At 31.8% G+C, this 144,179-nt stretch overlaps 2 protein-coding genes across 5 annotated transcripts; one reads left to right on the top strand and one right to left on the bottom strand.

The window, feature by feature from the left end:
• Positions 1 to 8,595: 8,595 nt before the first annotated feature.
• On the bottom strand, positions 8,596 to 14,394 carry LOC143072044 (uncharacterized). The gene is made up of 2 exons (XM_076246825.1): positions 11,052 to 14,394; positions 8,596 to 10,394 (listed from the first exon to the last, which is right to left on the bottom strand). The coding sequence occupies exons 1-2, from the start codon at positions 13,065 to 13,067 to the stop codon at positions 9,975 to 9,977; spliced, it is 2,436 nt and encodes an 811-aa protein (XP_076102940.1). The 5' UTR covers positions 13,068 to 14,394; the 3' UTR covers positions 8,596 to 9,974.
• A 32,565-nt stretch (positions 14,395 to 46,959) lies between these two features.
• LOC143072043 (zwei Ig domain protein zig-8-like) lies at positions 46,960 to 102,223 on the top strand. Of its 4 annotated transcripts, none has more exons than XM_076246823.1 (8): positions 46,960 to 47,091; positions 61,464 to 61,762; positions 83,422 to 83,549; positions 87,554 to 87,782; positions 91,959 to 91,982; positions 94,586 to 94,897; positions 95,578 to 95,604; positions 100,595 to 102,223. In XM_076246823.1, the coding sequence occupies exons 2-8, from the start codon at positions 61,687 to 61,689 to the stop codon at positions 100,708 to 100,710; spliced, it is 912 nt and encodes a 303-aa protein (XP_076102938.1). In that variant the 5' UTR covers positions 46,960 to 47,091; positions 61,464 to 61,686; the 3' UTR covers positions 100,711 to 102,223. The 4 variants fall into 4 exon arrangements, with proteins under 4 accessions (XP_076102938.1, XP_076102939.1, XP_076102935.1 ...); XM_076246824.1 differs by having other exon boundaries at positions 46,960 to 47,220; positions 95,581 to 95,604; XM_076246820.1 differs by having other exon boundaries at positions 46,962 to 47,144.
• Positions 102,224 to 144,179: the final 41,956 nt, after the last annotated feature.

The raw sequence follows: 144,179 nt of genomic DNA, 5'->3' as shown, positions 1-144,179 counted from the left end.
TTGACACATTATGTTTGTAGCATTACATCTTGGCCACAAGTTTATTGTTTTCTGTTCCGTATTAAATTTACATTAAGATCCATTTTGTTACATCTTGTGATCAATTTTATTTGGCAATCGCAAATGGCAGTCAGCAGGGTAAAGTTCATCAGTTGTTCGACCTGTTAGTCAAATGCGTTTTGTTTAAATATACTTTTTACTCTTTTCATCTTTTGGAAAATGTCGTTTGTGCTGTCTTTTGATCCTTCTTCACTGAAATTTGTTTTACATGCACACGTATAAAAATTGCGGTTTTTATCAAACAGAATCATAGGCTTGAACGTAGTTTTCAATTTAAACTTGTTTATTTATTTTCGTTTGGGCTTGTAGCTTGTATCCTATTTTCCCTATGGTTTATATAATCCGTTCATCCTGTATTGACTCTTAAAATTCAAGAGTCTATCTTGAATTGAGGGTAAATTGTATGGCCTTCCAAATACCGTTTCGATTCCTAACATCACTGAAGAGACATTTATTGTCGAAATCCAGATCTGGTGTACAAAAAAATATTGACATATTATATTTGTGGCATTACATCTTGGCCACAAGTTTATTGTTTTCTGTTCCGTATTAAATTTACATTAAGATCCATTTTGTTACATCTTGTGATCAATTTTATTAGGCAATCGCCAATAGCAGTCAGCAGGGTTAAAGAACATCAGTTGTTCGATATGTTAGTCAAATGCGTCTTGTTTAAATATACTTTTCACTCTTTTCGTCTTTTGGAAAATGTTGTTTGACGTGCTGTATTTAGACCCTTCTTCAACAAAATTTGTTTTACATGCACACGTATAAAAATTGCGGTTTTTATCCAACGCAATCATAGGTTTGAACGTAGTTTTCAAATTAGACTTGTTTATATTTTTCGTTTGGTCTTGTATCTTATTTTCCGTCCGGTTTATATGATCCGTTTATCCTATATTGACTCTTAAAATTCAAGAGTCTATCTTAAATTGAGGGTAAATTGTATGGCCTTCCAAATACCGTTTCGATCCCTGACATCACTGGAGAGGCATTTATTGTCGAAATCCGGATCTGGTGTACAAAAAAAGTATTGACACATTATGTTTGTGGCATTACATCTTGGCCACAAGTATATTGTTTTCTGTTCCGTATTAAATTTACATTAAGATCCATTTTGTTACATCTTGTGATCAATTTTATTTTGCAATCGCCAATGGCAGTCAGCAGGGTTAAAGTACATCAGTTGTTCGACCTGTTAGTCAAATGCGTTTTGTTTAAAAATACTTTTCACTCTTTTCGTCTTTTGGAAATGTTGTTTGTGCTGTAATTGGACCCTTCTTTAACGAAATTTATTTTACGTGCACACGTATAAAAATTGCGGTTTTTATCCAACGCAATCATATGTTTGAACGTAGTTTTCAATTTAGACTTGTTTATATTTTTCGTTTGGGCTTGTATCCTATTTTCCCTCCGGTTTATATGATCCGTTCATCCTATATTGTCTCTTAAAATTCAAGAGTCTATCTTAAATTGAGGGTAAATTGTATGGCCTTCCAAATACCGTTTCGATTCCTAACATCACTGAAGAGACATTTATTGTCGAAATCCGGATCTGGTGTACAAAAAAAGTATTGACACATTATGTTTGTGGCATTCATCTTGGCCACAAGTTTATTGTTTTCTGTTCCGTATTAAATTTACATTAAGATCCATTTTGTTACATCTTGTGATCAATTTTATTTTGCAATCGCCAATGGCAGTCAGCAGGATTAAAGAACATCAATTGTTCGATATGTTAGTCAAATGCGTTTTGTTTAAAAATACTTTTCACTCTTTTGGTTTTTTGGAAATGTTGTTTGTGCTGTATTTAGACCCTTCTTCAATGAAATTTATTTTACATGCACACGTATAAAAATTGCGGTTTTTATCCAACGCAATCATAGGTTTGAACGTAGTTTTCAATTTAGACTTGTTTATACATTTGGACATATATAGGGATTCATCATGGGCTTTTTATCTATACATTGTTTACTTATCTACATAAATTCATATAGCAAAACAAATACAAAGAAATATATATGATCCAATTTTCCTTTTTAATTTCATAGAGCTATGAATTATGTTTATATCACTTGTCAATGCAAGATAGCTTGAACAAAGATATTTTTATAATGATTTGTACATTTTCATTTATTTCGTGATACATTATAGAGGCATCTACTAATTGCAAGCAAATTCAAACGATAATCAAAACCATGAGCATATTGCGTAATCAATTGTTTTACTGTCAATGACAAAGTAGTGTTCCAACGAAGTCTTATATATGCATTTTGATTTTTGCGTCGTTTAAATTGATGCCTCATCTCATTTATCTATATCTGACATAAATGATGTTGTGACAATTATAAAAATACGAAAAAAAAATAATAAATAAACTCCTCATGGGTGCACGAATCAATGTGCACATAGTTAAAATGTTTTGCACTATTGATTTAAACAGAATTATATAATATCTTACTAGTTCTAATCGATTATTGGTGCCAAGGGTACTATTTGTTCAATAGTCAATTGTTCTATATTGACACAAATTTATAACCTTTTGATTTACATAAAAGTTATTGATGTACTCTGCTAATCCCTGGACAAAAAGTTTTTTAGACTTATTCTGATAAGAATTCAGAGCTGTGTTACTGGTTGCCTGTACATGAATAGCCAAAGTTATACGCTTGATTGTTGACGTAACTCAGAAGGCAGAAAAAAGAGACGAAACAGAGCGGATGAAAGATTAAATCTTCTTTGGTTATTTTTTCTCTTTTTCTTCAGCATTCATTATCCCCGCCGGAATCTAGTTGCATTTCTGCATGCAGCCACGTTTGTTTTTGATTGAAGACATTAAAATATTAGACCTATAATATAGTAGCAACCTGTAACAGTTATTGACCTAAAAAGAAACCTGAACGTGGAATGTCTTTTGGCTAAAATATCGTCATAGACAATGATATATGATTAAATTAATTAATATTGAAGTTGTTTGTCTTAATTATGAAGAATCATTGCAGTCAGGAGAAGATTAAAGGTCACAAAAAAGTAATTAATTCCGTTAAAAAAAAACAGTTGGCAAAATAACTTGTACATCAAATCCACTGATCATCCTTTTGTTTGTGAGAGCGAATCCATTATTAATGGTTGTTTTTACAGAATTTGTTTTTTTCCTACAAGACTTGAAGATAACTGTTGCATGTACTTGTAAGCTATCTATCAAGTTCAACCTAGAATATGTATGTGGTTTTTTTTTTTAATAATATATTTTCATTTCAATATATCAGGAAACAAAATAATGTTTTGAACAAATAATATGATACCGAGTTGAAGTCTCTGGTATGCATTCTTTCTGGCCAACCAATAGTTAATGTTTGAAGTTATCATCTGGCAATAGCGTTTCTTAAAGTCATATGAAACGAGTGACAGGTAAAAAATAATGTTATTCCAATTCTTGAACCAATGCATACAAACATCGTAAACTTAGTCTTCGGTGCACGATTTTATCATTTTTTTCACATAAATTTCGTATAATCGTCAATTTTTTTTCAATCGGTCAGTGTTGTTGTGAAAATATGACAGGTAATTAAAGCCAAAGTTTAACGATTATCATCTGTTTGTCAACAATCACACAAAAATGCATGAATATTGAGCACGTGTATAACATATACAATCAGATAATAGTTTATTTTAAGGACATCCTTGCGTATTGCGATCACAGGATTTTTACGAGATGGGTCACACTAAGGTCACTTTGCATACGGAAAATATGTCGGAGAATTGCTTCCTGGAAGGAAGCAATAAAATAAAACTTCTTCTAAATATGAACAAATTACAGAATTTTCTTCAGAAAAAAGTATATGTACATAAGTTTTATAATGAAAACTATTCATTGAGTTATAAAAAAAGATATGCATTATTTTTTTTAATTTGAGGTTTCTCATTAATTTAATTTTTCAGTTACTATAATAATTGTGCACAATGTCAAAATATTCTAGACTTCAATATTATTTAAATATTTTCTTTCTTTCAAATTTGATTTAATTGAAATAGTGTACCGATTTAAAACGATTATTTGACTTGAGGCATCGGATTTCACGTTCATATTCCGATCGAACGTGACTGCTTTTTGAACAACCCATAAAAACAAATGGACAATCAAAAGACATCTTTAGTAGGGGGTTAATTTTTGGATTGGAGAAGTAATCACATGTTCATACCATTATGAACAATTGGATTCAATTTAACAAAACTAATTATATGTACGATTATTTTCACTTATACGAAAACCATTTTCCCCCTATGAACTGTTGAAAAAGTTTCTAAAATGTATTATAATAGTTTACCTGAGCCATTATCGTTACAAAATGAACGGATGTTCTACAAACTTCAACACGAAGACAACTGTAAAATCTTGAACTTGACGTCTTACAATGTGTTATTCAAAAATAGCTACATGCATGTAGGTTGAAGAATGCAATTGGATATATTATAAAAAAAAATCATTGGTAGGTTGAGATAATGAACGATTGACGCCACTACAATTACATGGCCATGATTCTCTTTCGGTTTCGTGAAGAAAAAAAAACCAATTAATTCCAGAAAGCATGGATTTCCTTTTAGGAACGTGATATTTATACATGTATTTTTGGTCCAGTTCGTACTGATATGATATTATTTAATTTATCTTACATAAAGTATCAAACTTGACGTGACGATAAGCAATTGATTCAACAACCAGTGCTTTCCTTTTCTTCAGTCATTTTGTTCGACGCTTTTGATGCAACAGGAAAACTACTTGCCTAAAGTGCCTAAAACGCATTCTTTGCACATCCATCTAGAACGCTATCTATAAGAACAGTCGACTTAATTATACTCGTGATACTAGTGATATAGTTATATGTTCAATTTTAAATATTTGTTCTTCATACTGTCAATTTATAGTTAAATTGCTTTCAATAAAAAAAAAAATATTTGTTTCAAAGTTAACTGTGTCTTTTTAAACGCATTACACGTGTGTCTGGAATGAATTTCTGAAATGTTTTGAACTATGCGTTTTAAGTGCCAATTGGTCAGAAACCGGTGGAAGTAGACTAAAAGTCGTTGATAGTTATCTTGTTTCGCTCTGTATTTAGTCTTTCGGTGCCATGGATGTTCCTTGCTCTTTTGCCTTTTTTTCTGCTAAAACGTTTTATACATGATTATTGTCCGACTTTTTATATTGATGAGTCTAGTGTGAAGGTTTATCCGGAAGCAAGTCAAAGCGTGCAAGAATATTTAAGGATTTACAATGTGACCGCAAATCTTAAATTAAACTATTTGACATATCAGCACTAACATATATTTTTAGCTATGCTGTTATATTAACCTTTAACTAAATAAAAGGGAAGTGTGTGTGGTTTCTTGTAAGTGGGTTAAAAGATATATCAGTACAGCTGTAGAAAATCTTATGCATGCATTAACACAGAAGTACAATCTAAATTACAATCAAATTCAAGTAGTGAAGTATATTTAATTTAAATAAATTACTTGGACCTTTTTTTGTCTCTTATAAAAGACGGAATGATTGGCATAAATTTAAATAATTATCTAAATGATTAGGATATTTCCCTTTTAGGATTTATTTTTATCTGGGGTTAAATATGATTTATTGAATAAATTCAAGGTATTTTATTGAAGATATCATCTTTAGCTAAGATTTATTGGTTTTATAAAATTGAAAGTGTCCTCGATTTTAAAAATTTAACATAGTAAAGTATTTGAGCTCTTTATAGATTTGACTATTGAACGCATGATAGGGTTACCTCTTTGAGATATAAGTTATAATTTTACTCAAAGAAGAAAAACATACAGTCTGCATTATTGAAGTAACACAAATTTACATGAAAAAAAATAATCATATTCTATTTTTACACAAAAAAATACAAATTCGTTCGCCGTGCAACTTTGTCTAAAACAATTGGATTTTTTTATTTAGGTCTTATGCTTTGACCAGAATTCAAAAATATCGAAGAAATAAGTAAATTGTTTATCCTCTGCTCATTCCTCTCAAATTTTTATTCAGAACGAACGACCCCTCAAAACTTTCTATTCTTACTAGTAACTACAAAAACTTTCTATTCTTACTAGTTACTACAAAAACTATCTATTCTTACTAGTTACTACAAAAACTATCTTGAATCTTGACTCTCGACCGTTTACCCAATGATTTTTGTCATTTGTTTTTTTAATCTAATGTTTTTAAGAAAATTTTAAATCTATATTTCAGTTTATACTTTTGTACAAAATTCTGTCTTTACATATATTTCAACATTATATACCCGCCAATATTTATCGACTGAGTCATCATGGTTATCGGTCCTGAATATGACTGATAAAGGGTTTTTTTTCTACACCGACACACGCCCCCATGGAGGTAGTTGTTCTAAGACCTATTTTACATATCAGATAATGATAATTAACTTCGCACCTTCAACCTAATCATCAGGGTGGTTTGACACTGATGAACGGAATGACATTAGTTCTATTAGATAGGTTTCCAATATTGATATAACTAAATTTCCACCTGGTAGTTACTTATATAATAGGTGTTTTTGTCGGCATTTCTTTGTAATAATTACCACTGCGTGCCTGCTTTTAATTCACGTGTCAAATTCGTTTTGCATGTTTACACCGTTGTAAATTAGCTTGAAGCTTCAAAGGACCCGATGAAGCAGAATGAACGCTGTATTTCTATACAGGGCGCCAAATTATTCGACCATGTTAACCTTTTAAAAATATCAAAGTGTGTATCATAATCATTTATTTGATATAACATACAAACAAATTATAGTTTTATATAGTTCTTCGTACTTATCAAGCTAGTCGTTGTGTGACCAATAGATATAATTTATTACCTGGGACATTTGTGTGACAGCACAAAGAGTTAAAAAAAAAATGTACATTTACATAAAGAACAAAAAAGACAAAAACACAAGGTATCGATCTGAAAAAACTCGCAAAATATAAATATCAATAGAATATAGGACCGTTACTGTTCATTTGAAAATATTTAGCTATGTTTCAATTTATAATCATATTAAGCTTAATCGATTTAAGTGCCTATGAACATTTTTTTTCAAAAATCTCACTATCTTAAATTCATTAAAAAAAACCAATAGAAATGATTTTTTTAAAGGACCAACAAGTTTACAAAAAATTTATCAAAATTTACGGCCTATTATAATGTATACATCATTGTTTATGGAATAGCTACCTCACATCTTTTTTAAATTGTTTTTTTTTTTTCTAAAAATTCTGTTGTTTTGTGTTTTAAGTTGTTTTTATCAAATGACCCTCAATCGGAAATTTGTTTAATATTTTCTGTAAATGAACACGAATCCGAAGAGAATGAATAATTCATCAGCTTCATAAAATTCGTCAGCTTTAGAAGTGTATCCATATAATTCGATTTGATGAGTGTACAATAGTTGCTCTCTGCTTTCATAAATCAGAATGAAACAAAGATTTTTCTATGGTCATGAATGCCCCACTGTACAAGTCATTTTCTTTGTTCAGTGGACCGTCAAATTTCGCATAACATTAAATAGATCATAGTACATGTACAATGTATCATAGGGAACATGTGTACTAAGTTTCAAGTTTCAAGTTGATTGAACTTCAACTTCATCTGAGACTTCATCAAAAACAACATTGACCAAAAACTTTAACCTGAAGCGGGACAAACGGTAAAATGGAATCACATCATCATAAAAATTGCCTGACACAAACATATATTTCTGTCGAATAGTATAGAACGTACATGTAGTTCGTGAGTTATACTTCTAACATTTCTATCAACCTAGAATATCTAATAAGAAATATTAAATTAACTTCTATTTAAAACAATGTATGTCTTCCTTAATCACAGAGAATTTATCAGACTTCATTATCTGGAAATATTAGCTTTATACAGGAGATAATATTCAATATAATTGAAAAACAAAGGATATGGGGTATCTATCTCATTTAAAGCTTTTGGGGTATTTAACCAAAAAAAAACACTTAAATAATAATTTACAATAATTCATCTGCGTAGAATGTTAAATGTTTGTTTGAAAAAGATGGCGATGTGAGACAAGGTTATCCATTGATGACCATTCGATATCCGATATATTCTACTTATCATTTCGCGAAATCAATCGTTTATAATTAGTTTGTAATATTAGAAACATATCTGTTCTTATTTTAAAAGTTTGAGAACAGATCGTGAATAGACATACTAGGGCACATTTCTTTTATGTTAACCCTATACGATTATACCCATGCAGTCTCACAAAGATATGGAATGATAACTGTATATATGTTTTGCTTTGACACGTGATAAATTAGTTCTATTGTTTTGCATTGGTAAACAACTTAAAATTCTATAAATCAAAACGTTCATGTCAAAATTTGATTTTATCATTGATTCATATATTCAGGTTAAAAAAGGAGAGAATTTAATTTTGTGCGAAATCTTTCCTTATGAATATACATTTTGTAATTATCGGTTTCGCGAGTAATATAAAGGGTCATTCTACACATATATGCCCATTTAACAACGTGTATTAGATAAGATGAAAATGTGATCATAGCTGTTTTTCTTGTGTATCATTGCATTCCAAAATTATTGGTTTTATAAGAAACGTAGTGAGCAGTGATTAGAACGTAACCTTAAGATCTCTAAAAAATGAAAGAGTCCACATAGTTTCGGAAAATGTCATTACCGTAACTGATTATAAGACATTAATTTTTGTAAAAACCATATTCAATTTGTGTTTGTCCTATTGACATATCGTATACAATCTTGAAGTTTTTTAACCGATTCTAGCTATTTCCCGTTACAATGAGCATAAAACATAAATTTTAATTGAATATGTTGGCAAACAATACTTGTTATAATTTCCTTCAACTTATTTTGTTTTTAAATATAATGGTTGTGTTTGTTTTGTGTTTTAACACCTTGTTACTTATAAACTGTATTTATATTGTATAGTAATCTTTACAAATGGTATCATTTATATAATAACAGTGTTGCAAATCGACAAGTCAATGTTGTTACGGCAATGACAAAGTGTTACGGGAGTGACGGTTACTGTTACGGCAATGACTGTGTCCCCTTAAACTGTGTAAATGGTTATAAAATGTGTACCTGTTTGAACACCGAACCTCTCAGCTGTAGGATAATTTAATAAAAAAACACTTACACCAGTAGTGTGCAAAAAAGTATTAAAATAATATGAACTACGACATTTAAAATCAGGAAACTGATAAGTTCATTAACGATATGGTATCCTTTATTTCGAAAGAAAGTTTATTAGAAACGCAGTATTGATGAGACAATCAAGAACTCAAAAATAAGTGGTGAATGACTTTGGTTAGGCAAATGCATCTGTGTTCACTCAACTTATCACTGTTGTGTATCAAAGGATGTGATGTATTCGACGGGGTTCGCAAACAATGTAGTTTGTCAATGACTCGCCAAAGTTTGATATTTTTTCCCAAAAAATCCAAAATCATACTGAACGTTTTGAGATTGTTTGACTAGACCCATGACTTCTACTTATATTAACTAAAACGTACCTTGACCTATAATGGTTTACTTTTATATATTGTAACTTGGATGGAGAGTTTCTCATTTGCACTCATACCACATCTTCCTATATATATTAATAGTTTACTAATTTACTAATATAATTATAATAAAAACAAAATATTGTTTTATTTTGATCAGCCGGACTTTCAAATAAAATTGTTGTTTATTTTATATAAAGATGCATTGAATATGTTATTTCAATTGGTTTCATCAAGTGCAGCTAAAATTAAATATGTCAATCTTAAACAAATTTAATGAATGAAAACGAACGAACTAGAAACATGATTCAAAGAAATCAATACAACTATATACAGTTTTAAATGCCAAGATCATCTTTTACTCGCTTCCAGACTCTTTTGTCAACCTCGTAATGGCGGGATCCTACCTTTGTCGGAGGTTCAATTAAAGTTACAAAATTGGAATGATGATACCATAAAATGTCATGAACCATAGGCCAATAAAACCTATTTTCGCCGATCCTGTGCATCACCTGAACTTCACATTCGTTTGCATCGATATCTTGTATAATTCCAGGGTACGGTTTGTTATCGTAAGTGACTATACACCATTTTCCAATGACTGATTGGTCCAAGGAGTCTGATTGTATATTTGTTGCATTACTTTTATCAAACTGAAACTCAGATACCCCAAAACAATCACATGGCTCTGGTTTCTTACAGAAGCAACTAACATGCCTTGACTGTACTTTTAGATTATGGTGCTCCTGACAAAAAACCTGAAATACAACAAGTTATGTTTATTTACGCCAATTGCAAAAAATCAAAGTATTTGAAACGCTTGACTGGGGTAAAAAGTTTTAAAATATTGTTAACAGTAATTTTATCAAAAATGTTTCTTGTATTCAAGATTCTATTAACAAGTCAGTGGAATTTAATAGATAGGTTCTTGAAACAGTACTAGCGTTTCGTATTACCATACTATTTTCTTTAAATATTGTTTCGTATGCTAGCAGAATTTGCTGTCATGATCTAAATTGTCATCAATAAATCAGAATGTGTCTTTTGCAATGTGAGTCGTATATAAAATTTACAGATCTAACATTGTTGGGTTTATGTTTAGACGAGTTGTATATATATATATATATATATATATATATATTAGTGTATTGTTGATTTTGGTTAGACGTTTAACCATTTCATATGTGGCTTTTGAAAGAACGTTCTGAACTTTGTTCATAGTGGGGTTTTTTTAAAAACAAATTTGTATTTTTAACCGGCCTTGTGATCATATGAAGGCTACGCAATTTGACTTTTGGTGGTTTCTGAGGTCTGGTATGGTCTACTTAATGATCTCGTGCTTCTTTTTAATCTTTGGCAACCATTCAGTTGATAAGAATTTAGAGTTTGGTTAATTGTATACATATAAATAATACCTGGTGAATTTTCATTGTTTGTGGTATTGGTTTCAAACTATCTGGTAATAATTTGTTCACAGCATCAACGTCTTCTTCCTCCACTAAAAACAGCTGAACTGAAGTATTAGAGTCTTTTAACACTTGCATAAACGATTTTGCATCTGTCACATCCTGGCCATTTGCTACTACCCTATCAGCTGTCCTTTTCACCGCAGCCCCTATGCCATCTGCAGCTCCTTTGCCGTGACCGGCTTCAAGAAAGTTCCAATTTCCAACTTTAAACCCTATGGTGAAGAAATAGGTGCACAGCAAGTAAAAGTTCTGTTTATTTCTATACTGGGTTGTTGGTCCATCACTTACAAAGTAAACAGTATCAATTGTACCAATCTTTTCTTTAATCATCTTCAAAACCGGAGTAACATGTGCCCATATGGCTGCTGGGTTGTGTTGTTTACAATCCGAAATAGAACAGAATGAAAATAACACTTTATTTTGATGATATACCAAACCAGTATGTAGTGAAATGGAACGCTGGCTTGCGCCAAAATGGACGCTTTGGATTTCTTTTTCGTATTTGCAGTTAAAATTTTCGGAGAAATCCATATGTATTACTACTTCGTTGTCATTCAAGTTTTCCTTCAGCCTTTTCAGGGCCTGATACTGGTGAACTATGTTAAAATAGTGGTAGCAAAATTTCTTTAAATTTTCTTGAAATTCATCAATAAGATGGCCTAATATTCCCGTTTCTTCAATCTTAACTGTTGTTGAAACTGTTACAATGGAATCATTTTTTACCTTTTGTTCTCTTCGTGTACACCACTTGTACCATGATACCTGTTTTGTTAGATCTTGTTCATTCATTTCGACTTCTCTCTTTTCACAAGTGTCACATTGCCTGTACATACAATTTTTATTGTCGATATCACAGCAAATATTGCCAATAAATGTTTCAATCCTTTTAGTTGTTATTAACTGTGATTGGTACAACTTTTCTATTAGATACTGAATATTCTCATGCTTTATACAAAGACATGTTTCTCTATCTTTTGTGCTCGGTTTGACAACCCAAAAGGGTCTACATTTACAAAACATTGAGTATGAAACCGGATGTTCTGGAAATTCGCTGTAAAATTTCTCGTGAAGATGTCGAAGATCATCATTTAGGTAACGCTTCTGCATTTTTATTTTATTTCTGGTTATAGTCTCCTTTTTACCAGCGGCACATCTACTGTGTTCATCCCTCTGCAGAAATTCGCGGACCATTTTTAAAAATTTCGTCACAGTTTGGTTTTTATGCTGTTTTCTAGTGTATTCTAAATGTTCTGTTGTTTTTGTTTTTCTGCAGAAAGAAAATGTTTTCTCTGTGAAAAGTTTAAATCTATATTTTTTCAAAATGTTTGATTTTACTACGTTTCGTATAAGTTGTCTTTTCTTTTCACTTTTATTATCTCTGTACTTTTGTTTTATGCCCTCTACTAAACTGAAATGGTACATAAGGGTTTTTCTCACTTTCGGGCAAACTTTTTGTCCCTTCAGCAAAATGTTTGTTTTGGATCTGGGTGATTCAGATGATAGCTTTCCTTTCTTTTTCATTCTATGAAGACGCTGACGGTAGCGTTGGTTTAGTTTTTCTGCGCTGATAAGACGGACATTCAATTTCTTTAGTTGTCTGTACGCCTTTGATCTATCTTTTCTAACTTTTTTTCTTCCTCGTCGCTGAGCATTTGTTCTTCTGATGTTATGTTGAAAATCTCCGTTTTCTGGAGACACAGGTGGTGTGTTATCTGCCAAGAAATTATTTGTTTCAATTGCCTGCTTTGTTCTCTCCCTTTTATTGGCTTGATGTTTTCTCCATTGTTTTCGTGTTCGCCTTTTCTCCCGGTCTGTCATATCTTCAATTGGTTTTACAACACCAGATATTTTCTTATCTTTATATCTGTTTCTTTCCTTCTGAAGATATTCAGAATATTTTCGTGGGTCTGATTTTTGGCGTTCTCTCCATAGCTTTGCTCTTTCAGCACCCGTCAGTACCATAATTTTGTTTTGCGATTTTGTTTGCTAGAACTAGCTTTTCTTTTGCAGAGTCAATTTGCTCTTGTGCATCACACACGTATTTAGACCAAGTTATCTTAAAGTCGTCTGTAAGAGGATGTATTCGTAGTATTTTTTTAAGTTCACATTCAGCTAGGACTAATGATGTATCCAATTTTTTTATCCAAATTTTAAGCTCACTTATTTCTAGAAACAAAAATAAAAGTTTTTATAACGATTATTATTTATTGAGTATTTAAAATTATTATTATCATAAGTTATATATAAAATTGTATCACGAAAAAGCACTTGTCCCTGAACTGTAACTTATCTTAGTAGATATGTTTATAAAAACTCATCATAGATACCAGGACTAAATATTGTATATACGCAGTGTACGCAAGTACTGATAGGTTGGGGAAACGTTTTGCTCTAACGTTTCTAGTAATATAAAAATTGTTGACAAAAAAAGTTGTTTGCTTTGTGTTTTAATTAAGATGTCTCATTACAAATAAATCTTAAGAAACTTATTCACAAAACCAAGCGTAGGTTATATGTAATACAAAATAAAAAGATCATTGCTGTCGCTTATATATAACTTTTGGTCATTACCGTAACGACTCTAGTCATCACCGTAACATTGCATTCGTTACGGTGATGATACGTTACGGAATTGACACTTGTGCTGACTTTCGTGGATATAAGCGGGCTTGAAATGTTTTAAGGGCTGGACGATGTCTAAAATTCATGAGGAAACATTCACCTTTCACGATGTATATCAAATTTTGGAAAATACTAAAATGCATATAAATTGAGACGCGTACGGCAATGACTCAATAAAAACATACGTGATTATTTGTGTGTAAAAAGATTAACAAAATATACATACCGTTGTCTTCATCTGCCATCTTTCTTCCATGCAAAACGTAAAAGGGCGATGACGTCATAAACGACATGAACGCTATATTCGTATTATCTCCCCTTTTCTACAGCTTAAATTTTCAGCCCGTGTTACGGAAATGACACGCAACTATGTGACACATAATTTAACTTGAAGATTTTGTTTCTAGTTTGTTACATCTTTGATTTTTATTCAAAATGTAGTAATAGGATTATAAGGGTTCTCATGAATATTTTCTTTCTTAGTTTAGATGAAAGAAACGTCAATAATTTGCTTAGACAAATTAGAAATGGTAAACTGTGACAGCATGTTTTATGCATTTTTTTATTATTTACATGATATCTATTTTTTTTTCTTATACATAAATAGAAAAATTAGCTTTGCTTTGTTTAATAAAACCATCAGAGTGTGTATTGCAACATGTTTGCATATAAGTATATGACATACATATTTTGTTTTTTTCATGAAATGATGTTGTGACAGTGTTTGATCGTTAATTCTAAGAATGACCCAACTATGATTGTTGATATGATGTCATCAAAAGATAATGAGCATTTTGATATTTAACAATTGTTTTATCCTTTATGAAAAGGATTCTTTCCGATCGCTAAAAAAATGATAAAAGAACATATGCACTTTACAAATTAAAACGACATAGATAAAATCACATGTATACATACTCCACCAAAGATCACACATTCAGGTACAGTGTAAATAAGCTAAAATACTTTTTAAAACAGCCTATATAACTGAGGACACGAGACTCTTGAAATATTTACTTTAATTAACTTACATTTAGAGATTTCGGGTTACGATTAATTGAGATCGTTTTATTACTGAGGTTCATTGTCAAGCAATCTTGCAAGACGAAATTCATATTGACTGATATATCGAAGAGTGAAACACAGTTTGGGGAGTCAGTCTGCAACCTTTGCTCACAAATGAGTAGATGGAATGTGGTTTCACATCAAGATATGTCCGTTTTTTTCACTCGTGTACAATAAGCAATGGTAAGCAGATCATGTCCCAATGAAACGCCCATCTGCTTATCGATAGATAAATAAAATAAAAAGTGAAATGATGAAACTAATAAGATACTTCATAAATGAATTAATAAATCAATGCATTATATAAATTAAAAGCCCCGATAGTGTGTTAATCAGTTCTGGGTTAGTAAATAAAGACTAGAAGATGTGGTATGTGTGCCAAAGAGACTACTCTTTGTTTTAAACTTTTTTTGACAAAACTATCGAAAACTTTTTAAGGGAAGAACTATCGAAAGGTTTTCTTTAGTAGGAATGTTCAAACTATTTTGGACAAGAGATGTCATAATCGCTATTGTTAAATACTTTCACGGTGTGCAGGGAGAAGTTTTCTGTACTATACTCTGGACCGTTCGCCCACTTTTGTAACAGTGACAAATTTTAAACGACCCAAGGGTTCTAACTGATCACAACTGTAGGCATGTCTCATGATCAAATACTGTGAAGTACTTTAATTCGTGGGGTACCAATTCTTTCGTGGATGACTTTATCAATGAATTTAAATGTCCAACGAAAAGAAAACAACTTTTACTGTTGTCCAATCAAGACATGGAATTCAAAGATCCCAATGCACGGTACATTTTGTAGGACTACATGTATACGTGCAAGCCATATATTAATCTAGGGAATGCATCGAATATCGGCAAATGCACTAGTACTAGTAGGTGTTTATTTTGAACTTCGATTTGCTTACTATTTCTTTTATTACACGATGGTGGTTTTAGAGATAACTAACTTGGCTGTGTTTTCTGTTTTTTTTTTTCTTTTAGCCATGACTTTATGTCTGCCCTCCTCCGTCTTCAGACGCTTTCATTGCCCCAATGGTACAATCTTATTCTCTGACAATCAAGCAAACAGATCTTTTGTTTAACTTAATTATGGAAATTCCCAAATAGAGTGAATTTTATTGTTTTCGTCTTTTGTTAGTTGCCAGTCTAAATATATTCACACATTAAATCGTAATCCTGTAATTTAGCTGACTTACTGAAAAGAAGTGTTATAACCAAGGTTAATAATTATGATATTTGTGTTTAGTCTGATCTGCATGCAATGCAATATTATCAGGAAATATACCGCTGCAATCTATAACTGTGCTTTGAACACTGGTAATTTGCCGATAGAATAAAGCACTCAATCAAATTCCCTACCGTTGTTTCATTAAAACTCTTGAATCTCTAACTTGTATTATTTTAATTTATCAAAATGTATAGTATGGATGCCTGTCACGTTTCGTAAAGAAAAGAAATATTCATGTTGTATTCCAGGTACAATGTAGACTGAAAGAAGGTCACGCAATTGATAGGAGAAAAGTCAAAGACACAATAAAAAAAAGTCACAGTTAATTTATTTACAATTGTGTGATTGTATGTTGAAAGTCTGAAAATAATTGCTTTTTTATTTAACCAGGTACATTAAAAAATGTTCATATGCATTGTAACATGATTTTTTTTTGCACCATAAGCCGATAATGAAAAGAAATAAAAACACAATTTGACAGCTGTTTTTACTTAGCACTTATTGGTCGATATCAATTCAAATTTTAAACAGAAATCTTCTTTACAGAGTTGTTTAATTTAAAAAAGTTAACGAAAACGATTCTTTTCTTAATTTCGTAGCATCAGAAATTAAGAATACATGTATATCATGCAGGTTTACAGAAAACGAGACCAGATTGATTTAGAGCTTAAGGAGATTTGGTTTGTCGCTAGAAAAAATGTTTGCCTAATCAAGACACCATATCCTAATGTGTGAGTGGCTGTCCACATTCTTGCCAGTCCAACTCCTGTACGATTAACTTTAAAATAACCGACATTTAAGAAAAATCGCTATTGTGTTTCCTGAATATGCTTGTAATGTGTTTGCCACTGGCAAACAACACTAAATAATCAAGCTTACGAATCTATTGCTCAAGCTGAGGCACCACCATATAAACGTAAATAATCATTTAAAAAATTACCAAGGTGCATGTCATAAACAACAACCGGTGGAATTCTCCATCCATTCACAGACGAGAAGACTAACTGCATACATTGATTAAAGTCTTTTAGAGTATCGTAGTTTCAAATGAACTTCCATGTCTTTCGTATGTATTCACTCATTTAATAAATTAAGCATTTACTACAAGTACGTTTAATTATACTGCATTGTAATCTATATCCGGTACTTAAACTTCTGAAGTAAAAAATTGAATGATATATTAACCTGTTTGTTTCCACTTGATGGGACTATTTAGTTTGACTCCATGATACAAGCCTTCTCTATTGATTAGCTTCATCTAATCACCGACTTTATATGGCCATGGTTTGTCTGAAGAGGTCAGTACGTCAATCTGTATTAACACGATATCAGATATTATATTGCCAAACACTTAAGATTTGTATCGTGAGTAGAAGATATATATATATGACAAACTTGACAGCTTTCTAAGTCTTTGAATTAGTATCAGAAATGGTCAGATATATATTCTGTTCACATCACCATGTCTGAAAGAATAAAATTGAGAAAGGAAATGGGGAATGTGTCAAAGCGACAACAATAGAGCAGACAACAGCCGAAGGCCACCAATGGGTCTTCAATGTAGCGAGAAACTCCCGCACCCGTAGGTGTCCTTCGGCTGGCCCCTTAAAAAATATGTATACCAGTACAGTGATAATGGACGTCATACTAAACTCCGAATTATACACAAGAAACTAAAATTAAAAATCATACAAGACTAACAAAGGCCAGAGGCTTCTGACTTGGGACATGCGCAAAAATGCGGCTGGGTTAAACATGTTTATGAGATCTCAACCCTCCCCCTATACCTCTAGCCAATGTAGAAAAGTAATCGCAAAACAATACGCACATTAAAATTCAGTTCAAGAGAAGTCCGAGTCCGATGTCATAAAGTTCCTTGAATATAAATATTAAGGCTAAAGTTGGAAGGGCCGATGCAGTTTGAGTTTTAAAGAATATATTGATTGATTGATTTGTGTCTAACACCAATTTCAGCACAATTTGCTATTGCATGAAAGGTGGTCACTTTTTTATTAGTGGAGGAAGCCGGCATACTCGGATGAAACACAGGCACTTATCTCTGAAAAACAAATCTGTGTTTTATCCAAGTATATGGGTAAAATTTTAGAAAGACGAGTACCAGTCTTGTTGGAGAAAACTGTCAATACTAGGCAATTAAGATCGGAGTCGAGCGCAAGGTTCGAACACACACTCTCAGTGTCGACAGACTATAGTGAGACAGTAGTTTGACTACTCAGACCTTTCGACTATCGACTACCTGTAAAAATGTAACTTGCATTAGCCAAAATTTAGATGGCATATTCAAAGACATGTATAGTATATAATTAGAGTGTTATGTTTGCAATTTGTTGTTTGTTTCTCTGTAATTCATTTAAAAACAGACATTTGAATAAAAGTTTTTAAAGAATAAGGTAGTTCTTCATTGTATACATTTGCTACTATACATCTTTCAGTTGAGAATTCGACAAACTGCAGAACAAGATTTGTTTTTGTCTTAGACTTTTACGAATATATTTGTCACCATCGCAGAAACTTAACACTTGTAAATGATATTGATTTCTAGTGGTTAATTGTACATAGAAACTGATTAAAACAAAATCAAGTTAATAATATAATATGTAATGAGAGCAGCGGCCGGTCAGTTGTGTGGATATTTACAGATATTTTCTACAAATGTCATTTTACGCTGTGTTTTGTTGAATAGAAGGTTAATATCGTATGAATATAAAGTTGTTATTATTGATTGCGGAAAGAAAAAGCGACTAATTCTATATGTAATACAGTTGGCTGGATTACCATGGAGTCTAATATCTATATTACATTACTAAATGGTTGATTTTGTCAATAAAGTGGCAATATATTTATTTAGTACTGAATTAGACTGTTACGTTTAATGGGCATTTATTCCTCTCTGAAATAGCACGAAAGTCCGTAGGTAAGTACATTTATCTATTTCATTATTTTCATTTTTAAGGAAATATATTTAGAATCTTTATACGCAGATTAAATTATTAATTGTGTTTATTGTTATGCATATCAATGAGCTGTCTGCGTATATAGTAAGCTAGGAAATGCTTGTGATATATAATATGTTATGCTTCATAAAAAATAAAAATAAAATATGTAGTTACCTACAATGTATGCATGTATTTCTTTTTCCATTGGAAGCTTTGAAGACAAAGCTGACATTATATTAACTTGGCTATTCTTGTAGGGCCTTTTGCCGGTTTCTTTAACTTAAAATGGAGTGAAAAATCAACCATAATCTCTCCAGTTAGGGGTTAAGTATCATACCATCATAAAATATAAGAGACGAATATAACTCATGCCAACAACCCAACAACTGGTTTTAGAATAAATATGTATATTCCCGCTACAACCCTTTGCGTAAATGAATATTGTTTTCCAAAAAGTGCCATCCTAAGTGACCAGACAGCATCGTAACTATATCCCTTCTAAATACTACAATAAGTCTATTTGAAAGTTGGTTAGATTTTGAGGTGCATGAATGACGAAATGTTTGAGGTTTGTTTAGAATATTAACACAAAATATTGGATGTGAAATACCTGAACGTATAAGATGTCTGCATGTTGATTTATATTGACGAATGATGTCTTTGAACCGATGATAAGATTTAGTAAATGTTTTGACAAGTTTGTGATATCGAAAACACTGGTGTAGTATTTTTCAGTAATACAGAGATTTGTTTCGTAAAAATATATGTACGTTGTATGAACTCGAAGACTCGGTTGCTCCACTCTGCTTCAAACTTTTCAAAACTCTTCGCAAGTAAAAATTGTTTTGTTTTGAGGTTTATCAATGTATTTTTTTTTTACAAAAGGATAATCAATGCGATTTCATAAGATGCTGCTTTTAAATAGCGCGGTTTGAATACTAACCAAACTAAAGTGATACGTGAAAAGACTTGTTTTTGTTAAAATTAACCTGACAATGTTTAAAAACTGTATGAGCTCTTTGAAGATATAAACTGGTAGTCCGTCATTCATAATACGACAGACAAGATGTTAAATACAAAAATTAACAGAACTCTGAAGATTGATATCCTGATTTCTTAAATAAAAAAAGCATCCTAAGCAGTGCATGCATCAATTCTGTCACTCTTGACACATGAGATGGGAGTACTTGGCTCTATTCTTTCTTGATAAATGTCATTCTATACATGAAAGTTCTTGGCTCTCACCTACCCTGCTATAGGTCGATCGACACATGAACATATACTTGGCTTTCACCTATCCTGATTTACCGGTAATTCGTCCAACACATGAACGTATACAGGGCCTAATATAGTTCGATCGAAACATTTAATTATTTTGATCTCACTTTCCTGATAAAGGTCGCTTAAAATATTTGGCTCTCACCTTTTCTTCTATAGTCGCCGTCAGCTGAAATTCGTAGCGGTTATCGGTAAAAATAATCTAAACTATCAATCGCGTTCACTCGAGATATAGTTTTTCACATTCCATTCATAAATCGAAAAAGAAAAACCACTACTGACCTACCTTTTAAGTGATCACACTGTAATAATCCTGACCTTCACATTTTCCAGAATATTTTCCATTGTAATTCCGCCATCTTCGTTTCTATGAGGATCATTTGTTTACATATGACATTCGTCACTGTACGCAGTTTCCTGAAATGTTCCTTTCATTGATGTGATAAGGTTTCCCGCGCTTTATGCAAATTTTATGAAATTGAACTCCACGGAAACACTTCCGGTAAAAACAATGGCTGATTCCACCATTCAAAATCGTCTATGAAAAAGTGAAGATCAGGATTATTACAGTGCGATCACTTAAAAGGTAGGTCAGTAGTGGTTTTTCTTTTATGAATGGAATGTGAAAAACTATATCTCGAGTGAACGTGATTGATAGTTTAGATTATTTTTACCGATAACCGCTACGAATTTCAGCTGACGGCGACTATAAATGTAGGTCGAAAAATTAAATGTAACTGGGCTCTCAGCTTATCTGATCAACGCCGATCGATACATGACACAATTATGCACTCAACTTTTCAAATTAGGGTTCAGGAGCCGTTTGTTTGAATGCTTAAAAATGATTTGCTCCGTAAAATGTTCGCATGGATGTACCAAATTAAGAATCTTGCTAGTGGTTGTTCAATTTTATATCCTCTCATATTTTTTTTTTTAGAAATGAAATGTTGGTGGTAAAATGACTATCTTGATTTTTTCTTTAAATTCATTTTCAAGAGCTATTTAGTTCTCTGACTATATAAAATACGTTCAAACCTTTGATTGCGTTGGATAAAAACCGCAATTTTTATACTTGTGCATGTAAAACAAATTTCGTTGTATAAGGGTCTAAATACACCACAAACAACATTTTCCAAAAGACCAAAAAAGTGAAAAAGTATATTTAAACAAAACGCATTTGACTAACAGGTCGAACAACTGATGTTCTTTAACCCTGCTGACTGCCATTGGCGATTGCCAAATAAAATTGATCACAAGATGTAACAAAATGGATCTTAATATAAATTTCATACTGCACAGAAAACAATAAACTTGTGGGCCAGATGTTATGCCACAAACATAAGGTGTCAATATTTTTTTTGTACAACAGATCCGGATTTCGACAATAAATGTCTCTTCAGTGATGTTAGGAATCGAAACGGTATTTGGAATGCAATATAATTTACCCTCTATATATAAATATAGACGATTTGCTGTCTGTCATTGATTATCATGATTTTTTGTTCGTCGTTGAGTGCTGTATTATAGACGTATACCATTATATATACCTCTTTATCCAAAAAATTACTTGCTCCATTGATAAGACTCAGTTTACAATTTAAAATATATCTCTGATAAAACTACAGGGCATATACATAGGTTATTTTTTTTTTTAAATCTGGTAAATCATTACCATGTGAAAGTTACTAGTAACTCTGACCAATCTGAACGTTGTTATACACTTCTTATAGCAATACAATATTGAAATTCGTTTTACAATATAAGCTAGTGACTATACGTCCATGGATACTATTACTTTCTGAGTTAATGAGGGGACGATTTTAAACATATTGGTTTGTGACTTTGTCGTAGTCTTGTCAGATTAATAACTTGACCTTTAAAGGGTGCTAGTGCGAACTTTCTGTTTAGGACCACTACGTGCGTGCCAATACCATTAACAATACCAATCTTTAACACATTTTTTAATATTGTCTGAAAGCAAATATGACGAATTACCAACCAACAAATCAATTGCTGTAACGACACCAACTATATATTGTAAAAAGCATTATAAGCTTCAGGCGTTTCATCTAATATGATGAATAACCATTATGAAGAGATTTTTATATAAATGACATCTCGTCTGTTTGGCTTTTTGTCTTCATTTGGACATCCCTATGGTATTAGCTATAATTTCTGTAAAGTGCAAAAGCATGCCATATCGGCTAACACGACGTACTAAGATGGATGAAATTGGACAATGATAGCAACAAGTCGTCGAAGATACCCATCGACTGACAAATGTTTCTTGGAATCAGTCTTGTAAAGGTGTATATTGATGATTATTGTCGCAAACAGTATTATTAACGTGGCGGTGATAACACACCTAAGGTAGACTTAGTCCATAAATCTTGATGGTTCAACAATTAGTTTTTTAACTTGAGAAATGTTCTTATCTCAAATATGGAAGCTCGTTAGACGTTGTCTTTCCATTACAAAGTTTAGGGTTTGATGGAGGATTGTTGGTATATTCTTTATCAAATATTTACACAACTTATTTAGATTCAAAACGATTCTTACACACTTGCTTGTTTTTTAAAACCGTTATTGACCATTATACACCTGTCCATTGTGTTGTGTTGTCTGGACTTTTTCTCATAATTAATGCATCAACTAGATGATATAGTTTCCATATGTATATGCTGCTGCTGGAATTTCGCCAAAGTTATTTTTGGAAAAAATCAAATCAACTTAAAGTTTAGTTCCGATACGGGTCTCATTGTCATTTTCCAGATACAAGTCAAGATATGAAACACAACTTAGTGTATCTGTGGTGTCCTTAAATTCAAAAGTAATGTGATAGATGCAACTAGCATAATATCGATTTTAGCAATCTCCCATACAGACAGAGTTGTCGTCCTTTCCTCCTCAATCTGTCTGTATGGGAGATTGCGATTTTAGCGGATATAAAAGATAAGCCAGGTTGTTTTTCATTCTAAATGCGAATCTCCTGTTTGTAGCCCACCAGGAGGAACAGGACCACATGTTGGCCCCAGAAGACTGCCAACTGTATGCTGAAAACAAAAGTTTCCCCGAAATATAAATAAATTTTGTTTAAAAGAAAATTATCAACAAAGATGCATAAATTCTTTCAATCAGTCATCAAGTTTATAATACTATATTAAAATATATATACTATTGGAAAAGGCAGATAAGTTCTAAGAGTTTATGATGTTGCAAGAAAAGGACTTACATTGTGTGTACTCTAAAATATCTGAGGTAGTTGATACACATAGTCCTAGAGTATTTAATTGCATTGTTACTCTAAGCGTATCTATGTCTTCTTTTTAACGTCTTTACCATTGTCATGCGTAAACCAATACTGAACAATTTGTACTTCAGAGATGCGTCTTCCAGTTTGAAGAATTACGCTCATTATATTTAGACCCTTTGACTTAAACATTTTATAGAGAAACTGGAACGGAGCAAGAAGTAAGTCATACATATGAATTAGCTACTTGCGCACATAAAATAAGAAGATAAAGACTTCGAAGACGTCAAGATTATAAGATCGTACAATACATGCATGCTTGTTGTTCAAATCGTTTAGCGGAACACGTGTAGTATATATTAAAGAGATGATTAGTCATCAATAAAGGCAACAGTAGTTTGCCGCTGTTCGAAATTCATAAATTGATTAAGAGAAAACAAATCCGGGTTACACACTAAAACTGAGGGAAACACATCAAATATAAGAGAAAAACAACGAAACAACAAGAACACAAAAGTGCAACAAACAATCAGACCAAAATAGGTATTTTATAACTGACCATTTTATGAATTAGGAAGTTAAACCAAATAATGACATCAGTACATTTGTGTGAAAAGGAGACTTTATCCGTTTCATTTCACGTCTACCAATACAAACCAGTTTGAACAGTTTGAAGGGCAATTATATCAGAGAAACATGCTGTAAATTTGTAAAGACAGTTACAGGATTGCAAAATAATGGCAAAATGTACGATCATACATGCTGCTATTTGATGGAAATCCAAAATAAGTTCAATGCGGACAATTTGTTTAAATTGTAAATACACTTCACATAAACAAATACTGTTATGGTCATATTTTGGAAATGTAAACCTTTTCATCTAAAAGTGCAAATGTTTAAGAAACTATTTTGAGCAATTAAATTGACAAATAGTTAATACAAATCATGACAGGAAATATTAATTAAGTCTTCTATATTTATAAAGGAAATTAATGTTGCTTTATTTTTGGTAATACTTGTCTGGGTCAATACTGCTATCTCTTCTATGCTACATTTTAGATGTTACATTACGTTTTAACACGCAATAATCTATTATTGTGCTAATGTGATCAACATTAAATCATTTTATATATGACTTTTAGGATCTCTCATTGGCCTTCATCGTAAAATTATAATTGTTTGTACATACTGGACCTAAAACGAGTTTTATGTCTCCACTGCGGTACTATATAACTAATGACAGAACGCGGAAGTAATATCAATGTTTATTTATGACTTGCAATGTACTTTATGGTGAAGTTTTTTAAAGACAACATATATCATCAAGTTTGGATTGCACGCTGACGCAAGTTGTCACTTTATAAAGTAGTCCATACTTTCCCCGAAGGTACCATTGACCCAGTGTCTATCAATTGATAAAAACACTGATACAGTGCTTTTGTCCGCAATTTACTTTTTGTCTGACGTTTTATTTTTTGTACGGATATGGTTTATTTTAATGTATATTTTCATTTAGGTTATTGAAAGATGATGTTCGTTGTTCTAAGGTCATAAACGTATTTGGTTTGCTGCTCTGGGTGTTTTCTTAATTGTGTTTTTAATAGTTTTGATCTCGATGCTATCTGATGATGGTTATTTCATGATCACGTGTCCTGAGATTATAAATCGTTATCACTCGTTTCTTCTTAATGAAAGAAAGCTTATAATACTTCACCGACAATGAGATGATACCTTTATGCACTGTCCTGTTGACAAATAAACGTATAGTACGTCACGTCACAAATCTTATTTCTTATTCATTTTAGAATTTCCGAAGTCTTATGATTTCTTTATGTTGTTTGGTATTAATGTTTATTCGTTTATGTTGAATTAAACAGGATGACCAATAACTGTTTTTATCATATCTTTTATAATTGTGTCGAGTTTTCATTATGTTTGTTTTGTCTATGTTTTTGCCATAACCAAAATTGGTTTCTGTTTGTTTTGCAAATAAAGAATTATATTAAAATTTAATCAATAGTAGAATTACAGATAATAAATTTGTCAACACCAACTTAAACTCGCTTTTCTTGGCATCGCGCGGATCTCGTTTTAACGAGAGAGTAAACTTGTCCATTGGCTTGAATACAAAACAAAACAAACACACCTGAAAACCAAGCGCACCCTACAATGATATTCACTTTCCATGTTAAATTCAACATAAACAAATAAACATCTATACCAAACAACATAACGAAATCATTAGACTTCGGAAATTCTAAAATGAACAAGAAATAAGCTTGATAATGACTACAAATGATCTTCGCTAAATGGCCTAATAAGGGCAGATAACTAGAAACTACACCAGCTTCGGTTAATGTGTGACAAATATCCGGACTTGAATTTGTGATAAAAAGCAGATACTTAGCCAAATATTTATCTTCTGACGCATTAACTTCAAAAGATAAATCAGGTCGATTGAAGTATAATACGACGGATTTCCTGTTGTATCTTTAAAACACATCTATATTGCACGTGCGCATAATGCCAGGTCAAAAACGATGATTTTCCCCGCGTTATTTTGAACTATGTAACGTCAGTTAAGGCTGTTTTTAATGTCATTTGTACCAGATTAGATATTTACGACAAACATTTTTCTGAAGCTGGATAATCGATAGACAATTTAAGACATTCAAATTCCATGAGGTATTTAGGTAATTTAAATTTCTAAAATTGTCCACTCCGCCGCTCCACTATAACATTAACGGTACCAATTTGTCTGCACAAGATGCACATGTCGACAATAAATGTCTCTTCAGTGATGCTCGAGGCCGAAATATATAAAAATCAAAAGCTTATCAAAAAGATGAAGAGCTATAATTCAAAAGGTACAAAAAGGTATAGCCAAAGCTGGGCATAATATATTTCAATTTAAAGTATTAAAATATGACGGCCAATAAAATAATAAAAATAAACTCTACCACACAGACTTGCATATTCAACTTACTGAGCAGCTCGATGGTGATACAAGTAATCTCGAAATTTCGGATGGATTGAAATTGAATGTTAAAATAACTGCCCTCACTTTCAGAAAGCTTTAAATGCATTATAAATAATTGTAAATCAGGTAACGGTTAAGTGAATAAGTTTTACTTGCATTTATATTTTTACAACGATTTTGTCTTGTGTAGTCAGAAAGACAATAGGAAATGACTTATGTATAAGTTTTTCTATGTGAAATAATATGTGCAACGCGGGGACATTGGAACTCCGTTCTTTTACTAACATAAAATTACATGCGTGTTTTTTGTTTGCTACTCTTAAATGTTTAATTTATTCATTTGACCTTTAATACTTTTGGTCTCAAAGCTATCTGTTGATGGTTATTGCAGTGGTCTTTAATCTGCTTTCAGGATGTTATTATGCATCATGGTTAATCAATCTGGTAACATCTACTATTAACTGTATATGTTTTTTAATTGTAGAAAACAAATTTGTAAACGAATATCGAATGCATAGAATACGATTTATCGATAATGCTCTCAAACCAAACAAAATGTAACTGTGCAATGAATTCTTCTATGTAAAAAAAAATAGTTCAACGCTTTGGACATTGGATTTCTGTTCTTTTACTAAAACCAACTTACACGATGTAAGCTGTTCTGTTGAGGTAATAGCTTTTTTGTTTGCTTACTGTTTTATTCTTTTGGTTCTTAATACTTTTGAACTCAAAGATATCTGTTGATCGTTATTTCAAAGATATACTCGTACTGATTCTTATTTCATGATCACGTGTCGTGCGCATATAAACCGGTATCACATATTTGTTTCTTAATAAAAGCAAGCTTAAAATACTTCACCCGTCGACACTAACATGATACTTTAATGCACTGAACTAATATAAAAAAAACAATAGTCATGCAAGGGTCTTAATTCCCATTCCTTTGAAATCTTTTAAATAGCTGTCTCGTTGGCAATCTTACCACATTTTCTTTTTTTACAAATACACATGTAATCAAATTTTTATACATTAAGTCTTTTTTTGTCATATAGGTAAACCATATGATACTTGTGACAAATATTGCAACATCATGGACAATTTATGAAACGTACGATGTTTCATGATGTTCATTACGCAAACAGTCTTCAACAATTACCTCCAATAAAATAATAAAAAGAACACCTCTTCAAATACTTGTATAATCAACATACAGACACAAGAGACATCGAAATATAGCAAGGATAGGACTGCATGTCCAGATAGCGTGTGTCACTTCAGAATGGGTTTAAATGCATGAAATTATAAGCAAAGTTAATCAGACAACGGTAATTGTTTTAACTGTATGTATATACTTACCCATTGTACAATCAATCTGTAGACAAAATTAGAATAGATACCAATTATATCTTTTGAGAAGATTGATAGATTCAACAATGAAAAATGCTCTCATTCCAATTGCAAACAGAATGCAATGAAAATATAGCATAAGACTTCAATATGGTGGCACATTTTACAAAGTTGACACACGTTGAGAGACATCTATTAGACTTAAATTCTACTTATAATGTAAGTCTTTTTACAATGATTACGTCGTACGTAGTCAGAATAATTTACATGTACGTTATTCTATGTAAAAAAGTGACACTCGTCTGACATTTAATCAAAATTAAAAAACAAATACGATGTTCACTGCTACGTTTAGCTCCTACATGAATATGGTTTGTTACTTTTCAATGCTTTATTCATTTTTTTTTATATATACTTTTGGTTTTAAAAAATATCTGTTGATGATTAAAGCTTAGTCACTTGACGTGTGCATATAAATCTGTATCATACGGGTTTTTTTCTTCTTAACATTTCAAGATACTTAACCTATCGACAATACAATTATACCTTTCTGTACTGATAAACAATAAACCTATAGACACACAGGGGTCTTTAATCCTATTCTTTATGGAATCTGTATGATAGTTGTTTTGTTGGCAATCTTACCTCATCTCCTTATTTTATGAATAATTCTATTTGATTCTAAAAAATGTATTGTCACATAATTATAACATGATACGTGTTATAGAAACAGTACATCATGAAAAAAATATTAAAATGTCGATGTTCTAAAATCTAGTTCATAACGCAAATAGCATTAAACATAACGATCAAATAGAAAAAGAAAAAAAAACGCTAATGCAAATACGAGTATATTCAAGAGAGGGCGAGAGATACCAGAGGGACAGTCAAACTCATGGATCGACAACCCCATGGCTAAAAAACAATAAGACAAACAGACAAATATAAGAACACAATACACAACATAGAAAACTAAAGACTTAGCAACACGAACCCCACCAAAAAACTGGGGGTGATTTCAAGTAATTCGGAAGGGTAAGCAGATCCTGCTCCACATGTAGCACCCGTCGTAATGCTTATGTTATCACAAATCCGGTAGATAGTCTAATTCGGTAGGTCATATTCGTGAAAAGTGAAGGAAATTGTAGTAACGACATAACGAACATATCCGTTATCATCTGTGAAACGGTTATTCATACGGTCAACCAGCGCATGAAGGCGTCCGTAAAATTTTACGAAGGGATGATTTCAACTTCACCATTTGGAACTCTTGGTTTAATAGCTTCGTTGTGAACAGCAACCCTCTATCAAGGAAATCATGATACGACATACAAGCCCTGGAATATCGTATTATCAATTGTGAGATAAACACTCGTATATGTAGACGCTGCTGGAATGCTGCTGCATAGAAACGGAAAATCCCCAATTGGGAAGCTGAAATCATCTCTTTTTGTCGTTAAGTTATGTTTTCAACCGACCCTCATTGTCAATTTCTAGATGCAAGTTATGAGACCGACTCAACTGTATTTGTTGTATCCGTTATCTCTAGTTCGATGGAATAGATGCGTTCAACATTGTCACCAAATTTTGAAGTATCTAGTGATAGAACATCATCGAACATCATCGATACAGCGGTATAGTAAAGTTAAAGGATATTGTTAACTTCTTATCTTCCTTCCGAAGAAGTTCCTGTATAAAGTCAGTCTCATAATAATAAAGAAACAAGTCGTCAAGAAGAGGAGCACAATTGGTTTCCATGGAATGCCGACAGTCTGATGAAAAACTCGTCCTCCAAACGTAACAAATGTATTGTCAATCAAGAAATCAAGCATCTTGATAATGTCAGTTTCAGAGAATATTTTGTTTGAATCAGAGTTTTTCTTTACAAAGTAGGATTTATCCATCCCTAAGACAAGATACTTGTTTCTACATTGACCATTCTGTTTTAGAAAACAAAGCAATACCAACTCTTTCATTTTGTCTTTATTTTGGAATGCGGAATACATTTGCAAGATAAAAGCGTCTAAGATAGTATGTACTCTAAAAGATCTTTGGACTTTTTTAGTATCTATAACTGATTCACGCCACCTCTAGAATAGCCAGTTTAACAATAACTTTGAAGTCCGGTTTTGATTGCTGATAAAATATATGTTGTAAGAACACTTATGTAGTTTCGGTATCGAATACAGTGATGGAAGATGCAATTTAACTTGCTAAGCTCGATGGTGAAACAAGAGACCTCGAAACATTGGTAGGATGGGACAGTGTTACCATAACGTGCATCACTCTCACAGGGGTTTTAATACATGACATTATAAATAATTTTTAATTAATTAGGTAACGTCTACTTTTTACTTCATGCTTATATTTTCTCATTGTTAAGACATATGTAGTTAAGAACGATGAGATATGTTATGGTTATACTAGAGAACCATGATTATTCAACGATGAAAAAGGCTCCCATACCAAACAAAATGGCACCATGCAATGAATAAATTCTATACTTACAAATATAAGGATTTTTCCTAACAATGTTGTGTAACCAGAAAGACAAGCAGACATAGATTACACATTCAATATACGTCTATGTAAAACAATATGTGCAACGCGAAGGACATTGGGGTCTGTACTTTTATTGAAAGGAAATTATACGATGCTTGCTGTTCTGTTAAAGGTCATACATGCATTCTTGAATGTTTTATTCATTGGGGATTTATCACTTTTGGTCTAATGGCCATTGCACAATTTCATGTCGTGTGCATATAAGTCGGTACCACTCGGTCTTTCATCATGGAAGCAAGATTAAAATACTTCACCCATCGCCAATTAAATTACACCTTTATGAAATGTACTTATAAAGAAAAATAAGCTATACTCATGTAGGGCTACTTTGATATCCTGGCAATTTTACCACATCTCTTTTTTTTAAATAATTTGATTCATTTTGTCATATAAGTAAATAAAGGCGACACTAGTATACCGCTGTTTGAAATTCATAAATCGATTGAGAAAAAAAAACAAATGCGTGTACTAAAACATGATACTAAAACATGATACTTGTGACAATTATAGCAATATCATTAAAAGTATATGGAAAGTGTGATGTCCTAAAATGTAATTCAATACTCAAATAGTATTAAAACATCATGGTCAATAGAATAAAAAAAAGAACACTTGCATATTTAACATACGGACTTCAATGGTGACACAAGATACCTCGAAATATCGGAAAGGATAGGACTGCGTGTGTACATACGTGCATCACTATCAGAAAACTTTTAATATAAAAAAGAAGATTTGGTATGATTGCCAATGAGACAACTGTCCACAAGAGATACATTAACAACTATAGGTCACCGTACATAGAATGATATTATAAATAACAGTTAATCAGGTAAGGCAACTTTAACTGTAGACATGTATATATTTTCTTATTGTTAAAAAACTGTAGACAAAGATATAAGAATATAATATATACCAAGTCAAGTATTAGACAGTGAATTCGAAGGTTGATAGATGCTTTAATTACAAACACTATAACGTCGTACACTGTATTTATAGCATAAACTAATTTTAGTGTCACATTTTACAAATTTGACACAAACTGAGAAATATTTAAAAGACTTTAACAGTTCTACGTACAAATATTTTGCAAACTGAATTTGCCATGAGCAGTAAAAAAAGATTGGGAATGAATTACATATAAATTCTTCTACGAATATAATTCACCTGCAAGGCGAAGGACATTAGAACTATTTTATCGAAATTAAATAACACAATGTTGGCAGTTCTGCCAAGGTCATACATGTATTGGGTTTACTACTATTACATGTTTTATTCATTTGGGTTTTATACTTTCATTCTCGAAGATATCTGTTGATGGTTATTGAAAAGATATCTGATGATATGTATTTTATGATCACGTGTCATGCGCATATAAATCGGTATCATAGTTTTTTTTTCTTAATTAAAACAAGGTTTTAATACTTAACCTGAGGACAATAAAATCATACCTGTATGCACTGTACTGATAAAAACAAAAACAGAACTATAGTCATGGTCCTTCATTTGGACTCTGTTTGATAGTTGTCTCGTTGGGAATCATACTATATCTCCTTATTCTATATAGCAACATCCTGAAAAATATATGGAAAGTCCGATGAATAAAATTAAAGTTCTGTACAAAAATAGAATTAAAACATGGGGATATTTAAAATACGCTTTAATGCAGGAATATGACATTTGGCATCTATTCGTTTGATGTGTTTCAGCTTTTGAGCTTTTAATTTTGCTATTTGCTTAGGGAAATTCCGTTTTAAAATTTTCCTCGGAGTTCGGTATTTTCGTTATTTTACTTTCTACTGCAAAATTTGCATATTCAACATACCAACATACTGACTTTGATGATGACACAACATACCTAGAAATATAAGATGGTATGGGACTGCGTGTTCACATATTAACCTGTCCAGAAGAGTTTCAAATGCATTACATTATAAATTAAGGCTAACGTTCAATGTAACGGCTACTTTTTTGATAGATAGTGAAAGTTGATAGATTGAGCGATGGAAATGCTCATAACAAACACTATGAACCCGTGCAATTAATTGTTTAAGACTCAAATCTCAGTGGCACATTTTAAAGGTTGACACATTATATGAAATATTACTAAAAACTGATTTCTTCTTATACATGTATTTTTTTAATAGTAATTTTTTCATCTTTTGTAATTTTACCTTTTCCGTAATTATTTTGTCGTGAAGCAATAATTGTGACAACGGTTAAACAATTGAATTTATTAAAACATTTTCTAAATTAACACGCACGACCGCACTTTTATTGCATAAAAAAGGTACAAACACATGTAATTTTATGGTAACTAAGTGTAATATTAATCAATTACATGAACCCTATTGATAAAAATTCCAAAACTTATATGAATTCTTTTATGTACCAAAACCATCTGCAAGGCTGATAATATCGAAACTCAAAATCAAATTATAAGATCTTGCCTGTTCTGGCAAGGTCATACATGTTTATGGCTTACTACTCTTATACGTCTTATTCATTTTGTTTTAATACTTTTGGTATCGAAGGTGTCTGTTGATAATTATTTCATGATCACGTGTCGTGCGCTTATAAATCGGTATCATACGGGTTTTTTCTTCTTAATGAAAACAAGATTTAAATACTTATCCTATCGACAATAAAATGAAACCTTCGTGCACTATACTGTTACAAAAACCATAGGCATAAAGGGTTCTTTAACCGTCTATATTTTAACTCTGTTTCCTAATCATCTGGTTGACAATCATACAACATCTTGTTTTATATAGCAACATCATAGAAACATATATGGAAAGTACGATGTTCAAAATTGACATTGAAGTCATTCAAATAAAAAGAACACTACAACAAACCTGTATATTTAACATATTGACTTTGATGGTGACACAAGTGATCTCGAAATATTAGGTAAGATAGGACTGCACGTTTACATGAAGGGTTTTAGTATATTGCTTTATAAACCATTGTTCATAGGGTCAATGTAACGACTACTTTTGTTTGTATGTATTTTCTCATTGTTCAAGAAATCTGTAGACAATGATATAATAGAAACCATGCCAGTCAAATAGTGAAGGTTGATAGATTTGACGATGAGACAAAATCTCAAAACCAACACTCTGTAGCCATGCAATGAATTTATAGCATATGACAAGAAGTTCGGGTGAACCTTTTACAAAGTTAACTCATAATATGAGAAATATTTCTTAAAATTTAATTCTACTTACACATATATGTTGGTCTTTTGTAACATTATTTTTTTTTCGTTACTATAATGTATTTTGCCCTAAAGGCAATGGTTGGGACAAAAGTAAAATAATTGACTCCATTAAAACATTTTCTAGTTGAACACGCATGAACACAACTATTATAAAAGTTATTAAGGATTAAGAATAGATGTGCAGTAACTGCATCTGCAACATCGATTATAAACCAAATACCATTTCATCTAACCAATTAAAAGTTAAGTGCAATATCTGGTATTAAGAAGGTAAAAAACACATGTAATTTCATGGCAACTAAGTGTAACATTAATCAATTCCATGTATTCTATTTCAAAAAATAGCAAAAGTTAAGAATTACAATCATATTTGACATAAATGTTTGATATTTAATCAACTGTTAGATTGTTTTATTCCCAATTGTTTGAGTTTTATCAGTAAAGTATTTATAGTTAATAAGAAAAGTGCGTTTTTCTATCATGCTACGATTTTTTTCGTAATTTTGTGCAGATAAATATTTTTATTTGGAATATGATAATTTTGTATTGATAAAGTTGTTAATGAAATACTACAGCTGCTTGTATCAGAACATGATGGCTCGCTGGAAGAATGTCAACAGAAACGTGTTAAGACAATGTGATCGAGCTGTCAAATTTCCTCGCCTATTTTCTTCTTCGGTTTACTTTTCAAAACTAAATTCATCTTCAGTTCATGATGTTTCAGCATACATTTTTATAATTCAGGAATATTACACATTTGAAGAAATATTTAATCTTTGCATCATTTTCCTTCCTGTTTGGTGCGAGGTCATATTCCTCAAAAATGTCGTTGTTTCCTCGTGTTCAGTCCTTCTGGTCACCGATTTGATATTCAGTGTTGTTGGTTCTATTCTTTTTAAATGTTTAAAAGGAGGAATTATTTTACTCTGAATAAATTTATCTGAAAATGATTTAAATGTATCTGTTAACAATACATTTTCTTACAATCTCTATTTATAACAGGTGAATTTATATTTGAAAATATATCAAAAGCAGCAAAATAAATGATAAAAACCATTGAATTTCTTATAAAATATGATGTTACACAATAGTTTATCGTTGGAATGTCTTCAGTTAAAATATTGTATAAACAAATTGCAGTTAGAGTATGCCTATAAATATATAAATTTGTAAGTAAAGAAGCCAACAACCTGTACTAATTATGTGTGAGGTACGCAAACCAGCAATAATTAATTACGTTTTGTCATTGAACTATTCTTTTGTACAGATTACAAATGATCACAAATCACTGCCTTAATCTTATCATTTGAGCATAGAATTATGAACAGTTGTTTGCGGAAAAAATACATGTAACTTGAAGATGATAATGAAATTGTGTATGATTACTGATTTATGCCATGTTATTTACTATTATCATAGCTAGTAAGCTTTCATTTTTGTTGTTGTACATGTATTATGCACAGATCATCGTCTGTTAACTGTTTACTGTAATTCTCTATTTCCTTGCAGGGCTTAACCTTTTCAAGGTCATTTTTTCAATTCTTATAATATATTGTATGATACTGATTTTATTACGGCGTCATGATACATGTATGAAATGCAAGTTCGACAAACATTTTTAAGTGACAAATGCAATGTTTTTAATTTCAAAACAAACAAAATCATATAATGCCAACATCCCTAAGAGCTTATACCATTACAATAACTTATTTAAGTCGACAGTTTACAGTTAAAAATGTTTATTTAAATATAACTTTGTATCTACTATCGAATCTAGTACTTATATGCAACTTGCTAATTGCACACCAGTTCATATACATCATTTGTGATACAAAATTCATAAAGTTTAGTAATTATAATAATAACATTAAAAAAAATGATTAGTTTGTGAATTCCTCGTTTTTGGTTGACTCTCAGTAGTTCTTATGATGTTTTACGACTAGTTCGATCACTAACTGAAACAGCGTCAACACTTTTTATAAATCGTCAAACAACGTTGTAATGTTTGAACATAAAGAGTTCTGATAAAGAAGCCTTCTCTTACTTGTAAATCGTTATTTTTGTCTAAATTATTTATAAAAAAAACTCAACCAGGAATGCGAGCCTCAGCTTTTTCTCTAAGCCGATTGAAATGAAAACTTAAAACATAGATGATTATATCTCACTGAAAGAACAACAATAATATCGAAATTCTCTGTTAAACAGATAGAATTTAAAGGATTCATTCAAAGATGTACTTGACACTGCTTGTATTGAAAAAAATCATAAACACATAGTTTCATGTTTATTCTTGGTGCAGATTTGTTTAATAAATGCACTTCTTAGCTGAGAAAAAATATGAGGTCTTCCTCATTGGTATGCCATACAATTCCAAAAACAAGTCGTGTTTCAACTCAATGCATTTAAACACTAGGAATCAGATACTAAAACCAAAATACGCCATGGATATCAAATTTTGAAGACTTTATTGTTGTTCGCTTTACATCAAGTGGTAAATAGTGTAGGCATGTTCAGAACAATACTTTGAAAGATAACCACTGAATTTATGCCTGACTTCGGAAAGGCATCTAAAGTTTTGAAGCTTACTATCACCTTTGGCTTTTCACTTGTCTCGTAGTAAAAAGAAATATAAAGCACCAAGGGTACATCCAAAACACATTAGTTAAAGAGAAACTGACAACGCAATAGTAAAATCAAAAGACGACAGATAACAAAACACTACATAAAAATCTTCAGATTTAGAAACACGAACCCCACTAAAGACAAGGAATGGTTATAGGTACCTGTTTGGATAAGCATATCCGGTTCCACTATTGTCACCCGTCAGGTTGTTCCTGGTAAGAACAGGTTCATCTCATTTGGGTAATGTAAAAGAAACAATGAAGAGACAAAATTACGTAAGTTTTCTGTTATGAATGTCTTTTATGTTGAAAATCTGTATTTATCAAAGTCTTACTATAATAGGTATCAAATTAACTTAAATGATTACCAGTGAATAGAAATGATGTGAATAGCAGAAAACCACTATCAGACGGGCATATAAAACCTTACAAACACCCAATAAACCTACTCGTATTATAATAGTTGATAAATTTATTTCTAGTGTCTTAGAAACAGACCTACTGTTTAATTACCAGGTAAGTAGTTTCGTGACAACAAATTGCTTCAAACATTACTTAATTCTTCCAAGGGTACAACGATTTTATTTGAAAGTATGGTTGTTCCTATAGAGAACGTATATCAAATGGGTATCACACCTTAATTTATTTCGTTGATCTTTTTTAGAGAGCTCGTAAATTAAGATACGATTCAAATAAACTTCTTATTGCTTTTGATCAATTGCATTGTTCTTAAAGGTTATCTATTAAGCATTGAAGATCTTGCATCACTGTCTTTATAAGTACTAACATTTACATTTATCTAATATAGTTGCATATGTAACAAAACATGTTTTTCAATATTGCATGTATGTATTGTATTGAAAACTTAGTCTTACATCCTATTGATACAATGTGATTATATATTTGAAATGTAGACGTTCGTGATTTTCTTAGACTTTTTATAACGTCTTTACACCTACTCTGTTTGATGTTTACTGATAAATATTTAAGTCTGGATAATTTGATTTATGCATGAGTTGTAAATGGCTGTGTGTTGTTTGTGTTAATCGAAAGAGTAAATCCATTTTCTATATGTTTTACAGTGTGTTCTTATAGCTGCTTTTAAACTACAGAAAAGAGTTGGAGGGGGATTAACTGCTGACATACATATTTAACCCCGTACTATTTTTATTTGCCTTTCACGTTTTTATTGGTTGTCGTTGGATGCTGACAAGTAAACGATTTGAGCGATACTTGTAAAATGTATATGCGTTTGTTATATATAAAGCTCCTAAGTGAACCGGACCACCTCCCTAAAATAAAACCTTTGGGTTTTTTTAAACATCATATCTTTTAATTATGTTGTTGTACGTGTAACCAAAGTTTAACATATATAACGTCTTTAAAAAGAAAGTCGAAACTACAAATATTGAGAATTTCTGCCCGACAATAACCATTTTTAGTGTTCGCAAATAAATCTACTGATTGTCATTCAGATATCAATGAATCCATTTGAACTTACAATGTCCTTTTCAAAATATAGAAAAAAAAATGCAACATGTTAGATTTGCAATATGATATTTTTTTCACAACTGCTTTCAACAGCAATGTGTTTATGTACATAGCTTTTTTATATTTTTTTCTTTATATTTTATGTATGAATATGAAACTGTATTAGGTACTTTAAGACAGGAATATCTAAAATCAACACCGTCTCTCAATGAATTAAAAATATAGGGCAAATTTGCAATAATTCTTACTTCAGGCCAACAGCCATATCCGAGCTTTGCCAGTTTAATGCGATCATTAATGTGATTTGTATTGTCTTTCCTGTTTTGAAATTAAGACGTGTCTAAAAGTCCTTAATGAGGATTACGTTGACGGAAACAAATATAACTGTCAATAAAATATTTATTATTTGTATAATTTAGTAACTATACCCACACCGAGAGAGACACGTTCTGTGACAAGCTATAAAATCATTTACAAAACATTTTAACGTTTTTTCCATTAAAATTTCATTAGTTTAACGACTTCAATCGCAATATTTTTTTAATGTGCAGAAAATCTAGAACGATTATTACGACCACTGACACACCAGACAGTACCCCACAGAGGGCAATATGAGCAATCTAACTCTTAAATACATTAGTATCAGATGTTACGAATGTATTGAACAGTTTCCATGCTATTATAGTTTGATGAAGTTGATCTGGTTAGACTGAAAACCATCTGTTCATTCTCTACCAAGCTTTTCCTCATTCTGTTTAGTCTGATACACTTCGCAAAAATTGTATTAAATACAATAGCTACAATAAGAAAGGGTCTCTTTTGACTGATATGTAGAACTACATATATGTCATAAACTGGTAGATATATAATTAAATTGCGAATGGTGTTCTAGGATCCGTGTAACACTTATCAGTTCAATGTTTTAAAAAGTTTTGAAATTTTAGATTTTTGGAATTTTGATCAAAGTTCTAAAATATCAAAATTCCAAATTGTGTAAAAGTTTTGAAATTTTGAAAGTTTAACCAAATAATTAAAATATTAAAATTCTAAATATCATTTTAAAATTTTATAGTTTAGAAATTTGATCAAACTTTAAAAATACGTGCAATTTTGATTATTTCATTTTTTGAAAGATTGATTTTTTGAATTTTTGATTAAGATATTAAAAAAACGAAAAGGGGCGACAAGAGGAGTTCCTGTAAACACGGCTCTGATAATAATCTTTCTTAGTTAAGAAAAATACCACAAAATATATTATCAAATCATCTTAATTACAAAACAAATAATTAAAAGAAGAAGTTGATTTTTATAAAACATATCAGACATCACATTGGTTAACAGTATCCTGAAATTTTAAGGTTGTGCATCTACTAGTATTAAAAAGAGAAATTTTAAACTATCTTAACCCGCAGAAAATAATATAAAAAAAGAAGATGTGGTATGATTGCCAATGAGACAACTCTCCACAAATGACCAACAATGACACAGAAATTAACAACTATAGGTAACTGTACGGCCTTCAACAATGAGCAAAGCCCATACCGCATAGTCAACTATAAAAGGCCCGGACATGACAATGTAAAACAATTCAAACGAGAAAACTAATGGCCTTATTTATGTACAAAAATGAGAGAAAAACAAATATGCAACACTTAAACAAACGACAACCACTGAATTACTGGCTTCTGACTTGGGTCAGTCACATACAAATCAAATAATTCAGAGCTATTTGGGGTCCCCAGTGCCCAACATTTAGAGGTAACCGTGAAAACTGACCAACTCGCAGTAGGACAAATAGCATTATTCGCCTTTTTGACGTTTCTGATGAAGGTAATCCAGAAAAAGCGCTTCGGTCGCATGTAACTTAAAACGTTTTGTTTTCTTTTTTATCGATTGCATGACGATAATATATTGCCTTTTATGATTAATTTTGGTTCCAAGTAATGATGCGGAAGGTAAAACTTAATTTATGGTGTCGCAATGAATGTTGTGCTAGGTGTGCTTCAGCTGGCTCCTAGACAAAATAGTTTACGTGTTCAGTGATGCTTCAGTGATGTCATACAAAACTCCAAAATATAACAATGAACTAAAATTAAGATCATACCAGACTTAAAAGGCCAGAGGCTCCAGAGATCACACATGCCTGTGTTTTCTTTTTCATACATTAACTTTTAAGTATCAGTATGTTTTTTATTTCATTTTGTTTCGTTTCGTTCCACTTTTATTTCGTTTCGCAGTTTACAGGTACCCCTTTTTCGCCCCTTTTCTATTTTTGATATCTTCATCAAAAAATCAAAAAATCAAACTTTCAAAAAGTGAAATAATCAAAATTGCCGTTAGGGTTAGTAATTCTAAAGTTTGATCAAATTCCTAAACTACCAAATTTTAAAATGATATTTAGAATTTTAATATTTTAATTATTTGGTTAAAATTTCAAAACTATAAAACTTTTACACAATTTGGAATTTTGATATTTTAAGACTTTGATCAAAATTCCAAAAAACTAAAATTTCAAAACTTTTTAAAACTTTGAATTAATAAGTGTTACGCGGACCTTCTAGCATTAGCGCTATTTCATTCATGTAAAATCATATACTTTTTAAATGGTGTCCTTTATAAACAAATGCGTGTGCCATGCAGTTTGGAAAAATAAGCTTCACTCAACTTTACGGAACTTTCTAGAATCCTTCTTGACGTCACAACTATAAAAACTAGGTTCTTATATTTAAAGGTGTATCAAATAGTGTTTTATCGTTGTTTAGTCTGCAAATACTAACACTTATCCAGATCATTTCATATTTCGTGTAATCAAATTATTACTGACATTTAGTTCTTGTTTTTTTCATGTTTTATTTTATTAATGTTGACTCCCTTCACAGTTTTACATCCATAGTGTAATTTGTCACTGTTTTCAATGGGATTTGATAAACAATTGGTCAAATTATGACAAGATTTCCGTGACCACGACACATGTTTCTGGAATAACATTAACATAAAAAGGTGAACTCAAGACAGGAAGTTTAGAAAACAGAAAACCGAATAGACCGATAAAAAACGGCGAAATTCTCGTGGAATGATGGTCCACCAACAATCACCAGCGATATAGACTGAATGTGTCTCTTGTCGCATTCCGTCCTTTTTAACCATAACCAAACAAATTGCAAAATATGTACAAAAGCATTAACTGGTTTTTTTTTTTTATCTCACGTGGTTGTTAAAGTTTTATATAATCGTGCATGGTCCATACTACTGAGTCTTCCATACTGGATTAATATTACCCAAAAGTGCAGTTGAATAAGAACATAATAGTCATGTATAAGCATTTACTATATTGAAATAAGTTATTCAGTTAACATTTGTTCCCTTTTGTACAGTGGTTAATATCTTATCATTAAAGCATCCGATAATGCATACCAATTAAATTCAACTAGAAAACTCTCATGTAAGCAAAATTCACGCTCACACTTTTGTATTAGACACAAAATGCAATACAAATAATGATTCTTTTTTCATTATTTTATAAATTTGACAATGGCTATTCATTCAGGATATGTTATAGTCGTAGAACTGAACAAACCTGTCAGGATTGCAGAACAGTTCTAAATGACGACACTGGTAACTATTCAGTATTATGATTATCGTTGATACAGCCACACGAGAAATGTTAAAACAGTGCTGTAATGAGAAGATTTTAATATTTATTATATTCTTTTGACTTATTTATATTTAAGACAAAGAGTTTTAAAACTGTTCTATAGATGGAACTGACTAAATCAATTCTAGCCATTGAACCGACGAAATCAGCTCTAATCGTAGAACTATTCTAGTCGTAGAACTTTTTAGCCGTAGAACTGTTCTTGTCGTCAAACTGACCAAAGATATGGTCAGTTCTAGTTGCATGTAGAACTGTCAAGATCAGTTCTAAGTAGAACTGTCTAAATCAGTTTCAGGTAGAAATGTTGGCCAGTTCTAGGTTACAACCGTTCTAGCTAGAACTGTCTAAAAGGTGTCAGAATGACAGTTCTACATACTGTCCTAGAACAGTTTTCCTGACAGATTCTGACAGATTTGATGAGAGGTTAGAAGTGATGTCCACTGTAGGAAACTATTAACCGAATGTACATTTTTAAACATAAGAAGATGTATAGACATTTACTATATTGAGATAAGGTATTCAAGACAACATTGGTTCCCTTTTTGGATAAATGGTTAGAATATCTAAACATTAAAGCATTTGATAATGCAAATTTCAATCAAATTCAACAAGAAAACTGCCATGTCAGCAAAGACTCCACGTTAACACTTTTGTGTGAAGCACTTACACGGATGCATGCAATACAACATTGATTCAGGATGTGATCTCGATAAAACTTAGTTTTGTTAAAATCCAAGCAAGGAATATTTCTGTGGCGTTTTCTGGACAGTCTACAATTGTTGACAAACATAATGATTTATGACAAGGAAATAATTCCTATAAAACGATTTCTTTGAAAATCTTACCAAACAAAAGATGTATTTGAAAGTCTAATATTTTCTGACAACAAATAAGTTTTGCCCACAATTTTGACATTAGGGATTAATTTAGAATCATTTTTTTCTAACTTAATATTGTTTTTGTTTAAAAAAAACTAGTATACGAAGATGAATTCAATTCAAGTCTTTATCACATTTTCTATCGAAATTGTTATAAAGAATAAAGGCTTCTTCAGAAGATAAATCAAAGACTATTTAGTACAACGATATGATACAGTTAAATTTTCTGAACTAAATATGTCGAGTACACGAAAACCAGTCTTGAAGAAACTTTGTTTATTTATAATAAAATATGAATACTTTTGTTTGTCCTCCTGGCTTGTGACTTTTATAACCTCTCTCCTTGTTTTATGTGTATTGTAAATAGTTATTGTTGGCATCCCGATTTTTCTGTGTCTCTCGGTATTTTGGGTATGTTTTGTCATTCTTCAAACAAATAAATATAAAAGCAATCCTATATACTGTTTTCCCAAGTGGTTGCAATTTTTTATATATTCGTGCATGTTTCATACAATTGTGTCTCCCTAATTTGTAAGATAGGAAATTATAACCACAATCTGCATCACTAATTACATATATGAGAGCATGTTAAAGGCCACACGGTGACCTACATGTTTGTATAGTTGTTAACTTCCATGTCATTTGGTCTCTGGTTGAGAGTTGTCTCATTGGCAATTATATTACATCTCCTGATTTTTATATATATAGACATTTTCTATATTGAGATAAGGTATTCAAGTCAACATTGTTCAATTTTGGATGCAATGTTTATTAAATCCAAGTAGTAAACTATCATGTCGGGAAAGCTTTTGCACACTTTTGTATGAGGCATATAAACTGATGCATACAAAACAATTTATAGTCAGGGGTTGTCATTTTTTCATATTAGTTTTGACATCAGCAATTGATCCAGAATGTTATTTCTATAAAATGAGTTCTGTTGAAATCCAAGTACTATAGGTATTTCTGTTGGCATTGTCGTGGGGAGTCTACAATTTTTGACACACATAAAAGTTAATGAAAAACAAAGTATGCCTAATTTTCAAAATTAGTTTTTCTTTGAAATCACAGCAAAAACAGATGTTTCTCAAATGTATACAAAATGTTTACAAACAATACGTTTTAATCACAATTTTGACATTAGGGAACAATTTGGTGTGCGTATTATACTTACTTAATATTTAATAAAAATTCTTATATGAAAAGATGTTCTCAAAAGAGTGGCAAAAGATACCAGAGAGACATTCAAACTCGTAAGTCGGAAACTAACTGACAACGTCATGGCGAAAAGATAAAATGTTTTATTTTTTAAAAAAAGTTTTTATCACATTTTGTTCTCCAAATTTCTCAAATAAACAAAAACGGACTTGGTCGGACCTTCCTTTTAAGGATATCAACGTTGTGTATGAAAAGAAATTGAAAATTATTTGCGAAAGTTTTAGCTTGTTTTACGACATACCGATAATTTAGCCAAATAGTACCACCGACTAGGAGGTGGATCTTTGATAAAGAAAATACAGACTGTTATTGCTGAAACATTATTTACAATATATGGTTTGAGTCATGTATATATAGACAGCAAGCAAAAAAACCCAGGAAATAAAAGAAAGATTTGGTATATCATGCGAAAATTTTACGATTGACTGTTTTGTGTTTTTTGTTGGTTTTTTGTTCCTAGGCCTCTTATAGTTGATGTGTTTCTCGGTTTTAGTTTCTAACCCGGATTTGAGTTCTTACAATCTATTTATGACCTCTGAACACCAGTACACTATACTTTTGCCTTTACTTTTGTTTTACCGTTGACATTATGTTTTCGTGCATATTAGGGATAATGACAACATAATTATAAGCATTGGTACTGATCCATCTGTACGTTAAACAAATTCTTTTTTCTATGCTCAAATATAGGTATCTATATTTCTTCTGTTGTTATTTGAGTCCTTGGATTGTTGCCTTGTATTCGTTAGCCATTCGTCAATGTATCTAAATATAGTTTTAACTCTCAAATGTATCTTATGATAGCATTTACGGCTGCTGAATTTCTAACCAAGGTGGCAAATTGCTTGCTTAGAGATCTAGTTTACTTTCCTATAATGATATAACACGTCCTTGAAACTTTGAATATAAAGTAAACCATGATTGATTTTTCCAAAGGATTGTTGTATTTTATTGCTTTATTGTGGCTATGCCTTTTGTATGCTAATTTGACATAACAACTATTGACATTTTTACTTATCGAGGTATCATTATATGGTTTCGAATTTTAAGTGTTGCTTCAAATACTGATTCGATTACATGATTTTAAAGTAAATCGAATACATTCATGTAAAATGTTGTTTATTTAAGAATGAATGGATTTTACAGTGTTTAGAGATGATTAACTTCCAATTGTACCCTTTTTAATGTTACGAACTTCTTTGATACATTTTGTACATTCGAATCTATTTCTCTACTCGTTTCAATTAATTTACATCTCCTTTTATTACATGAAGTAACACTGTTTGGATTGACAAACTCGTTTACGTATTTAAATTTGATACAGTATTTAAAAATTGTGAGCTTTCATTGGCTCATTTCTTCTCTGAATCGTTAGGCGCTACACTAGTTTAGTGGACAGCACAGACAGAACTGACGAGGAATATTTGGAATGAAAAAAGTTTTGATGTCCTTTTTAATTTGAAGAACATTTTGAGCAGCTTTCAAGTCATACTTTTCATGAACTGACAAAGTGGTTTTTATGAAGTTTTGCCTGCATACCTGTATTCGCCGAGAGTATCACCTCTCGCACTTCTGTGTTGACATGAATTATCATTGATATGGTCATAATTATAAATGTTAACTGTTTTTTTGAAATACCAAGATTTTTCTACCTCAGGAATAGATTACCTTAGCTGTATTTGGCAAAACTGTTAGCACTTTTTGGTGCTTTGCTAATCAAATTCGTACTTTATTTGGCCTTTTTAACTTTTTTTTATTCGAGCATCTCTGATGAGTCTTTGGTAGTCGAATCTCGGGTCTGGCACAAATATAAAATTTCAATTCTGGTATAATATATTAAATATTTATTTACAACAACTGGGTCGATGCCACTGTTGGTGGCGTTTTTATTCCCTGAGGGTTTTGCCAGCTCAGTAGTCAGCACTTTTGTGTTGACGTGATTTATCATTGATATGGTTATAATTATAGATGAACTTTTGACCAAACGTCGAATTTTTGAATACTTAAGCCTTTCTAACTCAAGAAAAAAATACCTTTGCTGTATTTGGAAAACTGTTATGATTTTTTTTTTGTCGTATATATATGCTCTTCAACTTCGTACTTTATTTGGCCTGTTTAACTTTCTTTGATTCGGGCGTCATTGGTGAGTCTTTTGTAGACGAAATGCGCATCTGGTGCAAATACAAAGTTTCAATCCTTGTATCTAGGATGAGTTTATTCATATAGGCGTTAACATGCAGTTTTCATGGTCTACCATTTTTTGTTATAATCATGATAAACACCAATGTAACAACACCCTGAAAGTGCCTAGTATGAACTAAAATAAATATCCCTCTTCACGAGAGGCATCGAACAAATTGAAAACAAGTATGAAAAAATTAAATTATACATTATAAGAAGGTCATTATTAGGTAATATGGCCGACCGCACGAATTGCATTTTACATTGGTGGTTAAGTTATTGCTATATTTCCCCCCAGTTCATAATGGCTATCTGACCTTATCCTGCCTATGACGGAATTTCTTTTGCAATTTCACACTGGTCTTTGACTTTAAAAATATATACATCAGTATTTTACCATTCTTTTGTTTGACCATTCCCGTGTGTCTCCTAGAAGGAGTCATTATTCTGATTAACCCTTCAACGTTTCTTCTTACTTGTGGATTTTATTAATACAACATTCAATTGTTCACGAGACCCAATGTTTGACTGTTGTATAGAGTTTTCGTCATCCTGACCGTCTGTCTGTCAGAAATACCCATATTTTATAATTCCAATAAAGTTACTCTGTTCTCTTAGTGATGGTCCAAATTACACGACATTTCACCCGGTCAATATGACCCTGACTATTGCATGTCTTATTAATTGAATTTATCGCATAGTTGATCTCGTCCTGAACGTGCATGAGAAATTTGTCACTAGAACAGTGGCGGATCCAGAAATTTTCATAAGTGGGGGCCCACTGACTGACCTAAGAGGGGGCCCGTTCCAGTCACGCTTCAATGATTCCCTATATAAGCAACCAAATTTTTTCCCAAAAAGGGGGGCCCGGGCCCCCTGGGCCCCCTCTAAATCCGCCTCTGTAGAAGTCAATCAAAAATCAATCAAATAATCACCCGTTATTTTTTCATATGTCTGTGTTCGTTCAAAATCATGTTACTAAACAAACAAAAAACTTTGTATCTAAACAATTACATAAAGTCATTGTTTTTCCTATAATTCTTAAACTGATAACATTTCCTAGAGAAATGTAAAATAGTTTAACCTTGTTGGAAAAAAATAACAGATCTTACACTGAACTTATCAATGATATGAATACATGGATTCAATAAAGTGATATTATTCAAATAATTGTAAAGAAAATCCGATAAAATTTACTTATTTGATTGACGTCCCGATGAACAACCCACAGACGGCCACACGCGGTTACCTGCAATAAGATTTTTAACGCCTCAAATGAATTTTATCGATATTGTTTGTTGATTGGCTGTCGGTTGCAGAAGCAGAAGTCCCGCGTGCAGTTGTCGTGTGCTGCTGTTAATCAGTTTTACTTTATAATCATTACAGTTCGTAGCAATATTAAGATCCATGGATTTTTAAACAAAGGTGAATAAAAAGTTATTACTGTTAGGTGATATTTGTGTAACCGGATTACCTATGTAAGTTTTCTCAGCTGGATTTTTACCTCAAGTTTCATATATATATATATCCGTTTTTAAACAACGGGATCTTAAGGTATGTTTACTTATCAAATAATATTGAGATACAAACCAGGTGAAAAGAATTAGAGAATGTGAAAAATATTTAAATAATTTATCACCTTTCAATGCTTTAAATGAGTTTTTATTAAAATTTCAATACTGATGAAATTTGAGTATTCTTTTAAACGTAAAATAACATATTTAATGGGTTTGAGTTTAGTTAATTGAAATTTAAGTCTTAAAATGTAAAATATAATAATTATTGACAGGAAATGAATGCATCTAGCACCTATGAGGTTTTAAAGGCTAAAAAATCAATCAAGAGGAATTATTTATGGCATTGTTCAAGTTATTTTAAATTGAATTTTACTTAATGTTAGAATATGATGAATAAATACTTAGTACATAATCATTGACTCTAGTGTTATAATTTGAAACTTGCATTTAATTTTAATAGGTAAATTACAATTGCATATAATACATGTCAAATAAGATTGATTGCAAATTTAATGGAATTTCGTTATAGATTGGGCTAATAAATACAAATTCCTGTGATCGACAGTCGTTCTATTTTTAAATTAATTTAGTGACGCCAGCTCAGCTTGTTGTTTCTCCGTAAGAGGAAATTGACCACTTAATATTTTAAGATTTGCACTATATCAGTCCGATATGAATGAGAAAATACTACATAGTGGGAAAACTTTATCGTTTTATCAGATCGTACAAGAGGTTGTTAAATGCACTTCAAATTACATATCAGACCAACTTATTCAGTAAGTACAAAAGTGCTTATTACTATAGTGCAAAACTACTAGTATACATCTAGTATACCAACGGTATTTTTCTTCATAATATCACATTGACTTTAAAAAGTAAGCAAAGAAAGAAAGTAAAACATCTCTTCGTTTATTTCATTTTTTAAATTTGTACATCCTATTGCAAAAAAAAAACGTCTGCACTTTACAACTTTAGACCCATAACAACATAATATGCAGAACATTAAACGGTCTTTAGCATAACTGTATAATCGTTTTATAATGCATGTAATTTGATGCAAAATATTGTATGTGTAAAAATATCTGCCAACATGGGTAAAAACTTTTGCTAGATGTAAATGATCATAGTATGACTGTACAATTCATTCAAAAGGACATTAACCATGTCTATAGCATACTGAAGTAATTTAGTCTATAGATATAGGAAGATGTGGTGTGAGTGTCAATGAGCCAACTCTCCATCCAAATAACAATTTAAAAAAAGTTTTATCATCAAAACATCCTACAAGTAACCTAAATACACGATTCAGAAAATAAAGAAAATGAAAGAGAGTCAATGTATGTGTATGCAAGAAGAAATTATGAGCAGGATATTTTATTTTTACACCCCTAAATTCTAAATAAATGTTTAGATTCTTAAAAGTTTTATGCAAATTTTCCTAAGTCTCCATCAAATTTATTACCTTATTTACATGAAGTGGTATGTTTATGACTAAACTGTACATGTTACATGTGATGCATTAGTATAGATACGTATATAATTTTTATGAAATTGTAAAATAAATAAAATATGAAACTTTTAATGTCAAAATACACTCAGCTCACTACCAATCTGGTTGGTTGTGTTAATTCAGACAACTATCACCCTTGGCCTTTTATCCCAGTGAGATTCAAGCTGGAAATCTTGTGTTACTGCTCTTGCATTTCTTGATATGATTTTTAGTCCTTAAACGGCTTGCATTTCTTGATATGATTTTTAGTCCTTAACAGTCTTGCATTTCTTGATATGATTTTTAGTCCTTAACAGTCTTGCATTTCTTGATACGATTTTTAGTCCTTAACAGTCTTGCATTTCTTGATACGATTTTTAGTCCTTAACAGTCTTGCAAAAGATATTTTGTTTATTTTCTATTATCGCTATTCTTTGTAAAATTGTATTTTTATTAACGATTTTTATCAGATGATTATAACTGTCACTATAAAACCATCAGAAGGGTTTTTATAAGATAAATGATTATAAATATAAATAAAGTAAGGTATTGTAAAAGGTGACGACATAAAACTTAGGAATTTAAAACCAGTAAATATCCATTTAAAGCTAACTATGTGAAGCAAATATTTGAGGGTTGAATAATAATTAATAGAAAGAAGAACGTATAATTCTGTTTTCAAATGAATCCTAATACAGACACTATCGGACATGGCACTGTTAATGGAAAAAGTTTCCTAAAAAGTTGCTGTCATTTTCTATCAAAGGATGTCTTTAAACAATCCATTTTACATTATCAAGTCACCTTAACATAACAGTAATAGATGTATTATAAGTATAGCGATTGTCCCTGGAAATGAAACGTTCGATACAGAATTGTGTCTCAACAAATTAATACATATCAATGTGATGTCTTTGACTATTTCTAATTGCATTACATTCGAGTATACTAATCTGTACGTATCTCGCTCAAAGGCGATAATAATGATATATTGACTGGTCACTGAGTCAATTATCGCCCTATTAATAGGGGAGATAAGTCATGGTAATATCGCTCGATTTGTTTGGCCTCAGGGGAGGTTAATAGGCTTCAAGCCAGCTGTCAAACTCGTAAACAGAGATTTTAAATGAAATGAAAATAAATCTGACAAAGCAGAACATTCGAACGGATAAGCTAGCTTGTTTATAGTCATTAGCTACAATAGCAATTTGTACAACAAACTTTGATTAAACGAGATTAATTTCTGCTTTGTTAAAAGTATCCGGGCATGCAGGAATGTGAAATCTAAATGTCTTCCTTGAAGCCTCAATTTATTTAATACAATGGTAATTTTATCTCGAAATAATGCTTTTACACGTCACTTTGATCGTACTAAACATGCTTCTAAAACATTAACAATACAAGTGCAAACAAAGAAATTGTTTTCGAGTTGATAAGTGTAAATGTATTTTTTATTCAAATTTTGCCATTTAGAAGAAAAAACTTTGGGATATATTATATATTCGCTGCTAACGAGTTTTCAGTGTAGGAGGTCTTCTCCATCATGAATAGAAGTACACATAGTATTATTTTCTACAACCTGTCATTTCTTCGTTGATGCAATTTTTTCACAAGGCTCTTTTTGTATTTGGGGTTTGTTTAATGATTTAAATTTTCAAATCTAAACAAAGCTGTAATGAAATGCTTTGTAAAAAAAAGCACGTTGTAATCAGATTTTGGCTTTGGATTACATCTTTCAAAAATAATAGAATCCTGTATCTATCAGTTCTGACAGCGTTGCAATCAAACACGCCATTCGTCATCCTTAAATATAAAATGGCTGCATTATCATCAGTTTCATTGACTCTTTGCCCGGAAGAGAAGATTTTTACCGTGACATTTGTATGTATTACGTTAACAAGAAATGAGTTTTCTTCTCTGTTAATGCTCTAGCTAAGCGATGTCAATTTCTAGCTGAAATGACGTGAAATATTCATGCAACAAGGGTAACGATAAGATATGTATATGTTAATAGTTCGTGTCGGGCAGCAAGCCACCGACCTCAACGATTGTACTTTTATATCACTATTGCAATGATGGATGTGTATTTTTTTTTTATTGATTGTGGCTGGCGAGTTCCTCACATTCGACAGAGTCAAACGGATTCGCAATCCCACTCGTTAAAAGTCTTTCTCAAGAGAAGTTAATCAAATGAAAGAAGAAGGGTATATTTCCCTTCCTTTTGTTTTACTCATCTTTGGTTACTAGAACATGTATATACGTTTTGATCAATGGTGTATAGATGCTCCCTCATACTAAAATCTTAGTCGTTCACCAAGTACGTCATCGTTTTCTGTATTTTTTTCTATTATATTTTGACATTCTATATAACAATATTCCGATGTCCATTAAACTTTCTTTTCTTCGTATTTATAGATGTGTTGCATAGCACAAACATGCCCAATTTTAATTTTAACTATTATAAGCAAAAGTGTAATCATATACTAGGATATTTGTAACTGTTACATCAACTTTACTGTTTCTAAATCCTTGTTATGTATTCCATGTATACATCTTCTATTGCTGTTGTCTGTTCTATGGTCGGGTTGTTTTCTCTTTGACACATTCCCCATTTCCATTTCTATTGAAACATATATCATGTATATGCGATGAATGATTCAAATACAATATCATATAAATTAAAGAAAATTTAACGTTAAGCCTTCAATTAACAAAACAAAGATGCCATCCTTCATTCTCTGCTTCTGATATAGGATTTAATTTCAATCTTATCTAAAATAAACCAGGAATAATTGAAAATTACTTATTACATAATATAGAGAAAATGTAGGAAATTATACAAGAATAAAATAAATCAGAAAACTATACACAAAAGAAATAAACAGCCAGAGTTGTACGTTCACAGATCCTTTACTTTATTATAAAAGAGTAAACATGTCAGACCTTAAGTCTAATTAATCATTTGCTGTACTGATTTTTTTGGGTGTATAAAGCTATTTCCTCAGCAAGCTTTTAATTTTGCAGCTAAATTTTAATGCATTAGTTGAATTTAACCTCCATAGTCATTCCTCATGCTCCAGAGTGCATATAAATCACAGACACGTTTTTAGTTTTTACTGATTCAGGAAGTTTTGTTTTCCGTGTTCCCAATGCGAATTTAATATACAATTGTACAACATCATAGACTATTTTATCTACTTTTGATGGTAACTTTCATTAGCTTATTGCAGAATATCGTGTTGCCCGTGACAAAATCGTAAGGGCTGTTGTATATCATGTATACTTTCACCAAGACGCAAAAACTGTATATATAACTGTCGTAATTTAAGACATACTAATGACGTCAAAGGTGGCTTTTCAAATCTAATCAGAGCAATAAGCTTCATAAATACTTGCATGCTAGTTACACATAAAACAGGGAAAACATTTATATTAGACATACCACAAATAACTATATACGTACATAAACTTGCTAATAAAGTGTTTTCTGATACAATACAGCGATAATCAATCATCCTCTGTGGCTATGATCAGAAAGTTCTGTATCAGAACCTACTGGGAATCAGTCCGCGTATAAATAATGCAATACCTGTTACTATTCACTGCTTCTTAAATCTAGAGCGTTCTATACTGCAACGAGGTTCCTAAAACCATACATCACTTATACATAATTAAATGTAGTTTGCACGAATAGTTAGATTATCGAAAATGTCAATTATTCAACACAAAGCTTTGATGTTTCTATATTTTTATCAGAATGTATTTAACAAATATCTCACCTATTTATAAAGCATTAGTTAAATATTAATGTCGATCTTGATATAACACATAGTAAAACTTGTACATTATAGTAATTAGATATGTTGTTTTAAAATATTCTACAGAACAACTATAAATGACTATTAAAAACCCAGTAACTTGCTACTTATTCAATATATATATATTCATATTTCTAGATTCAGCTAATATATTTTTTTATAACATTCCGTCGGCAAAACCAATTAAATGCCATTACACATCAACAATGTTCCCACGGATTTTTTTTTTTTGTTGCTCGACTGGTTTCTTGGATTCCTAAATATTATAAATATTGGTTTGATAAGTTTTTCGCGGAAAAAATAAGTTTTGGGCGGATGTGTTTTAAATAAAATTTATCAAACCCGACATAGAAAATTATATGAATGGCTACCAAAATGATAGAAATAGTTTCTGCATTCACAAACCTATAAGTAAAAGTGTATAACCTATGCACTTAATATAATGATTTTTAGCTAATTCCTAGCACGATTATCGGTAATAAACTGACCCCTGGGATTTCTGACGATTGATCTTAAGCAAAAAAAAAAAGATAAAATAGACTTTAAGAGTCTATTGAGCGGAAGAAAAATATGAAAATTACGAAACAGTAATAGAAAGCCACAGAGAACATCAAACAACATTTAATGTCAGACTATATACAACATGTAGCTTACAGACAATGTTATTCATTGTGATCATACCACAAATATTTGCCTGTTGTGTCGAAGAGATCAGTCTGAGGTATCAAGCTGGAACTATTCTGCACATCAAGCATTAGTAGTACATAAAATATTACCAAATATCTGCTGTTTGTTATTTTGTGATACAACCTACATTCCGAACAGATGTATTTGTATTTAGAGCACATGACAAGTAAATGGTTTTACTTTCACATAAATACTTTTTTCAGAAATTGTTTATATTGTATTTTCTTAAACGATTGTTCGTTTCCATGCATTATACTGTTTTGTTGACCTATATAATGACGTGTCGGTTGTATATGATATGTAATTTATTATTAGCATGTAAACGAGGACTAAAAATAAAAGGTTTAAAATATGATTTATTTTTGGATTGCCGTCATTTTGTGTTTGTTATCTTAAAATTTTCTTCACTTGTTGAGGTAACTTGTACATCGTTGGCTTTCATTTGGGGTGGGTAGGTGGTGGTGGTGGGTCCATATGAAGGCAAACTGGAAAAGAACTTCGGAAAGATTAAAAAATAGAAAGCGTTATTTACACCCAAGGGAATGCACTAATAGATGCCACTGGTCGTTCAGTAATCAACAAAAAATATCGATAACATGCCTTCATCATTAAAAATATTCTTTGATATAGTATTAACGTATATACATAGAGATGTATCATACATCATTTGTCTATCTCTCTGCAACTGCATTAACATGTCAAAATTTGAAATAATCATTTTCATCGAAAATGTTGGTTCTTAACGGATTCAAATCCTCAAAAAATTTAAACATTGTGTGCAAGTTTTTATAGCTGATGATCCTTTTGGTACCTTAAAATTATGAAATCTTCTTGTTGGTTGCTTAGAGTACAGAGGAAGTATCATTCAAACCAATATCGTTATGCGATCATAGATGACCGACATTGGACGGAAAGAACTTAAATACAAAATATGAGGAAAAGATATGGATCTAATAGGAAATCAAATATTGGAAGCCAACATCTATTGATATCATCAGTGCTTCAAAAAACTCTCTGATTAATCCGCGCCATCAGTTATCACGAACAATCTTGATTAGACTTTCGGAAAGCAATATCGATGAACATATACCATATCAAAATTACATTGTGCAATAAAAGCGGAGAAATATTATAGCAAAAAAACGTTGAAGTTATTTACATGTCTATCGCGTAATTTTGACAAATGGAACAATTAAATACTTTATTCGAGTTGAGATGTATAGTGGAAATTGTTTGCCTTAATACGTAAATGAAATAATTCAGTGAATTTTTATTAGGTTCTCTATGGTAAAATACCAATTGATTGATTTCTGTTTGTTGATAAATACTTCGTTTGCTCTACAATGTCGTTTATGAAATAAATTAGAATGTATTGAACAACAAAATTGAAAAACAAATTATTGATTGAAATTGACAATGTAACGTAGGTTGCAACACAAAAGTCAACATGCCTTTTTCAAGAGGTTATCAAATATGTTTGTCATTCGAACGCCCCCTTACATGAATTGAATAATAATATTTATCATTGAGTATTTAATCAGCCCAGTATTCAAGTGTTTCGGTATTCTGACATGATTTATAACAAAACTTCTTAAATCTCCGTTGATTTTTAGAAATAATAATGAATGTAAATTTTCAGCTTCCTCAGGCAACGTTGCCTGTATAGGTGTAAGAGTTTAGTTAATTTTGGGTCCCTTTAGCTCATGTAACGTTGAACATTTGGACGCACCAACATTAAAATGCGTTGTTTTCATTCACTAGCCTTCCACTTTAATACCTGTTATACTGCGACTGAATTATAAAGTCAATCAACCTCTTGAAAACGGGTCGACGGCTCGAAGATTCAATCAACGAGAGCTCATACATATGCATGAGAATGTATTTACTTTAGTACGTTGTCTGTTGTTTCTTAATACCGCAAATATTCGATTACCGAAATTTGATATTTTAAGTGAAACGTTTTGACAGTTTGAAGCTTGTGCTGTGTTGTCAAACTATTAATAATTGCTCATTGAAACGAACATTTTAGTTTCCGTCGCAAGTTTAAAGTTCAGCATGCATGGCACCAACATCTTAGTTTGATAATCTGTTTCATTTGAATTTAGCATGCAATTGCTGAAGCTACCTTCTTCATAAATATCGTCCGATATATTACATATATCTACGGGACATGATCAATTGCGAGAACTAATCATAAATGTTTGAAAAAATGGTCTTAACCCAGTTTCTTTTACTAGTGTTAAATTTGACAACTTACTGCGCATTACTCTATTAGTCATGCTTGTAGAAAAAAAATGCGTAACTTTTTTCTTGAAATAAGGTTATAAGTTTTGACCTTTTTCGTGCGCAATATTTTAATGAAGAGAATCGTGGGTGGTACACTAGAATACACTCTGAAGTCTGGCTTTGTGGTTTAGAACAGTATCTGCTACATCAATCTACTATAGTATATATATATATTATTGTTAAAACAAGAAATGTACAACAAAGAATGTATTTCGTTTTTACCTCGTATACTGAAAGAGACACAAATGAAGCGTAGACACAAGATAAGAGGCAGTGGAAATGACATTTACAAAATGATAATTTCGTAAGGTATATACCATGTACCTAGGCCAGTTGTGTAGATAAGTATATAATTTGTTTTTTTCTAAACCTGTTGATGATGGTTTCGTGGAGCATGAAAAGATCAAAATAATTTTCTGTGTAGTGTGTAATGTCTATTAGACGTAACCTTTTTTTTAATTAATATTGCTGATATAATGAGCTGAAACAAGACATTAACGTATTGAAGATTGCGAGTAAACAAATACCAAACTCCAAGAAAATAAGTCTCTCGTCAGATGACGAAATTAAAAGCTCCCAAACACATCAAGCGAATGAAACTATCTCGCTTTTTATGACCTTTTGCCACTGCTAAAGATCATTTGAGAAATATATTATAACATAATCCACAAAATGGGGAAATGTATGGTCATATTAAACACATTTATCTGATCTGCTCTACAACTTATTGATGGCTTACGATAAAGCAGTAAACGATTCATGTGGCTGCTTTTATATTTTGTCCTTCAATTTGAGCAAACAAATGTAATTATTTGAAATATAAATGACTACAACTTTGAAGAAAAGCAATAATTTTACATACAATGATAGAAATAGAGAAATCAGGTGTTTATTTAATTCAAATTGATTGATGAGCAAGGACAGGCAGTGAATATTTCTTGGAAAAACATGCTTAATTTATTTCTTTACTAAAAGAAACAATGCTCCTTCCACAGAATGTCTTTACGAAATGTAATTATTTGTCAAATTACAAGTTTCATTACAGTAACATCATTAACATGACAAGAGTTACCGTAAAATCCGCTTTTCATTTAATTCTTATCTTAACGAGGTCACAAGACGGTGCTAAGCCAATAAAGGCGACAGTGATCACAGGGTTAAAGTTAAACATTAGTAAAATTTTAGTTTAATCCTACCACGTTTTAAAATTTAAAGTATTTATGCAGGATTAAAATCCGATACAATCTTTATGTAATATTTAAAGATAAGATAAAAACCCTGATTAACAAATGTTTAGACTGAGAAATAGGCCGATTAAATAGCTTATTATTATCAATGATAAACACCGTGGCGTTAAAGGAAGCATGCCTACCAACTGATCAACAGATAATTGGATATGGACTTTGGCATGAGTTATCTACCTTGACAATTAAATGACCGATTCCTAGCTTTGATCGCACTTACAATTAGTGGTCAATTAAATCCAGCAAATAGAAGAACGGAAAAATCTCATCTCTTTTATTACTGAACCTAATCCATGTTATACCAATTATATAATTCTGTCAATTACATAAAGTTTGTGTCAAATGTTTTCCTGAACGAAGCTAATAAAACCGTTTTTAATCAAAATCATATCGAGCAGCACTAATTGGCACTGAAACCTTGCTGTTTATTAAGTTCTGTTAGATATTGGCTAATCATAATGAACGTTTAACTTAGACTGTATTCTTGCAGCTGGTGCAAAAACTATATTGAATGGACCATTTTAATTATGATAAAATTATCACTTTTAAAATTATAACTATTAGAAATTTAATTAAAACGAACTGCATGTACCAAGACTATTTTGTAGCAGGAATTCACCAAGCTAGTACATTTAACATAACGGTAATATCCAAAGTTCAGTAGTTGTAGTACATCCATTTTAGTTTCCTTTAATTATTTTATTGTTATCGAAAGTTGTAACATTGGCTCTTACAGTTCACTTCGGTAGAATATCTTTAAAAAAAAACTGATAGCTTCTGAGTTCAAATGCATATAAGTGCGTTTATATATATATTATAAACACTACAAACGAATGTTACGGCAAATTCGTATTACTCGCACGAGCAACGTTGTTCTTTACAAAAAACTATTATCATTGACTGCTTCCACCTGTTATGACATTTGATCACCCTTATAATAAACAGTTTTGATCAGTCTTAAGCAGCGTGAAATTGAATACGACTATCTTTTATACTGCTGTGTCTTTGTTTCGGGCACTTTGTTTCTCTTCTTTAGCATACTGACGGGATTGTACAACAATCCTCAGTGAGTTTAAAGAGTATGCTACGAACGATATCGATATATAACAATTTTCTTTAAATGCTTGACATAACTTAAAAGTACTTTGAAATTTTTATAATAATTTGTCTGTCTGTGGTAAATTCATTAAACGTCTGAAAAATTAAATCTAAAAATTTTACACATTTGTTTTAAAATTTTATAAATTTGCAATATACTTAACTTCCCTTTCGTGCACTTCGTCCTTGGTACATCTCTAGATTTGATAGGCATTTGATAAAGGCGTTGTAACGTCTATACTAAGTCTAGAAAAGACGTGCTAAGAAGAACACGTGCTTCGTACATTTTGAAAAGCTTAACGACATATCGATTGACGGATTTGGTGTAGGTGCTTTTTGTTTTTTTGCATACTATTTTCATTTGAATGACATAAACAATTCTTCAAATATCTTGATTAATTTCATTCTTTCGTTTATTGCAAAGGTGAAACGCCAAATGTTTCGTGTTATCATGTTAATTTTTAAATAGGTTCTTCAGCTTAATTTTAATTTCAAATGAGTAGTGTAGTCAAAATTGAACTTAGATTCAAAGAAAAAACAATTTCTGAACTTTGATGTTTGGGTAGGACATGTTTATAATCTAATGCAACAATGTTATTGCCAAATCGCTCGAAATTCAATTCAAATGCACGTTATAACACAACTGATCTGAATACCAAGTATTAAACAATTATTGGCACTATTTCATAAAACAGTGTCAATTTAGCTGCTGTCACACCATCTGATTTTTCAGAACTAAACAAATTCAAGTGACAGTGGAACTTATGGTAAGGCTGTTTGTAGTTACTTCTGAGCTATAGACATAAGGATCGATATGTGACATGATTTCCAATGAGACAATATTGCTCAGACTCCAAAATGACGTGGATTGAAGTGGCAACTATATGTCACCGTGTATTCATCAACAACGAGCAAAATACATGACACATAGTCAACTATAAAAGGTCCCGACTTGAAAAAATTTTGAACACGCTTACAAAGAAAAAACGGTCTGATTGATATCAATGGCAAAAAAAATAACGAAAAACAAATATGAATGAAAGCAAAATAATAACAACCGCTGAATTAAAGACTCCTGACTTAGGACAGACAGGCGATCTTAGACACGATAAATAATATAAGTTATATGGTTCGCTACTGACTCCCTACGGATCCATAGAGGGTTAGTAGAATCCGTAGGGGGTGAGGCGTGTATTTTATTCACCCACTATGGATCCGTAGGGGTCAGTAGATAACCGTATAACGAATTTATCGCACGCTGGACTTTTTCTGCTGCGTTTTGTTGAAAAATAAACAATGAAACACAACAACGTTAATAGATGACGTCACCATTAACGCGTCATGAACCCGCTATGGAATTTACTAACCCCTCATAGGGGGTCACCACGTGACGGCGTTAAACCAATCACAACGTGATATTTTACCAGCGAATCGATAAAAGAAGATAGGGTATGAGTGCCAATGACACAACTCTTCATCCAAAATTGGAAAAAAACACAATCGGAATCATGTTCAAACGGAGTGAAAACATATGCATCAACACCTGCTACGCATGCACTCAATGTCACATCCATTTGTCAGTGTCAAACACTACCAAACCGTTCATAATGTCTTAGTGGATCCATCATGGTAAAGTTAAACTATCACATGAGTGGAGTAACTGAGAAACTGTTTCGATCAACCAATTCATGATGGTGAGCAATATCCCTTGAGTAAACTTTGGTGAACTTGCCACTATGAAAACACACTCTATGGTATATCTTATCAAATGAGATATTATATTAAAGGTGGTATATGCTGGTGCAGATAATATATAACATAACTTATATCATCTAAATAGATCCCAATTTTAAGATTTCTATCAGCAATGATTTCAAGAAAAAAGTTTTCGATATAAAGCAGAACTTTTAGTTTTTGTTAAATGCTGAATTCCAACTAAACAGGTATTTTTGAAATGTACGCACTCACTGCGAAAACGCAAGTTTGACGTCGATATCACCAATATATATATATATATATAGCTTGTTAGAATATTAATTCACTTAGATTGATATTTTTATCATGACAATCAAAACGACCAGTTTTGTATAATTTATGCTTTGGTGTTTCTGTTTTTGGAACATAAAACTGGGTAAAAAAATACAATTGCCAATTTTCCCTATATAATCCATAGCTGCACTATGAGTTGTCCACTTTATACTTCATCTTGACTGTTATAAAATCATAGTTAAATAGGTGGTCATAAAGTACTTTTTGGGAGAATTAAGCTCGGTCAAAATAAATGCATGCGGCAGATACAATTGCCTAATTTTCCGATCGTTAACTTTACCTATATAATTACTTAAATGCACTATATGAGTTGTCCACTTTGTACTAGGTCTTACTTCATCTGGACTGTTATAAAGTCATATTTATATTGGTGGTCATAAAGTACTTATTCATATGTACTATTTATGGGTTACTGATCAAAGAAACCATGTCAAATGGATTACGAAGAAGTGGTTTGTAAAATGCAAATTAATGGAACGGCACATTCAAAAGTCGTATAAATCTAGATAATCACATAAAACACTTTTTTTATTATTCTGTTAAATTAGTTTACAAAAATGGAAAGTCACAGATGAGGTTATAAAAATTTGGAAACAGATAGGCAGTGCAGTTTTCTAATTCGATAAGCATGTAATTGACTAATAAATTGAAAATTAAGATACTTCAAGTTCAGTTATTGTGTTTTGTCACGATATGTTTACATAGGCCTTCCTGTATAAATTTAATATGGTTATTAATATGAATCACACACACACACAAAAACACATTTTAAATTACAGTAGTATTTCAAACTTTCAATAAATGGTGACAAAGACATGCAATTGTATTACATGTCTCTGGTGTTGAGTTAGAATTTGCTCAAAACACGTAGATTCACAGTTTTATCAAATAGGTGGGTCAAAAGTTGACCAGCCAAAATGTGTGCTTTTAACAAATTAATATTAATCAAATGTTTAAACACGAGATTTTAAATATATTTTTATGAGGTTCCGTTTCATCCTTATTTACCCATTTTTATTTAAAGAACATGTATTAGCTATTTAAGCGTTTAAATAATATTCTAATGAGTTTTAAGTGCCAAGTTGTTCTTTTCTCTGTTACAGAGTTTACATTAATAGAACAATAAATTTGCTTTTTCATTCTAAAATTACTGATCTACAATTTAGCAGTATTAAAATATGAAATTTGATGCTGTTTCTACATCAATTATAAACATAATTCTCAGATTATATAAATCTTTAAGCAAATATTGATAGTAGAAAATAAAGCACATGAATTGGGTTAACATACTATATAGAGAGTAAAATCGATTCCTATACGTTCGGAAATCTTTCCTTGATAAACATCGGCGACATAGGTGAAATAAAAACTTTTATCGAGAGTTGGTAAACAATAGAATAAGACGTTTGAACTGTGATTTAACTTTGCCTTATTCAAAACATATTAAAATTTATTATGATGTAGCCATAACTAAGACAAGCTCTTCGAAAAATCTGAAGGAGAATTTATTTTCTTATCACACTGAGGGCAGACTTCATTTATATTTGTAATAGTAACATTCAACTTAATATCAGAGGAATTATTTTCGTTTTTATTTTCTTTGTTGCAGAGTCTTATCAGTAAATAAGAAGTATATATTTAAAATTTTCACACTGAGAAGAGTTCAAAGAGTTCAGCATCGACAAAAATACATATGATGAAGAGACATTTTAAAACTGTTGTGGTTTCCGAATGGATTTTACCACAAAGTGGATCGTAAGGATGGTACTCTTTGTGAAATGTGATTGTAATATTGTCAGCTTGAACATTAACCTTATGGAACGCAATAAAATATGGCCAGAATTGGATTTTATTTAAAGATCCTGGAATTCCTTGAGATACTTCTTCTGCTACCACTTATAATTAAAGGTAAGTTTTAGTGTATGAATTTCTAAGATTAAAACGTGCCTTACCTTCATGTATATTAGACAGCATTGAATGGTTTTAGAATACATGGGTTGGATACTATAATCTTGCTCGATGTTCTATATATACTTGATAAAAAAAATCACATCGGTAAATGTATTAAGTATATATAGAACTAATTTTTTTATTTGTTTTTAAAGAGTGCGACATTACAACATAAAATGCAACAGTTACACACAACTTATGGTATTCAGACTTTTGTGCCGCGAAAACTCTATTAATAACACAAACAATATAATTTCTTATCTAACAAAGTTGTTCAATTGAAACCTGTGTATACATTTCAAACAAATACTATTTATTTGTTTTATTTTAAGAATCTTTAGAAGGATTTATACATGCAGATTGCGTATGAAATGATGTTTATCTTAAAATCACACAGATGCATGCATTTGATCCCTGTGCAGCTTCAAATATTTATTTCTTTAATTATATACACTAAACACGTGCACATGTGTCCCCGCAGGAACTAACATATAAGTTCTTAAGAAATGGCACGTAAAATTACTCTGGGAGCAAAAATATACATGCAAACATATATACTGACATGAAAAAAATAAATTGATTATATAAGCATTAGTGTCTAAATATCCTAAATAAATCAACAGTTTGTTTGTTTTTGAGGTGTATATCTTTAAGTTATTATGGCATGCCATTTATTTATAATGTAGCAATAAAGTATTAGTCTAAAACAGAATGTATGGAAAAGTGTTTTATTTATAATCTTTACGGGGTACTTATGCATAGTTTGATTATCAAAATGAAACGTATCTGCTCACTTTTTAAAATAAAATAATACTAATAGTTTACTGTACTCGTAAACAGCAGGAAATATCACTTAAAATACCTGTTGTAATTATACAGGAACTCAAAGATGAAATGACTCAGACATATTGTTATGTTTATACTAATTTTTCATCTTTAACTCCTAATTTTTTTCATTTGCGTGATCTAGATTTTTTTATGTGAATTCTACAATATATTGCCTTTGGTAAAGGTATTGGTATATATATTCAAAATGCTTATCTGTCGATATCAAAACTAAAAAGTCACAGTTAGTTGTGACGCAACGTCAGATATTGCTACCATTTAGTGTAACAGAAAAATAACGTTAAATTAGAAACGCGCACTATAAAGTTTTTCCTGCTTTCCTTGTTTAGTAAATGCAAAGTATAACACACAAGTAGAAATGCCGAGATATTCCATTCCAATATGATTTTATAATTTACCTAGGATATTACATTTTACTTCTAGTAATAATGTGTTTTTTTGGGGAATATTGCTGCATTATATAAACAACTCGAATATGATTTTATTCAAGCAGTGGAACAAGAGACAATTAAACGGCTTTTAGTTATGACACTGAAATTTTCTTAACTTTTAGATCGTCTTATAGATGTGTATTTTTGTAATATGTGCATCATTTCGTTTTGTTGAAAGTAGGACATTTAAATTAAGTGGAGGAAGGAACCCGCGGATGCAGTTCATGCCGTCCCATATTACGCTTGTGGCGACGTCAAATAATGTTAACGGACAACCTTGCAAGATATTTTCATTAATCTTTAATTTTTATAGGTAGCTCTGTAATCTTCATACAATTTGGTGTAACAATTTCAACTTTTAAAGTACTTTTTATTGGTATAGTAATCAAAGCCGAAAAATAATCTTCATGAAATCAAATCTCTGTTTTTGTTTTTTTTTGGCAGTTAAGTTTTGTAAAACTCGGACATTACCGCAAGACATTGTAAACCTATCGTTTTGAATTGAATATGTAGCTCAATTCATTCAGTAATTTGAATTTATGGAGCTTACACATAGTACAAAACGATCGTGCTTACAATTTAATAAATCATATGTCAACCTTTTATTTTTTTTAACTGAAATGTTTCAAGTTTCCAAACTAAATTTCCCCTGGGACAGTCATTTATACATATTATTTTTCAAAATATCTATGCTAATTTTATATTTAGACCGCCATGTAAACCAGTACTGAAATATATCACGTCATAGAACATTCATGCAAAATTTCGAAGAGTTACGTGAACATTTCACGAAATGTTCGAGTTTAATGTTTCGAGTTTGTTACATGGGACAACGCCAAGTGAACGTTTTTTTCCCCTAATAATATGTGTCTTCCGAAGCCTATAAATATTACATTTTTATTCTTTCTTTATCATTATGTGAAAATTTAAGAAGCAATCTTTATTTTCATATATAATTTAAAATATTTATTATAGCATTTCTAAGAAAATGTCCTTATTAAATATTTACTTAGCGCTATTTTTCGTGGTAGTAGCAATATTAAACGTTGCGTCTGTATAAATTGTAATAAGTTTGGTCGAAAGTCTAAGACTGGTGGTGCTTTAATTATCGTCTACTGAGATCTATTTCCTTCATGAACCCCGACAGTATTTTGGGTTAAAGATATAGGTTTCCCTGGGTTTTTAAATCTTGATATCCAAAAATCGTGTATATAAATAAACACACAGACCCTTATAATCAGAATGGGGACCTTGATTAACCCGATGGCCTATTGAAAAGCAAAGTTCTGGCCCTATCTCATTCTGGTCTGTTTTCCTTTATCTATCTTGGCTATCTTCATACCGCTGGACCCATTTTATAGAACTGGTTTTCTGGATTTATAATTTATTTGTGCCGATAATTGATCATTAAGCAACTTGAACACAACAAAAAAAAATCAAGGATGAACTAGAGTGTTCGGGAATGCTAAGTAATTCCTTATCCAATAGTGACAACCGTCATGTTAATTATGACTAGCAGAAATATCATGATACATGTACATGTTAGTCACATTTGATGATCGCCAAACGAGAGACATGCATAAAAGTTCAAAAAGTTATTATGCGATTGATGTTTGGCTACAGACTCATGATTTATAAGAATGATGTTTACTGTGTTTTTGTGCAATTTCATTGAAGTATCATGGTTATTTATCAGATGACCAGACATGCAGTAGAATCGAAATTTACAACTGCATAACCGCACAAACAATATTTGTTCTAAGTTGGTGTTCAATATTTTGTTGTTACTTCAATCCAGTCCGCATCTAAAACTCCAGCAGAGTTGTCATTATTTAATCATTATTTATTATAAATGTTATATAAGTATAAGGAAATGCTATATGTCAGACAAACAGACACCAACAAATCAATAAAGCCGAAAAGATATTAATGAAAACGTCGTATACTCTTTCAATATTATTTGTGGGCTTAATTCAAAACGTACAAGGAAATGTTAACAACCTCAAGATTGAAATCATCGGAAAATAAGGTGAAAACAAATATTATTAGTACATGTTACATGTATGAAAATGGTATACACTGTTACAGCTATGCAGAATCAAATATTCGTACGCTCGAAAAGGATATTTGGTTGAATATTGCTTAACGCCCAGTGACAGCTATTTCAAGTAGAAGGCATCGGATATATGAACAACGGGTGAGGTCATGAAAACACATATTTCAAACGACAAAATGTATGACAAAGAAGATCACGTGCTTTGTATCGTCTGCTTTTGTTTCATTTTTTCGTTTATATTGAACATGGCTACACGCAGCCTACATCTAATATATCGAATACTGTTTTCATACCAAGCTGCGATTGCAAAAATATGGAAAACTCGTTATTTTGAACAATGAAAGATGTTTTTATTATTCAAATCCCTTGTCTAATAATACCGCATCTATGAATAAGTTATAATCGATGAAGTGAGTGCGCGAATATAAAAGTTCTAATTATTTTATATCAATCATATTTATCATTTTGATCGGTGAAATATTCTGGAAAATTTATGAATTACTTGAAATCTCTAGAGTGTGCCTTCTTTAATAAGGTGTTGGTTAATGTGTTACAACTGAAGCGATTTAAAACCCAGTCAAATAAGTAATTGTCTCGTATCAAACTTGTTCATCAGTAAATTTAAAATTAACTTAAACGTTCAGTTTGTTATCTAGAATAAAAGTATGGGATAAATTAGATGGAAGGCAGATAACTACGGTGGCAGAATGCGGCCATGAAAGAAAAATAAATTATGTTGTTCCCTCAAGATACTATGTCGTTCCCTCAAGATACTATGTCGTTCCCTCAAGATGCTATGTCGTTCCCACAAGATAGTTATCTCGTTCCCTCAAGATACTATTTCGTTCCCTCAAGATAATATGTCGTTCCCTCAAGATAGTTATCTCGTTCCCTCAAGATACTATGTCGTTCCCTCAAGATGTTATGTTGTTCCCTCAAGATAGTTATCTCGTTCCCTCAAGATGCTATGTCGTTCCCTCAAGATACTATGTCGTTCCCTCAAGATAGTTATCTCGTTCCCTCAAGATGTTATGTTGTTCCCTCAAGATAGTTATCTCGTTCCCTCAAGATACCATGTCGTTCCCTCAAGATGTAATATTGTTCCCTCAAGATAGTTATCTCGTTCCCTCAAGATACTATGTCGTTCCCTCAAGATGTTATGTTGTTCCCTCAAGATGTTATGTTGTTCCCTCAAGATGTTATGTTGTTCCCTCAAGATAGTTATCTCGTTCCCCCAAGATACTATGTCGTTCCATCCAGATGTTATGTTGTTCCCTCAAGATGCTATGTCGTTCCCTCAAGATACTATGTTGTTCTCTCAAGATAGTTTAATATCTCGTTCCCTCAAGATTTTAAAATTGTATTGATATATGATTCATTTCGCCCTTCGAAACGGAACTGTAGACGTGGCCAGATCCCAAAAGTAGAATATTTGCATAATAATAATGATATAATAATTATATATTTTAAGAGAATAACTGAGCTGGGGATAGGAGGGGTCCTGATCCAGAAATCCCGGGCTTAAAAACACGAATTCTCGAAATCCCGAATTTAAATAAAGTATATCCCGACGTCCCGTAATCGGAAAAAAAGAATTCCCGGATCCGAAAGGGTCAATCCCGAAATCCCGAGCTTAAAAACACCCGATCCCGGAGTCCCAGTAAAGGTAGCACTCCACAGTTAGATGTGTAGTTTCGGATTTTGACCCCTGAGGATTTTTCAAATATAAGAGCTAGTGTGCAATAAAATTCATTTTTGGATAGCTTAGTATTAAAATAGTCTTCGTATTGGGTTTATATGAACATCAAGATCATATAATGTATGTAATATAGGCTGTTTTCTGTATGACAGTCCGTATTTGTATGTCCATACCATACATTGGTCCGGCAATTTTTGTAATGTTTTTTTCCAACTTTTTGTCGCACGAACTTTGTGATTAGATTTTACGAAAAAATAAGGCGAAAGACACCAATTTTTAATTTGATCATTAGGAAGATTTATGAAAACAGTTTCTAAAAAGGTATCACTCAAAGGCATTGAAATTCTAGTTTGATCCAAATTTTGGGGGGATATGTGACATGCATGTTTACCCCCTTTTTGCAATATTTTATGGTAAATAAATGCAGAATGTTGCCATGGATACACAGAAAAGGAATTATTTTTCACCCTTTTAACATTTGAAAATTAAATCTAAGGAAGATACTGATTACATACATATGCACATGTACAACACAAACAGTTAAGTTAATGTATTAGAAATCCAGGAATAGGAGATGATAAAACATTTTGTGGCTCATTTTTAATTTTATTTTCTAAGAGGGTGGTAAAGGGTTATTTTCGTGCAACGTTTTCGGCCTTTTCATTTTAAGCGTTTTCGTGATTTGGTGTTTTATTTCTCGTTTTCTCGTGTTTGGTTCGATGTGCGTGCTTCGTATTTCCCCTTATTTATTTTCCGTGTTTCATGTCGGTGGTCTTAATTTCTCGTTCTTGCATTGTTCCGCATTTGATTAAAAAGTGAATTGGAAGTAACTCCACGTCTTTACTCCACCGTTTCGAAGTTGGAAATAAAGAACAAATCAATATAATTGTATTGCTATGTTGAGGGAACGAGATAACTATCTTGAGGGAACGACATAGTATCTTGAGGGAACGAGATAACTATCTTGAGGGAACGACATAGTATCTTGAGGGAACGAGATAACTATCTTGTGGGTACGACATATCATCTTGAGGGAACGACATGGTATCTTGAGGGAACAACATAACATCTTGAGGGAACGACATAGTATCTTGAGGGAACGAGATAATTATGTTGAGGGAACGAGATAACTATCTTGAGGGAACGACATAGTATCTTGAGGGAACGAGATAACTATCTTGAGGGAACGAGATAACTATCTTGAGAGAACGAGATAACTATCTTGAGGGAACGACATAGTATCTTGAGGGAACGAGATAACCATCTTGTGGGAACGACATAGCATCTTGAGGGAACGACATAGTATCTTGAGGGAACAACATATTTTTTTTTTCTTTCATGGCCGCATTCTGCCACCGTAGATTACTACAGTAACTAAAAGTAACGGAATAGTTTTTAAAAATATTTCAAACAGTTTATGTCGGCTGACTGCACTATTTCCATGTCTTTTACCTACATGGTATTCAATTTATCAAAACTATAAAAAAAAAAATAATATATATATAAACCTTGCCGCAATGGCATAGGAGTGGACTACAAAGTTGGGACGGGTGGGGTGGGCGGTGTTTATTTTCTTTAGTTTCAAGAAAAAAAAAAGATTTTTTTATAGCGTAGGCGGTAGTCATGATCCTCCTCTGATTTTATTTTTTAATTATTAAAAGGGTGTAATTACCCAAACCTTTTTGTCCGTCCTCCTGGTTCCTCCGCCAGACTTTCTAGTCAATCTGTCAAGTTATAAACAACCGATCAATGTGTTCACAAGTTTCTTAAGTGATGTGTTCCTGGTTTTAACACGCCAGGCAACTAGTAGAACATCAGTGCATATTCATTTACTGTCTATAATCTATGCCGTGATAAAACAATATCACTCTAAGGACAGTAATTGTCTTCATCATCTCGTTGTAAAGGGCATTAGATCAGTTTATCATTGATCGGAATGACAGGATCTGATTTAGCAGGTTCTGACTGTGAGGCATAGCAGGGTAAAGTGTTTATTTGAAAGCTCTCGTTCAATGTAAATTGATGCATATAACATATGCCTACATTGGCTTCGATCTATCATAATTTAAAACACTAGAGATCATTAAGTTGTAAAGGGTTCTGATTGAGTTTATCTACATATATATATATAGAATTATATATAAAGATATCTCAGTACAACAACGCCTTGAACACTTTCTTAGTTTTTGTTTTTGTACCAACGAACTATTATTATAATTATACTCTTCTAGTGCGCAACTGTATTTTCACATATTTTTGAAAATTAAGTGACGTTATTTTTTCTTTTTCTTTATAGATTTTATTTGCAGAGCTCCAGATAAGAATTCACAAATTAGGTTTTTTACCCACCATTTTCTTATATAATTGGGTGATAAAGTTTTTTGATTGCATTATCAATTCCAATTCACCCCTCATGTTAATATCAAATTGGGTTTTTCACCACCAAGCTCCTTAATGTATTGGGTTTTTTCATCAACACAATATTGAATATTTAGGCAATATCAACCCCAGATTTTTTTTCCATCTTAAATATGTTTCTTCCTTTGTTTAGCTTTTTTATTTGGTTTAGGGTTAGGGTTAGGGTTATTTGCTAGCTGTTTTATTTGGTTTATTGACTGAGAAGCAATTGTAGGTTTAATTTGTGTTCCGTTTCAAACCTCCTGCCAGTTTTGTATTTTCTCATATAAACTGTAAAAAAACGGGTATGTGTATTCACAGGCACTCGTCTTATACCTTTATATAATAAATTCTGAGACCAGTGCCTGTGTGTGTATTCATTAATTAACCGTAAATGAAAAAAATAGTATATAAACTCTAATTATACTTGAATGTTTTTGTTTTATTCCAATTTCATAAATCTGGGTTTAGTTGTCTTTTATTAGAACTTTTGGTTTCTGATGCTTTATCATGTCAAAATTAATTTGGCCTGTCACTTTTTCCAACTGATTTCGTTTTTGAGGAAACCCTGCTTTTATTAGCAATGTTCTCGTTAAGGTACGTACACACGCCCGTGTGTTATATGGACGCTTCCTAAAAACACTGGCTGAGTCTTGTTATCATCATAACTTTCCCTAAGCTTTTCAAAAGAAGCAGAAAACATGCTTCTATTCAATATTTTTACCGGACATTCACTTTTGTTTTAATTCAATGTATGTAATGATAAGTCCCAAGCAATGCGAAAAAAATATGACTTCATGACACACGCTAATTGGATAAACTCTGAGAAGGTCGACATGTTTTCAAAAACACGTGTACCTATTGAGCAACGGAAGACTCTAACAGGGACCCATTTCAGCTACTTGATGCAGGGATCTATTTTTAGAACGAAAGGAAATTTCCAATTAGTTTACGCGACCACTGTAAACAGATAAGGGTAAATAACGCAAATGGTAGCCAATAAAAGGGTTGAGAACTCATGGTTTTGGAATATAATTGGGTTTTCCTTTGAAATAATTCGGTTATTGAACCCTGCAATGGGCCATTGCATTGGGTTTTTTATTATTTGTATTGCGTGATCACGCAAATACGCACCTTATCTGGAGCTCTGATTTGCTTATTTTTTCTTAAATTTGTCCTATTAAGTACATTTAAATATGAGTCACGTTTTTGTTACATTTGTTACTTTTATTTGTTTTACAGTGTGGCCATCTCCAAAACTTTTAACCTGAAACATTAGTACGAAACTTTATTTGAAATAGGCTAAATAAATAACGGTTACCATTCTATATAGAGAAATAACAATTTGTTAAAATTCATTTGTAACATCACAACTACAAAAGATCTTTTTATAGATTTGAAATTACAGGGGAACGCTTGGTGTTACATGTATAGCTGTGTTTTAACTCATTGGTGATGTCCAATAAAAATGACGCGTTCCATCAACAAAGGGTCGTTTAAAAGAACAAGGACTAGCCTTTCCATTTACTATGAAGACTTGAGTGCAAAAATTACGCTTAAATCCAACCGGAGGTTTAACGAATGTCCATAAATATAGCAAAAAAATCCACTGTACACATTTTATTATGTATTCTTGTGAAAAGTGCAAAGTCTGCAAATGCATGTCATGTTCCAACATACTGGTTTCAAGTATTTATATTATCCCAATCATATCCTCAATAAACTAGAGCACACCACTATAAGTATTCGCGATGATAGACTCTCTATGAATTTATTGGTAAATCATTTAGTCCTGATTTATAATTGTGCCCCTTGCTGCAATATTTTCATATGTTTTATGATTTAAGCCGTCGTCAATTGGAATAGACTTAACACAGATATGATAAATGCCAATAAATTTGCCAAAATAAATATGAAATCAATAACTTGAATTTATTTTTGTCATGTCTAAACAAAATGCATATCATAAACCACAATTTATCTATAAAAACTAAGGACTGGTATGTCTGGTATAAGCTTTTATTATTGTTGATCTTGGTTCATTGCGTCCTCTGATTAGATTTCTAAAATTATTTTGTAAGTTTGATCTGGGGATAAAAATTATCTATATAGCGTGGGGAAATATATACTGCTAACTCATAACAGAATGCGACAACGCCTATTTCGATTTGTATAATTTCGGATAGTTTTAAATAATACTTGCCGGCCTTTTGCCAAAATCCGGAAGAAAAAAAATTGTTGACACTTACCTCCTGCAAGTGTATTGATATATGTGATTTGTGCTAAATAATTAATTAAAAAAAAAGAGTTGTTGCATTTCACTATATGAAACTCCCAATAAATATGAAAAGTCATTTGACCAGATAATCAAAATTGTATGTTTTTCGAAGAATGTATGTTTTTCGAACAAGAGATGATAGAATGAAATTCAAAACAGTGTGGCTGTGGCCATTGATTGACACATTAAATTCATCCATTGACTGGGACAATTTATGTGAACGTTTGTCTGTAACGACCACTGTTCACGACGTACCTTCGATAGACATTTAAACTGTGGGGTCACCAAAGGTTTCTTAACGCCTTTAATTATAAAAAAAATCGAAAAATTAATCAGGAATAACCTTTATGTTTTGATTTATATAATTGATATAAATCAAAACATCGTGTTATTTCTGATTAATTTTTCGAATTACTTTATTAAGGTGTTGAGAACCTTTGGTGACCCCATAGTTTAAGTGTCTTAAAAAGGAAATAGTGAGCAGTAGTCGTTACATACAAACGTTCACCTAAATTATCCCAGTCAATGGATGAATTTAATGTGTCAATCAATGGCCACAGCCACACTGTTTTGAATTTCATTCTATGTTTCTGTATAATGTTGCGTGATCCCTATTTTTGTTCTTTTTCCAAAGAATGGCTTTGAGTTATTGGTTCTACTTTTGAATCGAATACAAATAAGATTGGTTGTAAACAAGTATAGAATTAAAGGTGCCGTTTATTTTTTCAACTCTGTATTAGCATACTAATAGTAATTTTGTATTGCGTTCTTAGGTTGCTGTACATCTATGTGTACCCTTCATTTCCTTATATTCACAAGAAGATGTCAAAAGACGTTCTCCTTCAATAGAAGCTAGTGACCCATTTTTTCTTCGTCATTGGAAAAATAATTCAATCCGCCACAAAACTTTTTCATTTGAGTAAATTAGATAATATTTCGATCGTATTCACCACCCAACTAATTACATTTTGCTTCTTTTATCAGATTTTGATTCGATTTTGCATCAGCATGGTAGAATTAAGAGTCATTTCACCGAAATTATTCGGTCTTAGTTAATCTTTCTTCTTCCAAATTAAAGCGTATTCAAAATGAAATAATAAAATTTACATATTAGTGTGATTTGATTAATGTTTAAGTCATTACATCCCAGGCAACCGTGTGGTATTTACATAGATTGTTTAATATGCCTCGATATGAAAGGAACTACACAAACTTATTTGTTTGGAATGAGATTCCGATACCAAATGATGTCGTAAAAACGAAGTCGTAAAACGTTTGCAAATGCAATAACACGTGTTATATGTTTCGTTCACATTGTAACAAATTTAATTTATCTCTGTTCAATTGACTTTGAATAAATGTCTCGTCTTTCCCCCAGTAGCTCTCAATGTTTACATGACAAAACTGTGAGATTTCCTAAAGAGAAAATAATGGGAAAACTTCAATTGAAATACTGAAGGTGTATAACAATTTGTTGGAAGTAAATTACTTTATATCCATTGATCGGTTAACAATAAATTTATAGGTTTTTATTCCCGTAGGGACTGCTTCGTGATGTAAGTAAGTAAATCTGTGAGGTCAAGTTATTTCATCAAAGATTTGTAACAAAGGTTAATGTTTTTGACAGAGGTGGGTTTTTTCCCGATTAGGCAGCAACCATTTGATTTTCTGGGGGGGGGGGGGGGGGGGGGGGGGCTCTATGTTTTTTTTTGGAAAAAAAGTTTGCTTCCAGTTTTTGGAGAAAAAAATAATTTGTTTTTGATTCTGAGAAAAAAAAAAATTGTTTGTTTCACCCTCAGCTGCCACTATATGTTATGCTAAAATTGAAAGAAAAAAATTGTTTTCGACTTGTCGCGAAAAAAATAGATTGTTTTTCGACGCATGGGAAAAAAAAATTTGTCCAGAAAAAAAACCATACCCCCCCCCCCCCCCCCCCGAAAATCAAATGGTTGCTGCCTTAGTTCAACTAAAAAACATTCATCTTAATTTATATACAGCTTGGTATTGAGATTATTTGGATTTTCTGATGCTGACAAGATTTTGATAGATCCAAGAAGTTCTTTGTTTGAAGAAATGTAGTACACGAACTGATTATTTTCATCTAACTGCTAGAACATATCTTCATACGTCATTCACCGTCTTCATTAATATTGTACTCTTGTTTGTACATTGTCTTCATAACTGTACTACCTGTGTACACTGTTTTCATTACTCTACTCTCTGTTTGTACATATTCGTTTGTCTTCATTAATTCATTTGTCTTTATTTTGTGTTTCTCTTTAGATTATCAGATTCTGAAATTCGTAACTTTATGCCGTTCCCATTTCCCGAATGTGACCTACCGAACAAGACTTATTACCGGACTTATACAAATATGAGCATCACGACGGATTTCACATGTGGAGCAGGATCTGTTCACCTTTCAGCAGGACATGAGATCACCCCCAGTTTTTGATGGGGTTCGTGTTGCCCAGTCTTTATTTTCTATGGTGTGTTTTGTATACTAATGTTTGTCTGTTTGTCTTTTTCTTTTTATCCATGGCGCTGTCAATTTATTTTCGATTTATGAGTTTGAATGTCCATCTGATATATTTTGCCCCTCTTCTATCGACAGTCATGGTTTTAAGGCATTTCCTGCAAGAACATTGTACAGCAACTATTCATACTACGCAAAGGTTCAATATCCTTTCGAAAATATAACAAATTTTGTATCTTTTGGATCATGAACTTGAGTATAAAATATTGATGAGTTGTAAGCATTATTTCTTGTTGTTATAGACTTATTTTTTCACATAGTTATGTCTGGTGTATCACAATCAAAACAAGTGCTGGAATATTTTAATCCCAAGAAAATAGTTGAACGTAAGAAAATGATAGAATTGACCACTATAGCATAATGAAATATTTACGTAAGTCATACAAGGATCAATATATGTCAGAAAATATAATGTCGAAAGATTGAAGGAGCGTTTAAGGTCCTTCATCTCTCTTCAAGTTCAAAGTAGTCTCGTACGATGTGTAGTCCCAGGCATTATTGATGTATATAGATTTCTTTTGTTCAGTAGACTACATCTTTTCACTCCGATTACGCGACAAACATATATATATAAAGACCTAATCTGACCCACTCAATTGATTACCTGAGCGTGTACAGAAAATAATTTAATGATCTCGTCCACACTGTCAAAAATGTCGAAATGTTTACAACGAGTATTTATAAAGATTTTTTTCCAATTTTATATTTATGAAATTTGATTAACTAGAATGTTACAGAAATCGTAGCCAATGTTTTGTTTTGATTAAAAACTTTTCAGCAACAAAAATTACTCAACTCCGACTGTTTTTTGTGCATTTTATTATACTTGGTACAAGTGAATTATGGCTCAACTGCATTCTTAAAAGGGAAGCAACCCCTGATAATCACTGGGAAAGTTTCACCCGTTTTGTGTCCAAATTATAAAAATCTAAACATGACTGGAGACCGTCTGACAACATCTTAACGTATTTTTCATACATGGTCTGTTTTGGTCTGACAACGTCGCAACGGATCTAAACAACTCGTTCTTAAAAGTCTTGACGTTTTTCTCTAGCGGTAAATCCAGTAAATAAAGATATGATCAGACCAAAATTACCGTTTTAGACTTAAATCGTGCTACTAGTGAAAATGTAGAACGCCCGTCAAAAATATATGTCAGTATAATGCATGCATTCAAATAATGGTCAATGTTCAAAGGTAATAACATAAAGCCATTGCAAAAAAATAAATGAATTAAAGTTTAATTATCAAATAGAAATAAGAAATATTCTTAATGGCAGGCACCCTGCTTTATTTTTTCTGGATTAAACAACCAAAATATTCAAAGCAGATAACTGTTAAGGGTTCTACAATTGAAACAGATAACCAAAACATATTGCGCACACCGAGTAGTGGAAATCACCGGAGGACTGCTATAATTGCTGACCTTCAGAGGTCAAATCGCTCTTGAAAAGATTAAAACGTAATTTGTATTGGTATTAATACGCTCGATTTCATTTTTTTTGTATTTCCCATCATACGGTAAGAGATGGTATTATGGCTATGTATTAGAAGCTTCTTTAACAGCTGATTTTAATAATGAAGCAATTTGATCTAACAAGGGAGGTTATGGTTATAGTTTATCTTTGATGAATGAGAACCGTGACTTGTTTGATATAAGTTATGATACTGCAATGAATAAACTTTACACCTCAATATGCAAATAATGAACTTCAAAAAGAAAATTTAACCTACCACAAATTGAAATATAAGAAGACAGTTAACTTTTCTTAAAGATTTTAAATAGCTTTTTCTTTTATTTAAACATTTTTTCGAAAGTACAGTGTATACCATATCAGAGATGAATGATAAATCAAGAATTTTAAAATTAAATATTTAAATCGAGCGTATTGTTAGTGATCTAAGCGGTGTAGAGATTGTAATGATGTATTGTTAGTGATCTAAGCGGTGTAGAGATTGTAATGATGAATGGTCATTGTTTACAGCATTAATCCAGAATCACATAACTGTTCCAAACACACAGACAAACGAAAGAGGCATACGAAAATAAAAACAAATCGGTCACTATGGCATAAATTAAAATTTTGTTTCTACTTCTCTAAATGTGATGAAAGTCATAAATTGTAGAATTCCATGCGCTTGTAATTCAGTGATCGTCGTTGGTTGGCGAGTGCTATTTTTGAGGGGTTTTTTTTCAGGAAAAAAATGATTTGTCATCAAGTTTTTAGTTTTCTCGTTTGGTGATTGTTTCACATTTTGTCATGTCAAGGTCCTTTACAGCTGATTAGTATAGGTTTTTATGTTGGTTCCCTCTGTAAAATATCCATCTTGTTCATCACGACTCGCGTACCAATCTGTATATGTTGGGTTGTTTTGTTGAACCCCATGTCATAACCTACGGTTTGCTTACACCCACGTCATTCGGACTCTTTGGAATTATATATAGTTGTCTGATTGGCAATTATACCATATCTCATCTCGTTATTTTTTTTATATAAATACATTATAGTTAGTATTGTTTGATTTTTATCTATAATGACGGGTCATTTTAATTAAAGTGTCGGAACATTACTTTTCTGGAGCACAGTGTTTTACTGAATCGAATGCGGTTGCTGAATTACAGCTTATCAACATAACATCTCTTCGTCAAAACATCAGGCTGATTTCTACATATCCAAAATTCACACTGATAAAAAAAATAACTTCCAACTGACTCAACAAACATAGAGAACGTGATATGTTCTTTCTCTTTTTGGTGTCTCGTTATATTGGATTCCATTTTTCTGCTTCGCGTACGAATCAAACGCCTCCCGTGTCAGACTAGATTCGTAGTAATTACAAAATCAATCTTTTATCCATAAAAATTCCATTGCTATCAATTCTTGTTATAGGAGTTTGGCGTTGGATAGGATCAAAATGGACTATTGAAAATCATCAATTGAAACCACTTGGGAGAAAGTGTAAATAATTAAACTTAACGTACAAATTGAAAGAAAAGACGACCTGATAAGATCAGCAAAGTTTTTGTGATTAACATATGTTAGTTCTTTTTTTAATTGGTTAATACACAGAAGACTCGTTAAAACAGAAGTAAAATCCACGTACGGGTCTCTAACTTACTCAGCTGTTACGGACTTTAAAGCTCTTTTTCTTATCAGTAGAAAAATACGTTTATTAAACTTCACATATGGTACCTTGGTTTGGTTCCTTGCAGTCTGTCCCAGTAAGTAAGACTAAAAGAAAGTTGCGTTTTATGGGTGCGGCAATTGTTGTTTTTAATTACGCGTTTTCATATTAAAAAAATGTATGTTTCAAAACGTCGTCTTGAATTTCAGCACAAGCTCTTTAGATGTGATTGCATTTGAATTTTGATTTTGGTTTCGCATATTTATGCACAAAACTGTCTGGTTTTGTGAATACTCAATAATTTGTGACTTTATTCCAAAAGTATTGTAAGGTTTGGAGGTGTTATATACACATGAACAATGAATTTCAAAAACTCATTAAAAGCTTACCGCAAATATTTATCTGCACTATTATCCAACTAACTGACATGGTGGGAATATAATGTGACAAATTTCACATGTATTTATTTAATGATTTGAAGTTTTTATGTTTGAAATGTCAGATCAATACATTTCTCAATCATATTAACATTACTACTATTATGAATAATGAAAAAGGGTGTTTCAATTGTTTGACATATAATTAGTATACCATAAAGACTGACAAACGAGTGCCTTTCAGAACTATTACTCTGTTTGGTTATATTTCTATATATACTTATTTAAGGCATTTGTGGTCAGTTTTAAGCAATACAATACAGGGGTTTTATAGGTATTTAAACACTATGTATGATTTCCTTTTGACATTGAGTACAAGTAGAAAAACAAGGCGCCAGAAATTTCTTTTATTTCAATAATTGTCGCCAATCTTGTAACGCATATAATGTAAATATGTAATAATTTATTTCATAATTGTCGAATTTAAATGTAATTGAAATATTAAAACTCATCAGTGTTTTTGTAGATAATATAAATATTTCGACTAAGAATGTGATTAAAATGTTTATTAATAATTTAAACACATTTATGTCATAGTTTGACACTCTCTTCTTTATATAAATATTGAATTGTCAAAAATGAATAATTCAGTACTTAAGACCGGAAAACTTCCCCTTCTTGATTTTAAGTATTTATTTGAATTATGTAATATAATGGCCAACATGTCAATCACAATTTTTAAATAGACAACTCTCTGTTTGAACAGAAATGGAGTTAATGCATTAAGATTTACACGGAAGGATGAAAAATTCCACGTGTATCAGAAACGGAATTAAGTTATTGTAATGAGAACAAAGTTAATGCATTTAATATCTCTTAAAATTGAGAATGGAAATGGGATATGTGTCAAAGAGACAACAACCCGACCATAGAGCAGACAAAAGCCGAAGCCAATAGTGGGTCTTACACTACTGAACATATGAAATACTTGCCACTGAACATTACGCAAATTAGAAACAATCAATACATCTACACAAAAGAGAAAGCGTTTTGCAGGGACCGAGAATAATAATGTAATGCCCTTTTGATTTGTGGACAACTAATGGATAAAGTAAATGTTCTGTAATCGTATAAAATGAATTCAAATTCATATGAAGTAACACGTGTTTAACAAACTTGAAACATTTTAATAACATATGCCACAAAATAAACATTTTGACTAATCAAAAATACAACAAAATTCATTATACTTACCAATGAATTGAAATCTTTTCTACAAACCACGTTTTTGGGTAATCAAAGGGGTTTTGGATTGGAAAAGTTTGTTTGAGAATGGCTTATCAATATATTTTGCTGATTAACCCACGATGTTTTATTTGATCATATAATAGAAAATTGAACCAGATGGCAGTTTGGTTTACTTGTTTTTGTTAACATGCATTCACGCAAACAGGAATGTACGGTTATAAACATACAATAACAAACACAACGGATCTTGTTCTTGGGAGACTATTATGAAAGAAAATTGTGATCGGGTCGGGAATCGTATTTATCTTTTAGAACCACATTCATTATCATATGACGCATGGCGGCTAAAAAAAGTTGCAATCTTTATTCATATTCACACTCTTGCGAATAATAACCACAAATCTAGGTAAGAAAAATGCAAAAAAAAAGCCATAGAAATATAAACGTAATCGATTAGTTGATATATATATACAGTTATCCAAAATGTGCCTACCATTCTAGCTAGTGCAATATCGATAATTAAATGAATGAAAACGTGAATTTTCAGCAATTACCAGAAAGCTATATCAATATTTCTCCGGTTAATCTTTCACTTGCATCTCTTTTAAATTACAATAAAAACACATTTCAGTATTTTTTTCGTGATTTGATCTATAAGTATTCTATATTGTATCATGATAGGACAAGATAATATAAATATGATTAATTATAATATTTAAAAAAAAAATGAATATCAATTACTAATACTCTGCTAGAAATCTTGATATTATCGCTAACACTATAATGCACTTGAAAAAGTCAATGAGTTCTGCAACAATTTTACGCAAGTCTTAATTTGAAGCATAGGGCCATATACAATGTTTATTTTACTGTATTAAAAAGCATAATTAATCTTGGTATTAAAACGATCCATTAACCATTGCAAAAATTGACAGACCTACAGCTCTCCTGGGAAACCAGTTTCCAGATACTTCACAAATGATCAAACATCATATCGGAAATTCATGACCAAAATAACCGATCAAGGTTTAAATAATTAATGATTGGATTTTATTTGCAATCCACGGAGATATTAGAAAAAAATTCGCAGTTACTTGGAAAAAAAGAGGCGAAATTACCAGACAAAATGGACACTCAAACTTACAAGTAAAAAAAAAAAACAACAGAAAATGCCATCGTCAAATAACCAAAAACGATAAAAATACAAACAACTGTATACAACACCCACCATAGAAAACCAGATACTGAGCAACAAGAACCCTGCCAAAAATCGGGGGTGATCTCAAATGGTTTAACAGATCCTGCTCCACATGTGTTGCTCGTGTAAGCACAAACCTATACTTTTCCACAAAACTATGTCATTTTACACCTCTGGAGAATAATGCAAAAACAGCAACTGAAAATCTTGCTGGACCATCTTTTATTTTGGACTTAAAAATAATTATAATGTAATTTAAAAGCATTAAGAATCTAACCAAAGAAATAGTTCTCCCCCTACTCCACAACAAAACCTCTTTTATCAATGCATTCAATTGATCGAAAAACCGGCAAAATAGTCAGAAATGAAGTGGTAGAGAAGCTCTTTAAGGTCAAATTATAAAATACTACCTTCACAACTGCATTCAGACAGAAATTCATTTGCATAGACTGGACATAATTTATCGCTTATCATATTCTGTCAGTTTTTGAAAAGTGATACCATTTCCTATTAAACTCTTCATATCTGATTTCATAGCTATTGTTGTCTACACAAATCAAAGATTCTTTCTGCCGATGAAAAACGAGGTGAACCTGTTGGTTCAATTCGATATGGAATGTTAGTTTCGGAGATAAATCTTCGCATTTTAATTGAAAGGAATAGTTTATTTGCCTGTCTTTCCCTTGTCTATTCACTTACATGAGCCAATATTGTAAATTATATATTTCATATAAATGCATGCATTCTTTGGTTATGATTGCACCTACAATGAATATTTTAGTGACATTGAAAAACATTCTGTTCATTCAAACACCACTAATACATTTTATTCTTATGTCTGTCATGAAGATGTATGAGATACATACTACGAAACAAGTGGATGCATAAGTTAATTTGTTTCTGCTTGAATATCTATTAAAACTGAGAAGCATAAAATCAAAAACACGCATTTCTGTCAGTATTACTTTTCAAGATTTGCTTCAAAAATAAAAAGTTCACAGTGCCTCTACTGGAAGTTAAATCTACGGGATAGACCATTGTCTTCTTCCCGTTTTGTCAATTTCTTTCTTTCTGTATGAACTGTTCTTTTAAAAATGCACCTGCCCTATTCGGGGTTCCTCCTTCGACCTCTCGGCCACAGTGGTCCCCATTTATTGTTAAGAAGTAATTATCTGTTATGGGTTTTAACATTATAGCCCTAATTATCATAAGTTAACGCAGTTGTCATGACCTTTTAATTTTAATGGTTTGTATTGCATTTTAAACATCCTAACCACTATCTTGTTTCACGAGCCTCACCTCCCAATACATTTATAACACTTCGTATATTATCTATGATCATACATTTGATAATCATTTTTTGACCAAATAGAAAATATCTTTTATTTGGCTCCTGTTTAATTCTTTCCGTGACTTAACAATTTTACTGTTGCTTACATCGATTGGAAGGCAAAACAATTATATGTTACACTGCCACTCAATTTCGAAAGTATGAATTAACTTATCATATATACATCTAGTATGTGTAATCTCGACGTTAGTATTACTTTACTCGCTTATCGTTTCGTTTTATATTAAGCATTTTATAAGTGAATCTAAGTTTTTGTCTTTTTTTATACTTTAAAACAGACGGTTACACGGTTATTTTCCTTGGGCTGTAGAAATAAAGTCACCCAGACGGCCGGGCTTCTATCACTCTATACTATGGAGGGGCTTTGGATATGTAAACAAATTGTCATGTCCAGTTTGATTTGGGATGTTAGATTCGATGGTCGTGTCATGATCTATACATGTCCATAGGTGGCCTGTGTCCCTTTTTCAGTCTGTCCGTTTCTAATATACCCTCATTTAATGTGGTAGTCTAAATGTCCATCTTAGATGAAAAAGGTCAAACCACTTTTGAGAACGTATATTTGTTGGTAAATTATTAATTTCTTTTCGCCCAGAATATGGAAGTACATTTTGCCACCTGATATAACAGCTAACAGCGGACAATTGATTCCCGAGAAACCGATTGAAATGGTCTTCTGAAATAATTGATCGATTAAGTCTTTTTTGTTTTCGTGCTTTCCTTTTAGTAAATGTTGCTTTCAAATTGCATAAAATTAATCCCTTACACGACCATATTGTTTAATAATACAATAATACTTGAACATTGAAAAACATAAATGAATCCCACTGCTTTTTTGTGCAGATTTTATTCAAAGTGAAACGACCTAAAATGAACTTCACATCTACGAAAGTATTTAACTAACAAAATCGATCTAATTCTACTTCGAGTTGGTTACATGGGCTGAAGTGTGATGTTACAAAGTTTAAGTTAAGATGTTAAGATAATTCCAATTTCATTTTAACAGAGTGGTTTGATAAGCATGCGCGCCGTACGGTGATAAGTTGGTTTTAACCGTCTCTATTGCTAATAAAGTTTTCATGTATCACTTAATGTCACACTTAATATCAACATTTTTTTAAACTGTCGGAACTCCAAACCAAAAGCCAGCTTTTCCCTGAGCATTAAATTACTATTGAATTTCTAGACGAGGAGAAAATTTACATTGATTTAGGCTGCAAATTTCAATTAAGACCACTCAGAATTAGAGACAGATATTTTCGTTTACAAACTAGTTGGAATACTGTACAAGTTCAGGTCGTACAAATTCATTGAAATTTTCTTAAGTATTGTTACAAGGTCTATTCTAGACCACTGTCGTCAATATTTCTTCATCTTATTTCTTATTGATTTATATTATAATTGATAAGAAAAGTAAGGGAAAAATAGATATGTAATGAAAATCGTATGACTGGGTTCGCTGGGATTATGAAAGCTGTCAAACAGAGAACGATTTTATAGGGAAATAGTGTTTTATTCCATTTAAGTAGCAGATTGTAGAAAAAAAAATTGTTGACATGTCAAGTATGGTTTTTAACTGACAGAATGTCGATAAGTACTTTAGGTTAAAATAACATAATAACCTTAATTACAGTTGATTTATCTATAATTAATAAATATTTCAGCTGCATCATTCACCATTGATGAGAAACATGTATTGGTACTAAACATTACCGTAAAGTCTACTAATTAAAAAACAAAAACAAAAAATAAAAAAATGTCGGTTTAGAACTTTCAATTGTTTTATATGTATATTTGAGTACCTACATTAATAAAATTAAATGGTACCAACCTTACTAAAGTAGACTCCATTTCGACAATAAATGTCTCTTCAGTGATGCCTGAGGCCACCATATTTAAACAGCCATGCAAAACCTATTAAAAAAACGAAAAGATTATAAACCAATAAAGGACAAACTGTATAGCCAAATCCGGGCAAAGAATCAGAGCTTTGCATGAAGGAGATATATATTCCTAGATTTAAGCATTAATACTATTAATATATATTTACATACTTTTTTCTTTTGACTTTCAGTTACTAGCTATTCATACAAGCGCATGACCGCTGAACCAACATTTTTGAACACACCAAGAAACGTTACCGTCCATATGAATGAATTAGCACAACTCCAGTGTAGAATCAAAAACTTGGGTCCGAAACAGGTAACTTTTTAATTTTAGTTTCTTGTTTATAATTCAGAGTTTAGTATTACGTCCCTTATCACTGAACTAATATACATATTTGTTTAGGAGCCAGCTGAATGACTCCTCCGGGTGCGGGAGTTTCTCGCTGCATTGAAGACCAATTGGTGGATTTCGGCTGTTGTCTGCTCCATTGTCGAGTTGTTGTCTTTTTGGCACATTCCCCTTTTCTATTCTCAATTTTAAATATATCTTTATGATAGACAGAAAAGAACTATTTATTTACCACTATAAAGTAAAGACTGCAGAATTTGTACCAAGTCTAAAATCGACGTTTTTTTTTCAAATATTGCATTTACATTGATTGGTTGGTTGATTAGAGTTTCAAGCCACTTTTCTGCACGTTTTTGCTATTTCGTAGCAGTCAGTTTCAGTATTGCCTCAAGAAGTCGGAATGCCGAAGAGAACCAACTGTCGGTAGGAAAACTAACAATACTAATCAATTAAGATTGGAGTCGAGCACCCCTGCCAAAATTACCAAGATCGGGATTCGAACTTACAACCCCAGTGTTGACAGGCTAAGATACAGTAGTTTAACTACTTAGACCAATTGGTCGCCGGGGCCCATTTTACTATTTACACTACTCATACAAATAATACATTTTTGTATATATTGAAGTGCTTACATAATACAGTTTACATATGAAATATTAATGTTTGGCAAAGTCGTATCGTAAACTACAGAGAATCTTACAAGTTTTAAAGCCATTATGAATCTATATCAAAGAAACAATAGAAACACAAAATATGTTTATAAAGATTGATTTGTCATTTGCCGCTTCTTTGATCAAAGTTGCATTGTAGCTTATAAACTTTTATTTTCTTCACCAACATTTTATTTCCTTATTATTGAAAGTGAATAAAATTGTGGGGTTAATGTTCATTAGACAACAAACAGATGAGACGTGTTGCTTCCAGTAATGCACAAGTGTCCATACAATTTGCCAAGGTCAAAATCGCTTTGATAAGTTGTGAACAAATACACCAGAGATCAGTAAAAACCAACTCAAAGTAACACTGCAACGACCTCTCAGACAATTAACATCTCGCGGGTTTTAAATTCATTTGTAAGCTATTATCTCGACCAGTGGAATTATAAAGATCAAGAAGAAAACATATTAACGATAAAATCCGACTATAGGAAAAGAATTTGAATTATCAATAATGTTGGAAGATTACAACTACACGAAGAACAAGACTCTATATGATATAGTACCATAAATTATAGAAGGAACTGAAGCAAGCTTGTGATTGTATTGACGTTTTAGATTTCATTGAACGTAACCAGTTTATAACTGATAAACCTATTACACGTCAGACATTTTGTTACTATAAACTATACTTCAAATCTTTACTCAATTAGCACATGTATAAACCTTATTACAAACGGGATGTCAGGGCCGTAACTACATTGAGGCAAATGAGGCAAATGCCTCATGTTTTAAATTTAAAAAAAAAAAGCTCTCTTCACTCTCTGATGTCGCCCCTGCATATTTTTCGTAATCCATGTTTCTATTTTACTTTTGGTTTTCAGAGTTGATGGTCTATTGTTTGTACTTCTGTGTTCCGGGTTTGTCGTTTGTTCATTTATTGTCCTACTTAATGACTAGTCAGAGTGTTGATATTCATTTGTAAACGTGTCACACTGTGTAATGTTGCATATCCACCGATGTCGAGGCATTATGCTAGAAACTATTTTAAAAATATACGATGCTACTGGACACAGGAAAAAGCGGTCGTTTCTGCATGGAGAATTGAACTTGATATCAAAGAATACGAAACTGCCTTTCTATATATAAAACCATACCCAATTTTTCAGGCTTAGTATGGATAGCAAAATTAGGTATTTTCTGTAGGTGAGATATGCACAGAAGTGATATATATGTATTATAAATATGGAAAATTGAATATCTTAATCAACAACAAAATTAAAAAAAACAACTGTATCACATATCCAAGCGCCTGCGGATAAAACTAGATAGCTGACATGGTTTAAATTAAAGTAAGACCACCAATTTCCCGGTATCAAATCATTTGTTGAAAAAAAAACATCAATTTATTGCCATATGACCTTTTACATTCAAGGGTTCAATTTGCTTTAAGTCGTGTTCAGACCCTTTAACAGAAAATAAAGGAATATGAAGTACACGTGCACGGGAGCTAATCGCACACAATGTACATGTATAGAAATAAATACAAATTATCAATGGTCAAAGTTTTTATTCCTGTTCTTCATCTTGATATCTGCTGGTAGGTCTTCAATAATGAGAGAATGATAAATACCGTAAAACAAGGTCAACATGGTCCCTAGTGTCGACTTGAGCAGTACTAGTATTTAACGTATATTACTGCACTAATTGCTGTCACTATATTTAAATCTAGTCATAAAAAATCTCAAGTCAGCACAGTACAACACAAGAAAAGACAGACAGGTCCGGTATTAATGATTATGAGAATTACGATTTTTGCTTTATCCTACATATCGGTCTTTTAATGTTTTGAATTTCCCTAAAACTGTAAAGTCTTAAATAACAATGAATCTATGTTTTTGCTTTGAGACCAGAATATTGTCGAAAAAATAGCCAAAAATGATCTGCGTTTCTATGTAAGAAAGAGTCCGGGAAACGCTCAGAATGCACGATTTTGCGTTATTTTTCTCAGAGCTTCTGGTGGCCTTAAGCGGCCCCTAGACCCCTCGCCAAATATTTTTCGCCTCGCTACGCTCGGCGAATATATTTTGCCTCGGTATTAAAAGGGGCTAGTTACGGTCCTGGATGTCGCGTCTTAATTTAGTAAGGGAATGTTATTTATAGATCCCGTAACTTTCATAAGATTCAAGTAAAGTCACTGAACAGATACTTTTAATAACCTTATTCTGAAAGCTTATCAGCTTAACACTGTCGTAAGATCTAAGGAAAGTGCCTTCATCGGTATAAACATATATTTCGTTTTTATTTAGTTTAAAAACTTTATAAATATGTTACTTATATTATATTTTGGCACTGCATAAGGAGGGGCATGCTTTTTGCAGACTGTTTATTACGTCCACAATTTCAATTCACAGTTGAATGCGTTTTGATTGAAATTGAGTCTAGGAAAACATTATTGAATTCCTCGTTGGAGTTGTCTTTGCATTGGGTTACAGTTACTGCGAATATTCGTAGATCAGTTCCCTGTGAGTTTTTACTTTTTGATAGTGTCTATTTGTATGCCAAGTGACGGTCTGATAAGTCAACCCTGTTTAATACACTGTCTAATGTTATAAGTTATATGATTCGCTACTGACCCCATACGGATCCATAGAGGGTTGGTAAAATCCATAGATGAATTTTATTCACCCTCTATGGATCCGTAGGGGGGTCAGTAGTTAACCGTATAACGAATTTATCGGACGCTGGCCTTTTTCTGCGGCGTTTTGTTGAAAAATAAACATTGAAACACAACAACATTAATAGATGACGTCGCCATTAACGCGTCATGAACCCCATATGAAACTTATTAACCCCATACGGTCTCATAGGGGGTCACCACGTGACGGCATTTAACCAATCACAACGTGATAATTCATCTGTGGTCCGATAATATGAGATAACTGAGTTCTTGTTAACGTGTCCAACCGCTGTATATTGTCGATATGGATGTCCGGATATAGGAGCCCATCATTCAGGGGTTGTAATTGGTTACTTTCTATCATACTTGTTTTCATTTATTGTTTTACACCAATCTGGCCGTTTCTGTTCTTTTTTTAATTGTTTCAAATTGACATGGAAAGCTTCTTTAAATTACTATATCGTAGGGTTTTGCGCGCTTTGTTGAAGGCTGTATATTGCTACAGTGTTGTTTGCATTCTCTTCCTAGGATATGATTGAATAAAATTATTTTTAACGTAAGAATTACAGTAACTGATGACCTTCAGGCAACCATGATTTATGGTTCATATTAGTATATATTACTGTATTTTTCAGGTGGCATGGCGAAAAGTATCCATGGATTGGCCATTGACTGTTGGTATTGTGACATTTGACCCTAAGGAAGATATAAGTGTTAGTTACAAGGATCTTAAAAAACAAGAAGAGGGATTGACGCAATGGGACTTAATAATAAAACATGCTAAACCTAGACATACGGGAATGTATGAGTGTCAGATTAGTGCAAAAAATGTGTATACTCACTATGTTTACCTTAAAGTGATAGGTAAGTTCATCCATATTGAGAACTGTTCTTTTGGTTCATACTTGCTGTGAACTGTTATTTCAGTTCATACTTGCTGTGAACTGTTCTTTCAGTTCATATCGTTCATATCAGCTGAAAACTATGCTCTCAATAATCGGAGTTCATAATTTATATCCTCTTTTTGCAGAGTCAATATATTGCGTGTTTTATTTGTCTTATGTTGATAAAGAATAACTCGGATGTATGGGGATGGTTATGTTTTTTTTAAACAAGGAGATACGAGTTTTGTTAATTGATATTTGCTTAACCGTAGATATCTAACAAAAGACTATTCGGTGAAACATATTAAATGCTAAGTATGAATATAACCAACTTGCATTCAAAGAAAACATATGTTATGCAACGATTGCGATATTATTACTATGATCATTTCTAATACATTTTGTTGTTATTGTTGTTAATTATATTGCTATGAAACTGAAACAAACTAATCAAATAAACATTTGATCTACTGTTCTTATCTCGCATTGGTAGCAAATTACAGATAAAGAAACGATTGTATGAATATAGGGAGATGTGATATTATTGCCAAAGTTTTACAGGCTTTATAAGCGCTCAACCCTCCCGTAATTTGGGACAGAGGTGAAACAACACCTAAAATTGAGAATGGAAATGGGAAATGTGTCAAACAGACAACTCGACCAAAGAGCAGATTACAACATATATTTAAGAATAGGCTTTAAAGATAAATCTAGTTGAAAAATGGCTTGACTGTCTAGGTCAGCACGAAGCACAACAAAAACCCTGACGAAAAGTAAAGGAGAACAAATAACCAATTTAAAGTACTCGTAGTTACTGAAAGTCGTTTCAAAGACTATTACAACTAACAAATTAAAAACCAATTCTTCCGAGAACAATTGAAGGTCTTTCCACCTCGATAATAAGAATGCAATATAAAAAACGATGTGAGAAAATGTCATTCCTTGTTGATGTAATTTGGTTCTTCAAATTGATATAAAAAAATAAGATTAATAGGTATATGCAGAAGACCTAATTGTTTTATTATGAACAGAATTTTTTTTTTAGCAAATGTCAAAATCTGCAACGTCAAATTGACCTTTAACCTTGACCTCAATTTCAAGGTCATAGGTCAGTCATCTAAAAATGGAAAATTTATAACATGACCTTGACCTTCTACCTTGATCTCAATTTCAAGGTCATAGGTCAGTGATCTCAAAACACTATTTCAGTCAAAGTGTTTTGGTTAACCCTTATAGGAGTTTTCTCCCCTTATGATCCGAAATACGGATTTGAAATGCATAAGGGGAGTAAACTCCTATAAGGGTTAACCAAAACACTTTGACTGAAATAGGTTGGAGTTGCGCCTTATTGTAAAAAGTCATTTGGCAAACACATCATATCATTTACTGTCACAGTTTCTGTGGAATAACGATAACAAGCAAAATTCAAAATTTAGAACATGACCTTGACATGTGACCTTGACCTCAATTTCCTTCAAATGGACCAAGGAATTCATATCAAAAGACTGTAGGCCTCTACGACTTATAACGTACAAACAGTTTGCTAAAATCTTTTACGGTTTTAGAGATATAGCGATAACAAGAAAAAGGGGACGTGGGGAGATAACTCCAATAAGAATAAGTTTTCTGTCACACAGGGTGAGATTTGAAACCCCCATTACTGTACAACATCATTGGCCAAAAAATCCATTCGATATGTTGTAAGACAAAAAAGCATCTCAAACGGCAGAAGAATAAAAATAAATTAAAAACCAATTCTTAAGAGATCAATTGAAGGTCTTTCCACCTCGATAATAAGAATGAAATTTAAAAAACGGTGTTAGAAAATGTCACTCCTTGTTAATGTAATTTGGTTCTTTAAATTGATATAAAAAATAAGATTCATAGGTATAAGACTTAATTGTATTATTATGAACAGAAAATAATTTTTAGCTAAAGTCAGAATCTAGAACGTCAAATTGACCTTTGACCTTGACCTCAATTTCAAGGTCATAGGTCAGTGATCTCAAATCAAAAGACCCCAGGTCAATTATTTGTATGGTTGTGGCGAAATACTGATTTCAAATACATAAGGGGAGAAAACTCCTATAAGGGTAAACCAAAACACTTCGATTGAAATAGGTTGAAGTTGCGCCTTTTTGTAAACAGTAAATGGGCAAACAAATATCATTAACCGTTACAGTTTCTTTTGAATAACGATAACAAGCAAAATTCTAAATTTATAACATGACCTTGACCTTCGACCTTGATTTCAATTTCAAGGTCATAGGTCAATGAACTCTAAACGAAAGACCGGAGGTCAATCACTTGTATGGTTGTGGAGAAATACTGAATTGAAATACATAAGTGGAGAAAACTCCCATAAGGGTTAACTAAAACACCTTGACTGAAATAGGTTGAAGTTGCGCCTTATTGTAAACAGTTATTTGACAAACACATCATAGCATTTACTGTCACAGTTTCTGTGGAATAACGATAACAAGCAAAATTCTAAATTTATAACATGACCTTGACCTTTGACCTTGACCTCAATTTCCTTCAAATGGACCAAGGACTTCATATCAAAAGACTGTAGGCCTCTACGACTTATAACGTATGAATTTATCCAACAGATCGCCTAGCTTAAATTTTCAAAGGGAAATAACTCCCATTAGATGTTTTCCAATCACTCAAGTCAAAATAAACCAAATCATTCTCAAGAGTAGACGAATAATTTGGTAAAAACAGTTTGCTTAAATCTTTTATGGTTTTAGAAATATAGCGATAACAAGAAAAAGGGGACGCAAGGAGATAACTCCTATAAGAATAAGTGTTTGGTCACACAGGGTGAGTTTTGAAACCCCCATTACTGTACAACATCATTGGCCAAAAATCCATTCAATATGTTGTAAGACAAAAAAGCATCTCAGACGGCAGATAAAAAAAATTAATCAAGAAAAACAAAAGGGTTTCCACGAAAAGTGGGAAGACCTAAATAAAAACAAAATTTTCTTCGACTGAAATGTCGACAATTACACATTCAACGACGGATTTGGTGTAAACAGATTGAAAAACATCATGACCTTGCACGTAACCAACATGTACTTATCGACATGATGTAGTTCTAGACCATAAGTGTTCATAAATTTATAACAATATACATTGAGCTGTTTCAATCTATTTTTAAAAAAATCGGTATTATTACCGTTAAAGAAAAATTTCAAAGATCGTACCACATTAAAAATTAATAACCTTCAGAATAACTTTATTTATAGGATCAATAAGATTACATGGATCGTAAAATTTACGAGCTCTATAAACAACAGCGTCGTAAATGTAAAATATGATATGCTGTTTATGATAAGGTTTAAGTTTCCTGAAACTCAATATTATTGCTTTGTATAGATTGCATGCAAGCGATCACAAGGTTCTGTATGTTTGTAACGGTCTCAATCATATATACAGTTTATTTTCATCACGTTAGCTATTCACTCTTCTATTTTGTTATGGTCCACAAAACGTCAACACAGTGAACATAGTACGTTCAAAGTTCCAATTGTTGTCATAATTGGTTCATTCAACAAAGACATCCTCGCTTTAACTTGTTTTGAAAAGAACAAAAAAATCACCAGAAAATAATACGATAAAACAACGACAAATTAATACCGTAAAAAAAAAGTGAAAAACGTATAGTACCATTCTCTACTTGTCAGCGGTTGGAACTCGAGTATTGCAGATGAAATAGACCATATCATACGAAGTTGGTGTCCAATGCATTATAAAATGTCAAAACTAGGATTTCAGTTACGAGCTTTAGCTGTAGCCATCAACATATCCACATTAGACAGTAGGAAATGTACTGCTCCCGGTCTATGTGTACTTACGCGTCTGTCCGTAAAATCGATCCGTCTTACTCTAAGATTGAAATTTTTGTTTACGCAAGTTTGATATGAAGTTGAAGTCATATCAATCTCAGAATACACATGTTCGTTTTTTTTTTGTAAACTTTCTAAAGTGTATGTTTAATTCAATTTCGTGTTTCAATGAATATGAAATTTGCTGTATGTTTTATGTTTGGTTGCCGTAACAATGAGGTTATGCTAATCTCTAGTTGAGCAACTTTATTTTTTTAGATAGATTCTTTGTGCTATAATTATTTTGTTCTTTCCATTTACAGACACACCATTAGTTGTCAATCCAGGTATGTTGATTGTTTTCATATACATGATATACTGCACAATATTGTTCACGATCTTGCATGTTTAATGTAATAATACTGTTGTAAACGTAGAATTCCGAGCGTTCATAATTTATAAGTTAACACCATCTTTGTAGACAACTACAATCACGATTTATTCACACTACATGTATTATACAGACGTTACATAAAATACAAATTACACGACATACACTCTGACAGTACAAACATTCGGCCATCTTGGTCATCCGGCAACACATCTCTCACGTCACTATCAAACAACGTCGAAAATACGGGAAACAACGTTAACACAGTGTTGCGACGTTACGGACATGAAGGCAAAGTCGTCACAATCACAACAAATGCTAAGTAGGTAGTTCGCTTCTCAGTTTCAAAGTAGTTAACTTTTTAAAACACTAGTTTATATTGATAGGGGATTAATAAAGGAATCAACAGAGCAAAAAATATATATAGGTCACCGTGCTTGTTTTCGAGATATTAGCCATTGAAATTTTGGCGGGAAAATATTCTCTCTTGACTTTTCATAGCTTTAGTATTGACAAGGTGAAGTTCTCAAAAACTGTTAAAAAGTAATTAAAATTTTATAAGACTTTTACAGATGGCTTATTATTATACATAATATGTTAAAGATTTACAAAAAGAAAAATGGGGGTCACCTGGCAAATTTTTGCAAGGCATTCAAATGGATAAAACCAGGGGATTCCGAAAATCTGACAAAATATCCAAAACGTGACAAGCCAGCTTCCTTACTTTTCAGTCATTTGTGAATTTTGTACAAATTAGGAATTGTACAGGGATTCGGATCAAAGAGTAAGATCACAAGAATACCGAGCTCTGAAAAAAAACTCAAAAGTCACTTATCAAATGGCAAAGTCAAAAGTTCAAACACGTCATTCGAATGGATAACAAATGTCATATTTCTGACTTGGTGCAGGCATTTTCAAATGTAGAAAACAGTGGATTAGATTGGGTTTTATAGCTAGCTAAACCTCTCACTTGTATGACAGTCACATAAAGTTTCATGATTTTTACAACGAAGTGAGAACATAACAAACATACATAATAGGTTAAAATGTCAAACATAGAGGATCAAATAATCATTATATCAGGATTATCTAAACATAATCATACTACGAAAAACACTTGCTCAGAGTTAATTAATTAATGTTTGTTACAATCTTGTGCATTATCACATTTATTTGTAACAAATTTTGACATTCAAGTGTTCACTTATTAACACTTATATGTAAATATTCTTACTTTTCTCATTATCATAAAATATACAAAATAAGAATAAGTTATAAACTATGTTGCATGAAACTTTGTATGTTGATAAAGGAAAACGTTTGTCCTATACATTATTATCTATACTAATAACATCTATGCTGATTGACTCTGAACCAGAAAAATGCGTCTCGGTATAGTGACAAGTCTTATTCTTGTTGCGGACTATTTGTGCCCTTGTGAACTAACACATCCGGCTTGCCATCTTGGTCTTGTACTAAACAGGGTACTATACTTATTTACCTTAATTGGATATTTTGATGTGCATAAAATAAATCAGGACGTAATAACCTTATGTCGCTTTTTTAAAACAAATTAAACTGGATAATTTGTCTGAAATTAATCATTTTACTAATTTCCGTCACATTGATTCTTTGTTGCAAACATGTTTATATATCCTTTTACATCGTATTGCTTCTCAACTTGACAGTGGAAAATTTAGAAATTGCAAGAGCTCAACCTTACAGTGTTTCTGTCTTTAATGGTGTAATCTTTAACAAAACAGTCATTGTCTGTCTTTTAAAGTTCGTAAAGTACAAACCCTATGTGCATATTGCATCTACCCTAGATAATATAGGCTGTTTTTCAAATCATCTGTTTTAATTAAATTTTCTACATTACTAGTAGTTTATTGTATCGTTAGTGCCATTAGTGTTTAACCAAAAGGTATAATTATATACAATTATAAAGTCTTGTTTTCTTTCCGTCCGCTTCTCAATTATTTCCGTTGCGGCCAGATTTTTGTATCAGTTTATAGTTATTATGAATGTTTACACTATGACAACGTTATGTTTAAAAGACAAACCTTCCAGTATTTCCGTTCTGGTATAATTTTATATGGTAAAAATAGACAAACAACCCGTTCACCTTTGTAGCTTTGTTGTTCATTATATGAAAACAATTTGTTTTATGATAATACCAGACAAAACAATGTATCTTCCTTTTCAAGGAACCCATTGTCGTCATCATATGTTTGAAAATTTAATGTCAATCTTAAGCTTCAATCGTTCTTTGAAGGACGTACGGCTGCCTATAATTGATTACATTCTCTTCATTTAATTTTGGTTGGTATTTGTTTAATTTGAATAATTCAAATCATATCATTTTTGTTTATCTTATATTTACTGGAAGACTCCATTTATTAACTTCTAGTAATTGTTTAACCTAGACAATGTATGCAATAGCAATATTTCAATTCCAATAGATATTGCGTATAATCGAACTAATTAAAGAAATAGATAGTGCAATATACAAATTTTAAACATTCTAATTACTTAGTTCAAGTTCATTTATTTTTTCAGCAATAGCTATGTATGGTAGTCAATTTATCAATCTTCATGAACCTATCAAATTAGTATGCAATGCAACAGGTGGTACTCGTGCGCCGTCACTCATAGACTGGTTCTTCAATGGTCACATGATACGTGGACGGGATCCAAGATGGAAGTCTAGATTACGTATAAATGATTATGTGCCTGACGTACCTGGCAGAATGCTTGTTAGTGAATTGACTATAGACTATAGTATATTTGAGGATAAAGGCAAATATGTTTGCCGAAGTTTCGCAATGAACAATTTTTACACCACAAGTTTGGATATATCAGTTCTAAATAGTAAGTTATTTAAGTAGCGTGTAATTGAATCTCTTTTTATCTTAAAAGAATTTTTTCTCCCGAATGAGCATACCGTTTTAAGTATCTACTGTTATTAAAATAAGTTAACTTATAATGACTGCGTGTGATCAAATAACAACGCCATCAATGTCATCAAGGCCGACCAGACAAATAGTTATTAGAAAGTTTACAGGGACGATATTTGTTTCATTTACATCATACTACATCTCAGTATTATGCTCCCCGAAAAAAAGAGAGAACGTACAGTAAATAATCATCGTTGTTCCATCACTCCTTCAGTCTGTCCGTCCCTTTGTATGTGTGACAAATCGTAACACATCTATACAGGTGGTAAATTATAAATAATAGTACATGTTGTTTTTTTTTTGTCGTATTTTAAACCCTTGAAATAAACTAAATTTACCTTTTATGAAGTTTCGAAGACGAATCTATGTCTTATATATTTTAAGCATCTATTTATTTCATACAGTATCACGAATCGCGGTATTACTTTGTAGTCTTTATATTTTCATTAATGTGCAGTTTTAAGCTTTTATGAAATTTCCTGGACAAATCTGTATCTTATTTATTGTAAGCGTCTACTTGCTTTATACAATATTATGAAGGGATATTTCTACATGAATCTTAATCTTTCTTTTTCCTTCTACCATTCTCCACAGCAGAGAAAGAACACGGAAAGAGAGCCGGTAAGAACAGTATAGAATACATATGTATTTACATGTCTTTTCCGAGCACGTTTTGCTTTTATTATTTCCTATGTAATTTTGCACAAAATGGTCTTGCTTGTATTGCTTAGAGTTTGCTAGTCAAGATCTTTTCAGATATTAATGTATTGAAGTGGCAAAAATTGGGATTTGCTTATTGCACAAAATAGTAATATTCAATTCACACATCATGGATTTAACTTTACACACTCATAGATTGCAGAATTTGTAATCACATTGCCTCATATATCCAGTGATCAAGTCTCCTTCAAATTATTTGCCAAATTACATTAAAGAAAGTTGATAGTTGTGCACACAAACAAAAAATCTTTTATACTGTTTTTTAACTGTATTTTCTGAGCCTAATGTTTTGAATTAATGTTTGAAAAATGTAAATTTTTAGTTAGAGTTTGAAAGTATTGACAGCTTCGCTTGGATGACATTAAATATCTATTTTTTCTTAAAACTTGATGCATATTTTTTTTAACGATTGCGAAACGTACATTTTTCCATTTTATAGTGTATTGTGAAGGATTGGTAGAATTGATAAAATAAAAAAATATCCAAACATAAGACCATCGTAGTTCAGCACTAAAAGTACAAACATGAAGTCTCTTTAAATGTTATTGATTTTTCAAAACTACTTCCACAGAACAATTATAAGCTCTGACAGTATAAAGTAGCAAGATGATTTATGTATCACATATATACACTTTGTAAAGTCCGTGTTCGGAACAATCGTGATTTTTAAGTCCACCTTCAGTAGTTTGCATGTAGATCTGTTTTAATCACCCATTTATGTACTTATATCTAAATTATCAGAAAACCAGAAACTTTTAATTTCATTATAATTTTCGTATACTTGGAGTCGATAATAGTTAAATATTTATAGGTACATGCTTTGTATTTGCCTGCGTATTTTGGTTCATTAGACTTGAACTGTTAATATTTTATAATTTTCAATGACTGAGGAAAACAAAAATCGAAATCAGTTTATGTAATTGTAAGGTTGTAATGGCATATTTAACCGATATAAGGATAATAATAGTACTACTATTAAGTATAAAAAAAGTAAAATAACATTAATACCAAATTCCAAGGAAAATTCAAAACGGAATGTTCCTTAACAAATGACAAATTCAAAAGCTCAATCACAACACACGAATGGATAACAACTTTCATATTTCTGACTTAGAACAGACATTGACCTTCTTCTGTTGTCTGCTGTATGGTCGGGTTGTTGTCTCTTTGACACATTCCCCATTTCCATTCTCAATTTTATTTCATTATTGAAGGAACCAGGAACTAAACCCGGTTATAAATCTCTCACTTGTATGTCAGTCACATAAAATTGAATTATATTGACAATAATGTGTGAGAAAAACAAACAGACATGCTTATCTTAAGTATTTGCAATGCAATAAGGCGGACACACAATGGAACATTGCATTGTCGATCATATCATGTTTTAACAACTCTTATATCCGTGATGGTAATTGATAAAATAAAAGAAAACTTACAAGGCATTAAACTTATCATTTGAATTTAATACAAATTATGCAATTAAAATGTTGTAATGCATCGATGCTTTGCTAGCTTTATATGCTATATTTCAGTTTTATGTAGAAAATCGTGACTTATAGATATACAAATCGTAATCACATGTTAAATTTCAAAAAAAAAATAATATACAGAGAAACATATTACATAAATGATTCCTCTATTTATAGATTTGAAAAAAATGCACCTCTATTGATAGATTCAAAAGGATAAAAGCATTGCAAGCAACCTTCAAAACCGACTTAATTGACAAAACACGAGTCAGTGTTAATGTTACAACAGAAATTATTACAAACCATGTTCTATTTGGCAAATCGGTAACTACTAGTAATAGTATTTCGGATGACAAATTCAAAAATAAAGCTTAATTTAAGTCACTTTATTCTTTTTGTTGAAAAATAAGAACCTGATCTGCAATTTTCTGTCAAATGTTCATTTCTGTTCACTACAATATGTGGCAATGCTTTGTGCATTTATAAAAAGGTTTTTTTTAACCTTAGGTTTCTACTAACTTGCATTTAATTTGTACTGTAGTTAACTGATTCTTATCGCTAGTCATCGACTTTTGCATCAACTAATTAGTTATTTAATAAAACGTGTCATATCTGCAAATATCGCCGTTCCATTATAACACATAATTCCCCTGTGGATTTTATCATATCTTGATAAGTCAATAGAAGGAAAACGTACTTGTAGCCTGCATAGAAGTCTAAAACATCCATTTATTGTAGACAGTAATATCATTGTTGTACATCAGTATTTTTGACATTTTACAATTACATAGTCTTTTTTGTTTTTTTCTTATCGAGAACGTATCAAATTAGGACCATTGTTGTAAAACGATACTGTACATTAATATTAAGCATCTGGTTCCTTTGGGGGTCTGCAAAAATGTCTGATTTTGATATTGATATATAAATACACTTATAGATTATACAACCCTTGTGACCTTCCGTCCAAGCTTCCTAGCAACTAATTTGTATACAAGAAACAATTCATTTCAGTTCCGTTGTTTGTTTTCCTCTGGTGTTTAGAATAATAAGTTATAATCTGTCGGTTTTGTCATATAGGTGATTTACAGAATATGAAAGCAAATTGTTTTGGGATTCAGTCACGCTATACCTAGAGAGACAAATGTACTCTAATTAAATGATTTCTTGGCTCAAGATCATAATAACTAAAAAGCAAAATTATCTTTAGAGAATTGCCTGTCTTTAAGAGGTGTTCATCATTATTCGCATTTCTAATACTTGTTTTGGTTATAAAAAAAAAATGCAAAATAACCAATAAGTTGTTAACAAATAACTCTGTCACAGTAATACAATACTGCCAACCCTAATATCCCCAAAGTGATAATACAACAACAATAATCATGAGGGCATAAGGCATTGTAAAAATAATTTATTGGAACTTTTAAACATACAATATTCATTTTTTAATGACTATAGACTGATTACAGAATTCAATAATATTCTACGACTTGCAATTAATTTAAAATTCGTTAGCATTTTAAAGTTATTTTTACCTAAATTAGTCATTTCGTGACACATATCAACGATTTTGTCATCGTCTGTGTCATCAATAATTTTTCAGTCTAATATCCTTAATGCATTCAACTTAATGAATTGTCCAGTCAAACGAATTATTTATTAAAACATTAGAGCATCGTTAGATTTAAAGTACTCCAAATATTGATGATGAGAAACAGTGATGTTAATCAATACTCTTGACAATGGGGGAATCTGACGGCCAAGTCTTTCATCGTTGTCAGAAAAGCACAGGATATGACGGGTGCTCTCGATTAATGATCACACATATTGAAATGAATAATTATCTAATCAGATATCAGGATAAGAATGACAGATATGTAGACATGACCAGCCCCTATAGCTATATATGGTTAATCTGTAGTCAAGTAACTTTTAAAGTTAAGTTTGATGATCAGATTTCAAAAGTTAAATGATGATAAATAAAACAAAAATGTGTGAAACACTCTTCAAGTAGCATCAAATAACGTTAACCAAACGACCAACCAAATATTAACACGTCTGTTATGCTAACGATACTCTCTATAAAATGTTCACAACTTTCATGAAAATCGATAAAATACCTTCGTATCTCGTGGTATGGTGTCTTCGGTTAATGCTACCGATTTCTTCTAGAGACATAATGGATCTATACAATAAGCCTTTTTTATATTTAACCAATTGAAATGTGAATACAATGTTCCTTTGGAGGAGCATTAATCAAATTGTATTGTTCTTTCATTGAAAATAACAATTTTGAGAGAACTGTCAAGAACAAAACACTTGCATGGCTGAGAAATTACCAGAATAATATAAACTAAAAATAGAATGAAAATAGGTGCTTCTAATTTGAGCATGTATAATTGCTTTTCAAGGTAGCCTTTTAACTAGTTACTGCATACAATTTGTAATGAATTTTGTGTCAAATTGTAAGGAAACTCGAAAAAAAGATTTAATTATGATATATAGATGTATCTAAATTTCTCACAATCAAACTGACGGAGAATGCGCTTTCATGATTTTTTTTTTTCATTAATTTATTTTTTCGTAATATTTTGTTGACTTCGTAAATAGGTAGTTGCTTCAATCTATAATTGAAGTAACCAATTTAGCATAAATGTTTAAGAAACACACACACAAGAAGTAAAAAAATGAGAAATGATACTGATTTAAACTGACCTTATAATCTCTTTTGGAATCATGGATCATACCAAAAACGCTGTTGTGATAAAAGTAAAATATCTAATTATTTGGAATCCAAATATGCTCCATATGATTTGTAAATGCTTTACGAAAATATTATTCGAAAAAAAGTAGTAAGCAACATATTGCACAAACTTTAAACTTTTATTTTCCAAATTTTGAGATTTTGTCCTCGCACGTCAATTCATACATGTTAATGATGTCATATTGACAACATATCTGGTTGTCCGAATGATTTGTTCAGATAACATAGCCCTAATTATGTACCCATAACAGTGGTATGATTTTATAAGGCTTGATGTTTTCCCTTTTTGTGGTCAGTTTCGGTTCTTTTCAGTTCTTCAAAGTATGTCCGATGCTTATTAGTGACCACGTTTGAAAGATTAAAAATATGCATGTTTCACTCAGAATGTTTATCATTGGGTTGTTGAAATCCGTCCAGAAAGTTGGTTATATCCGGCATAGTATAATCTTTCATGTTGCTCGTGATTATTCGTTTACCTTAGTTTTAATCAATAACATGTTTAAGCCTTGGTATTCTTGATGTATTCTATCACATGTTTATACATTTTAACTCCATATAATTATACTTTTATCAATATTTTGAAATCACACATGAATAAATATGATTACGAAAGCATGTTGTAAAACAATAATATAATCGGTACACTTTTGTTTTGTAGATACAAAGAAGTATTCATCGACAACGGACGAAAATCCGAACTCTGGATATTCGGCTAATCCATCAACAAGTTTACTTGCTTTGACTTTCGTTACGTTGTTTATATTACTTAGGTAATATAATTAACATGAGATTTTCAATGTTGCAATATTGTTTTCACAATTTTAATGCAGTGAAAAGTAGCATGTTTAAATACTTTGTGATTTATTTTCAATATGGATGGTCAGTAAGAATAGCTATTACACTAAGATAAAAGGGACACGAAATGTGCAAGTATCATGTGAGATGGATACATAGTACCTGTTTACAGAGAAATGATGTTAAATGTTATGGTTGTGTTCATATTTGTGTTTGTTGATTTTTATTTGGTTATCGCTAGATTAAGATTGAATATGATTCATGTATATGTTTTGTCAGCTAAATGTTTTGTTAGACGATTACATTTTTTTAAGAAATTCACAAAACTATAATTATATAAATTCATTAGAACTTTTACATCAGTTTTATTTTTTTTTAAGTTATGCTTAATTTTATTTCTGTATGAACAAAAGCTGAGTTGTTTTCACCCATTTCACACTTGTAAGAGACTTCATGATGAACTGAAAGCAATTCATAATTATGAAAAAAAAACTTTCGATCATAAACAACAGCTTTACGGGTGTTATATTTATAGTATATGGTCATACCTCTTTATATATTTTGACCATTTGTACATGTAGTCGTTTTTCACATAAATATTTAGTGTTCCGGACAGAAATGTGTTATTCCTGATCATTTCACATTATAAGAAGGTATCCGAAGTCTATAAGAAGGTTTCCGAAGTCTAAACAATGTTATACTCAGATGGCAGCAGGACTTTGACCTTTGAACCCTTCGAAAGCGACTTTTCCAGAGAGAATACTTAATTGAAATTCCCTCTTATAAACCTATTTCTTAATCTATTTTTGTATGGTTACTTCTTCCACTTCGAAACATTTCATCCAGATCCCGATATATTTGGGACTAGCTGAAGTAGAAATTCTTATTATCAAAGTGTACCAATTTCACAAATACATGTTGTAATTTTCTGTTTGAATCTGATTTATGTCACAAATTTTGTACAGAATTTTTATCTGTACTTGTAAATTATTAAATGTGTCAGATATTTCAGAACTGTTTACATTTCTGGGTCGACTTGAAGAAGTCGCTAAGATTAAGCTGAATCTAATTGTTTTGTATTTTTTGGGATACAATCGTGCATGTGTTCTATTATTCTGAAATATTTGTTGACAATTTATATCATGTAAAATGACTTTTGAGTCGCAGATCATTTTGTTGCCTATGACTAAATTATTATATATACCTTAGAACGCAGTTTATTTCTCTAGAACACCTGATATTAATTGATTTATGAATACCAACATAGATGAGATTTACATAAAAGGAGAAGGAAATAATTTTCAATTGGTATATAATTGTGCATATATCACAATAAAGTTTTGTAAATGACTTCTTTACCTTGTAAATGTGTCTGTTGAAGTACGACATGTGTATATATTTCATTCTGTACATGTATCACGTAAATTAATTTGCTGTTGAAATGTTCTAAGTTATTGCAGATTAAATGAATACAAATAAATTGTTGGTCACATTCAAGTTTTTCGTTTAGATATGCCCCTGTTTTATGTTCTCCCCACTCGAATTAGTTATATGTTATTATATATACTTTTACTATTGTTTTATGTGTCCAAATTTCTACATGCTCTCGAGAATAATAAAACAGAAAACTTAGAAATAATTGAACAAACGAAGGGTGTGTTCAGAGTGGGTCTCATTGTGGTCTAAGCGTAACGCGGGATTGCCGATTTTTTGTAAGCGTGACACGTGAAAGTCAAATTATTGTGTCGGGAAAACGGGAAATGAGGTCTAGCGGGACCCGGGAAATAACAAAAAAAATGAGAATTGCTTACGTACATAGTGTAAGCGGGATACGGGAATCTGACAAAACAGTAAAGCGGGATCCGGGATCGGAACCCCCAATGAGACCCCCTTCAGAGAAAAGTCTTAAAGCCATGGTGTTGTCAGTTTATTTACGACTAATGAGTTTGAATTTCCCTATGATATCTTTCGCCTCTTTTGTAAAGGTTGTGAATTTGCATTATTTACAAAATAAATCATTGTTGAATAGTGTCGTTCAAATATAAAATTAGTAAAAAAGACTTTGTATATATTCGAACAGTAACGACATGACCGAGTCTGAAAGAAAGATAGAAGATGGGGTAAGACACAAAAGGGACAGTCAAACGCATAGATCGAACATAAACTGACAATGCCATGGCTAAAAATAAAAAGACAAACAGACAAATAATGGTACACAAGACACAACATAAACAACTAAAGACTATGCAACACGAATCCCACCAAAAACTAGGGGTGATCGCAGGTGCTCCGGAAGGATTGCAGATCCTGTTCCACTTGTGGAACACGTCGTGTTGCTCATGATATTACTAACCCAGTAAATAGTCTAATTTAGTAGGTCACATTCGTGGTGAAAAGGGAAGAGGATTTTAGTAACGACATAAAGAACGTATCAGATATCATTTGTGAAACAGTTATACACTTTTTTGGATTCGAGCGTCACTGATGAGTCTTTTGTAGACGAAACGCGCGTCTGGCGTATATACAAAATTAAGTCCTGGTATCTATGATAAGTTTATCCACTAGTGATTGCGTGCGTAAAATGCAAGAAAGGATGATTTCAACTTCACGATAGAGGATTTTTCACCACCAATTAACTTCAAGTATTCGATGTTTAAGTGTTTAATGCCACTTTAATTAATACTAGTGTGTTACTTCATGACATTAAGTTTTAATTGCTTGAGGAAACATAAAAGCTCGGAGAGATCCTACGACCATCGGTAAAAACACTGAAAATCCTAGTCAATTTAAATTAGAGTCCCGCGCCGCTGCCACGTACGGGATTTCAGAATACATTCATCGTCACTAAATGTACTGTAGAGAGGTAATTTCATTTTTCTGCTTATAGTCGTCAAACGATAGTTGCATATAGAAATTTGTAACATTACGTTTTCAACAAATGACTTTCTGTTTTCTAATAATGCATGTTCAAAATCTCCTTTGACCGTCTAACGGATCTCTAAGAATTTGTCAATATTAATAATCTGCACAATAACTTCAGTATTAGTTTATAGAAATCTATGAAATTTTAACACAAGGTTTATGACCACAAAAGAAAGGTTTGGATTGATTTTGGGAGTTTTGGTCCCAACGAATTAGGGGCCAAAAGAGTTCAAAATTAAACTTTTTTTTATTTCATCAAAAAATTTATTATTGGGGTTCTTTGATATGCCAAATCTAACCGTCTATTCAGATTCTTAATTTTTGGTCCTGTTTTCAAATTGGTTTACATTAAGGTCCAAAGGGTCCAATATTAAACTTAGCTTGAGGTTCTTTGATATGCTGAATCTAAACATGTACTTAGATTTTTGATTATGGGCCAAGTTTTCAAGTTGGTCCAAATTGGGTCCAACATTATTATATTAAGTATTGTGCAATAGCAAGAAATCTTCAATTGCACAGTATTGTGCAATAGGAAGACATTTTCAATTGCACAGTATTGCGCAATATCAAGAAATCTTCAATTGCACAGTATTGTGCAATAGCAAGACATTTTCAATTGCACAGTATTGCACAATAGCAAGAAATTTTCAATTGCACAGTATTGCGCAATATCAAGAAATATTCAATTGCACAGTATTGTGCAATAGCAAGAAATATTCAATTGCACATTATTGCACAATAGCAAGAAATATCTAATTGCACAATATTGCGCAATAGCAAGACATTTTCAATTGCACAGTTTTTATGAAATATATTGTTTTATACAATTTACAATGTATATTCACTTTTACTACCAACTAATAAATTAAAACAATCTTTACCACTCAGTGAGTACAAGCACTTTTTTTACATTTTAATATTTTATGATGTATTTAAATGAATAGTTATTGTTGCAAACTCCATTAGAAATTTGAATTGAGATCAGTTTTGGAATAAGGGAAAGGGGAATGTGAGAAAACAAAATGGGGGGGGGGGGTTCAATTTTTCTCATTTTAGATTTCATAAATAAAAAGAAAATTTCTTCAAACATTTTTTTGAGAGGATTAATATTCAACAGCATAATGAATTGCTCAAAGGCAAAAAAAAGTTTGTAACTTCATTAGACGACATTCATTCTATGTCAGAAACCTATGCTGTGTCAACTATTTAATCACAATCCAAATTTAGAGCTGAATCCAGCTTGAATGTTGTGTCCATACTTGCCCCAACTGTTAAGGGTTCAACCTCTGCGGTCCTATAAAGCTGCGCCCTGCGGAGCATCTGGTTATTACTCAAAATGCACATTTCGTCAACAGTGACGATCGAATGAAAAAAGTTAAAAAAGGCGATATAAAGTACGAAGTTGAAAAGAATTGAAAGCTCAAAAAGTTTGAATTTAAGTACAGCTCTAGTAGGGTAGAAAATACTTTTCGAAAACGCACTTCTGTAAACTGTTAATTTATAGTTATTACCATATCAATCATAAGTCGTGTTATCTGGTGATACCCCCGTGGGTGACACCTCTGCCAATATATGCATCTACCCAGTGATTAAAAATATCATCACAGATACCTTTCTTTTTACGATAGACGCATATTTCGTCTAATTTGAAATTGTACCTGAACACTTCATTTGTCATATTAAATTTTTAGTCAGCGAAAATCGCATTTTTCTGTCTGCAATTACAAGTGAAAAAAGTTCCGTTATATCAACAGTTGTCATAAAATTTTACCCAAAGATTGTTACGCTCTCATTAAATATAACAAAGGAGAGCTAGATGGCAAGATCATTTTCAATAATGAAATCATTGGTCCAATCGAAAATAAATAAGTATGTGTTTACTGTTTCCATTGATACAAATACACTATATGTTTGTCAATTTTTTTCAAGAGCTAATATATACAAATAAGTTATGATTTTCGCAGTAAGCATAGCAATTTGGTGATGATTTGGATGAGCAAGGCATTAAAACCATGATATACCTTAATCACAAACATTAAAAATAAAGAGGCACAAACCAAACACACAGTCTTTAGCAGTCATGGAACTCCCGGAATACAACCCCCATTTAATACTGTCAAATATATAATTGAAAAAACGGTAACCATGAAAATGTTAGACAGAATATAAATGTTTTACAACAAAAAAAGCGTAGATCAATACGTTAACCTTTAGGTTACAGAATCATCAGCTTGAAGACATTCTGGTGCTTGACAACGAATTGATTGGTCTCTCTGCCTTAGATGTATATGTAGAACAAATATAAAACCGTTTTTATTGGGTTTTGCGCATTTAAATATTTTTTTGAAAATTAAACGAGATAAAATAAATTCAATATTAGCCTTTTATGCAGGCAGGCAAATATAATTATATCAGCATAGTGGTTTGGGAATTTACTAGGTATCAATTTGATACTAAAATGCATTAATATCTAATTAAATTAACTTCTATTGAATCGTTTATGATTGATTGAATCAGATTATCATATCATCAAAATTCATTCAACGAATAAAAAGAAATGATTTTTTAAAATGTTCTACATAAAGTAGCATCTATCCAGTCTTATTAGCAATAAACTGATCAAGGTACGAAACGGTATATAATCATAGTTGCAATCTACGTAGGGGGATAAGCCAGACCAAATATAAGACTTATTTAGAAACGCTTGAGACATGAACACAGGCAACGTTGATCCATTGTAAATATGTACAGTATAAGAAAAAAAAAAGGATCATTATGGCACAAAATGGCACACATACGGTTATACCGTTCTCAGATTTAATCAAAACTTATACTTGTATAGTTTGGAAAAGTGAAATTTTATCTGATGTCGACCGATTTTTTTTATCTTTGTAATAAGTAAACGATATCGAACAACAAAAAGTAAAATCACAAAAATACCGAACTGCGAGGAAAATTCAACAAGGAAAGTCTTTAATCAAATAGCAAAATCAAAAGCTCAAAAACGTCAAATGAATGGATAATAACTGTCATATTCCTGACTTGTTACAGGTATTTATTGTGTAGAAAATGGTGGATTTAACCTGGTTTAAAGAAAGCTAAACCTCTCGATTGTATGAGAGTCGCATCGATTTCCATTATATTAACAACGATATGTGAACAAACCAAACAGACACAATAGGTAAACATGCCAAAAGTAGGGGTACAGCAGTCAATAATGTGTTATAATCTTAATCACTATTAAAACAAACAAATATGTAATAAGGACGCACAAGATGGAATATAAACCAGGCATATTAGCAAAAACTAAAAACAAGAATACACAAGTTTACCTTAATACAATACCGCAATGACGAGATGTATAAGTACAGAGCCACGATTCAAAGAGAATTTAAACAGAATAACTATTCTTTTTATATATTTCATCGTGATAACAAGGTGATTTAACATGCATGGACATTTGCCCAATTACAAATGCATATTTAACAGGTTATTATTATTTTATATTGTACCCAACAATGTTATAATATAGTAATTGCAATATAAATAATCAAGGCATGTGTCTTATATCAAAAAGTAATTAAAACATGTAGTTAAATTAGCAATATATATTATACTGTTACAGATTTGGAACATTAATCGATGTAGAAATATCTTAATATCGAGCGGTCTTAATTAACTTGATGAATTACCTGTTTTCATTATTTATCAAAAATGTAGTATGGTTTGATGTGTGATGTAGTTAAGTTTTCTCATTGAAAATAAATTTTATAAAAAAAAAAATGGATTACGATATGATGTTTTATCCTCAAAAACTAAGTATGGGATTGTATAGGAATCAACCTATCCATCTCACCATAAACATTGTCAAAGAAACTACACGCTGAAAGGATTTTAATAAATCCTTTCATAATGGTAGCTTAAGCCGTATGAAGATGGTTTAGTCAGAGTGAATGTCATCACAGCAAGTGTCAGGGATTTCCATGAAATCATTTCACACATGGGGCATACTCTACAAAGATATCAATGAGAAAGCGACACTTTTTGTACTACAGTTATACGGAGTTTGATATTTTTTGACATAGGAATACTAGTAAGTGGTCTAAAAATGTAGCTCATCCCACAGTACTTGTATTATCAAAATGTATAAGTATTGCAATACAACTTTTTTTTAAAACATTAACAAAATATTGACGCCATTGTTTTTACAAAGTAAATCAATAGATTTTTTTTAGAAAAAAAACATCGGCGTTCAGTTCAAATAAGTCAAATTAAAATAGTCTAAATGCCCAACCGTCTGAAAACATAATGATAGAGGGTATTCTGTGGTGTTATGTAACATCCTCATAAATTGCTTCAAATTAATGATAGAGATGATGTTTGGTAACATTTGATCATATAATGACGCTTCTGCTACCATGATTTTGTTTGTAATAAAATGAAGCCAGTAAGAGGTTTAAATGATCGAATCATTTGAATGTGTCTTTACTTTATGACATTTATATACTCGCTGTGTTGAAGCCCCATTGTTGGCTTTCGTCTGTTTTCTGCTCTTTGGTTGGGTTGTTTTCCTGTTGACACATTCCTGATTTCCATTCTCAATGTTATACTGCAAAAAGTACATGGTAACACGGAGACAATAAAAGCATAGTAAAAGAATACAGACACAAATTTGATTAATACTAGGAAAAGACGAACTGATAAACAGACAGACAACAGCCATCAAACCACTACAAATAAAAGTAAAGAATGAGCAACAACTACTGGAGCAAAAACGGAAAGGTGTGACGTTCATGTTCTACGAGAAGAAATCTCCGTCTTGCTCCTTGCAGACGGCCAGTCGAAGTCAGTGAAGTTCACGCCAATGAAAATATGATGGGATGAACAGTTCTTCGGTATAATAATCACCTCTGCAATAACACTTATTGAAAGCACAAAATGATATAATAGAAAAGTTTTAATATTCTTTTATTGTTATTTCTTTTAACAGTGCTAGAAGAGATATAAATACATGGTCAATTTTGATCAGGTTTTGCAAATCGCTAAATAATAAGAGTAAATAGTCAACATACGTGTTTATAAAGATAACACACTAGAAAAAGAGCTTTGCAAACATCACCTCGCAAAAAAAAACCAGAAAATCCTCTGTAACATTTGTGAAGTGTTCTTGATAGAGCTAAATCAGTCAAAGAATAAAAAAAGCTGTCTTTACTTTCTACCGACTTGACATTTCTATTCTGTCGATTATAAAATATTATCTGGGAAACATGTTCTTCGCACTGAAGTTGATATTAAAAGCCTGTTATTTAATGGTTTTCGTTTCCTGTTATATTTTAATTAGAGTTTTGTTATACATGTTTCGGATTATGGTTGGGATTGTTCTACATTTTGTCGTGTCAGGTTTTTTTTATAGCTGACTGTACGGTATGGGTTTTGATTGTTGTTGTAAGTCGGAAGATGACTTATAATTGCTTACATTATATATTCCCTCAGCCTCTTTGTGTTGCCTTGATTTTTCTTCTTACGCGATCTATGAGATTTTGACATTGGTAAACTACTATTTTCATCCACATCATTTGATAGACAATGTCTCACTGGCAATCATAAAACACATCTAGACACGAACGAAAGAATCAGTGGTTCCCAAAATTTAATACTTAAAAAGATGAAACATTTCTTTTTTTAAATCTCTTACATTATAGCATTTGTATCGCCTAGAAAACTGGACAAACGGATACAATATATTTATTTTCAACCTGAGAAGTGGATTACATGAAAGTAAAAAGCGCTTGAAGTTTCCGTACGACGTGTATTTGTATTCAGTCAACTTCGATAAGTAACTCATTCACTGGAATAATGATACGAGTTAACACTTGGGCTATGAAATTGCTCTAAACTATATGTAATACAATTATAAAAAGAAAAGAAGGGGTCAGCGGGCATTTTTTTTAATGGCACTACATCTTGCAAAAAGCGAATTTCGTATTTAATAAAATTTCTATATTTATGAAAATGTGAAGCTGTTTTCAGAATGAAATGCATGGATTAATGTGAACAACTGAGAGGAAATCGAAAATCAAAAAAGATATAGGACTTACAACAGAATAAAAAACAAAATGGCTGCATAAAATTTGTTCAGAAGATGATAGTGAATGATAGAATGTACAAAAAGCATCGTTTAAAAAAAGTTTGGCAGTTGTTGATCTTAACGAATACAAACGATGATTTATGTGAACATCAAAAGTAAAATGACCAGTATAATCATCAGTAACATATGTTTTACTCTGTCAGGTGAACAGAAGCTGTCCATTTCCGTTACTTAGTATGTATTGAAGTACTTACCTCGTTACCTTTATGTTTTACAAGTTGTCATATTTGATTTTCTGTTTTCTCTGTATTTGAAGCATACTTACTATCAACAGGTTAGTAGTCATAAATGATTTTAGTTCAATAACCGATTTCTTCTTTGAGAATGATATACCGAACAACAAGAATTGATGCGTTGGTGAAAATGTTTCAAGGCTGTATGGTGATTCTCTAAAAACGTCTAAGTGAAGCGAATAATTTGGCATTTGATAACAATTAACCTAAACCGATTTGATAGATATTACGTCATGCGTTAACATTTTCACTTTTGCACAAGGGTTTACAATTACACGAACAAGTCTTTACTGGGATGTTTGTTAAGAATTATCATCAGTATATATTTTCTCAGATTGAATTGTTTACTACTTTGCAAAATGAAGATTTCACTTTGTTTTTTTTTCAAAAACACGAAACAAAATATGGGTCATCCTGCTTTTTCAAGCCCCAAGTCGTGCAAAATTGCTCTAATTTGGATAGATTTTTCATGAAATAAAGACATTTGTGTGTTTGAAAAGAAATCCATAAGACATAATTTTGAAATGAAATATTAGAAGAAAGGTTTGATATTATGCTTTTAGAAAATAAAAAGAAAAACAAGTATCACCAAACTTGAAAAAAGTAAAATCACAAAGATACTGAACTCCGAGAAAAATTCAAAACGGTAAGTCAGTAATCAAATGGCAATGCCAAAGCTCAAACACATCAAACAAAAGGATAACAACTATTATGTATTGCTATAATTAGAAAAATAAATTGTCCTTATCATTCCAGCATAAAAAAAAAATATTATAAGAGTTATCTCCCCTTAAAGGGCCAAGTTGGAAAAAATTTATTCCAAAAAACACAATTGGCTATGCGTGTCCACATTTAGATTAATTCAATAAATCACGTTTCTTAGGGATCATAGCGGTAATTATTCCCAACCTTTGCAATTGTTGTCATTTATTCAGTTTTGTTTGATGACATAATTGTCCATCACTGTCAGTTGTATAATGCTTTATAATATTCTGAATAAATGACCTTTTTCACAAATCTTGAGTTAGATATTCTGCAAATGAACTCGCATCATTGGTTTCCATTTTCATGTCTTTATTTGGACAAGAAGAAAAATTTAGCTGACAAAAATCACGTTTGTGGTTTTTTTTTATAAAAATCAACAATCTTTCACATGAATTGCATATCTGTCTAAAGTTTGTAGATTTATTACAAAGAACTATTCTGACAGTGAACTGCTACTAGTGTACACAATCCAAGATGGCGATATGCAGTGAATCTACCTTTAACAGCGAACTAATGTGGTAGTAAATATATTTATTGTTTAGAGTGTTTGATTTACTGTCTTTGTTTTAATTTACTAGCAAAGTGTTTTTGAAATCATTTCTCTAATGTATTTGCTAGAAGTGGTTTTCTGGCCAACATATTTCTCAGTCTATTACATCTGAAAGAAAGTTAAGAGACACAAAGCACAACACAAAAAAATCATTGCATAAATATTACAAAAACACCTGTGACCAACAAAGATTATTCAATTGAGTTTAACGGTGATTAAGTGTGAAGATATATTCTATGACGGGTTTATGATTTTACCAATCCTAAAAGCATTCTTCTTTCAACAACAACTTTTATTTTTTATGACCTGTCGCGTAAAGAATATGCATCTACCTATGCATATTTGTTATGATGTGTTGTTTCATGGAATTTATTCAAAATACTTTATTAGTTGATTGATGAATTGTGTTTTACAGATGCGAATGCTGCAGACGCTGAGTACTGTTTAATTATAAGATCTTATAAATACAATCATAACTGAATATTTACGCTTAGTAGCATCATATATTTGATAACTGTAGTCATTAGTTTTTTATGTACTGTTTAGAGGTGTTTATATATCCCAACTCGTTCGGTTTGCCCGTGTGTGTTCGGATGTCATAGATTTTAACGAACGTAATCAATGCATCAGTGGGAAATTGTTGTGTCAGGGATTTCGATACCATAAATTACTTAAAACTTTTACTAAATTCTTTCATAGATACAAAGATTTGATAAGTAAATTTGGCTATACCTGTAGAAAACTTTTCACATCCTAAATTTTATGGTAATATTGTACTTAAAGCGAGGAAATCACTATGTGACCCGTGTTATTAATTGTATTTTGGCTTTTAACTAGCTATCAGTAACTGCAAGTACTCTCAAATCGTATTTTCTTGTTAATTCGACCTGTTGATACTGTTTATAATGCTTTTTTGTTATTTTATATTTATATGAATCTTGTCTATATACCAGCTTTGATTATTTGAAATATCTTCTCAGTTTCACTTCTTCTTACTACATTTGTATAAACTTCAAGATTTATCTGTATTTTTTTAAAAACCGTTTTTTTTTTTTCTAAAGTGAATATTTTCGAAGGGTTAAATATTTCGCAGTGGTGTCTTGCCATGGCTTTGTTTGGACTTGTTTGTTTGCTTTTTGGCCTTGAATGTTTGTTCCTAATATTATATTAACTGTGCATTTGCATTCAGATATCGCAGATCAAATTTATTCGTTCATAGTGTATTAATGTACGTTTTTTTGATTGAGTTAAGCCTGCCAATTGATATTTTATCGTGTGTTTTTCTATGTTGTGATGTCATGCTATTGTTCCAGAAAAAGTTAGAAGGTTTGGGTCCATGAAAACGTTTAATCCCGCTGCAAATGTTTGCACCTGTCCTAAGTCAGAAATCTGATGTAAAGTAGTTGTCGTTTGTTTATGTAATTTATATGTGTTTCTCGGTTGTTTTTTGTTTTTGTTTTTGGTTTATATATATGTATATATATATATATATATATATATATATATATCAGTCTAAAGATTTGCACAACGGTACTGATATAAGATGTTATAATACGAAAATGTTGTTATTAAATCGTGCTGACAAATATTTAGGCTCAACAAATGGCCTTCTTCAAGTGTCACAAGTTTTAACAATACTGATTTTTATGTTAATTCCTAAATTACTGTTCAGTATTGTTAAAACTTGTGACACTTGAAGAAGGCCATTTGTTGAGCCGAAATATTTGTCAGCACGATTTAATAACAACATTTTCGTATTATAACATCTTATATCAGTACCGTTGTGCAAATCTTTAGACTGATATAATTTTTTCCTTATCTGCATAGTATCGCCTATTCTAGACGATCCGGTACATAGTAAATTTGCTGGTTGGTCGCTTTTATAGACTTTTATATATATATATATATAGATTAGACCGTTGGTTTTCCCGTTTGAATTGTTTTACACTAGTAATTTTGGGGCCTTTTATAACTTGTTGTTCGGTGTGAGCCTAGGCTCCGTGTTTAAGGCTGTACATTGACCTAGTATAATGGTTTACTGTTTTTTAAATTGTTATTTGGATGGAGATTTGTCTCATTGGCACTCACACCACATCTTCCTATAGCTATTGTCCGTCTTTATTTCGTCTTTCGGTTTTTGTCTTGGAATTGTCTGTATATGCTAATCCATACTTTTTAATGCTCCCTTTGTATCGTTTAATTTTTTAAACAGAGGTCGATGCAGCATTATGTATCAACTTTAATCCAATAGGGCATTAAGCGAACATTAATTGCCAGATTTTTTCCCTTGAAGTTTGATATTCCTGCATTTTTTTCTACGTTAATTTTTAACTATACCAACTCATAGAGTCTGGGTATCTCATCTTTCTTGCAAACAATCATAATTGAAGAGATGGATTATAGTTTAAGAATCACTTCCCTTTTCACCACGAATGTGACATACCGAATTAGACTATTTACCAGGTTTATAATAACATGAGCAACACGACGGGTGCCACATTTGGAGCAGGAACTGCTTACCTTTCTGGAGCACCTGAGATCACCCCCAGTTTTTGGTGGGGTTAGTGTTGTTTGGTCTTTAGTTTTCTATGTTGTGTCTTTTGAACTATTATTTTTCTGTTTGTCTTTTTTTAATTTTTAGCCATGGCGTTGTCAGTTTATTTTCGATTTATAAGTTTGACTGTCCCTCTGGTATCTTTCGCCCCTCTTTTTTCGACAGTCGATTTTGTAGTTTCCAATGGAACTGAGAACAAAAAGTATACTATAGATATAAGTAATTTAGGAATTAACATAAAAATCAGTTCCTAAATTAGATATAACCGCTGTATGAAAAAGACTTAAATATTGTTCGTGAAAATTAACCTACATTCGCCACTTTCTTGCACTTTTTCTGACAGAGAATATAAGACCTCATTCTGCAGAGCAATCAAATTGAAACACGCAATCATGCAACAAAATGATAGATGTTATATAACGATACCATGTACTTTCAGTATAAATCAAATCCAGAGTAGTCAAGAACAGTTTTTAATAAAAATTGCGTCATTCGTTTAAAATAGTTAAGATAATACTGTAAATAATAAGGAATTGGATCACCCTTTTCCACAAGACAACATTTAGATTAAGTTAACGCAGACTTGTTGTCAATCGAAAATCATTCCATTTCTACAATTCTTCAATTTCATTTACGTTCTTTTGTATGTAATTGTCAAATAACTCAATAATTCTGATATAAATAGATTTCCTACCAATTTGCGAGCTTTGATACTGTAATCTAACCTAAGAGGGACTTTAATTTCTTTCCTTTGACATTTCCATTAATTGTTTGGTCCGATCTATTGTGAAGGAAAGTCGAAAATAAATAAATGGAAATGGAAGTTAGAACTTCTGAGATTGGGTAAATTCAATCAATCAAGGTTATAATGGAGCAAATGGGGACACAATGAAATAATTTGCAATGTTCATAATATAAGTGGCTTTACAAGAGCGGTTAAGAGATTTTATATAGAATTAAATATTTGCCTCTAGATACTTTAAATTTGGTAAATCTAGAGATCGATAATTAGTTTTTAGAAATCCTAATTGGCACCGAAAGGGTCAAATTGCTAAAGAAAAGGGCATTAATTTGATTTACTTCCAATATTTTGCTACAGGCTTTTTCATACCAAATTTGTTCCATGCAAATTAATGGTATTATGAATGGATTAATGCTATGCTTCTGTGAAGATGGAATTAACTGGTTATAATTAACACTTGTAAGATCGGAATTACCGCTCGTTATGACGACATTTAGTCGAAATTAAAATGTCATTCGGCAACAGTTTCTCGATATGTAGTTTACTGCCATCGCTAATATCGTACATGAAGTTTTATTTATTGCAGTTTGTGTTTACTAAGCTGTTGCTATTGTTCTCCTTTTTTTAAATAACCGTTGACAACCTGTGCGAGTAGAACTGGTGCTGGTTTTTTTTTTAATCGGAAACTTCACCATTTCAAACATATTATTAACTTTAATCTAAACGGATATACATAGAAAATGTAGTTTCAATCTTAACAGTTTCATACTGTATTGTTTTGAGTACGAATGTACTCTTCTAGATGTCATAAGTCTTTAACTAGAACGTTGTCGTATTACCGCTTTCATGACATATCGTTTTATTCACATTCATATATCTTCATTCCAACTAACAAATGAATCTTAATGACTCCAAGCAATCTTTATTCTGTTAAGACGTGCTAAGCAGAACGAATAAAATAAGTAAAAGAAAACGTCCTTGAAACAGAATAATCTTTTATATGAAATAGGATCAAAGGTTTACTTTTCACAATAGCAATAAATTATTATATATTATTCTTACGGAAGATGACAGGGTTTTTTGAATTTGAGGGAACAAAAACAATATTGTAACAAAAATATCGCACTCCAAGGAAAACTCGAAATGGAAAGACCTTTCTCAAATGGCAACATCAAAAGCTCAAACACTCCGAACGAATGGAAAACAACTGTCATATTTCTGACATAGCATTTCCTTATGTAGTAAATTGAAGATTGAACCTGGTTTTATAGCTAGCTAAACCTCTCACTTGAATGACATTCGCATAAAAATGATATTAAATTGACAACATTGTGTGCACAAAACAAACAGACATAAAATGTAAAAAAACCAAATGGGGATGTAGCTGTCAACGTTATGTTATATATAGTCCTAATAACTATAAAAAAAAATATGTGAACAAAACAAAATGGCACATAGACAAAGCACATATTAAACAAACAGAAAAGACAAGAATAAAAAAAAAAAATGAAAATTGTACAAAACATGTAACACAATGGTTGGATGTATAATACGGAGCCATGCCCAAAACAAAATACCAAAAAAGAGCGGGCATCATTGAAGAGACATTGTTTGTCGAAATGCGCATATCGTGCAGAATAGTTGGTACCGTTTATATTATTAATCTCTCCTTATGAGTTCATTCTAAAAAATGTCAGCCGTGTTATGAACACCTATTACAAGAGTTTGAGTTCTTCTAATAGTACATTGTAAGTCCTTAATAACTTTCAAGTTTGGTCATTAAAGACGAGTTCATCAAAAAGGATGGAAGATACTTAATAAAGAAAGTAACATAGCATGACTTGAAGATCACCATAAACAGAAGATTTGACAAATTATCTTTAATAATATTATATAATTTGAAAAGGCGTTATTCATTCGAATACTACAGTGAACAGTTAATAAATAGTCGTGTTACAAAGCTTATTATCAAGCACAATTACAAACACAGCAGTATTTAGATTAATGACGCTTAAGTATATGAAGCTCTTTTCACAAATTATTTGACAACGAAAATTGATCGTATTACTAAGTTATACTGGAATGTTTAGAACTGACGACAATTTTTTCTAGTAAATTTTTTGTGAAATGAGTCGTTAGAATAATATATGCGGTCATATCAAATTGTTTTTTTACGGAAGCGTATTAGCGCCACACATTTTTTTTTATTTTTCTTCTTATGCGGTTTGCGTTGTAACGCAAACCTTTGTGATATAACGCAAACCTTTGCGATATAACGCAAACCTTTGCGTTATAACGCAAACATCTTTATTTCAATTATTCATTAAGTTTTGTATATATGTCCGTCTGTCATTCATTTCGGATGTGATTTACTAGTAGATAAAAAAAGAAACATACATACAAGGCCAAATCATTATACATGTAATAAATATGCATAGGAATAATGGAATAATTGAAGTGCAATTATACATAAATTAAGACTGATTTGTGCATCAGAAAAGTATATAATTTAACAAGAAAATAGATATAGTATATAGTCATATTAAAATTGAAAGATCAAAAATAATGTCATACAATTGTGAAACCTCCAAGTCAAATAGACAAAATGATCTTTCTGCTTTAAAATGAATTATTAATAAGGAAACATTTTTTTTAAATCTCAGAATATGATCAAGATTCTTTGATAGAAAGTCATTGAATTTTCATTTCAATATAATGAAGTATTTTTAAGATGCTTGGGTAGCAATTTGAATAGAGAGAACATAATTTTATTAATAAAACATCTTCATTCTATACATTTATTGCCAAAGGGTAGCTTGTTTGAATGTAACCTAATTTCTTAGGTATAACCTCAATTTACTCAATTTTCTTTGTAATATATATACTAGTAGTAACTTGGATATCGTTTTTGGGGACCTTTATAGTTTGTTGTTTAGTGTGAGCCAATGCTCCGTGTTGAAGACCGTAATTCGGCCTATGATGGTTTACTTTTACGAATAGTGACTTAGATGGAGAGTTTTCTTATTGGCACTCATACCACATCTTCTTATATTATTCTGCTCATTATTAGTCATTGATATGATCTAATTATTCAAGCAGTTTACTTTGCAATTACTACAAAGGTGATAAATTTTATTATATCCAGCCTCCTCCATTAACTACTGTTTCCTTTGAATCTTAAATAAGAAATAAGATAAAACAAATGTTTGCGTTGTAACGCAAAGGTTTGCGTTATAACGCAAACATAGGAAGAAAAATAAAAAAAAAATGTGTGGCGCTAATACGCTTCCGTAGTTTTTTGCTTGGTCGTGCTAATTTATTCGTTTTCTTTTCTGTTTCAGTATCAATACTTTCTGACAACTGATTACGTTAACGATTAAACGTTTATTCTTTGAACATGACCACAAACCTAGATAAAAGAGTCAGGTTTGACAACTCATTAACAAGTTTAAGACTGCCAATTGTTTACGTTCATTTTAAAGTCACACTACGTCTGTGTCTAGACAAGTATCTGTAAAGTAGGACTTCCTATCGAAATCCTTGGTTTTACAATGATATTTTCTTATTTTAAAGCTTCTAATATATATATCTTCCATTTTTGTTTTAACGTTCTAAAACTGAAAGATATTTAAATCTTATAGCTGAGAGAACACTGTGTTTGCACACTATGTACGTATAACATTGATTGTACATGTATGTAAAACAAAATTTCTTAATAAAGATCAGATATAGCCATGCATGGTGATTATAGTTCAACTTCATATGCCCTGTACTATTAGGCAGGTGTGGTATAATTGTTGTTGAGACTAAATTGATATAAATGCAAGCATCGGCCTCAGTAGGCAACCACATTACCCAAACTCATACCGTATAGAAAGCTATAAAATACCTTGTCATGACAAAATAGAAAGCAACTAAATCGAGAAAACCAACGTCCTGTTTTTGTTTACGAAAACGAAATACGAAAAAACAATATAACAGACAGAAACCAACAACAACAACTGAAACCATGCTTCAAACATGGGACAGGAACATGCAGAATGTGGCCGGGTAAGACATGCTTGTGATCTTACAATCCCCAAACCCCTTCAATCTGGGATGGCGGTGTAACATGACAACATTTGAACAAACTGTCACGCACAATCGAAAAATGCTTGACTAATAAGATTGACACAAAGCATAAAACACCACTATGACTAACAAAAAGACTAAACACTATAAGTACTAGCAAATATAAAACACTAAATCGTTTTACATAATACGAATTGGGACGAAAGCCGGAAGGGGTAATCATATGGTCTAGAAGGTTCCACAATGACGATCACAATTGGCAATAACTAAAAATTTTATAACTTGAAATCAATAAGTTAAAGATTGCTAGTATTACTAAAGAAAATTTGATTGTATAAAAGGGAGAGGTTGATTAAAAAAAAAAAAATAAGACAAATTTCTTTCATAGACCAGAGAACGAGGATGAAGATAGCTATATGACTATATTAACCTACAATTTTTTATGACAGTTTGTGAAAATTTTAATCTTCAAAGAATGACAACAGATTAAACAAAATAACATGTTTACTGACAATGTATATATGTGTAGAAGTAAAAATTGTCAAACATAATCTTCTTGAAAGTTTGTGACAATATTTTCTTTAATCCTGAAAGTTTAATTATTTCAGGGAAACATGGGAAAATCGACTTTTCTAAAAGACCTTTTCCAAAGGATTGCAATTTTAGTCATTTTGCTTTTTTGCTATGACAGTTTATGGTCGACTTTTGGGATTGAACGTCCCTTTGGTATCTTTCACCTGTCCTTTAGACATTATGTAAATTAAATAATTCCCAGTAAAGATCATGAATCTCTTTTTACGACTTAATAAAAATAAAATTCTGAGAAGCATTTCGAAATACGAAGTAAATTTCAATTAAATCTCTGTATTGTTAATGCGAACTTTGCAGTGAATTACTTATAAAGAACTCTAAATTTTGTACGATTTGTTTCTTTGGTAACATCTTATTAAATTATAAGTCAAATTTGATTTAAACTAATCAAAACTTTTGAATAAATCAACAAACTTTATTAGTATCCATTAAATTCGATAAATGAATTTCCGCTTTTTGCATTTTTAATTGCTCAAAGTTGCTCAAAGTTTTGAAATTCAAATAAAAAAATGTATTCTGATCACGATGCTTTCAATAATTTCCTTTCGTGTATTGAAATCAATTAGAATCCTGAGAAATATTTTGATTAATGTACTTTCTTGTATTGACATTGCAACAAATTAAATGCAATACACATAAGCTGTCTTTATTGAAAATAAATATGATTTATCATTTGTTTTAATTTAATTATTAAGTATCGTCGTTCAAATATTAAACCAGAATAAAGTTACAATCTCAAATAAAATGTAATAAAATGATAATGAACACGAAATGCCAATGACGTACATTTGTACTAAGCAATAGTTCTATTTCTAAAATAGAAATTAAAAGATGTACCAAATGAGTTGTACCTTAAACGAAAAACATGATATTCGAAAACAATACAAAAGGATGCATATTTGATACCTTATCCATTCGTTTCAGATAACCACCCAGAATGAAAAATTAAAAAAAAACATCTGTAAATATAGTATGTTCTATTTTTTATCACTTATAATTTAATAACAAGCTCAGAAATAGAATTTAAGAGTTATCACTGCCGCAAAACATATACATGCATCTAGAATGAGAATTTTGATTAAGATTAGAATAAGAGTGTACATGCCGAAATGTATCGCCTGCTTTATTGGCCATTGATTTTATGTTGATAGTTCTAAATATATTTTACCACTAAGATCCAAGGAAATGACGTCAAGGTCAGATAAACTAAGAAAGAAATACTTGTTCACCTTAAAATCATTTTATATTCTATATCACAAACTAGTCAATACATTTAATAAATTTAATAATCAGTACAAGGACATCATTCGTAAATATAACTCAACATGAAGACATCTTATACGTTCAGGTATTTCACATCCAATCTTTTATGGTAATATTCTTTACAAGGCACAAAACTGTCAGTATTCACCTCAAAAGCTTACACACCCTTTAAACAGACTTATTAAGAAGAGATATAGATACTGTTGTAAGGTCATTAAAAATTGCATATTTTGGCTTTAATATTGATTCACCTATAGGGTCTTTGCATCGGAACTAAACACATTATTCTAAAACTAGCTTTTGGTATGACACGTGTTGTGTTCCTCTAATATATTTTATGATGGTATGATACTAAACCCCTAACGGAAGGGATTGTGCCTGATATTCATATGATGAAAACTTGATCAGTTTAATTGCGGTCTGGAGCTGGCATGTCAGTAACTGCTAGTAGTCTGTTGTTATTTATGTATTATTGTCATCTTGTTTATTTCTTTTGTTACCTATTCTGAAATCGGACTCGGACTTCTTTTAAACTGAGTTTTACTGTGCGTATTGTAACGCGTTTTTTCTACATTAGCTAGAGGTATAGGGGTTGTTTTGGGGGAAAGGGGGGGTATATTTAAAAAAAAAACATGTTTAACCCCGCCACATGTTTGCGCCTTTCTAAGTTAGAAGCCTCTAACCTTTGATAGTCTTGTATGATTTTTAATTTTTGTTTCTTGTGAATAATTCGGAGTTTATTATGACGTCCATTATCACTGAAATAGTATACATATTTGTTTAGGGGCCAATTGAAGGCGGGTACGGGAGTTTCTCGCTGCATTGAAGACCCATTAATGGCCTTCGGTTGTTGTCTACTCTATGGTCAGGTTGTTGTCTCTTTGACACATTCCCCATGTCCATTTTCAATTTTTTACTGAATAAAGTTGACCAATTGCTTATAGCATACTAGAAACAGAGAAAACTATAAAAACTTTATATTGACCAATCAACCATGAAATTAGGTCAAGGTCAGATGAACCCTGCAAGACAGACATGTACTCATTACAATCATTCAATGAATCAAATATTTCTAGTTGACTTATTTCATAAATTATCTAAGAAATAACCTTTAACAGGAAACATTAACATTGAACTATAAACCATGAAAATGAGGTCAATGACATAAGATACCTGCCAGACAGACATATTCACCTTACAAACATTCCATACACCTATTAAAACACCCAGACCAAAACACAAACCCTTAACATTGAGCAATGAATCATAAAAATGAGTAATACTATTAGGTTAAAAAAAGACTGACAAATATGTCTATACACCAAATATAGTTGACCTGTTGCATATAAGTATTAGAAAAACCAAAAAAGAAAAATTATTTTAACCACTGGACAAGGAAAATTACACCACTGTCAGATGAAATCTACCATTTGGACATGTACAACGTACAATCATTCAAAATACCTAATATAGTAGACATGTTGCATATAGTATCTTAGATACGGACTGGAGCATAAAAACTTTATCTTGTACACTGATCCGTGATATTAGGTCGAGGTCAAGTGAAAACTGTCTGACAGACACGAGGACCTTGCAAAGTACGCACATACAAATGTACTAAAATTTAATACAGTTATCAAAACGGTATGGGCTTTGTTCATTGTTGATGGCCGTACGGTGACCTATAGTTGTTAATGTCTGTGTCATTTTGGTCTCTTGTGGACAGTTGTCTCATTGGCAATCATACCACATCTTCTTTTTATATATCATATTATTCATAATTGGAGGAAAATAAACATTTTAAAAAATCTGCACTTTTCAAGTAGTAGCTGTTACTGAATTATGAAAATGAGGCCAAGGACAATGAACATGACTTTTTGTGACATACGGAAACTTAATAACATTACATTAAGCATCAATATACAAAGTATGAAGCATCCGTCTTGTATCTTCTAACATACTAAGCTTTTAAGAAGTAAGTTAGTTGCCACCGACACACCCACAACCTGATCATTACTCCGAAGTCCAGCTTTCTGCGACAAAAGTAGCAGGCTCGACTAAAAAACTTCTTGAGAATGGCAAGGCTTGTTTGAAGACTAATTGATGACATTGTGATGTTTTCTGCTCTTTGAATGGGTTGAATGAAATATTCCTCGTTTCCATTCTCTATTTAGATGCTTATAGTAATATAATCTGCCATAAGAAAAAGATGTAGAAATCTCGGTGCATAACTTTTTTCTAAGCCAGAATATTCATTTCCAAAATCTTCTGCCCCACCTATCTGGAATATCAAAATGATTGTCCTTCAAATGAATTATATTTCTTTCCCGTTAAATATTTATGGAATCATGTGTTATCGCTTGCTTGAAACTTTTGTCATGCATGTCGTGCTTTACCTCGCATGCTATTATAGTTTACTAAAACAATCTGTTAACGGTTAATTCCGTTTTCAAAATGATGGTAATAATTTCTAATCATCATGTTCTTCCGGAGCACTTAGGGACAAGAATTTCAGTCAAATTTTAACACATTACATACGTTAACTGGTATTTGTGCTATATTTGCTTTATGAAAAGATATATATATATGTATTAAAATTCTCAATTTGAAAAATAGTAAACTAATCATGGCTTCTTCTCCGCTAAGAAGGCTGTATTTTGCATTAGGAGCAAACGACTGAAAACAATTGAGTCGAAACAACTACGTGCTCGGGTAGAACATTACGTACCTGTAAACTGTTATCACGTCAACTAGTATGTTAAAAAATCGTATTTAGTGGAAATGAATAAAGACTACAGTGTACCAATTGTATGTGTCCGAAACGTTTTTCTATGATTACCTTCGGAAATGCTCAAAGCCAAATATTTTTCGTTCAACAACAAGAGCAGAGTTCTACTACAAAACAGGACCCAAATATACAGCCAATATCCAGCGCAGGTCACGAAAAAGTTGAAAATCAGTGTGTTTGACCTACTCTTTTGCTTGCTTCACGTCCAATTGCAATACATTTTATGCCTATTCAAGATAAAAACAGATAGTTTTCTCTTCATAAAAAAATATGATGCCCGCTCCAAGTAAGAGGAATCAGATTCAAAGTTACGTGGTGGCGTATATTTACAAACCCCACCATAGGCAAAACTGATAGGCAGACACGTGCAAACTCAGTATTTTGAAAGAGGAGGTCCCTTTGTAAGAGTGCAACATGAAAAGTATGTGCATTAACCACATATGAAGCTCCACAAGGGAGGCCCGAATCCCGGCCTCATAATCCCAATAACCCGCCTCTTGGAGGTGATTGTATTTATATACTCCAATCAACCCTGTAGACTTGTGAAAGAAGAATATTTATACAACCTGCAGTTCCTTACGTGTATAAGTATGTATCCCTCTGTCTATAATTGATATATTTTCATTTGAAAATAAGATAAATATGCTAAGTTGTTATATATGCTAAGTTGTTTAGTTATAGCAAGTTAGTGAAGTCGTTATAACGACTTAAATATAAAACTCCACCCTGAAACTAACCGACTTCCGCAAGACTCCAATTTTAAATGACTTGGGAGTTGTATGTTTTCCTACTAATGGTATATGGTTCTCTAAGCTCTCTGGCTTTCTTCCACCAAAAAAAAAACTGACTGTTACGAAATACCACAAAACTGCTGAGAGGAGCATTGAACACTGATCAATCAATCTAGACCTGCATAAAATGTAAGTTTTAATGTTATTGGCTCATAAGCTAATAATTCATGCTTTCATTATTTTCCCTAAGGTCATGTTTCAAATGAAATATTAGATATTTAGGTAGAGCAATAAAATTTGACACATTGAAAAATATTTTTTTTTTTTTATTTTATGTACAAAAATAGCATGTAAATATACTTGTATGCAATATGATTGTCTTTCTATTGTTGCTATTGGTAACGTATAAATATATTCAATCTGCTGTTTATTACTGGATATTTAATCATATATATTTTGGCCACTGCAATTTGGTCCTTGAACTGTGTTACAGCCCTCTTTTGTCATTGCTGCTAAAACTGACGAGGGACATTGTACATGTACAGTACAAGCCAAGATATAATTACACAAAAGATTCATCTGAGTATATCAAACTGTTTTAAAAATAACATACATGCACCAAAGATCGTCTTTTAAAATTCCAAGAATGAATGTGGCACACAGTTAGATTTTTTTTTAATTATCTTCAACATTTTTCCTGCTACATCAATTATATCTGGAAGTATGCACCAAAGTTTTTCTTTTGAAAATATGAATCGTATTTTTATTGAACAATCAGAATGTTGTTGCTTTTTAGGAGTCTGGTTGATTGTTATTTTCATCCATTTTTCTGTGATATCGTTTACGTCTGGCGTTTGATGTTTTTGATTTTGGTGTATTTGGTGGCATAGGATTAAATTGTGCGGGTGACATAGGAATATTTTGTGTCTTAATATTCGTTCCAGAGAGGACTTTTATAATTTGCCAATTTGAAGACAGAGTTTCTGTTGGTTGACTTTGGTTACCGTTCGTTATGCAATCTGGAATCAGTTTTTTCACAAATGTTTTCATTGCTGATTTCAATGTACCACCATTTTCTCCTGCACCTTGAAAATCATCTATTGTACTTTCTGAGCTCGAGCTTTGAGTGTCATCTAAGGTATCACTTATGCTTTGAATGACTGCAATATGCTTATCATGCAGTTTCTTGAATACTCCTATCGCTTTGCTGTAACTCATATTTTCGATGACAGGAAACAGGTCTTTTTCTTGAACCTGATAAAACCCTATCAGTTCTTTGTCATCCAGTTTGTGAAAGATGTCTTCAGTTGGATATTTATCATCCACTGCAATATCTATCATGGTATGAGATTGGTCTTGTTCTGTGCTGCTGACCGATTTTTCTCTTTCTGTTTGCTCTCTGATATTCTCAAAAATCTGTTCTGGTGCTGGTTTTGACATCTTATTGGAAGCTTTTGTCTCATTTGCCTGCTGTTGGTTTGATGTAAACATTTTATGTGAAGCTGTTGTCTCATCAGTCTGCTCTGGTGATGATAAAGGTATTGATTTCACAACTTCACTTTTATCTTTCTTTTCATTACTCATCTTTTTTACAATTAACATCTCTTTCAAATTTAGTGACCAAGTATGAATTTGATCTGGTGCTGGGTAGCTGTTCAGCTTTTCGATATCTGTTTGCTTTCTGACATTCCTTTTTTGTGTTCCTCTGGTACAATATTTTTCAGTAACGATTTTGCATACTTTTTCACTTTTGCTTTTAGGTATATAGCAACATTTACCAGATGCCTTATGTAGCCTGGAAAATCGGAACATTCTCTCAGAAATGTAGCGATCTTTACAAGATATCTTTTGCAGCCTAAAAGGTGGAAACTTATTCTCCCAGTTTACTCTTTTCAAAGCTAATTCTGAGTTCATATCTAAAACTCCATCATTTGCTGTTGTCTCAGCAGTTTTCTGTGGAGCTGATTTAGACGTTGATTGCGTTGGAATATCTTTACTTTTCTCTTTCTTTTCATTCCTGATCTTATTTAGAACATTTGTCTCTTTCATATTTCGTGGCAATGTATGGATTTGATCTCGTTCTGTGTATTTGTCTGTTTTTTCTCTGTCTGTTTGCTGTCCTACATTCCTGTTTTGTTTTCTTGGGGTGCAGTATCTTTCATAAACCATTTTGCATACTTTATCACTTTTGCTTTTAGGGATATAGCATTTTTCACTAGATGAAAGATGGAGCCTGGAAAATCGGTACTTTCTATTACTGGCGTAGTTAATTTTACGAGAGGTCTTTTGCAGCCTAAACATTTTATACTGACTTTTCCATTTTGGCCTTTTAGAACCTAATTCTAGGCTCATATCAAAAATTTCATTAGAAGCTGTTGTCTCACCTGGTTGCTGTGGTGCTGGTTTAGACATTGATTCTGTTGACATAACTTTACTTTTATCTTTCTTTTCATCTCTGCTCTTGTTTACAATTAAATTCTTTTTGAAGTTTTGTGGCAAGTGCTGTAATGGTGGAAGCAGTTTGTGAGTACCAGGGCGATTAGTGAAGGGGTGGTCTTGCATGCATGTTTGCTCTTTGTCAAGTAACAATGGTGGTAGTTTAAGAGTAGTGTCAATTAGTTCTTTCGCGTATATCGTCTTCTTGTTAGGTAACAATTGTTGGCGTTTTAGAGTCTCTGAGTATGACTCTTCCGCGTATTTAATCTTCCTGTTTGGTAGTAGTAGTGGTAGATTTACTGGAGTAGAGGGAGACTTTTTCTCGTATTTCATTTTCTCGTTACCGAGCAATTGTGGCAGTTTTACTGGGAAAGGAATTTTCGATCTCTTAGCATGCTTTTGAAGCTCGTTCCTTTGTGTCTCCTCCTTTCTAGAATAATTTTCAGTTTCCTTGCTTTCCATAGATAGTTGAAACATATCATACTCAACTTCAAATTCATGATTCAGGAAACTAAGTTCTGATTCGGACCTACGGATTGTGCAGCAAGAGTCAACACACTCGCCGGTAATACACTTGTTTGATTCTAGTATATTTTCATGGATTGGTGTCATCACATGTGTTCTACCAGTTCTCCCGATATATAACGTGGTGTCATCAATAATGACAGTGTTGACTTCGATCATTCGTCTTTTATACTTGTTAAAGCTACCATTGGATGAAATCAAAAGTTCCTCGTTGAACAGTTGGTAATGTTTGCGTTTGACGTCAAGGATGAATTTTGAAAAAGGATTTGAAATTCTTGAGCGGTTGCTCCTTTTAATTGTTTTGTAAATATTTTTCAGGGTTTTCTGTTGACCAAGGAAAAACTGTTTCTGTTTCCTTAAGTAATGAAGCCTATCTTTCATGGCAATTTGTAGATTGTGCATGCATCGCTTCATGACATGTCTGTCAGCCTCTATAAAATCGATCCATTGCTCTATTTCTTGTCTGAGCCTATTCTCGGAAAGTTTGCTTGGTTGCATGTTTTGTAGTTTGTTTGAGGTTGTATGAATTGCTTCCTCTTTTTCTTGAATTAAACATTTCCAGTTGGCAAGCAATCTGAAATGATGTTTTATTTTTGTTCTTAATGTAAATAGATGTTTAGCGATTCGCTACATAAAACAGCGCTTCTTAAACATGATTCTAGTAAATAACGTTATTTTTTCACATAAAGCAGTTATATAGAACTGGACTCTTATCACACCATCAGCAAGTAGTGGCCAAATTTACTAACCCATTAAAACATAAAGTATGGTCATTCCTAATTTACGATTCTAAAGTGGTGACAATACAAATACGAATGCAAAACCATAGATATTTTTTAGAAGATTACCATATATGTTGTCATGTGTCATCCAATGACTTCCAGTCGAATTCCAATGTAGTGTACCCATTATTATGATGCATTCCTTATTTTCTTATATTTCTTTTAAGTTATAAGCCATTTGGTCTATATGTACTCGATGGTATTGTGTTCGTTTGCCTGATGTTTTTCGTCTTTCTGTGCTGGAGGTATGTATCAGTGTCTCTTGTTTAAGTTTTTGTAAATTTCCTTTAGTTTGAAATTTCATATCCGTTTTGGTAGGGTTTTTTTTTTTGTCGAAGATATACCATTGTCGTAAGAATGTGGCAATACTATACATATTGCTGTACTTTATGGTTTTGGGACTTTTTTTAACAGATAATTAAATTTGATATTCAATTTTGTCTCATATTCCATATTTGTTTAAAGATAAACTAGACTTACTCGTTCCCTGTCCTGTCTACGTATTCCACTGTGTCATACTCTATCTCAAACTTCTGGCTTCTTGATCCGACTACAAAATACACAAAGCTTTGTATTAGTAAATGATGTGGTATATTGATCTACATTAGACAATCCACATTTTGCATTCAGTCTTGTCCATTGTCATCGTTTATTTCTGTTCGATTTTGCAATTTGAATAAATGAGTTGGGAATATATCATAACGAAATGATGAAATAGCACCAAAACGAAAAGCAAGATAAAAGAAAAGACATACAGAAGTCAATATACAGGTTAAAAATTATCTATACAATGTCAAGCTCCGATTTAAGAAAAGTTGTTCACAAAAAAGATGCACTTAGAATTGTCATCCACACTTTACCGAAAGGACAAAAACATGAAGTATTGATAACCATAATCTATGGCTAGGTTCTAGACATAGAACATGCATATCAGTGGCGGTTCAAAAAGAGGGGAGAGTTCCTGGGGTTTGAACCCTTTTTTTACGGCATTGGTCCCTTCCCATCTTGAATCTGCCAATGCAGGTTATAGGACTGGGGATGACACCATGCTGTTCTATACTGTAATACTTGCCGCTGTATTTCGGTACCACTTTTATACATCAACGTTATGTACGATATTTTTATGAGTATTTCAAATCATATTTAAAATAAGTCTTATAACAGCACGGAACTACATGTTAATAATTCGAAGACGATATTTGTAATTAATTTGTACAAAGTATGCTTTCGTTTTATTGTGCACTGTGTAGTGAGGAATAGGAGGTGCCGTCACTTTGACAACGTTTCTTCTATTATGACGTTACGCTACCTCGACCTTTACAATACATGCAATCTTTTATATTGCAACGCACATATAGGCCTAATGATCTTACATCTGTCAAGTTAGTTTTGTAAATTTGGTACATTACTGCAAAAGTTTTTATCTAATTCACCTATCAGTAATATACAGAAGATACGAAAATTGGGCGCGGATTCAGACATTTAGGAAAAGGAGAATTCTTCCCCCGGACCCTCTTATTCATACGCCAATAAAAATGATTTCTCGCAAACCTTAAGTCGATTACAATACCATGAATAAAAAGAAAACCGATTCAAAATACAAATAAAAGTTGAAAACATTACAAAGAATGCTTAAGGAGCAGCCCGAATTCCACCAAAACTTAATTGGTGCCGTGGTATTACGACAATTTTTATTGGTTCCTATTTTATAAAGACAAACAACTGATTTGATTTCACGCCACAGTTTTGATTCCTTTTAGGTCTACAGTGCTTTGATTTGATTAAAAACTTTCGTTAGTTCGTTCGTCCGTTGGTTCGTTGGTTGGTTCATTGGTTCGTTGGCTCGTTCATTTGGTCGTTCGTTGGTTGGTGGTTGGTTGGTTCGTTTTTTCGTTTGTTCGTCGTTTGTACGGTCGTTCTTTCGTTGGTTCGTCGTTTGTACGTTCGTTCGTTCGTTTGTTCGTTGGTTAGTTCGTTGGTTGGTTGATTGGTTGGTTGGTTCGTTGGTTCGTTCGTTGTTCTTTCGTCCTTTAAACAATATATACACAATTTGAGATCTTCATAAACAAAATCCGTCTTTCATATTTCATTCTTGCAAAATTGTCATTTAGTAGTTTATTTACAGCATACGGTCATTGCTAATATAAAAATATGTTCTTCTTGTATAATTTACATTGGCGTATTACTTTAAAGCTCTAACGGGAGGATGGTACTCGATTTTAATATGATGAAGTCATAGTCTTTCGGTCAGTTAAATTGAGGTCTAGAGCTGGCATGTCAGTGACTGCTACATGTATTAGTTCTTTGTTAATTCATGTTGATCATTGACATTTTGGTAAGTTACTCCCGTTACATATTTAAACACTGGACTCGGTTTTCATTGGAAACGAGTTTTACTATGCGTATTTCTGTGTGTTTGTTTATTCAAAATTGGCTACAGGTATCCGAGTGGGTTGATATATCGCAAAACGCGCATTTTTTTTACGCCTGTTCCAAATCTAGGACCTCTATCCCTTGCTTGTCTTGTTTAGTTTAAGATTTTTGTTCATTTATGATTCGGAGTTTAGTGTTGATTCCATTCTGTGAAATTTTTATACATCATTTTAGGAATAAGCTGTAGATCGCATCCGGATGCTTAATTTGCTCGCTGCATTGAAGACCCTTTGGTGACCTTAGGCTATTTTCTGCTCTTTGGTCGGGTTGTTGTCGCTTTGACACCTTCCCCGTTTTCATTATCCATTCTATAAGGAGACAACCTTCAACCAGAAACAAATGATGTAAAATATAACAACTGTGTAGGTCAACGAACGACCTTCAGCAATGAGAGCAAAACCCAAGATATTAGAGGACTCGAAATGAAAAATGCAAAATAAATTATAACTAGAAATCTTACTAAAGCTTAAGTTCTTTAAACGAAAGTTTATTTTTGTGAATATTAGCGAAAATTGTATTTTCATTTCTGGGAACTTTGATGAAAATAGGAAATTTAATGTGATACTTATTTCATTATTTAAACAAGTGTGGACACAGATCAGTTTGGATAGTACAGTTGGGTGTTTGACAGTGTTTTCCGACAAAAAGAGTTTTACCCATAGTGTTCTATAATGAACTGTTGTGCCCAGTGACAGTCAACTTGTACCAAACACTGAAAATACCAGTCTTTTATTTAATATTGTGTTTTACTGTGGTATGGGTGACAATGAAACAACTCTCCGTCCGAGTCACACTTTGTTTAAGTAAACCATTATCAGGTTAATCAAGACTGTAATGTAGGAGAAACTTTAAATCAATGCTGACCGTTCATATATTTTATTTAGCTAGACATTGCTTTTAAAATTAAATCTACCAACGTGCTATGATTGCTGCCTGTATATAATATGTACATTCCTGTAAATGAATTTTGTGCATGTGCAATGTTACATTGGAGGATTCCCTTTCAACATTTTAACTTTGAATTAAATAACTTCTATGTATAAAATTGATTAACATTTTAAAAAAAATATCTGTTAATGGAACACCGCTGAATCTGAGTGTGCTCCAACGCTGGAGAGATTTACGTAAAGAAGCAAAATATTTGGAAAAATATTTGCCTAATAGTCCATTTGCCAATTACCGATTCGATTCTGTTATTAGATATAGGAAGATGTGGTGTGAGTGCCAATAAGACAACTCTCCATCCAAATAACAATTTATAAAAGTAAACCATTATAGGTCAATGTACGGCCTTCAACGCGGAGCCTTGGCACTCATCGAACAACAAGCTATAAAGGGCCCCAATATAACTAGTGTAAAACCATTCAATCGGGAAAACCAATGGTCTAAATCAATCTATATAAAAAACGAGAAACGAGAAACACGTATGAATTTAAATAAACAAACGACAACTACTGTACATACAAAATTCAATTTCTTCCCTTTGTCTATTTTAGACTGGTTCCATAACGGACAGAATTGGCTTTTGTCAATGCAAACCATGATGAATTGAAAGTTATGTTATAATGTATCTGCGGTTTAACTAATTTTTCATGAAAAACAATTTCTGTTGTCTATAGTATCTAGCTAAACAACATATCTGTGAAATTAAAAGTTTTCTAAACCTTATAGATTACTCACATTACGCTATTGTAAATTTGCTCTTTCTGCTAGCTCTCCATTGTACGGAAGCCTTTTAGGGCCATGCTAATTTACTTTTTTATAATTTGATATATAACAAATTATTAATTTGATATAACAAATTATTAATTTGATCTAGCAAATTATTTATTTGATATACCAGATTATCAATTTGATATAACAGATTATCATTATTTGATATAACAATTTATTAATTTGATATAACAAAAAAGAAAAGCAGTAGGTCCGGTAAGGGCCGATTTCAGGTTCATCTAACGAAAGTTTTTGGACACTTAAGTGTCTATTTCAATTGATTCGATTTGTTTAATGAATAAAATTTAGAACCTGAAGCAATATCATAAATATAACAAATGAAAAGAAATCATGTTACATTACATGTAGCTTCGAGTTAAAATGAAACCATGAACTATGAAGTCTTAGAGTCTTCGAAATCTGGAACATTATCCTACAAACGTGTTTAAATCACTATTTCGAGCTTAGAACGTCTTTATTTGAACCAACAAGCAGTGATATACTCGAATGTAGATAAAAACGCCGTTTAAATTTACAGTGGACCAACTAAAGCGGCGATGTCTGCGTAGTGTGTACTAGAATGAATGAATTGCCGTTTATAGCTTAATACCAACTTGCAACGCAGTATGTGTTCACAACTGGAGGAATTTGCGCTATTTATTATTTTGCCATCTGTTCTACTTAACTTTCGCGAACTTTTGTTATCAGCGGACTGTTTTTTTTTTTTTTTTTATCACTTATCATTTCAATGATATCAAAGCTTCTTTACATATTACTATCCTCACAAAAACAAAATGAGAAAAATGTGCCTTAAAACACGAATGCCCCACTTTCAAGAATGAAAAAGGGGCGTAACTCTAGAACGGTAAACTTAAGACACTCTTCCCAAATTCTAAATATGTCTTCTGATTTTGGTTTTCAGTATTGTTTATGAGTTTCAGAGATTTGGATGAAAAAAAAATAGGCTAGAGTGCAGACACGAAAAATAATACAAGTTTTTAAAAACTAAAGGGGAATAACTCTTGAACGCTAAAATGATTTGCTGCCCAAATTCAATCTCTTTCTCCAAGTCTAATTCTTAATATTGTGCATGAGTTTCATAAAATTTGCACGAAACAAACTTAAGTAAGAGTGCGAAAACGACAATGAAACGGAAAATAGGACGGAAGTACGGAAGGACAGTCAAGTGTATTGAATGATCTCGTTGCCTACGACGGAGGAAAAAACATGTATTACTAAGAACCAGTTGACAATTGCTTTAATCGTCATATTTGCACGAAGCGGGAGATCTGAAAACAATAAAAGACGCCAAGTACCGAGCTAAGTGTACTTGCGATTACTGAAAGCCAGGTCAAAGTCAATTACTACTAATAAATAACGAATTTTGTCCAAACATGCTTACTGATTTGAAATATCACTAACCCCTGCAGTAAACACTCATATGCTTACACGTAGTATGGGGATGGGCCATTATTGATTCATATGTTTCTGGTGTTTTTAAGTCAGTCGAATTGTTTAAGTTTTGTTTAACCCTCACGGAAAAAGCCGATTTGATCCAATTGAAAAAAATAAATAAAATGCTACTTTTAACTTCGTAATTGTTTGCCTTCCAACAGATTCGATTAAAACACCATGGACAATTCAGATAAGAAAGCAAAGTCTTTACAATGAATGTCGTACTGAATTTAACCCTGTTACCAATGTTCCTTTGGTAAGTTTGTTCGGCTATACATGATATATTTAGTGACAATCAGAACAATGTATGGTTTCAGATTGTGTTTACATGTACTGTGTATAACAAAACTCCTCTGGCTTCATAAATCATCGAGAAATATTTTATTAATTACTCTTGGTATCTTTTTAGCTTAATGATTACAAATATGAGTTCCTAATCCGTCTGTAGTTTTCAATCCCAAAAAGTCGACATCGAAATTTAAGTAAGACTCTGAAGTTTATTGCAAACAACAAGCCTTTTAGTATTTTATACAATATTTAATTTGGTTTCAACCAATTAGTATATAAAGTAACTATCTCTTCAAGTGAATTGATGGAGTTCTTTTATTGCTTATATCGTCCATGAAACGCTTAATCAATACAAAAGCGGTTTTCTTGAATTGCTTTTACCAAATTTACGATGCCATCGCAGACAATTTAGGAGACTAAAACTAGACTTTTCATTTTCAAAACTTTAAAAGTTTTTCAATAAAATTTCAAACCTTTTAAACATCAATTAGGCAATTTACTGATCTGAGAAATTAAAGAGATATTTTGAAAATACATATATCCATTAGGTCACATAATGTTAAAATTTACTGTGGCCTAGATAAAAAATTAAAATTACACTCATAAAGCATCAACATTTTAGGTTTTTGCAAGACTGTTAGTACAATTGCAAGACATTTGACGATTCTTCTAAGGTTTTATTTTATATTTTTAAAATAGTTTCCCCTACAGCTGTGTGAAAGTATAGAAGTTCAAAGCAGAAATAACCTTGTAATAGTCCAAGGCGTACAATTCAATATTGTCTAATGCCATAATCTTAATTAGAAAACAGCTCTTTTCATATAGTTTCTAAATAACTTCATTTATTTTGGTTTTGATTGTTACTGGAAATGATTAAAATTCTGACAGTCTGGCAGATGCTTTGCAATACCATGTCTGTTACTTGAAGAAAAAAAGAATAATTTTGTAAAGAACATTACAAAATGATAAAAAATCTACTAACATTTTTTTAAAAGACAAAGAGGCATCGAGACAGATGTGGAAATGAAATAATTTAAAAGTACATAATATGCGAAAGCCGCGAATGTGGTTTACGCGTCAGAACGATGAGATATCAAATAGTCGTCACGATAAAATTAGAAATGACATTTTAATATCAACATAATACAGATGGAGTCAATGTGACCTATATTTTCAAAAACAATGATAATATTTTTCAGTTTCATTTTCGTGTCTGTGTGTGGTCGGGTTGTTGTCTCTTTTGCATATTCCCCAATTTCCATTCTCAATTTTATATACGTTTTTGAATAACTGAAAACAAGGGATTACATCCGAAAATTACTTATGTTGCTGTAGCTTGCATTTTATTGTTCCATCTCTATGGATTGTTTCCTGCTATGCTGTTTTTTTTTATTGTTTATCTACCTTTGCCATTTTCAGATACCATGCCATGTAATCTGTGGGTTTTTTAGTAGCAAGAAATTTTTATTAAATTTTCTGAAGGTCATTAAAAGTTCATTTTATCCATGTGTAATACTTTTCAGTGAAAACGTGAACACAGGATAAAGATATAATATCTTATAAAAGTAGAATTAATTAGAAAGCATCTATAAACACGCTATTATGGTTTAATTAGTAACTGGCGTCATTCGTAAATGTCAGAATCAGAAAATAGCCCCGAATTCATATATAACTCCACTACTAACATCAAATGGTTTGTTTTAAACGAACAATGAATGTCTCTCCCTATACGCTTCTCTATGTACTTAAAAATATCTAATTAGAGCTGAAAACAATCATGCTGTATAACGAAATTAAAAAAAGAAATCAATGACACACCATCACCAAAAAACACATGCATACAAACTATTCTGATTGTACACAGGCACTTGTCTCAGATTTTTTTTCTATATTCCTTAATATTAAGGTATATAGGGGTTGGGGTCTGAGACAAGTGCCTGTGTGATTGGAGATTAAGTGCCAGTTTGCCTAAGAATCAGGCAGTGGTTAAAACATGACAAAAAAAACCCACCCTATTTGACATTGATTTCAGTTCATAATATATAGTTATGCACAAAAATAACATTCATTCTGGTAATAGAAGATACAATTTGGTTGAAATGCACTAGAAATTAACGAATAAGGGGAGATAACTCTGTAATTTGCTATCATTCTAACCAATTTTCTAACCAAGTTATTTTATATTACCAGACACACACATATGAAAGACTAACACTTTTTAGCTCAGGATGATGGTTAGTATTAAATAGCATGATTAGCTCGGTGGGTTTTTTGTAATCATGTTTTAATTTTTACCTAAATTGCCTGATTCTTACAAAGACTGGCACTTAATTTTAACTTTTTTAACAAGTTTTGACCCAAATGCTGCTTATCGTGGTTATTCAAGTTTACAGGCGATATACGCCCGGTTGGTTAGAATGAAGACGTTAAATCCGATTGTGACGCACTCTCTATATGAATAAACGTTCTCAATTATTACACGCTCTGTATTTATACACGTTAATGAACCATAACAACCACTCTCTGGCTACTAATAGTTTCAATTGTTAATTTGTACACACCCTGAATATGCAGGCACTATTTTGAATCGGACGTTGGACCATCAAAAATAAAATTATCTATCGATAATTGTTTTTATTCGTGACCATACCAGGCATCAATATAGACCGTCTGTACGACAGTTTTATATACATAATTAAAAGTACCTTAAAATTGAAAGCCGCTGAATTAACAGTGACATTATACACAATGTTGTCGTTCATTTGCGCATGGTTGATATTATGATTGCCTTTGCGTTAATCGATGTATTCTGTATAAATGAGTTTATCTCAGGTCTGGAACCTGAAATTTAGTGGTTGTCGTTTGTTGCTGTATATCATGATTTTTTTGATTTTTTTGTTACAGTACATATACATCAGGTTATAAGTTTTCTGGTTTGAAATTATTTACATTTGTTATGACAGACCACTATATAGCTTGCTATGCATTAAAGGTTTTGCACATTGTTGAACGAACGATGACCTACATGTATAGTTGCTACCCGTTTTACGTCTGTTGGTCTTTGTTGAATGTCGTCATATTTGCAATTATATCATGTTCTTTGTTAATGTGAATTAAAATATCTTTATATAAGTTTTATAGACATCATGAAAATGGAAATAAAAAAAAAGCCATGAAAGTATTTTAGTTTGAAGAATAAGCTTTCCTTCCTACAAATTCCTTATTATGAATACAAATCGTAAATGTCATACGTAACCCTGAATTCACTCAAATGTCTAAATTATACAATTCATTTGATTGAGACTTCAATTTTCGAAATGAATTTCCATATTTTTCTATTCAGTTTTAGTTACATACATTTTTTTATATTGTGTTCGCTGTTTCGTGCATCATGATTCTTATCTTTATTCAATTTCTCAACATGACATGGACGTGTCAAGTCGAAAGAAACAACTGATCAAAACAGCTGATTTCATATATTTATACGACATATATCAGAATGCAGGTTACAATTGAGGTTTCAAATGTTCATAAAAGGAAAATATTCAATTTAAATGAATGGAATTGCAAATGTTCTTGTAATCTCTTGTATTTTTTTTAAGACGATCTTGACAAAATTTATCTATGGACGCCTTGGAAGAAATTTAAAGACATACATGAAATATTGTCAAATAGTTACTGTTTTTATAATTGACACTGTCGATACATGTACAATAGATGAAAGAATTTTCTGAGATAACATTGCCCGTTATATATAATGTGTAATTTGAGGATAAATGTACAGTATTATTCCGCATCTGTATTGTTCTATGTACAAATACAGTGTTATCGACAGCTAACAGAGTGTTCCGATCGGACTACCTCTAAATGTAGACTAAGTGCTTGCGGGTCGGTTGGTGTCTTTTTTCTCAAATTTGAAGGTCTCACTACAACTTTGAGACGAAGAATAGCAATGATAGGTGATAGGCACGTACAATTGCTCCAGCTTTACGTGTTTACTGCTATAATTTTTAAAGTTATTAAGTAACTCAATCTTAAATTAACTACGTGCATTTTTTTCTCATTCATTTTCGAATTTGATATGCGGTTTATCCACATTACAGCCAATTTCCTAACTTTTTCCTAGCCAAGTTTTTTTTTAAATATCTGGATGGACGTAGTTGTATCTATATGTTTGAATTTTGTGTGTTTCATCCAATAATATAATGTCCGGAAAATTATGACCGTCAATACAATATTTTGAACAGATATATCATGTTAAGGAGGGGTATTTGCGAAAAATACCAGTCGAGAGAATGTTAAATTTCACGAGCCGTAAGGCGAGGGAAATTCATTCTCAAGACTGGTATTTTTCGCAAATACCCCTCAATAACATGATATATCTGTTTAATTACACCGAATGTTAATGTACTAAAACGCATTGATGATCGTGACGTTACAAGCGTCCAGTCGGATAGAGTATTTTTTGGCAAATACCACGGCAGAGAGGGTATAAAAGGCATATCCTTTTAGCAAATACCCCGGCGGCGTTAAAAATGAACGATATTCATTTGATAACAGTAAATTGGTGAAAAATACACTGGCTATTAACCAATCAAAACCCCGGATTCTTACATAAGGTGTAATTATTATTATAATAACCATTGAAGATAACGTGGTAGGTACAGATAGAGTGCAAACTATGTACATGTACATGAATATGCATCTATATACAAAAATAGCAAGGTCGCAGTGTCAGTACGGTTTCTGTGGACAATATACATTTTGTAGTCTGATGTTTGTTTTGTGTTACTCTGAATCGATATCTATGTTTAGATATTTTATGAACAGGTTTTTTATTGACGATTTTTTTTATATGAACTCCTTCCCTGTGATACAAAGTTAAATTAAACGAACATTTGGAGCAGTTACTGTGGTTATTATATCTATTAAATTTATGAAGCAAATCAATAGACTTTTTCCATGTGTTGAAGGCTGTACGATGAGGTGACCTTTATAGTTGTTAGTTGCTGTGACATTTGGTCTCTTATGGAGACTTGTCTCATTTGCAATCATACTACATCTTATTTTTACATATAACATCAAAATGTATCATATAAACTATGGTCAATTGCCGAATTTCAAATATAAAAACATTGATATTCATAAGATCAAATTTCTTAGATTAAGTGACTACGAGATGTGTTCTGTGTATTTTGAAACAGATATCTAAGCGAAAAAAGAAAAAAAAAACTTAATGAGACATGCAAGTTGTAGAATATAAACCGTCTTTCCCAACTCCGGGAATGTTAAACGACTTTGACTGACAACGCTATCCTAAAGTGTACAGTAATTAGTTTTTAAGCATATTAACCCAGCAAATAAATATAATGGGAAAATTCAATCTTTTGATTTATAGTTCCTTCCGGCTTTTAGAGAACGACATCCCAATGTTAAAAATCACTGCTGGTAACTTTATTAATGGTAAAGACGTCGTGCCACAGGACGTTATTAGTTGTGGTTTTCGGTAGTCGTAATAATTGTAACGTAAACCGGCAAGGCTAAATGGTTTCGTAATTTAATCCGATTATAATGAAGAAAATACGACCTGTGAGTCATCACTCATATTCAAGAAGAGTCATAGGGATGTAGAATGACGAAAAATCAAGGATACGAACTATCTTTTCTGTAGTAGAATATTTATAGAATATGTAGAATCTTAAACCTTCGTGTAATGTAACATTTTTGATAGCTACATGTTTTGAAACGTTCGTTTTGATAAGCAATGTCATATACAATGTATGTTTTATTAGTTAAAGATCCCCCACTTCCCATTACGAACAATGTAATCAATAAAAGTCCTTGATTGATTCTTAAGCTGCGAATTATTGAAAGCTTTTCAAATCATGCATCGTCATTAAAAGAATGATATAGTTATACATTATTTCAAACTAGGCATACAATGTACTTATTAGAGTACAAGAGTTCATTAAAACTGACAATGACAATAAAAGTACTGGGAAAAAGAATGCGAAGTTAATCTTAAAATTTCCTGGTTTATCTATTAAATCATCGCAAATAAAACGTGATTCCTCAAGATGTTTTTACAACTAACGAAGCTTTGCAAATTGCTTTATTACACCTATAAGAGAGGGGCTGTAATCAAGTTTTGATAATCAAGATACATGTATCACTCCAATAAAACTGTATAACCAATTTAATCTAGGATTTCATTCAACCAATTGCTTTACATGTTGTTACTGTAGATTCCTACCAAGATTAACAAACATCCTATGAATGTTTTATGCAATACTTTTTTAATGGTTTTTAATCAGAGTAAATGGTATTTTTTACTAGTGTCAAAGAGGTTATTCCTTTCCCTAGAGATGCGAGGTTTGATTCATAAATATGATAGTAATGGTACAGTCCTTCGTTAATAGGCAATCTATGATCATTAATCCCAAGACATTATCAAATAAAACCTCTGCAACACCTTCGTTTCGTGTAAAGATGCATCAATAAGGAAGTGATATGGAGCATGTAACATGAAATTGAAAATTTCAAGAATAAAACCAACAATGGATGGCAAAGACGGTTCACTAGGTTCGTTTACTCCATTAAGACAATGGGGGTTAAGGGAGGAGTTCTTCTTGTATAAATGTCATCAGGTTTATCACGATATAAATTCATTTAAAGACCTTCCCATAGGAAGGATATTGTTTGCCGCGTCTCTCTTAATGTATTCGATGCACTTTAATTCAAATTGCTGTATATCTGAGTGCACTACAATTTAAGTAACAGTTTACGATATCAATACATGTGTATACACAAAAGCACATCAATTATCTTTCCATACGTCAAAAATCAGCCAGAATAAAACAAATTTTGACAGTTATGCTTAGCCTATATGTTTTCTCTTATTCGGTTTAATCATCCCCGATTGCTTAACGATTTTTCAATTGTTGGTATTAAACGCCACTTGATCGAAATTTGTGTGGAGTAATCAATATAACAAAGGATTTGAAATCTGAAAAAAATACCATGTATTCATTTTGTAATTTTTTAAAAGGCGAACTTTCTTTTTCAAATTGAGTATCCGATTTCTGTTGAAGGAAGTATGCTTGAACTAGGAGTCCGTATCATGATTTTTCAATTTGCAAACATTAATTTGTGAGCGAGCATCAAATTCAATTATCATTTCCTGAGCGATGCACTTGTTTCAAATATTAGGTTAACCCTATAGATAATATAACATAATCAATCATTTATTCATGAATTAAAGAATGTGTTATTTTGCCAGGGAAGATTACATCTGCACAATTCAGTGCAACTTGGGAAATTAATTTTGCCTGGATATTACTACAAGCCAATGCAACATGTTTCACTTTTTCACGGTTTTTTTTAAAGTGAATCAGAATGGGCACCAATGTTTTAAAAGTTTTCTCAATTAAACTGATTTTCGGAACAGAATGTAAAACAATGTTACCTTTAATCAATTTTGGTGTCAACCTCCATTCAAATTTCTATAAATGTATTGCTAAGTTTGTCTGAATTTAAGAAAAGTACTCGGTATTTTATTATGTACATAGCAAAATACTCTAAAATTCTGAGTATTCAAATATTGATTGAACAGACAAACTGGTTCCTATATATTTTCGACGTTAGTTAAGAAAGCCAAGAAATAAGTAGGACGCCAGACGATTTTCCGAACATGACTGTTTTTCTTAAAATGTTCTTCTTAAGCATCACGAAGATTTATTAACGCTTTAATTGGCACTTAAATATCATTAAGATCGCGAAGAGTGTTCTTGAGCATGCTGAGGTGAAAAAGTTGAAGGCAAACTAGTTCATTACCATACAATTATTGGACTGCCAATTGAGAATTACAATTATGTGAACTACAGTGTTACAGTTGTGTTTCTTTTTTAAAGCAGTTGAAATTTCTTATAATGAATAAGACGAAACAAGTATGTATATATTTAATGAATTGCAACGGAATATTACTAATAATCACTGTCAATTTGCAAAACATAAATTATTAAACTATTTTTAATTAAGCAGTTATATGATCTTATTATGTTTCATCATTTTATTTGCCTGCTCTTTAATGTCATATTTAGAGAGTAATTGCTATCTTATTATTGTGTTTCTCTTTTCTTACTACATTTAGTTACAATTATAGATTATCCAATTCAACTTAACAGAAAGGCAATAAAGAAAAGTATGTACCCGACAAAATACGAGGAAATGTTATGATCAATGGATCTGTTAATCCGTAATGCAGCCCAACATCTATTAAGTACAAGAACATCAGCAAAAGTGACGTAGCTCCAAATGAATATACATCGACTTCATAATTCGTATGGCCTTGTTCGTTAACGTAATTTGTCACCCGTGACATCAGTGTTACTTACTTTGACATTATCAACTATATAACACGGTGCCATAAAGAGTGCCAGAACTGTTTATCCTTATGTTGTACCTGACATCTCCCTCCGTTTTTGTTTATATTCATGTGTTTCAATCTTTTGATAATCTTCATAATGTGAGAGGTTAAGCTAGCTATTATATTAAGTTTAATCTACAATTTTCTACATATGAAAATGCCAACACCCAGTAAGGAATATGACAATTGTTATCCATTCGTTTGATGTGTTGTAGCTTTTGATTTTGCCATTTGATTAGGGACTTTCCGTTTTGAATTTTCCTCGGAGTTCGGTATTTTTTGTGATTCTACTTTTGATTTAAACAAATAGAAAGACATCTCACAATACACGACTCTATATACTTATCTGTAAATCAAAAAGAGTCTTTATCTGTCAAAATAGTCAAAACCATGCATGTATTCAATAAACTCATCCTAGATATCTGGATCAAAATTCATCATACGTGCGTTTCCTCTAAGAAAACACGACCTTCTATAAGAAGCTAATTGCTCCTTTTTGCACCTAACTCGGTGTATTTTCAACAAGGTTTATACAGTTAATAAGACCGTGACGTTTTGACTTTAGAATCAGTAAGATTTACCTAACTCTGATTGTACTGACTGTAAAACAACTTTTTAAATTCGTTGTAAGGTTACAATGTCATTGTCTGAAAACTCCTTTGATTCACTTATTTAATATTACTTTCAGTATGAACTTTGAAGTTATGGTCTCCAAAAAAAGGATATCCTCCGTGTCAGTACGCGTCTGGCGTATTACGTTATAATCCTGGTACCTTTGATAACAATAAATAAACAATATATGCACCTTTCGTTGCAATTTGTATAAGGATCGGTAGTATATTACGATATAAGAACGTAATCGTTGCACTAAGTTCAATCTATGTTCAGTAACTTAAAAATTGACTATAGATACACTGATATCATCGAAACCAAATAAAGGCAATAGTAGCATACCGGTGTCCAAATGTCTCAAATCGATTGATAGAGAGAAATTCCCGGAAACAAACCAAAATCGAGGGAAACAAGTCAACTATAAGTATACAGGAAATTTTATGAAAAAAATGATGGCTTGCACCTGGTTTAATGACTAGCCAAACTTCCCGCTTTATGACAATATTAAAAAAATATCGCTGAAATGACAACACTTCGTGACAGAAATACAGCACAAACATACACAAGAATATTTATAACAGAGAAACGCACGCACAAATAAATAATATAACAGGTCCAACAATCGCAGTCAGCTTCAGTGCCCATACATTCCACGATACCTTCTTTCATTTGAATTTAGAATTTTATCAATGGAAATGTTTCCTTTTGGTATCACTATGTTTTTGGAACAAACAATCTAACACATGTTATATATTACACAACTGTTACATTCAAAATTTACTTACTTTAAAAAAACAACTATATTGATACAGGTGAATATTCATATTGGTCACTAACCTACCTTTTTACACGAAACCTATACTGTAGCGAAACGTTTCATACATACAAAAATATACACTGCTTAAGGGAAAAATAATAAAAGCAGAGTACAAATTAGACATAAATGAATTACAGAATGTTCAAAATAAACTTTTGCATTGGTAAATATGACCAAATAGACTATTTGGCTTGTCCGCTGTCACAGGAATTAGAGACAACTTTCTCTGATTCAACCGAAAATAATTATTTTCAAACGTCATTAGATTAGTGTAGATGACCGATGGAAAATTGATACCATTTATAGAAAATAGCCGTGCTTCCAAAATCGTCTTGCCTTCTGAAAAAATATAGCTTTAGAATAATTGTAGGTTTTATACTCTGGTCACTCTAATTATACATAATTTTCTTCAGTTTGTTGAATAATTAAACGTTTTTACTCGCTGACCTTGTTGTAACGTTCTGACCAGACAAATGACATGAAGCATTACTAATAGGCACTTTAAATATAACATGATTTGGTGAACGTATGTATTGAACGAAAAAAACATCATTGTTTCAGCATATGTATGTTTTACTGAAGTCTGTTATTGCAAAATAAATCA

The sequence above is a fragment of the Mytilus galloprovincialis genome, chromosome 4, assembly GCF_965363235.1.
Source record: "Mytilus galloprovincialis chromosome 4, xbMytGall1.hap1.1, whole genome shotgun sequence".
NCBI lineage: Eukaryota > Metazoa > Mollusca > Bivalvia > Mytilida > Mytilidae > Mytilus > Mytilus galloprovincialis.
Note: the sequence above shows the minus strand (reverse complement) of the source record. Positions and strands in the feature narration are given on the sequence as shown.

Coding starts and splice junctions, on each gene's coding strand:
- LOC143072044 (XM_076246825.1), bottom strand. CDS start 13,067: ATGGTACTGACGGGTGCTGAAAGAGCAAAGCTATGGAGAGAACGCCAA. Junction 10,395..11,051: donor AAACAATGAAAATTCACCAG/GTATTATTTATA, acceptor GTTGTATTTCAG/GTTTTTTGTCAGGAGCACCA.
- LOC143072043 (XM_076246823.1), top strand. CDS start 61,687: ATGGCCAGAATTGGATTTTATTTAAAGATCCTGGAATTCCTTGAGATA. Junction 83,550..87,553: donor AAAACTTGGGTCCGAAACAG/GTAACTTTTTAA, acceptor TGTATTTTTCAG/GTGGCATGGCGAAAAGTATC. Junction 91,983..94,585: donor ACCATTAGTTGTCAATCCAG/GTATGTTGATTG, acceptor TTATTTTTTCAG/CAATAGCTATGTATGGTAGT.